Source organism: Bombina bombina, chromosome 8, assembly GCF_027579735.1.
Source record: "Bombina bombina isolate aBomBom1 chromosome 8, aBomBom1.pri, whole genome shotgun sequence".
In the NCBI taxonomy this organism is placed as follows: domain Eukaryota; kingdom Metazoa; phylum Chordata; class Amphibia; order Anura; family Bombinatoridae; genus Bombina; species Bombina bombina.
The window spans coordinates 146,695,728-146,839,906 of record NC_069506.1 but is presented as its reverse complement, the minus strand read 5'-3'; the positions used below and the strand labels follow the sequence as shown (position 1 = coordinate 146,839,906).

The 144,179-nt window shown below is 38.6% G+C and overlaps 2 protein-coding genes across 2 annotated transcripts; one reads left to right on the top strand and one right to left on the bottom strand.

Moving 5' to 3' along the window:
* The first annotated feature begins 42,802 nt into the window (after positions 1–42,802).
* LOC128638049 (visinin-like) lies at positions 42,803–109,505 on the top strand. The gene is made up of 3 exons (XM_053689920.1): positions 42,803–43,183; positions 91,327–91,438; positions 109,420–109,505. The coding sequence occupies exons 1-3, from the start codon at positions 42,803–42,805 to the stop codon at positions 109,503–109,505; spliced, it is 579 nt and encodes a 192-aa protein (XP_053545895.1).
* Positions 109,506–120,632: 11,127 nt separating this feature from the next.
* On the bottom strand, positions 120,633–129,734 carry RPL28 (ribosomal protein L28). The gene is made up of 5 exons (XM_053690633.1): positions 129,677–129,734; positions 127,841–127,931; positions 125,754–125,877; positions 121,471–121,589; positions 120,633–120,765 (listed from the first exon to the last, which is right to left on the bottom strand). Exons 2-5 carry the CDS (start codon positions 127,919–127,921, stop codon positions 120,676–120,678), a joined length of 414 nt encoding a protein of 137 aa, XP_053546608.1. The 5' UTR covers positions 127,922–127,931; positions 129,677–129,734; the 3' UTR covers positions 120,633–120,675.
* Positions 129,735–144,179: the final 14,445 nt, after the last annotated feature.

Genomic DNA, 144,179 nt, shown 5'->3' with positions numbered 1-144,179 from the left:
GAGCAACCCCGACAGGGGAGGGACTATGGGACAGGCAAAAAGAGGGTACAAACTGAGAGAGACGAGGAAGGAAACGAAGTACAAGTAACATGTGTAATTAATCTTTCAGATGAAACTTTGTCTGAGACTCAGATATATGTACTGAGCCTGGGACTGGGATTTGTGCCATCTACAAGTTTCAATCTCTTTAAAACTGTAATTGATGTAAATCGTTTAATTCGCAATGTTACATTGAAAGGTCATTTTTCAGGTGGAGATGAAACACCACCAGACGAAAGTCGGGGTGTAAAGTGGGTTACCACTAATCTCAACACTGACCTTTCGTTTCCTGATTCTTGTGATCTGGTTTCACTCAACACTCTTTTTATAGAAGGCGATCAGCCAGGGGCCAGACTCAGCACAAATAAAGTGAAAAGTCTTAAATTGCCTTCTAAATTTTACCCCATACATAGTAGGGGAACAGTTATTGAAAACTTCTATAAAAGAGTGGAGAGTGACTTAAGAACACTATCGAAGTCTCCAAGACAGAGACCTGATAATTTGAGCAGAACTGAAAGGGAAGCCCTTTCCTCTCTGGCTAATAACCAGAATATTGTGGTGAAAAATGCGGACAAAGGCGGCTCGGTGGTAGTACTGAATAGAATTGATTATATAAACGAAGCATTGCGTCAACTAAATGATGATTGCTGCTATTCAGTGCTACCGACCGATCCTACCTTTCGATTTCAGAGAGAACTATTGCACCTTTTGGATGAAGGGATGGAAAATGGCTTTATTGATAAAGAGACTATGTCATACTTATACGTTGAACATCCGGTTACTCCTGTTTTCCATCACCTCCCAAAAGTGCACAAGTCCCTACAGGATGTCAAAGGACGTCCAATCGTAAGTGGTATAGGGTCCCTTTTTGAACACCTGTCCCAATGGTTGGACATGATCCTACATCCATTTGTGGAATCACTCCCCAGTTTTCTCAAAGATACCAAGCATTTAATTAATTTGGTACAGGACATTAAATGGCAGGAAGGGGCACATCTATGGGCAACCATAGATGTCACAGCACTGTATTCCACCATTCCACATTCTAAAGGATTGGAAGCTGTATCATTTTTTCTAAAAAATTGGTCCTCTTTCACGACAGATTTCCAAAAGTATATTTTGCAGGTGACTGAGTTTTTATTAACTCACAACTTTTTTGAGTTTCAGGGTGTCTTTTATCTCCAAAGATGTGGGACGGCGATGGGGGCTAAGTTTGCCCCCTCCTATGCCAACCTCTTCATGGGTTGGTGGGAGCTGTCCCACATCTTTGGAGATAGGAACCCATCACGCAATTGTATTGCTTTCTATCGTCGTTTTATCGACGATCTGATTGTCATATGGCACGGTGAATATGATGTCCTGAAAACATTCATTGAAGGGCTGAATGTCAATGACATAGGCCTTAAATTTACGAGTGAGATTCAACAGACTCAGATCAACTATCTGGATGTAGTTTTAAGTGGTAGCCCTCAGGGCTCAGTAAAAACATGTCTGTACAGAAAACCAATCTCAGGCAACTCTTTGTTGCATGCCAAGAGCTGCCACCCCAAGCATGTCCCGTATGGCATAGCGAAAGGTCAACTTATGAGGGCAAAACGTAATTGCTCTGATACCAGAGAAGGTGAGAAACAGATGATGGAAGTTAAAAAGCGCCTCCTACAGAGAGGCTATCCAAAAAAGGTGGTCAATAGGGCCCAGAGAGAAGTTGGGAATCTGAACAGACAAGATCTTTTAAAAGAAAAGGATCGGAAAACTAAGGACCCCATGAAAGGGGTAACTTTTGTGACAGACTACAGCGACCAGTATGAAGAGGTCTGTAATATTGTAAAACATCATTTTAATATGCTGGTGGCAGATGACAGACTAATACAATGCGTAAAAGGAGGACTTAGATGTTCCTATAGACGCAATAAAACTCTGGGAAATATCTTGCCTCCAACTGTCCTACCAAAATCCATTTCACAAGGAAGTGCTTGGTTAACCAGCAAAGGGTCCTACAGATGTGGTAGTTCTAGATGTGGGGCATGTGAATATCTGACTGTGTCGGAACAATTTTGCTCCACTGTGACTGGTATCTCTTATGATATAAATTTCTGCCTAAATTGTACATCTACCTTCGTGATCTATTGCATTACTTGCACTAGATGTGGAAAACAATACATTGGGCTCACCACTAGGGACATCAGAAGTAGGATTAGAAAGCACCTGTCCACCATTAGAGTGGGCAAGGCTACTACTCCCATAGTACATCATTTCGCACAAATCCACGAACAAGATCTGACTTGCTTCTCTTGGCAACCTATTGATATGGTACCTAGACCGAGAAGAGGGGGTGATCGTGAAGTAGCACTCTCCAAAAGAGAGATGCTGTGGATCTTTAAGATGGAAACCAGAGTCCCAAAAGGATTGAACTCTGAGTTTGATCTTATAAATTACTGGGAATAGGATTGAATGTATTATTCCTTGTTATGCCTACAATTATATTCCTCAAGGTTATTCTTACTGCTATCTATACAAAACAAACAATCATCTAAAACATTACATTTATTTGTATATATGTACATATTACAGTTTCGATCTAGAGATATAATCACTAATTACTCCATCTCTTAGAATATAGGTCCTCTTAGATTTTTCAAACAATATGTAATTCCACGGATTAAGAAAATAGGGGATTGTGTCTCTATATATATTTGTATATTTCAAACATCAATGCATAGAGGTAACCTTTCAATTTATTTTGTTTTTGGGTTTTTGTGTTTTGTTTTTTATCACAGAGAGTGGGTCTTAACTATTAAACTTCATACGTGAACGCATAGTTGTGTAACAGGTAATCAGAAGCCTAAAATAGTGGCCCTTACCCTCATGTATGTGATACAATCACAAATTCAGGACGAAAGCATTTTTGAAAGTTAAATAACTCTTTGCTAATTGTTAGACTGTTAATTCATAATTTATATCATGTTGATTGTAGACCATGGTTTTTGTTAAAGAATGCCCAGTTTAAATAATACACCGCAGATAATAGTATTTAAATATGATATAATTCTTCATTTATTTGTTAATACTGGGAAGGAAAAATGTACAAAAAATGGACTCATGACCTCTTGTTGCTCTGTTATCTTTTGTTCACAACCAGTATATATGGGGTTAAAATAAACTCAGGGCGTGTTGTTTCTCAATATGTTTTTAGCCAATGAGGTTGTTCTTACTTATGTACATAAGGAACACCTGTGGCTGGCTTCAGTATGCTATGATTACGGCTATGCCGAAACGCGTAAGCCTGCCAGCCAGAGGTGCCCCATATTGTCTCTTTTGACACTGTGTTGTCCTACTTTATTTTATATATACCAAATAAAGGTTATATTTTATTTTATACTAGCGCTCTCAATCGTTTTTCTTTGGTGGACTTTATACTTTAGCCTGGAGAGCGTTAGTTCCCTGCCTCGTCCACTCCTCTGCTTATCTGGGAGCAATTATTGGAACTGTTTTGGTCTGTATTATACACACGGCAGCTGGGATATCCTACTACCACACATGTGAGAAGCCGTTTTGGTACGAAGGTTCCGACTACCTGAGCGGAGGATTCCTATGGTTCCAGACTGCGGTCCCGGGATTGGTGGACAACAGGTGTGACGAAAGCAGTCGAGCACTTGGATTGGAGGATTGTCCGGCAGAGTTCTGGACACGCCCCCTGGTGGGCGGTAGGCCTCTGATCCCTAGAAGGAGTGAATCTGCTGAACACTCGGCAAGCGGCAAGTGAGTGTAAAGTGAAAAGATCGATGGAACGGTTTGTAGAGTACAACTGATACAGCACTGTATACGCCTTTTCCCCCCCCCCCCCCCTGGTGGGGACAAGTGTGTAAAAGCTCAGCGGTAGGAGAAAGAGCGGAATACAGGGTGAACCGAAATACACATAACAGAGGTGAGACTGTATCATTCTATTCATATATCTGCATTTCCTGCATCACGCACCACTACCTTTTTGCCTGAACTTTATCTCGACACCTGTCCACTACCTGAGACTTTTTTGCTTAAATTGCTCCTGTTCTGTGCAGCACATTTTGAGATGGGACGTTGTTTAATTCTTGTTGGGTATTAGGTTTTCTCACTTTGTGTCTTTGGAAGCTATATCATGTGTCATACTGTCCCGTTATGTGATGTACAAGGCTGTAGTTAGTAAGTTACAGGTAGTCCCATTGCAATAGGAATTTAGATAGATACACTGGGGCCGAATTATCAAGCTCCGAATGGAGCTTGATGCCCCTGTTTCCGCGCGAACTTCAGGCTCTCCGGAAACAGCAGTTATGAAGCAGCGGTCTAAAGACCTGCTACTCCATAACTTGTCCACTGCCTCTGAGGCTGCGGTCTTCAATCCACCCAATCCTATACGATCGGTGGCGATTGACACCCCCTGCTCGGGCCAATTGGCCATGAATCTGCAGGGGCCGGCATTGCACAAGCAGTTCACAAGAACTGCTGGTGCAATGATAAATGCCGGCATTTATCGATGTGCGGCGGACATGATACGCTACATCGTATCATGTCCGCTCTCACTTTAATAAATAGACCCCACTGAGTTAGAGTTAAAAAAACTGCCAAAATTCAGGGAAGTTTAAAGTAGGAAGTGCATAAAAATAGAAGCAAGCACCAAGAGGCGTTGTCTAAATTCATTCATATAATTAGCCTTTTTGTGTGTGATAAATTATTTTAAATACATACACTTCCCTGAAATTAGCATAAAAAGTCATTTCAGGTCATTGTAATATTCATACCTAGGCATTTATGAAGCACCTGAATCCTTCCCATCATGCACTGCTGCATGACCTAATTCCTTACAAGCCCTAGGAAGCCCTCTGACAAATGTAAGTACCTCTCTGTGCAAGACAAGTGACCGTAGGCAGTAAATACTAATAAAACTGCTCACTAATATAAATCCTATTAAAGCCTCTTTGTATATCCCAGGAAAGCAAAGAGCACTAAAATGATGAGCCCACAACAAATGATGGTCAATTCATTAACTAAGCCTGTAAGAAATAGCCTAAAGGATTATGCAATAGTATTATGGAATCAAGAGGCCAAGAGAAAGAAAACATTTAACACAAATTAGTTGTGTGTGTATATTATTGCTACTTGAGACTGACCAAGGTAAAAAAAAGTTAAGATTATACTGTCAGTTTTTGATACATGAAAATACATTTGAATATGGTAATTGCAGTTAATTAAAACTTCCTTTTTTTACTGAAGATGTCCAATAATATTGTGTTAAAGGGATATGAAACCCAAATTTTGTTCTTTCATGATTCACATAGAGCATGCGACTTTAAGCAACTTTCTAATTTACTCCTATTATCAATTGTATCTTTATTTGAAAAAGCACCATAAGTAGAACTTGCTGATTGGTGGCTACATGTATCGCGTTAGTAAAGGTGTTCTTTTTTTTTTTTACTTTTCCATTTAAAGGGCCACTGTAAGTAAATATTTTCTATGCCTGTTACTAACTAACTACCCCAAATACGCTTTTTATCAATAGCATTTCATTAACATATCTCTACCGTATATCAGAAATCTTGTCTGCAAATTTAATTGTTTTCCAAACCCACTCCGTGGGTATCCTTTGCTCTGTACCAATCCGTTTACAATACCTAGGTTTCACAATGGTTCTTTAAACACAAAGTTATTGGTTTAAGTATTTTGAACACTCAGTGCTGAAAATAGTGGGCAGGATAACGTGACATCATCAGCGAATAAAAGATATAACTTTTAGAACGTTATGAAACTTCGTTTTGGAGAAAATATAGGTCAGTAGGTTTTAATTAATGTTTATTAACTTTAATATGTTAGTTGTTTAGCTTAAAAATTATAACAGAAAGTAATCCTTTAAGTCTTTGGGGCAATACGTTAACGCGTTTGCAATATTCAAAGTTGGTTTTATAGTGCTTGTGTGCAAACTTTTTACTTTCAACTTCTAATACGAGCACAACCCGACCCACGCAAAAAAAAAACTTGTATAGGTAAGTTAACTTGCGAGTGGAATCGCTAAGTTATGCTCCACTCATAATGTAACCCATAGTTGCGTTAACGGGTCCAAAATAAATAAGTAACAAATAAATGAGGAAAATGTATAGTGATTTGAATCTGAGAAATGATATTGTTGCATTGTCACTTTAAATAATCATGATGTCACCATATGCAGTAACCAATTAAGGGCTATATTACGAGTGGAGCGCAATTTAGCTCTCCAGCTCGAGCATAAACTAAAATAGACAAAAGCTTTTTGCTCCTGTTGAGATACGCTCGTATTACTATTCGAAAGTAAAAAGTTTGTGTGCGAGCATAAACCCAGTGGTTAAAAAAAAAACTTGCAACCACATTAACTTCTTCCGTAGACTTCAATGGAGTGTGAAAACTTAAAAAAAAAACTAACACCCTTACTCACACGCTAACCCAACCGCGTATATTCAAGAGGGCTAAATCTGACATGATTAATATTTCACATTCCAATGTTCTTCACATAGCAGAATATGTTTTAATTATTCTTAAATACATATTTCTATATATATCTGTATATATCTATACCTATATATCTTTTCCTATAGATAGATAGGTGTAGATATGTATTTTACATGAACAGTATCAGATATATATATATAGAAATATATATTTAAGAATAAAAAGTATTATAGGAATGTAAAATATGTGTTTTGTGCATAGTATTTTGCTATTTACATTTAACGTGGTTGGTATAGCGCATATGAAAACGTATTAACCTTAAGGCGTGATATTGAAATATTATATATAAAATATTAAAAAAAGATAATAACAAATAATAAACATACTGTAACAAATTCTAAATAATCCATAGAATATATTTATATATTTTACAGTATGATTAGTAATTTTTAATACTTTTCATTATTTATTTTTATATTTAATATTTAATTAACGTGCTTTAAGATTACAAAATTTGTATGTGCACTAAACCTAAATCCTGAAACACAATGCGCAAAATGCTAATTTGACATTACTATGTTCTTCACATAGAAAATAATGTATTTTTATTGTTAAATATAAATATATATATATATATATATATATATATATATATATATATACACAATAAAAAGGACATTATCCTGCAAGTGAAGTACATTGGAATTTTAAATATGTTCAGTAAATATATAGTAAAACATATAAATATTTAAATACATATGTACACACATATAAACACATATATATATATATATATTATTGTCAGTTATTTTGAGAGCCCCAACAGATTCATACATATACATATTTGGACGTGTATTTATGTATCTCTAAGTTAAAGCCCTTTGCAGGCTTTTTTTCTTATACCTGAGACCTCATACCTTTGAGCCCTTATAACGTTTTAATGCATTTTTATCAGATAGTCTTAATATGAGTGTAACTGTACTGTTAAATGTCTATTTGATGTGTTTTGTGCAACTTTTTTATCTTGCGTAAAAATTAACCAGAGCTCTGAAGTCACTCTAACCCAATACGCATTTAATCCGCATTTACTTCCAACTCGTAATCCGCGCAAAGATCCAAAGAGTTTACTTCCAACTCGTAATGTGCGCAAAGAGCCATAAAATACCCCTTATACCTTGCGCCCAACAGTTAGCGCGCCAGTAGGAATCTGGCCCTAAGCCTTTTATAAAAATGTTGTTTTTTTAACTGGTTTTAGAGGCCATTATTATGGTGTGGGATGAAACGCGTGAGCCATCTGTGTATGGTGATGTTTGTTTTCAATTAATAAAAAAAATGAAAAATACTAATGAAAATGTAAGCACTATACAGATTTCTTTTTTGTTAAAACATATACCTCTCACAGCAAATGTGGGAAAAACAATAAAAGTAACCATTATACTTTAGAAACACCTTTGCAAAACAGGATCTGTAAATGTGTGGGATTGTTACCTGTTTACATGACATAATTGTTATGTTTAAGTAGTTTTTAATAAACAGAACAGTATTTGTATCTGCGGTCTTGCAAACATGAGAAAGAGGTGGACCGTGTAAGCCTTCTAGGGTCTTGGGCAAGATCAATTTGTGGGGCCCCTCAGCCCAGTGCCCTTATTCCCCTGTATGCCCTGCCCCTTGAATCGTCCACCACTGTGCCAACATTCAGAGATACCTATATAAGGAATAACACAAAATATAAGACCCCCTGATACCATAAACACTTATCATAAACTAAACACAACATATACATTGCACCATATCATAACCTCGCCTGTGACATTGCAGGGCCCCCCAAAGAGCGGGCCCTGGGTGGGTCCCCCTCTTGCCCTGCCCAAAGGGCAAGCCTGGGAATTGCTTAATCAGAGCAGAGCTCATTTATATAAGTCCCTAATTTGCAATAGCAAAGGTGGCTTTTTGAAGGGAATATTCCTGGACTGTAAAACTATTCTAGCTAATTTTGCTTACAAAATAAAACTCTTCTATTTCTCTTTCAAAAAAGATACCAAGAGAACAAAGAAAATGATAATAGAAGTAAATTAGAAAGTTGTTTACATTTCTCTATCTGAATCATGAAAGAAACATGTTGATTGTCATATCCCTTTAATTAGAGATACATACTATGTATATATAAACTATTTTCTGTCACTAAATTAAAAATAAAAAGTATAAATATAAGGTCAAACAAACATATTTCCCAGTCACTCATCTGTTAGTAATACATTATGGTTTGATGCATGTGCATGACAGACCCAAGGACAGTATGGGCTGGGAAAGGGATTTGCTTATTTTCCTTATTTTTTTAATATAATTAAACTATAAGGATGAGTATTTTAAAAAATGAATTGCTCTCTTAATATAAAACTTTATTTTTTTTTATAATTTACCTTTAAAGTTAAGATTCCCACAATATTTGGAATTAAAAATGCTACCCTGTTGTTACAAAGGGAAATCATTTTGAGCCCTGGTGCCAAGTATTTTATTGCCCCCTAGTAATTAATAGTGGTAACAACAATAATAATACCTATAAAAAAAAAACATGAATATTTATATATTCACCAGAGAGAGACAAAATCAATGAATGTTTAAAAAATGAAAATGTTTAGCTAAGCTTAAATGTGGATTCTTATTATTACTACCAACAAGTAGTGAAATGTTTATATTTTGAATACACACCCTTTGTATGTAGTCCTACATGTATTAATGGTTAAAAGGTATAACCTCCTGCACTTTAATGGTTAAAAGGTATAACCTCCTGCAGTTTATGGCCTAGATTACAAGTGTTTGTTTGCGTAAGCGAATGTTCTGCTAGGATTTTCATTTTTGCTCTTTTCGGGTTCATATTACAAGTTCCAAAAAAACGTATTTTGTGCTAGCATTAACCCAAATAGAGTGAAAAAAACAAACTTAAGTTTTCGCGTGTGCGTGCATGTATTCCCCCATAGAGATCAATTCAGAAAAAAAGTGGGGGAAATACTAACACCCGAGAACATGCAAACGCCATCACATTTTTTGCATTCCCCATAGAAGTCAATGGGGGAAAAATTGTTGAAAAAATAAACAAACACCCATCATGCAAACAACATAGCATATTCGCATTAGCAAATGTGAAATATTTACAGTAAATACATAGTTAAAATCTTTATTAAATATGAATATTGCATAAATATGTTTTATCATGTTTTTATATATATATATTAATGTTTTTACGTGTGTGTATATATGACTGTAAATATATATATATATACACTTATAAATACATTAATATATACGTACACAAATATAAACATATATATATACATATTACATCTTTAGCCATGTATCTGTATGTGTTTCAATGTTAAAGCCATTTGCCTTCCTTTTTTTTCTAACACCCGAGATCTCTTATGTTTTTTGTGCACTTTTTTTTTTTTTTTTTTTTAAATCATGAACATAAGTTTATTAGATTTAGGTTTTTTTTCCCTTTTTTATTTGTAAACCAATTCATGATACATCTCAAAATATAAAGACAAATCAAAATGAATTGCTGTGATTACATACAGAACAAATATCAATACAATATTACAATATTATTCTTATTGATATATACACAAAAAAAAAATATATATATATATATACATTGAAAATAAACATTATCTCTGCAGTACAGAAAACTCGTCTGTCTTATCATATCAAAAATTGTACTTTTTGTTCATGAATTGGGGATTTTCATAGCTACTTTATATTAAACATAGACATAAACAAAACTAAACAAAACACACACACAAAAAAAACACCCACAAACTCATAATACAAAAATTAGCAATGACTTAGAAGTTTTCTCTTGATTACCCCTCTATCTCTCTGAGCCTTCAATTACAGGATATTCGTTCCTTTCTATTGCTGCTATTAAGTATACGGGACTTCTAAAAGGATGAATTAGCTATATTTGTATTTCTTTAGGATGGGAGACAATAAAACTCCTCCATTTGTTGAAAAAAAAAAAAATAATAATTTTAGCTTCATTATCAGCACTTACATCAAATTGTTCTATGATCAGCTGAGTATTTTTTTTTCTTTATAAGTTCAGCTAATATAGGGGTCTTTTTAGATTTCCAGTGTTTCAGAATTAAAGTCCGTCCATTAATAATAATGGAGTTTATAAGCCTTTTATTCATCTCTTTCTTTTCTTTTTTCTTTCTCTCCTTCCCCTTCCCTTCCCTTCCCTTTTTCTATTTTTTTAAATAATTTTTTTAGACAGTGTTAATATTAGTGTAACTGTACTTTGCAATGCATTTTTGAAGTGGTTTGTGCAACTTTTTAGTTTTGGGAAAACAGTTAACCACAGCTCTGAGATCACAGTAAGAATTGAAACATAAAGGGCAATTGAGCTCCACTTGTAATATCAGTGAAATTAAAATGGCTCGTAAAAAATACAATTGCACTAGCACAAAACCGTTTGCACCTCACTTGTAATCTAGCCCTATGTTGGGTAATGTGTCTTGGAAAAGTATGCTGGGAAGTATAGCCCCAGTATACTCTGACTTCCATGTCCTTTTTAATTGGACTTTAAAAACTCAGGGCTAGATCGCAAGTGGAGCGCTAAATTATCGGGCTCCCGCAAATGGGCATATTTTTAGTTTGCGGGACAGCATTAATTAATTAGCCATGTCAAGTGATTGATTATTGCTATCGTGAGCTCGCAGTAGCAATTAGCGCTCTGAAAATTAACCAGAGATTAAATCTTCTTTTCTAAAACTGCCCCAAATGCCCTCAAAATAGAGGACATTATAGTTTTTTATAAAAAAAAAAACTATATACATATACGTTTATGTGTTAATATCTGTATATATACATATTAACACATATATAATATATATATTTACAAATTGTTGCCCATCGCTGCGCTACTTAACTCCTGCACTGCTCGAGTTCTCATGCCGTGTGTCCCATTTGAGCCTCTTGTGAGCGCAATGCATCCCAGCAATGTGAACACAAGCTCGCTTTCGCATTGTTGTCAACTTGCAATACCAGCTGTGCACATTATCGTGTGCGCTGGTATTAATAAGTGGAGTGCTAATATCGCTTTCAAGAAATGGTAAATAAAATTATTTATTCAAAGCAAAGATTAGACTAAGAATATTGTGCAGATGCATTTTTTAAAAATGATATTAGTTATTTAAATATTGAAAATATAAGCGTAACGTTTTAGTTTCCATAATGTAGAGGGTGCTGCCATTTTGTAACCTTGGTTTCTCTACTGAGGCCAATTATAAATGAGTCACAAGAAAGATCAACCAATAACTGTAATAGCAGTTTTTTAAGCTGGGAGTCTGCACTTCCACTTTTAGCAACAATTGCACAGCCCACAATTATACATTTTAGGAAGAAGATGAGAGAAAAAATAATGTATATTTAAAATGTTTTTTTTTTTAACTACATATCATTAAACATATAAACATTTATATTATAAGCCTAAAGTGTTTATGTTTGATGTCCCTTTATTCTGTTACATAATTACAAAGAAAGCATTCAGACATTGCTATCTTGTGATTTGTGTGTGGTTCCTGTGTAGTGTTACCATATGTCCCGGAAAAACTGGAAAGTCCCGGATTTTATGATGTAAAAAATTGTCCCACCTGGTTCCATATAATTCCCATTTTTCAGGGGCGAACATCAGCAATTGAAGACCATCCATAATATAAAATATATATATATATGGCTGCCAACATGATTATCATATGGTACCCCTTTTATAATTAAGCCCAGCCACATAGTTATTTATCTTGGAGCTATTATCCCTTTACTTTATGCCCAAGTGTGACCATATTACCATAGCAAGATGTAATATCTGTGCATTTAGTTAAATCCATTTACACTGAAGCCCAAAAGTAGCTACCTTTATTGCTAGGTTTCCTCTTTCTATTTATATGTCATAAGAAATTATCACTATTCACACCATACTTTTAAAGAAATTATATTTAACAGTTATAAACTTATTATGAATTAAACACAAGTGTACATATTTTAAGTAAAGACTTTATTGTGAAGTATATTTCTGACTATGGGCCAGATTGCAAGTGGAGTGCTATTGTTAGTGCTAGGAGCGTAAACGTGATCGCGTTCTCGCTGTGTTCTTTACGCTCAAATCCATATAACAAGTGGTGTGCTGTTAAAATTAAATGTAATTTGTTTGTGCAAACTCTATTTTCTATGGGTAGCATAGAGTGGTAATATGCGCTTGTATTACAAGTTGAAAGTAAATGCGATCGCTCAAATGCAACCCATTTACTGCTCAAAAGGTTGTGTAAAGAGTTTGTCCGAACGCTACCCTGTTAACCCCTAAACCGCCACCCCCACATCGCAAAGTAAAGCACTACACTATTAACCCCTAAACTGCCACAACCCCCACCGCAAAGTAAAGAACTACACTATTAACCCCTAAACCGCCAGCCCCCCCACTGAAAATAACCCACTAACATATATAGATCCCCTAACCTAACACCCCCTAAGTTAACACAAATAGACTAACCCTACCTTTACAAAAAAAAGTACCTAACTACCTTTAAAAAAAAAAAAAACTTATATGTGAAAATAAACAAAATCTACCATTACTATAAAAAAATTACCATTAATTAATGAAAATACCATTATAAAAAAAAACTAACATTATTTAAAAAATTAAAAAAAACTAATATTAATAGAATAAAACCTAACATTACAAAAAATAACAAACCCGAAAATTACAAAAAAGGGCCTTTTGTAGATCATTGCCCTAAAGTGATCAAGCTCTTTTGGTGAAAAAAAAAAACACCTAACATTAACCCCCCAAAAATAAAAAAAACTATCTAAAAAAACTACTCTAAAGAGTGCCCTTAAAGGGCATTTAGCTCTTTTGTTAATCTTAAGAAAACAAAACACCCAAAAAATTAAAAAAGCTACCACTAAAACCCAAGGTGGTACTCACCAAAGATGATGGCCGTGGCGCTCCATCTTCATCCCAGCTGTGGTCATCTTCATCCCAGTGGTGGTCCTTCTTCATCCCGGCGGCATTTTATCTTCTTCTTCTTATCCTCTTCATGCGGTCACCAGCCGCTCACTGAATTCTGAATGTGAGGTACCCCTTTTATATAGGGGTACCTTTGCATTCCTATTGGCTGATTTGCATGTTCAAATTTAAAGCAGCCAATAGAATGAAAAGAAAGCTTTCATTCTATTGGCTGTTTAGTGGTATTTTTTTTTTTTTTTGGGGGGGGGTGTTTAAGATTAGTGGGAGTTTTTTATTTTCTATGGGCCTGCAAAAGAGCTAAATGTCATTTTAAGGGCAATGTCCAGCGAAATGCCCTTTTCAGGGCACTTTTTAGAGTAGTTTTTTTTTTTTGAGGGGGGGTGGGGAGGTTAATGTTAGAAGGTGTTTTGTTTTCACCAAAAGAGCTTGATCCATTCAGGTCAATGCCCTACAAAAGGCCCTTTTAAGGGCTATTTGTAGTTTAGTTTTAGAATAGTTCTTTTTTATTTTGTTTCTTTTGGGGGGGTTTTATTTTGAGATATTAGAATAGGCATAAATCTTTTTTTTATTTTTGGTAATTTCTTTTTCATTTTTTATAATCGTAGGGTTTGTTATTTTTTTGTAATGTTAGGGTTTCTTTTTAGTAATGATAGGGTTTTTTTTTATAAAGTAATGTAATTTATTTTTGTAATGTTAGGATTTTTTATTTTAATAGTAATGTTAGTTTTTTTTATTTTAATTTTTTTTTTTTTTTTTTTTAAATATATATTTATTGAGGAAGAAGAAAAACAAAAATGAAAGCACTACATTATTGCTGCATAAACAGCCAGTATGTAACAGTAATAAGAATACAAATGGTCATTAGAGTTACAGCAGTGTAAGATGTTCAGATTACAGTAGTGCACATATACCAAGATGTAGCTAAATCAGCCTCAGTTTTTCTTAACTTTGACAAATGATTTTAACCATCCATAGGACTAAAGAAAACACACAAAATATAACATACGGTGTAGGATGCAATGAGTTCTGTATAATATAGTAGAATAAAATATATACTCCCCTAGCTATGAGTGGGATCTATAGTATAACCATCGAGTAGTGAAAGTTGCGGTATAGACAAGAGAGACCGCATATTTAGTTCTCCTATTGCTAGGAGACTCATTACTTAGGGGGGGGGAGGTTGTAAATTAATCGTGGTAGTTTGTAGGGATAAGAAAAAGCATGAACTAACTTTATACCTTGGGTATAGTAAGACTAACTTGGGATTGAATTTATCGAAGTGGTATGCACTTGAAGAGGAAGGGATATAGAGCTAGTGTTGTAGGGCTAAGGGAAAACAACTCCTATAAGTCCCATTCAAACAGAAGACCCTGGTGGATTTATTGTGCTATGTCTGTGTGCAGCTGAATATAGTTTCCTCACAGCAGGGTAGTGTTGCCGCGATATGAAAAAACGTTGGTATTCATCTCTATATTCATCTCTATATCAACCAAATTTTTAGTATCTATTTTAAAACAAGAGGCACTAGTGGATCAGTTATATCATGTCTGCGTGCAGATTGATAAAATCTAAACAGGTGGAGCTTCAAGATGCAATCTAGGGCTAGAGCTTCCTCAAAGCATGATAGTGTTATCTCAGTGTAAATTTATAAGGCCCGTTGTCAGGGCACGGGCCCTATACCCCGAAACAGGAGCCTGTTCCATACAGTAAAAGAGTGTTAGCACGAGGGGCAGCACTTAGAGCACCCAGCCGAATAGCCACTCTCTGATCCAGCCATAACTCCTATAATTGTGTTTATAGCGATAGATTAGGAGTTAAGAGTCCTAGATATACATGAATGAAATAAAGTATAGGAGAATATAATATGGATCTATACGCTCTGTGATATAGCTAACTACATAACCAAGACAAGAAATTCTGCATGAGACTAGCACTCCAAAGCTCTTACATAGCACCATAATAGTGTGTTAGGCAAAGGGTAGCATTAATATAGTAAAGGTGTGTATAGGTTGGTCTAATCAGAACTAACAGCATAGGTGGTGTGAAAGTATGTTCGACAGACATTCAGTGGAAATAGCCTGCACAGGGATAACGTAACTATATTGGTGACTATGTAGATCTCAATAGTTAATCATCTATCTGTGCGATGTTCCATACAAGCACAATATGTGGCCCTATTACGTAGAGGGGTAGTACATTGGCATAGGTACGCAAGCTATAGGGAGCAGGTATTTGAATAGAACCTCTTCAATGCAACACCCACTCAACTATGGAAGTCTGCATTTATTCAGTTATTTACATGATAGAGGGCCCTGCAGCTTGCGATAGCCTATGGTCATAATTTAGTTATTAGATATTAGTTATACCCAGCAAATAATAAAATCTGAGGACTCCCCCACGACTTGTTAACACAAGAATCTGGATTAGTTTAATACAGGTAACCTTGGTAAAAAATTGCATATAGAGGCACACCCCCCGACCGCTGGCAGTGCACCCCCAATCATGAAATACAACAATACATCTAGAGACTGTAATGTATGCTTCAATCTGTATAATCCTATTCTCTGGGAGAATATTAAACTATATATTTACTAAAAGGGCAGCAGCAACTTTTTTCCACAGGCAAGAAAACTGTATGTGTATTTGAATATGTAAGTCTAGAGATCATGTACTCTATTATTTCCCATCTAAAGCATCAGTGAATGCATTAGGGGTTGGTTGCAATACAAATATGAGAAATGGTAGCATAGTATGTGTCTGCACCGAAAAGCTCAGCCTAAGAGTGTTAGATCAGGTCAATGACCGTCATTAGTACCTAGGTCAATGATAAGAGATGCAGATAACACTCACCTGTGATTAAATATATACATAGGTAATACACATAGTAAAACATTCGGTTAAGGCATAATGACAATACTTAGTGTCCGATACCTAATATGAGCCAGCTGCAGAGACCAGTGAACTATAACTATAAAGTCTTCAAAGAAAAACTATAACAAGAGAATTCAATGAAGCAGCGGCCCGAGATTTCTCTGTTTATTCGGCATCATCCAACGCCAACTCGCCCTGTTTGATAGAGTCCCATATTTTGCTTCAAGCTGTAAAGAAATGGGCTATTCAACCAATGCAGGGCTCCAGACCTATGCAAGTCCTGTGACTCAGGAATGATCCTTGCTGCAGGATCTGTAGAACCGTGATATTGGGCTGAATAAACTTGCCTACCTGACTGAAAGTGGCCCCTTATAGTAAGCATCCCTGTGCTTAAGTCTCTCCCCTGACTGTGTGCAGAGCGGGACACAGCCACAGCTCCGGCAAGCGCTTCACTGGGCTTCGGCAGCTGGTCTGTTGAAGTCGGCCTCTTGAGAGAGGCCAATCTTCAGACTGGCAGATACTCCCGCGTGGTTTCAGTTTCTCCTGTCGGCTTGTCAATACCTGTAGGGGCGGCAAGCGGTAAAGATAGAGGTCCCATCACCCTGTCATCTCTGCTGCACACTCCAATGCAGTTGGAATCCAGGGGTGCAAAAGCTGCATGAATAGTATCTAAAAAAGCTAGTTGATGCTCCCATAGTAGTGATTCAAGCGCCTCCAATATGGCGATGGGGTTCGCCATTGCTTCTCCGCGCAGAGTAGATGTTGACAGAGTTGTTGAGGTGGAGGGTTGCAGCTGTAGTCGCTAAGCCAGATATTTTAGCCTTCTAAGAATTGAACAAGGCGGCAGCAGACCTGGAAAGTCTCGGCATCGTATACACACCAATTATGTTCCAATGGCGGCTCTCAGGCCACGCTGTAGTTTACCCTGTAGTTGTCTTGGCATGCAAATACAGAGGATTCCCAAACACATTTCCTCAGCCACAGGGTGCTAATTTTATAGCTAGTGCTTATGTTGAAAAGGGCATGTTGTTTTGGGGTAAATTACCCTGAATTATTAGGTATTTGTAAGCTTATTATCAGGAGCTGCAGGGATCTGCGTCTTGTCCCATTGCATGCTGGCTCTGCCCCAGTTTTTATTTTAATAGCAATGTTTGGGGTTTTTTTATTTTAAAAGGTAAGATTAGTTTTTTTGGGGGGTTTCACAGGTAAGTTTTTTCTTTTAAGGGAAGTTAGTTTTTTTTTTGGTAAAGGTAGGGTTAGTTTATTTTGGGTTCACTTAGAGAGTGTTAGGTTAGGGGGTTTAGATGTTAGTGGGTTACTTTGCATTGGGTAGGCTGGCGATTTAGTGGTTTATAGTGTAGTACAGACTTTGCGATATGGGGGACTAGCGGTTTAAGGGTTAATAGTGTAGTGCAAACTTTGCGATGTGCTATGTGGTTTAGGGGTTATTAGAGTAGGGGGTCTTATGGCGATTTGGGTTAACTCGTGAGTAGGGTGGGTTTTTTTGCACTTTTTTTGCTCCATTGACTTCTATGGGGCAGTAGGTTATGGAGCGAGCGATATTGTCACTTCGGCTTTTTTCACAAGTCGGATTAGCGCTGGAGAGATACGTTTTTACTTTCAACTCATAATACCAGTAGTTTGCCTTTTAGTAGTCTCCAAATATAAATGACATGCTATATACAGTACATCTAATAATAACCACTAGCAACTACAGCTCTGAAGTATAAATACTGTGTATATTTCAGTTATATAATATGTCATTTTACAGTTTTAGCCAAATATCACAAGAATTAACCAATGTGAATACCATCTATCACTTTGTGTACAATATGTAACAACAATGAGACTATTTGTTTTATAATGATTTTATAATTTGATTTTAAGGAGAAAGAAAATCAGTGAAACACTTCCCTTCATGTGGTTAACATCAGACACATAACAAGCTTAGTATGAAAAGGGTAAGAAGGAAGACGTGAACTCCTCACCTTAGACTGACCGATGAATAAGGAGTGACATTAATTCCACTTTAATAACAGGTCAATAAGAGCAAGAGGATTAGCCTACAGTACTGCAAATTAAATCTAAAGCAGGACTTTTATAATTGCATTTAGAAGGATGTGAGGGAGCCATTTCTCTAACAACAATGGGCCAGATTACAGGTGGAGCACTATTTAGCACTCTCGCTCGCACACTAACTGCGCTAGAAGTAAACTTTTTTGCACGTGTTGGGTTGCGCACGTATTAGGAGTCAAAAGTTATTGTTCGCTCGCTAACCCAAATCACAGAAAAAGCAGAACTTAAAATATTGTTCATGCGATAACCGATTGCCCCATAGAAGTCAATGGAGAGAAAAAAAACTGGGGAAAAAAACAACAACACCCCATTCGCAGGCAAACCCAATTGCATATTCTAAGCTATGCTAACCCAGTATGAAAATATGAATATTTCATATTCCAGTGTTCTTCACATAGAAGAAAATGTTCTATTTATTCATAAATAAATATTTATTTTTATATATATATATATATATATATATAATGTACAGATGGTATTTTGGTACAATACATAGCTATACATATATATATATATATATATATATATATATACCATAGATACTCAAGTATAACGCAAGATTTTTGAGACATAAAATAAGATACAAATTGGAAGGGTCGCGGTATATTCGAAAAATTTCATTTAATCTGATTTTGATGCTGCCTTTAAGATATGCATTAAACATGTCCTAAACATTATCAAGCCAGAATTTCACTCTGTCTTTGTCCATCCAGCCTTTTGGTTGAACTCTAACGATGAGAGATGGGAATTTCGTATTTTTGCGGCAGAGTTTTTCACTTAAAAATAACCAGTGTTTTCAGTTTTGTGTCATCAGCCATGCAGGACAGAACAACTGTGAAGTGAGATTTCTTGTGACCGGTTTCCTGTTGAAGCTACAAATTTCAAATTAACACCAACCTCACCAGACTTCTTGAGTTTCAATGCTTTGAGACGTATAGCATATATCATATAATTTTTTTCCAGTTTTGGATATTACGGTACAGAGGTTTGATTACCGTACTATACACAGACTGCTGACATTTTTCTTTAATTACCATAAACCATTAAAAATTAATGTAAAAAGACAACGCTCTTCATATGATGGGTCATTTAAGCTAAATGTTTTCAAAGTGGCCGAATCAAGCAATAATTATGCTACTGTGCGTCAGTTTGGTGTAGCAGAGAGTACAGTTCGTGACTGGCGTAAAAACAAAACAGAACTAGAAATGATGCCGCGGACTAAGAAGGCCTGCAGGGGGTTATCATCTGCATATCCAAAACTGGAATCAACTTTATATGATTGGGTCATGGAGCACAGAAATAACGGCTATGCCATTTCACAAACAGCTATAGGTCTCCAAGCATTGAAACTCAAGAAGTCTGGTGAGGTTGGTGTTAATACGAATTTCGAAGCTTCAGCAGGATGGTGTACACGCTTTATGGAATGGCATAATTTAACGTTACGTCAAAGAACAAAGATATCTCAGAAACTGCCAAAGGATCTCGAGGCAAAAGTTGACAGCTTTCACAGATGTGTTCTTAAACTTCGTCGGCAACACAACTATGAGCTTGGTCAGATTAGCAACATGGATGAAACACTAATGACGTTTGATTTGCCTGGAAATCATTCTGTTCATACCAAAGGAGAGAAGACTGTTCACGTGAAGACAACCGGTCACGAGAAAACTCACTTCACAGTCGTTCTATCCTGCATGGCTGATGACACAAAACTGAAACCACTGATTATTTTTAAGCAAAAAACTCTTCTGAAAAATGCAATATTCCCATTTGGTGTCATTGTTAGAGCTCAAACAAAAGGCTGTCAGTCTACGCTGCAAAAGAGCATTACTGGTGTGGGACATGTTTAGTGCACATCTTAAAGATAGCATCAAATCAGCTGTCAGCAATAAGTTCACTGACATTGCCGTTATTCCAGGTGGATTGACATCACAACTTCAACGTTTGTCTAACGTTTGTCTAACGTTTGTCTAAACAAGAAATTTAAAGACAGACTTTGCCAGATGTGGGCCAATTGGATATGCTCTGATGCAGTAACAACCAAGTCTGGCATGCCTCAGAGACCAGATATCACTGTTGTTTGTCATTTGGTTAAAGATGCCTGGGAATCAATGCTGCCAGAAATGATCCAGAAATCCTTCCGTAAATGTGGCATAAGCAATGCCATGGATGGGACCAAAGATGATGCCATCCACGAAGATGATGAAAATTTGGAGGATGAGACAGATGATACTGTTGATCCTTATCTGGATACTGCAGAATCTCAAGATGACATAATTGCACTGTTTGCTGAAGAGGATTCGGACACTGACTTCGAAGGATTTTAATATTCAGTACCGGCAGGCCTACCGGTACTCAGTAGTTTACTATATTCTTTTGTTACTGTTTACCATATTAAAATTTATATTTTTTTGCTCCGTAAAAATTGTTTTTCCATTCTTTGATTTATACTTTTTTGCTCCTTTTTATACTCGCGTGTTGAACTTTTCCCATTTCCAGATTATAGCTATCCCCTCGCATTATACATGAGTGACGTTATACTCGAGTAGCTACCGTATATATATAATTTTATATAGGTATAGATTTATACAGATATATATAGGAATATCTATTTAGAAATACATAGAACATATTCTGCTATGTTCCGATGATTGGAAATGTGAAATATTTACAGTAAATATACACTATAACATTTTATTAAATATGAATATTGGATAAATATGTCTTTACATGTTTTCATCTACTTGACAGCAAAGGGCTCTAATGGACATATATATATATATATATATATATATATATATATATATGTATATACAGTGGGGCAAAAAAGTATTTAGTCAGCCACCAATTGTGCAAGTTCTCCCACTTAAGAAGATGAGAGAGGCCTGTCATTTTCATCATAGGTATACCTCAACTATGAGAGACAAAATGTGGAAACAAATCCAGACAATCATATTGTCTGATTTGGAAAGAATTTATTTGCAAATTATTGTGGAAAATAAGTATTTGGTCACCTACAAACAAGCAAGATTTCTGGCTCTCACAGACCTGTATCTTCTTCTTTAAGAGTCTCCTCTGTCCTCCACTCATTACCTGTATTAATGGCACCTGTTTGAACTTGTTATCAGTATAAAAGACACATGTCCACAACCTCAAACAGTCACACTCCAAACTCCACTATGGTGAAGACCAAAGAGTTGTCGAAGGACACCAGAAACAAAATTATAGACCTGCAACAGGCTGGGAAGACTGAATCTGCAATAGGCAAGCAGCTTGGTGTAAAGAAATCAACTGTGGGAGCAATAATTAGAAAATGGAAGACATACAAGACCACTGATAATCTCCTTCGATCTGGGGCTCCACGCAAGATCTTACCCCGTGGGGTCAAAATGATCACAAGAACGGTGAGCAAACAACCCAGAACCATACGGGGGGACCTAGTGAATGACCTGCAGAGAGCTGGGACCAACGCAACAAAGGCTACCATCAGTAACACACTACGCCACCAGGGACTCAGATCCTGCAGTGCCAGACATGTCCCCCTGCTTAAGCCAGTACATGTCCAGGCCTGTCTGAAGTATGCTAGAGAGCATTTGGATGATCCAGAAGCGGATTGGGAGAATGTCATATGGTCAGATGAAACCAAAGTAGAATTGTTTGGTAGAAACACAACTTGTCGTGTTTGGAGGAGAGAGAACACCATACCTACTGTGAAGCATGGGGGTGGCAACATCATGCTTTGGGGCTGTTTCTCAGCAAAGGGAACAGGGCGACTGATCCGTGTACATGAAAGAATGAATGGGGCCATGTATCGTGAGATTTTGAGTGCAAACCTCCTTTCATCAGCAAGGGCATTGAAGATGAAACGTGGCTGGGTCTTTCAGCATGACAATGATCCCAAACACACCGCCCGGGCAATGAAGGAGTGGCTTCGCAAGAAGCATTTCAAGGTCCTGGAGTGGCCTAGCCAGTCGCCAGATCTCAACCCCATAGAAAACCTTTGGAGGGAGTTGAAAGTCCGTGTTGCCCAGCGACAGCCCCAAAACATCACTGCTCTAGAGGAGATCTGCATGCAGGAATGGGCCAACATACCAGCAACAGTGTGTGAAAACGTTTGACCTCTGTCATTGCCAGCAAAGGATATATAACAAAGTATTGAGATAAACTTTTGATATTGACCAAATACTTATTTTTCACCATAATTTGTAAATAAATTCTTTCCAAATCAGACAATGTGATTGTATGGATTTGTTTCCACATTTTGTCTCTCATAGTTGAGGTATACCTATGATGAAAATTACAGGCCACTCTAATCTTCTTAAGTGGGAGAACTTGCACAATTGGTGGCTGACTAAATACTTCCCCCCCCCCACTATATATATATATATATATATATATATATATATATATATATCAGCCTACCTAGATTTACTTTTAACAAAAGATCCCTTTTAAATATATTTCAGGTGTTTTGTTTTTTGTATAATGAATGATACTCTATTAAGGAAAAAAAATAATTTTGCTTTTCTGCTTGTGACAAATAAAGCAGTGGGGCGTCTGCTTATCAACCAGTGGAAAATCAGGCCTTAAGGCCCAGTTGTAGATAGACATGCAACTTCTTGTTTGCTTTAAAATAAAAACAAACAGCTTTAACATCACGCTTTTTTAATGCCAAAAATATTTTCCACACATTTAAATAGTGTTCTTTAATACACTTGATAGAAATGTATTGAATTCCCATCTTTTTAAATAATAGTTTAGATATATAAAAATAAAACTTTGAATTTGTATCTAATATCGAGAACAATTATCAACACATTTCAAAATATAACTTGTATATATTACACTGTACAAATTGCCCTTTGCTGTAGAAAATTTGCACTTCCATTATGTAGTCTTTTACTAGAGTGCCTGTTTTCTGAATCTTTTTTTAATCTGCTTAGTATAATTTAGTGGTCTTCAAATCTGTCCTCAGAGAAACTCCAGCTGGCCAGGATTTGAGGTTATCTGCACCTGAGCACAGATGGTTGATCTGTAGCTGTTACTTTGGTAGCTACATCTTCAAAAATTGGTAGATCTAAAACAGTGATTTACAAAAATATCCTTGTGAAACATAATATCAGGATCTGAGTTTATAACTGCAAGTGGTTAATCAGTGGCTCAGAAAATAAGAGTATCAGAATTGCTAGATCAGAACATTTGAAAACAGTGTAATAATTTTTATTGTAGTTTGAAAATCAGCATTACAATGAAGATGTGCAATATAATCTAGTACATGACAAATAAAATGTGTTCCATGACGTTAGACTCTGCAAGCATGTGTCAAGTCCTTGATGTTTATATCTTTTTTCTTCCAGTGCAACAAACTGATGAACAAAACATAGGTTAAACTTACAGTAATTTTAGTTGACCAGACTTTCCCTGGGCAGGGAATATATAATAGTATTAGTTAGCAAAAGAAGGAAATGAGAGGTGGGGGGGTAAGGGGGTTATTAGCAGGGGGAAGAGAGAGAAGGGAGGGTAAAGCGAAGGAGGAAGAGGGAGGAGGAGGTGTTGTAGAACTTCTGATTCTATTACATATCCATTAGGTCCTGATGGGGCCCAAAGGTGTGAGGGGAATGTATGGGTTTTGGTTATTGAGGCTCTCTGCCTTCGGTGTCTTGAAGGGATTGTTCCCAAAATAATTTTAAGTCTAAAAAGTAGTCTAGCTTATTTCGCTTAAGGTACCCATATTCTTCAAGTGTAACCAGCTCTGAGGTTTTGTCTAGCCATGACTGCTTAGATGGGATATGTTGGGACTTCCAGTAACAAGCTATCAGTAACCTTGCTCTATTGAGCCCAATTTTTAATAAGTGTGTCATTAATTTACAGGGATACTTTGGCAGGTCATTGAGCAGAGCAGCTTGGGGGGACAAGCTGAAATTATCGTTGAGTATTTTGCGAAAGTGGGATTCTATAGTCTCCCAGAGAGGCTTAATCAATGGGCATTGCCACCATATATGGTAGAGGTTGCCGTGATCTCCACAATCTCTCCAGCAGCTCTGAGAGCCTCTGGTATAGATAGGGGCCTATTTATCATGATGTGAGCGGACATGATCCGATATTGCGGATCATATCCGCTGCACATCGATAAATGCCAACAGCATACGCTCTCAGCATTTATCATTGCACCAGCAGTTCTTGTGAACTGCTTGTGCAATACAGCCCCCTGCAGATTTGCGGCCAATCGGCCAATAGCAGGGGGTATCAATCAACCCGATCGTATTGGATCAGGAGATGTCTGTCCGCCACCTCAGAGCAGGCGGACAGGTTATGGAGCAGTGGTCACAAGGCATTAAGTGGACAGGTTATGGAGCAGCGGTACACGGGGCATTAAGTGGACAGGTTATGGAGCATCAGTACACGGGGCATCAAGATGAGATACCATCTAGGAAGTAATTTGTGATTTAGTTCTAGGATCTAAAGGAAAATTTGAGTATGTTGGTGAATATTCTATGCTAGTATCATTGTATATACTGGCATAGAATATTCTGTCAGCATTTATAATTGCACAAGCAGTTCTAGTGAACTGCTTGTGCAATGTCGCCCCCTGCAGATTTGCAGCCAATCGGCCGATAGCAGGGGGTCTCAATCAACCCAATCATATTTGATCATGCGGATTGCTGTACGCCGCATCAGAGGTGGAGTACGAGTTAAGGAGAAGCGGTCTTAAGAATGCTCGCGAGGAAACAGTAACTAGACATGTGCATGGCGAAAAAATTCGGTTCGGATCGATTTGGATTTTTTCGAATTTCGGTTCGGAGCGATTCGAATTCGGAAAAATTTGAATCGATTCGGTTCGGATTTGTTTCGGATTCATTCGGATTCGAATAAATTCGGTTCGGATTTGTTTCGGATTCATTCGGATTCGAATAAATTCGGCTGGATTTGGTTTGGTTCGGTTCGGAAACTCGGAATTTCGGTAAGTGTTAGGTGGGATTAGACTAGTATTATGTACTGTACACTAGGTGTAACCCATAGCAGAGTGATATAACCCAATATATTGTACAATACCAGTGTAATCCATGTCCATCCGAATCCACCGAATAAATCCAAACAAATCCAAATAAATCCGAAGTTATTCGGATCCATTCGGCAGATTCGGCACTATTTTAATTCGAAGATTCTATTCGATCCGAATCTGCCGAATTTTCCGAATTTCCGAATCGAACCGAATCGCACATGTCTAACAGTAACATTTCCCTCAATATGGGCTGTGATAAATCGGTCCCTATGCTTTGAAGGACCACTAAATGCAGTAGAATTGCATAATTACCAAGTGCATAATAAAAAGACAATGCAATGAAACTTACTCTGTATTTCAAATAGACAATAGATTACTTTTTTTAGCAAATTTATGTTTTCTCCCATTTTCCGCCCACTTGTACCATGTGAAAGACATCTGCCAATCACAGGCTATACATATACCCTGTGAGCTTGTGCACATGCTCAATAGGATCTTGTTCCCTAAAAAGTGTGAATATAAAAAGACTGTGCAAAATTTGATAATGGAAGTAAATTGGAAACTGTCTTAAAACTGCATGCTCTATCTGAATGAGAAAAGTTTATTTTGACTTGAGTGTCCCTTTAAAGATACATAAGTGTAAAAAGAAATCTGTTTATGTTTTAGAGCATTTTATTATTGCGCTGCTGCTTTCATATAGCTATGGATTTGACTGCAATGTTAAAGTCACCTCCATTGCAGTAATTCACTACTGGGACCTGGCTTAACACATATGGCGAGCCAATGACAAAAGACCACCAATCAGCAGCTAGCTCCCAGTAGTGTAATGCTGTTACTGAGTCTACCTAGGTATGGTTTTCAACAAAGGATAATGAAGAAAGAAAATAAAGCAATTTAGATAACAGAAGTCATTGGAATAGTTGTTTTTTTTTAATTGCATGCTCTGAATTATGAGAGAAAAAAATACTTTATATACAATGCTTTTAATAAAGGAATTCCAAGAGAATGTAGTAAAACATGGTAAAAAATAATAATTCTAATGCTCTTTCATTATTTTTTCTTTGCATCTGTCCCCTTTATCTCTAATTATAGCACCTTTAAATAGAGTAGAATTGCATAACTGATGAATACATAATACTAACAATGCAATAGAACTTACTTTGCATTTCAAATGAGTACTAGATTTTTTTTTCTAGTAAATTTTCAGTTCGTTCAATTTTCCTAAGGGTAAAACTTTATATACCTTATCCACTAGGTGATGAAAATACCCTTAAAGGGATGGTAAACTCAGTATCGTTTGAATATGTAATCTGGATTGTCATACTCTATATTAATGTCCGGTGTAATTTCCATATAAACATGAAATAGCAGTTTACCTTTTATTTTCCATATTCAGAATGTCTCCGTTCCGTAAATTCGCCAGCCCACTGTGACGTCACATTGATTTCCCCTGCCTGTGCCCAATCATCTCTCCAGTCGCTAGACAGGCTGTTAGCAATAAAAATTTTATCGCATGCGCCTTTACAATCATTCCCGACAATACTACCAACCAATAAAAAGCCTAAAAATCCGGATAAGACTTTGCGCGTGCACGGTCAATTTCACGCATGCGTCATGTCAGTTTTCACACGGCACTCTCTGCACTCGAAAGTAAGGAATGTATTGTATACTTTTAGTTTAGGATACATTCCTTACTTGGAGCAGTCCCAGTAAGTACATCACACTAATTTCTATTGTCACTATGTTTGTTTTGAAAATAAAGTATATACGATCTCAGTTGTTTTAAAATGCGCATGCGTTTAGTAATATTATTTTGTGAACGAGCACTAGGGATGACGTGAGGAGAGAGGAGTAAACAGAAAGTTTGGTTACGGACATGTAAGAGGGGCGGAGCGAGGCGGGGAGCTGCGTTGCAAACATGATAACCAAATTATAGTAAGATTACTTATAATTTACATTTGAAAATGAAAAAGTAATAATGCGGTTTGATATTAAATAACATTAACAATGTAAATATGTCATTTACAAATAAAAGAGTTTACCATCACTTTAACATCATAATAACCCAAATAAACACACAGACACCCGTTATGGGAGAAAAACCCCTTCCCCATCCGGGGACAAGGGTTGGATTTATTTAAAACAATAACTTAATCTTAACTTAAAAAATGTAATCACTTAATGTTGGCCGGCAAGATCTTCCCTGTCCTACAACTCCTAAGAAAGGGGTGCGACCGCCCTAAAGGAATGGGGGCGCCCCCATTCCGTCAGCCTGGAGGGCTTTTTTAGGAGAGATCGTGCAGGGAGCCACCGAGCGTCAGCCGCAATGTATGAGCTCACTTGTCCCCCTCCTCTTTCCCCAGCCAGGCTGAGCCTACCGCAGATATGTTGCACCCCGCTGCCGCCGCAACAGGATGCATGACGTCATGATCCTACAATTAAGGATGGAGTTGAGGGACCCCCAAACTGCTAAGACAATGGTTCCTCTGCCAAAAGACTGTTAGTTCCGAAGGAGGGTCCCTGAGAGCACAACTACAGCACTTTGGTTTTAGCAAGGTCCGAATGAATATTCAGCCCCCAGCTAAAGTGAGACTATTGCCGGCATCTCTGCAGTCTGCTGTCGACTGGAACATTCCATCACTGCATCCATAACTGGAGACCGGAACACCTGTAACTTGGGAGGGAAGGGAGGGAAGACAAGAAAATGTTAGTGACCCTACTTTCTGCCTGCAACAACTAATATAGGCTCTGCAACATCCCCCTCTAGCTGCAACGTCAGCTAATATACTTAAACAGCAACACCTAGCAGTTCAGACAAAAGTTAACCCTTAAGTTGCTGCATGCTTAGTGAGCTCTCCACTTTCCTAAGGGTAAAACTTTCTATATCTTACCCACTAACAACATAATAACCCAAATAAACACGCAGACACCAGTTATGGGAGAAAAACCCCTTACCCATCCGGGGACAAGGGTTGTATTTATTTTAAACAGTAACTTAATCACTTAACGTTGGCCGGCAATATCTTTCCTGTCCTACAAAAGGGGTGTGACCACCCTAAAGGAATGTGGGTTTAGTGGTGGGTTTTAATGTGTCCCCATTCTGTCAGCCTGGAGGTCTTTTTTAGGAGGGATCGTGCAGGGAACCACTGAGCGTCAGCCCTTGTAGCTGATGTTGTATGTGCTCACTTGTCCCTCTCCACTTTCCCCCGCCCCACCAGCCTACCGCAGATATGTCGCACCCTGCTGCCGCCACCCAAAGAGGACAAGGGACTCTTGCCGCCATTACACACAAAGGTAAGCCAGGGAACAACAAATATTCTGTAAAAGCAGATCAGTAACCCTATCTGACAGGTGGACCTCATCCCTGCGGAAGAGTCCAGGGCAATCAATTCTGATGTTCTCATTAGTGATAACCTCTCCTCCTGCAGCTAAAACTGCTCTACCTACGTCCCTGTTAAGCTTCCTCTTCACCCTGAATCCTGCCTTGCGGGAACTCATGTGTCTCCACACGTTTCTGGAAATAATGTTAGACCATATAATCCTAACTCCGGAAAACTGAGCTGCCAACCACCTAATGTGCGCTAACATGATGCTAGCTAAATCACCCATGGGCATAGTCCCGACATAATTTCCTCCAAGATGTAACACAATTACGTGGGGAGGGCCCCACCCCCTTTTGGCCTCTGCCACGTGAGTCGGCAACTCCGACCACATCATTCCTCACTTTCCCAGCCAACCAATGCCCAGTCTCTGTGACGGCAAACCCAACTGCAAACCTCCTGAACTTGATGCCCCTCGTAGCACCGCCCAATGGACATACGAATGACCCAAAATCCCTATTCTCTTGCACGGTAGCCCTATTCCTGCAATAACATAACAAATTACCACCTGGCTTCCCCAAAACAACAACAAATCCGAACCAGAACTACAACCACAGAACCACATTAAACATCCCCTTGCTTCAGCAGCCGTATGTACCTTTTAAACTTGGCAGGTGCCCACCTCGCTAAAGACCCTGCTAAAGCCACATCTGTTGCGGCAAAAATCCTAAAAGAATGTGGAGCCACCACAGAGGGATCCCACCCTAAGTTTGTAACCACATTTTTCAGCACCATAGATTGGAACCTGGATAAGCACCTTAGATTGGAACCTGGATAAGAATGACCCATCTAAGAACACACCTTCAACCCCAGGCCTGAGGTCTAAGAACCTTCTGCACAACCTAACTGGGCAAATAGATGGCTCCACCTGCAAGAGAAAATTGAGCCATCTACCCTTACCCATCTGATCAGTCTTGGAACGTGCTACCAATACTAAAACTGCTTCCCCTTCTAGTCTAACGTGATCCCTAAGCAGCGCTGACCCTGATGATCTTTTAGATGGAGCTACCAACTCACTAATTCGCAGTGCAGCAAAATACGCCAGAGAAAAAGCAGCAGCAAAGAGGACAATTTCATACTCCGAGCTACAAATTGTCGGGAGGACCTGTATCATAATACCTAACCTTTTCCTAGTGACTGGTTCTCTGATTCCTTAGTGGCGCACCTCAACCTATGCGCTCCCTTAATAGCGGCCCTAGCTAGGAAGGATTTGGAAATGTCAGGGACCCCATACAATTTAGAAAAGAAAGAAATGGCGGTAGCTCGGCTGCCAATGGCGCCTGGCACCAGGCCTCTTTCATGCAAGCATGCGACCCGCTGCAAGAAACTGTGTGTCCTGCGACTTCCATGAAAGCCCCCTTTCATGCAAAAAATCCTCCCAGTCACCCCAGTACCTACGGTACAATTGCCAAGTCTTAGCAGCCAGCAACCCTTGCAGTAGCCATAGCGCAGTTCCCCAGAACTCACCACCTGCCAGAGATAAGCAGGACACTTGTCACCCTGAGCTAAAGCCGTGGTCTACTTCCCCAAACCTGTACCTAGACAGTGCATCCACGATAACATTGCTAGTCCCGGGAATGTGCTTTGCTGTGAATGATATGTTATGCCGCAAACAGAGCAAAACTAATTGGCGTAATACATTGACTACTGGGGGGGAAGAAGCAGACAGCCTATTAATGGCGTGAACCACACTCAAATTGTCACACCAAAAATTGACCACCCGGTTCTGCAAATCATCGCACCATAGTTCAACGGCTACTAAAATGGGGAAGAGCTCAAGTAAAGACAGATTCCTTAACAAACCTATACCGATCCATCCGGACGGCCAGGTGGCTGCGCACCAAGATCCCTCAAAGTAATCCCCTAACCCATGACTCCCTGCTGTGTCGGAGAACAAGTGCAATTGTTGGCTGCTGACTGGTTTGGGCAACCAGATCCTCACGCCATTGAATTCTTGCAAGAATAAAAGCCATACCGTCAGGTCCTTTTTAATATCTAGGGAAACCCTCACCAAAGCCCTTGGTAACCTAAGCCCCCTAGTTGCTGCTTCCATCCTCCTATTGAAAATCTGACCCATGGGGATCACCCTGGACGTGAAGTTCAATAGACCTAGCAAAGATTGAAAGTCCCTCAGAGTAGACCTGCCAAGATAGCCTGGATAACTGACAAGGCAGATTCAACTTTTTGTGCAGGTAATCTGCATTCCTTGGCTACGGCGTCAATTTCTATGCCTAAGAATACAATGTGTGTGCATGGCCCTTCCGTCTTTTCTGCAGCTAGCGGAACACCTAAGTGCAAAGACAGTTGCTGCATGGTTCCCAGAAGCCTAACACAATCTCTGAATCCCGCCCTCCCCAAGAAAAGAATACGTCTAAATAATGAGCTACATTGACCAGCCCGGACTCGTAAACCACTACCCAATGCAGGAAAGAACTAAACAGTTCAAAGTATGCACATGATATTGCACAACCCATTGGCAAGCAGCGGTCCACATAGTAGCGGCCCTTAAACATGCACCCCATTAGCTAGAAGCTTTCCGGGTGAATTGGGAGGAGGCGAAAGGCTGATTCAATGTTCACCTTCGCCATCTCCGCTTCTGGACCTAACCCTTGAATGACCCTCAGGGCAGATTCAAATGACTGATACAAGACTGACGTGTTCCGTTCATAGAGAGTGTCACTTACTGACGCTCCCTCCGGATGAGACAGATGTCGAATTAGCCTAAACTTCCCTGGGTCTTTCTAAACTATTTTTGCACGAGCAAAAAGTCTAACTTAGGATATCGCACACACGTTAACGTATTCCCCATAGAAATCAATGGAGCAGAAAAAGTGTGTGGGGGGGGAACTAACACCCTACTCACGCGCAAACCCGATCGCATATTCTCAAGTGCGCTAACCCGACATGAAAATATGAATATTTCACATTCCAATGTTCTTCACATAGCAGAATATGTTCTATTTATTCATAAATACATATTTATACATATAGTTGATGATATTTTAGTACAGTATATATATATATATATTTATTTATATACTGTATACATTGATTTTGTATAGGTATAGATATAGGAATATATATTTATAAATACTATGTGCAGAACATTGGTATGTGAAATATTTACAGTAAATACACAGTATAACACTTTATTAACTATGAATATTCCATAAATATGTTTTTTCATGTTTTCATCTACTTAACTGCAAAGGGTTCAGGGCCGGACTGGGAAATCAGACCGGCCCTGGAAATTTGTATAGACCGGCCCAGCCCCGCCCCCTCAAGCACAGCCACGCCTCCTCCAACACGGCCACGCCCCCTGTTAGGGCCCTGTTCCCATTGTATAAAAAACAGCTAGATTGGCAGATTTGAATGAACAAACAATAGTTAAATACAAAATACCCATGCATAAGCTACAAAACATAAATGCCCAGTGCTTATGCCTAGCACAGCAGCCTGTAGAACTCAGCCTCTTATTAGGTTTACATCATGGCAACCACATGTTTTGCAAACACAATTTAGGGAGAAAAAAACAAACACAAAACAAAACAGTATATTCTATTTCTATGCTACAAAAAACCCAAATAGCTAAACAGCTCAGAAATGGTGCTTATAGGAAGATTCTAACATGCTGATTACTTCTGTTCCTTCATGGGGTGTCCAGTAGTATAAAGTGTCCATGTGTGTTAAGAAGTGTATTTGCATGGAATTTAGGAAGATCCTGCGTGGGGTGCTACTGCTTATGAATAAATGTAATACTACACTGTATAATGTACCCAAGAACCAGTATTTATTCATAAGCACCCCATGCAGGATCTCGTCTTCCTGAATTCCACGCAAATACACTTCTTAACACACGGACACTTTATACTACTAGACACCCCACGAAGGAACAGAAGTAATCAGCGCCACGCAGGAAAACTTCAGTGATGACAATGAACAGCACGCACCTGCTCAGCAGTTGAAGTTTACCCACGCTGGACGCACGGATATCAACTCCGCTCTGCACCGCCAGAAACATCTCGCTGCTGTCTGTGCCCCCCGCATTGCGAGTTGCGACACCAGGGGAGTCCCAGAAGTAAACTGAGTGCCGTCAGTGTGACGTCATGTAAGCGGCAGCCGGGCCGGCCCACCCCCGCATTCCTCCCTGGCTGCCCTCATCCAGTGACAGACTGAGATGTGTGATTGACAAATGAGACAGACACAGACTCAGTCTGATTGGCTTGCATTGCAGTAGGTTGTGCTGCGGGAAGGCCGGCCACGGCCAGAGGGGGTTAATATTGGTTAGACACAGTGAGCTGAGAGAGTCAGTAGTGTGGCAGCGTGCTAGCCTAAGTAACTAAACAACTAATGTTACTGTATAATTACCGGCTAAGTTACCGCAAATAATCGCAATATTATATATCAGACATTCACATCAAAATATTGCTGCTCCTCTCTACTGCAGCAGCTGAGCCCAGCCCGGCTGAGCTCAGCTGCCGGCGGCCCACCGGGATTTTTCCCGGTATCCCGGCTGCCCAATCCGGCCCTGAAAGGGTTCCAATGCATTTATATATGTGTACATATGTATTTATGTGTTTATATGTGTATACATGTCTGTAAATACATATATACACATATAAATACATAAATACATCTGTACAAGCATATATACACATTTACATGTATATGTATGTTTAAATAAAAAGAGAGAAACGCTCAACCTGGAAACGAACAATAGCATAATAGCTTGTTCTATGGCTAGTTACCACCCAAGAAGCAGCCTCTTTTTGCTCAACATGTGCCTTTCACAGAGAAAAACTTTCCTGAAGCATATCAGTCTGATCCTGACTTCACAGTACAGTCCAGCCCCGAAATACCAGGCAATCCTTCTCTGAACGAGAGAAACAGCAAAACCCCAGACGTACGTTTCGGCCTATTGTGGGCCTCGTCAGTGAGGTGCAGCCATATCCCTCTAGGCACACTGAGCAACGGGTCCACGTCTGGATTCCCGCATCACACTTAGGGAGACTTCCCAAAATGTCATAATTTGCATAAATAAAAAGAGAGAAGCGCTCAACCTGGAAACGAACAATAGCATAATAGCTTGTTCTATGGCTAGTTACCACCCAAGAAGCAGCCTCTTTTTGCTCAACATGTGCCTTTCACAGAGAAAAACTTTCCTGAAGCATATCAGTCTGATCCTGACTTCACAGTACAGTCCAGCCCCGAAATACCAGGCAATCCTTCTCTGAACGAGAGAAACAGCAAAACCCCAGACGTACGTTTCGGCCTATTGTGGGCCTCGTCAGTGAGGTGCAGCCATATCCCTCTAGGCACACTGAGCAACGGGTCCACGTCTGGATTCCCGCATCACACTTAGGGAGACTTCCCAAAATGTCATAATTTGCATAAATAAAAAGAGAGAAGCGCTCAACCTGGAAACGAACAATAGCATAATAGCTTGTTCTATGGCTAGTTACCACCCAAGAAGCAGCCTCTTTTTGCTCAACATGTGCCTTTCACAGAGAAAAACTTTCCTGAAGCATATCAGTCTGATCCTGACTTCACAGTACAGTCCAGCCCCGAAATACCAGGCAATCCTTCTCTGAACGAGAGAAACAGCAAAACCCCAGACGTACGTTTCGGCCTATTGTGGGCCTCGTCAGTGAGGTGCAGCCATATCCCTCTAGGCACACTGAGCAACGGGTCCACGTCTGGATTCCCGCATCACACTTAGGGAGACTTCCCAAAATGTCATAATTTGCATAAATAAAAAGAGAGAAGCGCTCAACCTGGAAACGAACAATAGCATAATAGCTTGTTCTATGGCTAGTTACCACCCAAGAAGCAGCCTCTTTTTGCTCAACATGTGCCTTTCACAGAGAAAAACTTTCCTGAAGCATATCAGTCTGATCCTGACTTCACAGTACAGTCCAGCCCCGAAATACCAGGCAATCCTTCTCTCAACGAGAGAAACAGCAAAACCCCAGACGTACGTTTCGGCCTATTGTGGGCCTCGTCAGTGAGGTGCAGCCATATCACTCTAGGCACACTGAGCAACAGTTCCACGTCTGGATTCCCGCATCACACTTAGGGAGACTTCCCAAAATGTCATAATTTGCATAAATAAAAAGAGAGAAGCGCTCAACCTGGAAACGAACAATAGCATAATAGCTTGTTCTATGGCTAGTTACCACCCAAGAAGCAGCCTCTTTTTGCTCAACATGTGCCTTTCACAGAGAAAAACTTTCCTGAAGCATATCCGTCTGATCCTGACTTCACAGTACAGTCCAGCCCCGAAATACCAGGCAATCCTTCTCTGAACGAGAAAAACAGCAAAACCCCAGACGTACGTTTCGGCCTATTGTGGGCCTCGTCAGTGAGGTGCAGCCATATCCCTCTAGGCACACTGAGCAACGGGTCCACGTCTGGATTCCCGCATCACACTTAGGGAGACTTCCCAAAATGTCATAATTTGCATAAATAAAAAGAGAGAAGCGCTCAACCTGGAAACGAACAATAGCATAATAGCTTGTTCTATGGCTAGTTACCACCCAAGAAGCAGCCTCTTTTTGCTCAACATGTGCCTTTCACAGAGAAAAACTTTCCTGAAGCATATCAGTCTGATCCTGACTTCACAGTACAGTCCAGCCCCGAAATACCAGGCAATCCTTCTCTGAACAAGAGAAACAGCAAAACCCCAGACGTACGTTTCGGCCTATTGTGGGCCTCGTCAGTGAGGTGCAGCCATATCCCTCTAGGCACACTGAGCAACGGGTCCACGTCTGGATTCCCGCATCACACTTAGGGAGACTTCCCAAAATGTCATAATTTGCATAAATAAAAAGAGAGAAGCGCTCAACCTGGAAACGAACAATAGCATAATAGCTTGTTCTATGGCTAGTTACCACCCAAGAAGCAGCCTCTTTTTGCTCAACATGTGCCTTTCACAGAGAAAAACTTTCCTGAAGCATATCAGTCTGACCCTGACTTCACAGTACAGTCCAGCCCCGAAATACCAGGCAATCCTTCTCTGAACGAGAGAAACAGCAAAACCCCAGACGTACGTTTCGGCCTATTGTGGGCCTCGTCAGTGAGGTGCAGCCATATCCCTCTAGGCACACTGAGCAACGGGTCCACGTCTGGATTCCCGCATCACACTTAGGGAGACTTCCCAAAATGTCATAATTTGCATAAATAAAAAGAGAGAAGCGCTCAACCTGGAAACGAACAATAGCATAATAGCTTGTTCTATGGCTAGTTACCACCCAAGAAGCAGCCTCTTTTTGCTCAACATGTGCCTTTCACAGAGAAAAACTTTCCTGAAGCATATCAGTCTGATCCTGACTTCACAGTACAGTCCAGCCCCGAAATACCAGGCAATCCTTCTCTGAACGAGAGAAACAGCAAAACCCCAGACGTACGTTTCGGCCTATTGTGGGCCTCGTCAGTGAGGTGCAGCCATATCCCTCTAGGCACACTGAGCAACGGGTCCACGTCTGGATTCCCGCATCACACTTAGGGAGACTTCCCAAAATGTCATAATTTGCATAAATAAAAAGAGAGAAGCGCTCAACCTGGAAACGAACAATAGCATAATAGCTTGTTCTATGGCTAGTTACCACCCAAGAAGCAGCCTCTTTTTGCTCAACATGTGCCTTTCACAGAGAAAAACTTTCCTGAAGCATATCAGTCTGATCCTGACTTCACAGTACAGTCCAGCCCCGAAATACCAGGCAATCCTTCTCTCAACGAGAGAAACAGCAAAACCCCAGACGTACGTTTCGGCCTATTGTGGGCCTCGTCAGTGAGGTGCAGCCATATCCCTCTAGGCACACTGAGCAACGGGTCCACGTCTGGATTCCCGCATCACACTTAGGGAGACTTCCCAAAATGTCATAATTTGCATAAATAAAAAGAGAGAAGCGCTCAACCTGGAAACGAACAATAGCATAATAGCTTGTTCTATGGCTAGTTACCACCCAAGAAGCAGCCTCTTTTTGCTCAACATGTGCCTTTCACAGAGAAAAACTTTCCTGAAGCATATCAGTCTGATCCTGACTTCACAGTACAGTCCAGCCCCGAAATACCAGGCAATCCTTCTCTGAACGAGAGAAACAGCAAAACCCCAGACGTACGTTTCGGCCTATTGTGGGCCTCGTCAGTGAGGTGCAGCCATATCCCTCTAGGCACACTGAGCAACGGGTCCACGTCTGGATTCCCGCATCACACTTAGGGAGACTTCCCAAAATGTCATAATTTGCATAAATAAAAAGAGAGAAGCGCTCAACCTGGAAACGAACAATAGCATAATAGCTTGTTCTATGGCTAGTTACCACCCAAGAAGCAGCCTCTTTTTGCTCAACAAGTGCCTTTCACAGAGAAAAACTTTCCTGAAGCATATCAGTCTGATCCTGACTTCACAGTACAGTCCAGCCCCGAAATACCAGGCAATCCTTCTCTGAACGAGAGAAACAGCAAAACCCCAGACGTACGTTTCGACCTATTGTGGGCCTCGTCAGTGAGGTGCAGCCATATCCCTCTAGGCACACTGAGCAACGGGTCCACGTCTGGATTCCCGCATCACACTTAGGGAGACTTCCCAAAATGTCATAATTTGCATAAATAAAAAGAGAGAAGCGCTCAACCTGGAAACGAACAATAGCATAATAGCTTGTTCTATGGCTAGTTACCACCCAAGAAGCAGCCTCTTTTTGCTCAACATGTGCCTTTCACAGAGAAAAACTTTCCTGAAGCATATCAGTCTGATCCTGACTTCACAGTACAGTCCAGCCCCGAAATACCAGGCAATCCTTCTCTCAACGAGAGAAACAGCAAAACCCCAGACGTACGTTTCGGCCTATTGTGGGCCTCGTCAGTGAGGTGCAGCCATATCCCTCTAGGCACACTGAGCAACGGGTCCACGTCTGGATTCCCGCATCACACTTAGGGAGACTTCCCAAAATGTCATAATTTGCATAAATAAAAAGAGAGAAGCGCTCAACCTGGAAACGAACAATAGCATAATAGCTTGTTCTATGGCTAGTTACCACCCAAGAAGCAGCCTCTTTTTGCTCAACATGTGCCTTTCACAGAGAAAAACTTTCCTGAAGCATATCAGTCTGATCCTGACTTCACAGTACAGTCCAGCCCCGAAATACCAGGCAATCCTTCTCTGAACGAGAGAAACAGCAAAACCCCAGACGTACGTTTCGGCCTATTGTGGGCCTCGTCAGTGAGGTGCAGCCATATCCCTCTAGGCACACTGAGCAACGGGTCCACGTCTGGATTCCCGCATCACACTTAGGGAGACTTCCCAAAATGTCATAATTTGCATAAATAAAAAGAGAGAAGCGCTCAACCTGGAAACGAACAATAGCATAATAGCTTGTTCTATGGCTAGTTACCACCCAAGAAGCAGCCTCTTTTTGCTCAACATGTGCCTTTCACAGAGAAAAACTTTCCTGAAGCATATCAGTCTGATCCTGACTTCACAGTACAGTCCAGCCCCGAAATACCAGGCAATCCTTCTCTGAACGAGAGAAACAGCAAAACCCCAGACGTACGTTTCGGCCTATTGTGGGCCTCGTCAGTGAGGTGCAGCCATATCCCTCTAGGCACACTGAGCAACGGGTCCACGTCTGGATTCCCGCATCACACTTAGGGAGACTTCCCAAAATGTCATAATTTGCATAAATAAAAAGAGAGAAGCGCTCAACCTGGAAACGAACAATAGCATAATAGCTTGTCTATGGCTAGTTACCACCCAAGAAGCAGCCTCTTTTTGCTCAACATGTGCCTTTCACAGAGAAAAACTTTCCTGAAGCATATCAGTCTGATCCTGACTTCACAGTACAGTCCAGCCCCGAAATACCAGGCAAAAGAGGCTGCTTCCGGGTGGTAAATCGCCATAGAACAAGCCACTGAGCTGTTGTTCGTTCCTGGTAGAGCGCTTCTCTCTTCGTATGCAAATTATTATGACCCTGGGGAAGTCTCCCTATGGGTGATGGGGGAAACCAGACGTGGACTCCTTGCCCAGTGTGCTTAGAGGAATGTGGCTGCACCTCATTGACGAGGCCCATAGGAGGCCGAAATGATCGTCTGGGGTTGTCATGTTCCTTGTTCAGAGGAGAATTGCCTGGTATTTCGGGGCTGGACTGACCTTACTTGGCGGGATCAGACTGATATACTTCAGGAAAGTTTTCTTCTGTGAAAAGCACACTGGTCTAAAAGAGGCTGCTTCCGGGTGGTAAATCGCCATAGAACAAGCCACTGAGCTGTTGTTCGTTCCTGGTAGAGCGCTTCTCTCTTCGTATGCAAATTATTATGACCCTGGGGAAGTCTCCCTATGGGTGATGGGGGAAACCAGACGTGGACTCCTTGCCCAGTGTGCTTAGAGGAATGTGGCTGCACCTCATTGACGAGGCCCATAGGAGGCCGAAACGATCGTCTGGGGTTGTCATGTTCCTTGTTCAGAGGAGAATTGCCTGGTATTTCGGGGCTGGACTGACCTTACTTGGCGGGATCAGACTGATATACTTCAGGAAAGTTTTCTTCTGTGAAAAGCACACTGGTCTAAAAGAGGCTGCTTCCGGGTGGTAAATCGCCATAGAACAAGCCACTGAGCTGTTGTTCGTTCCTGGTAGAGCGCTTCTCTCTTCGTATGCAAATTATTATGACCCTGGGGAAGTCTCCCTATGGGTGATGGGGGAAACCAGACGTGGACTCCTTGCCCAGTGTGCTTAGAGGAATGTGGCTGCACCTCATTGACGAGGCCCATAGGAGGCCGAAACGATCGTCTGGGGTTGTCATGTTCCTTGTTCAGAGGAGAATTGCCTGGTATTTCGGGGCTGGACTGACCTTACTTGGCGGGATCAGACTGATATACTTCAGGAAAGTTTTCTTCTGTGAAAAGCACACTGGTCTAAAAGAGGCTGCTTCCGGGTGGTAAATCGCCATAGAACAAGCCACTGAGCTGTTGTTCGTTCCTGGTAGAGCGCTTCTCTCTTCTTATGCAAATGTATATGTATGTATCTATTTTTTAAATCCATTTGAATGTCTTTTTTTTTCTAAATACATCATATTTTGAGCTCTTAAAACTTTTTGGTGCAATCATTTTTAAAACAATTTTTATTAGATAGTGTTCTTATGAGTGTAACTGTACTTTGTTGTGTATTTTGTATGTGTTTTGTGAGACTTTATTGTTTCGCAAAACAGTTAACCAGAACTCTGAGGTTACGCTAACCCGACACACGTTAAGTTTAATTATGCTCAAGCACTCACATTTTATTTTCAACTTGTAATATGAGCACAATTTACTTACACACAAACGAACGCGAAAACCCGATATCGTTTGCGCGGAAACAATAGTGCTCCACTCGTAATCTGTCCCAATATGTTTACCAACTATAAGTTTGTAGAGACAGGGCTAAAGTTTTCTTTGTGCATATTAATAATAAAATGTGAGTACTATTTAATTTGTTATTATTTTTATATAATAATGTGCAGCTTTTAAAGGGATAGTAAAGTCAAAATTAAACTTAAATGAACTGGAAATAGCAGGAGATTTTAAACAACTTTCTAATTTATTTCTCTTATCAATTTTGCTTAGTTCTCTTGGTATCCTTTGTTAAAGAGTAATCCTAGGTGAGCTCAGGAGCTTGCACGTGTCTAGCCATCTGGCAGCAGTTTTGTTTACAGCAATGTTATACATAGTTACAAACACTGCTGTTTGTAATGTTTTTTTATGTGTTTTGTTAGTTTTGTGAAACAGTTAACTAGAGCTCTGCGCTATCCTGACATATGTTAACTTTAATTGTGCTCAATCGACCGCGTTTACTTTCAACTTGTAATACGAGTAATAAACCTGACGCGCACAAACACGATAAACCCCTCTTCAATTGCCTGTAAGTGGTTATTTTTAATGAGCACCTAAACCTAAAGGCGCAATTACCCATTCATTTTATACTCTCTCTAGTATAACAAAGGGAAACCATCAGTGTCCCTAACACACAATACAAGCAATGGTGTCTTTAATTGTTTGTCATATGTTACTTTGAAGTACAAATTGTTAAAGAAACATAAAAACCAAATTGTTTCTTTCAGGATTTCGGTAGACGATACAATTTTTAATCCAAAGTGTATCATCAACCGCAACAGCCAGCGTTCCGCTAGAGAATAGGTCACAAGAGGCTGACGTCATCAAGGAGCAGCCACAAACAAGTCTCGGAAAATCAGGCAGGGTGCTGAGCCCAAGGGAAGCGGGAACCAATCACCGCTAAGACAAATAATAGCAAAGGGAAGGCTGCACACAATGGGTCAAAATAAAACAAAAAAACTTTATTAACAAAAGTAAAAGTAAAACCTAGGCAGACATGGAAAAGCATGTGCCCCCTAGTGGAGCTTAATAATAGACCATGATTTATCTATGATTAAGCACCACTAGGGGGCGCGAAACGTGTCAGACTGCCTGCTTTTCCATGTCTGCCTAGGTTTTACTTTTACCTTTGTTAATAAACTTTTTTTGTTTTGTTTGACCGGTTATGCAGCCTTCCCATACAATGTTTAATAAATGTTTTAATAAATTCCTAGTTCTCTTCTATTTGCTTCATTTTTGTGATATACTTTGTTGCAAGAGCAGCAATGCACTACTGGGAGCTAGCTGAACACATTGGGTGAAGCGATTAGAAGAGGCAGATATGTGCAGCCACCAATCAGTTGTTAACTCCCAGTAGTGCACTGCTGCCTACCTTGGTATGCTTTTCAACAAAGTATTCTAAAAGAACAAAGCAAATTAGATAATAGAAGTCAATTTGAAAGTTGGTTAAATTTGCATGCTCGAATCATGAAAGTTTTATTTTGACTTTAAATTCCCTACAAGAATTAAAAAAAAAAAAAAAAAACACAATAAACTACCTATATGATACTAATGAGAATCCTTACGTGTTTTTCCTTTGAAACATAATGTGTTCTTTACATTAAATGCTAATTAATTATCCCTTCTAGAAGACTGCGGTGCTCTAAAACACGGTATCACAAATGTATACACTATATGTTGTGTAATTTTCTACACATATTTCCATCTGATATACAGTAGACATGTGCGATTCGATTAGGTCCGAATCGAAATTCGGACGAATTTGTCGAATTCCGAATTGCGGTAGTGCCGAATCTACCGAATAAATACGAAACGATTCGAATTTATTCGGTAGATTTGGATGGCTGTGTATTACACTAGTATTGTACAGTATACTAGTGTAATACACAGCATATCCCCTTAACACTTACCGAAATCCCGAAATTCCGAATCGATTCGAACCGAACCAAATTTTTTACGAATCTGAAAGAATCCGAATGAATCCGAAACGAATTCATTCGATTTCTTCTGAATTCGAATCGGTCCGAATCGATCCGAACCAAATTTTTCAACGCTGCACATGTCTAATATACAGTAGGTTGACTTCATATGTATATCATATGCAACAGTCTGTTGTACATTGTTACAAACATTTTAATAAACAAACAGTTATGTCTTTTTTAATTGTTATCTATCAATAAATTAACCAATGAATGTTCATACAATGATTTAGAAAAGAAGCAATTAAAGAAAGTATATATTAAGGAGAGACAAAAAGAACATCAGATGGAAATGAAAGACGAGAAAATCTGCTCTGGATGGAGATCTTCCTTAATTAAAAAGATAAAGGCCTCACTAATCCCTTTCCTCAAACAGTCTTGAGAGGTAGAGAGGGGCCGGCCTTCAGTGCTCTGATGTTGCATGGTACTTAAGAGTCTATATAAGAGGAAGGACATAATCTTATTACCTTCACTTTGTTGTGATTCAGAGGGTGCAAGAGAAGTAGAAAGCAAACAAATAATTTTCTAAAATAGATTTTACTTTTTTTATTTAAATAAAATAAGATATAATATTAGGAAAAAAGTACAAAAAAAGAAGGTGTTGTGGGAAATAACAATTGCCAAACAATGGGGAATTCTAAAAGTGGAGCTCTGTCCAAAGAAATCCTGGAAGACTTAAAGCTGAATACAAAATATTCAGAGGACGAGCTTTTTAAGTGGTACGAGAGTTTTAAGAAGCAATGTCCTGATGGCAAGATCTCGCGTACAGATTTTGAGAAGATCTACGCCAACTTTTTCCCCAACTCTGATCCCCAGACCTATGCCAGACATGTTTTTCGTAGCTTTGACACCAATGATGATGGCACGTTGGACTTCCGGGAGTACATCATTGCACTTCACCTAACCTCTTCGGGGAAAACCAGCCTCAAATTAGAGTGGGCATTTTCCCTCTTTGATGTTGATAGAAACGGTGAAGTTAGCAAAGTTGAAGTTTTGGAGATTATTACTGTAAGTTGCATGATCTACCTTTTTCCGTCCCCAGTGAAACATCTATGTTTGTCTATCTATCTACTGTATATATCTATCTATCTTTATCTGTTTGTGTTGTATGCGTCAGTCATGAGTAAACACATAAATGTAAATATTTCAACGTTATTTTATACAAAATTAGTATTAAATAAGAATGTATCATAGTTACACTGCATCATAGGTAGGATTCCTATGCCTATAAAAATATTTAATATAAACAGTAAATACAGTTTTATGCACCAGATGAATACTATAAGATTACATTACATTACCCTTAAAGGGATAGTTAACTCCAAAATTGTATTTTATGATTCAGATAGAACACACAATTTTAAACAACTTTCCAATTTAATTCTATTATCAATTTGTCTTCGTTCTCTTGGTATCCATTGCTGAAGGGACAGCATTGCACTACTGACAGGAAGCTCCCACTAGTGTAGGATATGTGCGTATTTATTTTTTAACAAGGGATACTAAGAGAACAAAGCACATTAGAAAATAGAAGTGAATTTAAAAGTGTCTTAAAATGACATGCTCTATCTGAATCATGCACGTTTAGTTTTGACTCTCCTATCTCTTAAATATCGCTGATGTAATTGTGTTAAACTTTCATTTTAAATCAGCTTCTGCAAAATAAATAATTAAGCTCATTTTCTTGAGGGATTAACTGTTAAAGTTACCATTTAATGGACCATAGACATTGATCTATTTATTATGTTATCAGAGTTAAATATTGGGCAGAAATTAAATTGATAACCTAACATATATATTGCTTCCATTGTAAGAGACATGTGCAAACTAGTAGATATATTACAGAAGCTGATAACATTTAAATGTCTTATAGATGGATATCAAAGATATTTGGGAATGAGTGAAGGAAGTTGTGTCAATGTAGTATTAATTGCATAACTTTATTATAAATGTATATATTTGTATAGAACTACAGACGGCTATTTTCCTGCGAAGCAAAGATCTAACAAATTTAATGCCAAATCATGTCTGCTTCTGAATTATGGGTGATTTTGTACCCTTTTTATTAATAAAAGTATCTGAACCTTCACATATTATCTTTTTTAACTGTATTTATTTTACTGTATTTCTAAAACAAAATAGCTAGTTCAGCTCTCCTAGGCTTTTCCAGTAGTAAAAAAAAAAAAAGAAATTAAAGAGACCTTCCAGCCCTGGCTATAATGAATGTCAGAGATAGGGCTAAACAATATTTTTTTTATATCCATAAAATCAATTATTTATTTGAAAATGAAATTACAGTCATTACTGAAGACACTTCAGGCCTCTCGTTCATGGTTGACTTGCTTCCCCTTTTGTACTGATCTGGATTTTGGAAGTTATCCAAAAGATGATAAACAAGAATATAAACACATTGTTATAGAAATATAATATGTTCCAAGTAAAGTATTCCATTTACAATATGGTGCCAAATGCCAGATTTGGGTATAGCTTACTTCCTCTGTGAAACTGTGAGTAATACATTTAGTAACCACTAAAAAATACATTATTAATTCATGTATAAATTAAAATTAATAAAACATGATCTTTGGGATGTTTTTGTGTGTTTCAGTAATAACATTTATTATCTGACATATTCCAGCCATTTGCTGTAATTTCATCAAATATAGTGACCATTTCCTAGATAGGCAAAAACATGCAGTGTCTTCAAGGTCTGCTGTTAAACACAATGCATTAGCTATGCAAGTGGAGCCAATAAAATTGTTAGCTACATCATAAAAATATTATAACTTGCTAGGAAACTTTTGTCAGTAATTCTAAAAGCAATAAACAGGACCTTAGAGGTTATGCTTAACTAAGCAATAACTGCAGTCTCTTTGGAAATCACAGTTAATGGAGTTAAGTTATGTAAATATTTCAAAGGTATAAACACTATAGTTTAATTAACCAAGCTTTATTAGTTCAGTGTCTTATATATGTGTGATTATTTAAAACAACTTTATTTGTACATTTTCTTACAATACTATTTTCACTATAGTATAACAATAAATTATATCAAAATAAATAGTGGTGGAAAGTTGCTAAATAATATGTAAGAATAATAATATACAACTTTTAGATAACAAGTATGCATTAATTGTATATAAATCCATACATCCAACAAATGTTTTGATCTATTTCTTGAATCCTTCAGCAGGCGTTAAAGGGACACTAAACCCTAATTTTGTCTTTAATGATTCCGATAGAGTATGCAATTTTAAGCAACTTTCTAATTTACTCTTATTATCAATTTCTCTTCGTTCTCTTGCTATCTTTATTTAAAAAGCAGGAATGTGATGCATAGGAGCCGGTCCATTTTTGGTTGAGAACCTGGGTTATGCTTGCTGATTGGTGGGTAAATGTAAGTCTCCAATAGCAAGCGCTATCCATGGTGCTGAACCTAAAATGGGTTGGCTGCTAAGATTTAGATTCCTGCTTTTAAAATAAAGATAGCAAGAGAACAAAGAAAAATTGATAATAGGAGTAAATTAGAAAGTTGCTTAAAATGTCATGCTCTATCTGTATCATGAAAGAAAAAATGTGGATTCAGTGTCCCTTTAACTGATCTCACTACTATTCTATGAGATAAAATCAGTGTGAATAAGCCATTCAAGATAGGGTATTGGCTTTTTTCCTGTAAATGTGAAATCATTTGAAAATCTTTATCAACATAAGCATTTCTTTTTAAGTAATTCATCAGTCTTGCAGAATTCAATCTAGTGATGGTTCATTCAAAAATAGTTTTCTGTGGTAATTCCATTATAAAGTGCTTTACACAAATCATCCCATAACAACTGTAGGGGTGGAATAAAAATGTAAAGTATTTTTTAAGAGGGTACTGCTAATATAAATAATCATATTATCTATTTTTTATTTTTTTTTAAGATTTTAAAACGTTGTTACCACAATTTAATGCCTGACTGAGATAAATTATAAATCTTTTTTAGGCATGATATAAAATAAATGCAAAATGCTCCTAAGCTAATGGACTTTGTCTACAGTTAAATTATTCTGTCATTTAAGCTACTTTTTTTGCCTGTGCAAGCCATGACAAGATGTTCAACTGTGAACTAGTCCTGTATCTTAATCTAGAACCAAATGATTTTCTACTTTATTTTGGAAACATGCTCCTGGCCTCCAGATTCCTGAAGCTTCAGAGGAAAATTGGACATGATAGTAAAATTTATAAACTGCTCTCATTTGTTATCCAATCAGGAGCAGCATATGTATGTAACCTCCTCTGTAACGCTCCTGCTGCAGGAGCTTGACTATGGGCTAGGCTACAAGTGGCACTGTAATTAGCACGTTCATTCGTTCGAACGCTAATACTGCTGAAAGTAAACTTTATATCTGCACGGGATAGCACTTGTATTACAAGTTGAAAGTAAAATATTATCGTATGTGCAAAACCAGATGCATGCTAACCGCTCGACTTTGGACATTGCGACTTTTCCCCATAAACTTCAATGTCGCGATGATAAAAAAAAACTTGCACTAACCTGACCACATTTAACCAAGATTGCTATAGCCAACGTGAGTTATGATTATTTTACATTCCAATACTCTTCACATAGAAGAGTGTATATATATATATATATATATATATACAGTATATATATATATATATATGTGTGTGTGTGTGTGTGCTTGCGTGTGTGTTTTTATGTATGTATATATGTTATGGGTAAACTAAGAAATCCGGGTAATACTAGGATTACCCGGGTAAAACGGACGTTACCCAAGTGGTTGTGGGTATTTCGTTTGTCTCCACCTACGGGAGCCAGTGAGGTAGCTCAGTTGGTAAATGCCCTGACTACAACAAAAAGCCTGTTTAAAAGATCCAAGGTCACAGGTTCAAATCCCGGCAGGGCTGACTCAGCCCTTCATCCTTCCGAGGTCAATAAAATGAGTACCATTAAATTGGGTAATAATAACAACAACTATTACTATTCAGCTGCCGATTTGGTGAATTCCGAAAGCGAGCGCTGAAAAAGTGCTTTGAGTCCCACTGGGAGAAAGGCGCTATATAAATACTAGTTGTTGTTGTTGTTATTATTATTATTATTATTACGGGGATTCAAGGAAGGCGCCCCACCGATCCTCTGGCATCCATCCCAATTGAACCTTGGGGAATGAGGTTTACATGGGGGCTTCACCTCCCTTGATCCACCCAGACGGAGGCAAAAAGATAGTGAATATGGGGGAATTACAGTGCATGCTATATATGTTTGATGCAGTAACTCCTCACTCTGAGGGGATTTATGATCATACATTGGGCTTTACCCACAGTCGCTTGGGTAATGTCCGTTTTACCCGGGTAATCCTAGGATTAGCCAATATCTGACTGACTTTACCCATAACATATAAATATATAAACATATTAATACATAAATACACATGTACATACACATTTGCGCTAATCCAATGAGAATGCAAAATGCAATTGGACTCGTGTTTTCGCATTTATGTCTTGTTTAGTTAAGAAGATTTCTTATTATGATTATTTAAAATGCTGTGCCTACTAAATATATAATTATTTTTCAAAGCAGGGGCATAACTAGACCTTGCTGGACCCCAGGGCAAAGGCTGCATTAGGGCTCCACAATTCAACACTGCCCTTTCTGGCTGTTTGTAATCAGAGTCAGCAGCTACATAGTAAGGCGAGGAGCTGCTTCTCTTTAAATGAGAGTCATCTGTCCCCCCTTGGTTAGTCTATGCCAGTGTTTTTGCACAGGCTTCCTGCACAAATATGGTTGTAGATTTTTCCTTACAGGTACATAGTCATCTTGAAAAACCTGCCACCGTATTGAAAAGGCAAATCCAAACACTTTCCTGAAACTGTAAGTCTAGTTTGCAGAGGGACACACATAGGGGCAGACACAATGCAGGTGGAGTGATGAAACTACTGATTGTAGGGCTTCATGGTCCTCCTAAAGGTGTGAGCAGGTCTCAGTTGAAGCCTCAGAAAATTCTATAGCTATACTCCTGTATCAAAGTAATATTTAATTTTAGTTTCCGGTGACGGATTTAGCGCAGTCGTGTTATCCATTCTCCAGATGTTAACGCACCCTAGGCTTTAACTTGAGCAGTAACATTTTACTCACAAGCGCAGAGTCGCTGCTGCAGTCTTGTAGTGAAAAGGGACTATACTCTCCGTGGTGATAAAGTGCTACGCTGCATGGTGATGGTGTCACACAGTTATAGGTATGACACCTAAATGTACTTTTTCATGTGTGTATATAAATATATACTGTGTGTATATATATATATATATATATATATATATATATATATATATATATATATATATACTGTGTATATATATATATATATATATATATATAAATTGATTATTCTCTGCATCTTCTTAGTTAGCATATGTTTGTTTGCTATACATACTTAACACTTCAGATTGGATGAATATAGTTTTAAAGATGGTAGTGTATTGTGTATTTATCTATGATTAAGCACCTTAAAGGGACAGTAAACATTCAAAATAATGATATATAATTCTGCACATGGTGCAGAATTATATAGCATTATCTTAGCGGCACCTTTATACATCTAAAGCATTTCCTGATTTTTTTATCCCAAAGTTGAACTCCGCTCAAGATTCTACTGAGCGGGTCTTGTTTTTCAAATGCGCTTTGTGGGCTCGCTATCTAGTCACAGCCCGCCTGATTGCTCCATTGAAGTGAATGTAGCTTGCTCCCGCTACCAGATCAGAGCGGGAGCAAGCTGCATTCACATCAATGGCGCAATCAGGCAGGCTGTGACTAGACAGCGTGTCCATGAAGCGCATTTGAAAAAACATAATTTATGTAAGAACTTACCTGATAAATTAATTTCTTTCATATTGGCAAGAGTCCATGAGCTAGTGACGTATGGGATATACAATCCTAACAGGAGGGGCAAAGTTTCCCAAACCTCAAAATGCCTATAAATACACCCCATGTGTCAGGTGGGAGGCTGATCTCTACATTAAAGCTAAAATTAACCCTGCAAGCTCCCTACAAGCTACCTAATTAACCCCTTCACTGCTGGGCATATTACAAGTGTGGTGCACAGCGGCAGTTAGCGGCCTTCTAATTGCCAAAAAGCAACGCCAAAGCCATATAAGTCTGCTATTTCTGAACAAAGGGGATTCCAGAAAAGCATTTACAACCATTTGTGCTATGATTGCACAATCTATTTGTAAATGATTTCAGTGAGAAACCTAAAGTTTGTAAAAAAAAATTAGGAAAAAAGTAAACAATTTTTTTTATTTGATCGCTATTGGCGGTGAAATGGTGGCATTAAATATACCAAAATGGGCCTAGATCAATACTTTGGGTTGTCTACTATACTACACTAAAGCTAAAATTAACCCTACAAGCTCCCTACAAGCTCCCTAATTAACCTCTTCACTGCCGGGCATATTACACGTGTGGTGCGCAGCGCCATTTAGCAGCCTTCTAATTACCAAAATGCAATGCCAAAGCCATATAAGTGTGCTTTTTCTGAACAAAGGGGATCCCAGAGAAGCATTTACAACAATTTGTGCCATATTTGCACAATCTGTTTGTAAATAATTTCAGTGAGAAACCTAAAATTGTGAAAAATTTAACGTTTTTTTTTTTATTTAGTCGCATTTGGCGGGGAAATGGTGTCATGAAATATACCAAAATGGGCCTAGATCAATACTTGGGGTTGTTTACTACACTATACTAAAGCTAAAAATAACCCTACAAGCTCCCTAACCTCTTCACTGCTGAGCATAATAAACGTGTGGTGCGCAACGGCATTTAGCGGCCTTCTAATTACCAAAAAGCAACCCCAAAGCCATATAAATCTGCTATTTCTGAACAAAGGGGATCACAGAGAAGCATTTACAACCATTTGTGCCATAATTGCACAAGCTGTTTGTAAATAATTTCAGTGAGAAACCTAGTTTGTGACAAAATGTGTGAAAAAGTAAACAATTTTTTTTATTTGATCACATTTGGCGGTGAAATAGTGGCATGAAATATACCAAAATGGGCCTAGATTAATACTTTGGGTTGTCTTCTAAAAATAAAATTATAAATGTCAAGGGATATTTAAGGATTCCTGACAGATATTAGTGTTCTAATGTAACTATAGCTAATTTTGAAAAAAGTGTGTTTTTTCCCATTTTTTCCTCATATTATATATTTTTTTTTATAGTAAATTATAAGATATGATGAAAATAATGATATCTTTAGAAATTCCATTTAATGGCGAGAAAAACGGTGTATAATAAGTGTGGGTACAGTAAATGAGTAAGAAGAAAATTACAGCTAAACACAAACACTGCAGAAATGTAAAAATAGCCCTTGTCCTTAAGGGTAAGAAAATTGAAAAATGGTCTGGTCATTAAGGGGATAAAGGGGTATTTGTGGTGTTAATTGTATACTTGTTTTTTCATGTGTGTGGCCGAAACCTCATGCAGTAAAAGATGTTTGCTTAAAGTTCCTGTGTGCCTACTTTTTTTGGAGATCATACAGGATCCACATCAGGTTCTGATTTCCAGTGGAGTTGGTTTATCTATTACCAAGTAGAGCACCGGCATTTGTCACATTGGTTGGTGTGTGCTGCTCTTTTATCACATTATATGTACTGCATGTATAACAGTGTACATTTGCTGTCCCCTCAAAATAAATCAACACTCAGCCATTAATGTCTAAACTGTTGGCAACAAAAGTGAGTACACCTCTAAGTGGAAATGTCCAAATTGGGCCCAATTAGTCATTTTCCTCCCCGGTGTCATGTGACTCATTAGTATTACAAGGTCTCAGATGTGAATGGTGAGCAAGTGTGTTGAATTTTGTGTTATCGCTCTCACACTCTCTCATACTGGTCACTGAAAGTTCAACATGGCACCTCATGGCAAAGAACTCTCGGAGGATCTGAAAAAAAGAATTGTTGCTCTACATAAAGATGGCCTAGGCTTTAAGAAGATTGCCAAGACCCTGAAACTGAGCTGCAGCACTGTGTGCAAGACCATATAGTGGTTTAACAGGACAGGTTCCACTCAGAACAGGCCTTGCCATGGTCGACCAAAGAAGTTGAGTGCATGTGCTTAGCGTCATATCCAGAGGTTGTCTTTGGGAAATATATGTATGAGTGCTGCCAGCATTGCTGCAGAGGTTGAAGGGGTGGGGGTCAGCCTGTCAGTGCTCAGACCATACGCCGCACACTGCATCAAATTGGTCTGCATGGCTGTCGTCCCAGAAGTGAGCCTCTTCCAAAGATGATGCACAAGAAAGCCGGCGAACAGTTTGCTTAAGACAAGCAGACTAAGGACATGGATTACTGGAACCATGTCCTGAGGTCTGATGAGACCAAGATAAACTTATTTGGTTCAGATGGTGTCAAGCATGTGTGGCGGCAACTAGGTGAGGAGTACAAAGACAAGTGTGTCTTGCCTACAGTCAAGCATGGTGATGGGAGTGTCATGGTCTGGGCCTGCATGAGTGCTGCCGGCACTGTGGAGCTACAGTTCATTGAGGGAACCATGAATGCCAACATGTACTGTCACATACTAAAGTAAAGCATGATCCCCTCCCTTCGGAGACTGGGCTGCAGGGCAGTATTCCAACATTATAACGACCCCAAACACACCTCCAAGACAATCATTGCCTTGCTAAAGAAGCTGAGAGTAAAGGTGGTGGACTGACCAAGCATGTCTCCAGACCTAAACCCTACTGAGTATCTGTGGGGCATCCTCAAATGGAAGGTTGGGGGAGCTCAAGGTCTCTAACATCCTCCAGCTCCGTGATGTCATCATGGAGGAGTGGAAGAGGACTCCAGTGGCAACCTGTGAAGCTCTGGTGAACTCCATGCCCAAAAGGGTTAAGGCAGTGCTGGAAAATAATGGTGGCCACACAAAATATTGACACTTTGGGCCCAATTTGGACATTTCCACTTAGGGCTGCCAACGGTTTAGACATTAATGGCTGTGTGTTGAGTTATTTTGAGGGGACACCAAATTTACACTGTTATACAGGCTGTACACTCACTACTTTACATTGTAGCAAAGTGTAATTTCTTCAGTGTTGACTCATGAAAAGATATAATAATATATTTAAAAAAAAAATGAGAGGGGTGTACTCACTTTTGTGAGATACTGTACACACACACACACATATATATATATATATATATATATATATATATATATATATATATATATATATATATATATATATACACACACACACACATTTTATTGAGTGTATATGACAGAATATTATTGTCCTTGCCCTATGATGTGTACTATTTTGGCCAGCCTTTGGAAGTCAATGATATTAAAAAAAAATTAAAAAAAAATAAACATAAATTTAAACGAAAGATAAAGTAAAAAAAAAAATAGTGTTTCACATAAATATACTAAGTAAATTTTCACTTGACACCTGTTATCTAATATGCTTTGTTCTTTGGCATTCTTTGTTGAAAATATACTTAGGTAGGCACTTAAGCAGCAATGCACTACTGTGAGCTAGCTGCTAATTGGTGGCTGCACATATATGCCTATTATAATTGGCTCACCAGATGTGCGTTGTTGCCAAAAGAATAAAGCAAATTTGATAATAGCAGTAACTTGGAACTGAAATTGCATGCTCTATCTGAATCATTAAATAAAAGGTTTGAGTTTCATGTCCCTTTAAAACAAAAAGCAGCATTATTTTTCTATGCCTTGCTGCAAGCATCTGGCTGGTCTGCCTTATGGATGCACTGACATTAAATGTTTGCTTGTAATGTTTTCAAAGAGGTTTCAAATTAACAAAAATTGTCAGGGTGTAAAATGTTGGCCATAAAGGAAAAATATTTTTTACCCCTCACCGATTTCATGGCAGCTGACATCTCTGAGATTTGGGGGTGCTACATCAATAAATAGGATGCACCCCAACACACTGCCACTAAATAAATGGGCCTTGAATATATTTATATAAAATAATCATATCACCTTTTTTCTAGGAAAAACAGGCCCAGTTTGACTAAACTCTCCTCTTAAATTCTCAATTCCCCTTATTAGTTTTGTGGCCCTTCTGTAAATGTTTTCTAAGTCTGCAAAAATTAAAATTGCTCAACATAACTGCACTCCATACTCAAGGTGAGCTCTTACCAGGGATTTATTTAGTAACAGAATTATGTTTTCCTCCCTTTAATAAATGCCTTTAATACATGCTAGTATCTTCAAATCTTTACCTTGTTAACTATGAGTATGCCCAAATCTCTTTCCTCTCTGTTTTGTTAAGTCTAGTCCCTTTTAAATAATAGGTTGCCTGTTTATGTTTACTTCCAAAATGCAGAACCTTACATTTTCCAGTATTAAATCTCAATTTCCATTTACCAGCCCATGATTCTTCCAATTTTTGTAAATCCCCTTGCAAAGCAATTTCATCCTGCACTGATCTAATGACTATACACAACTTTGTATCATCTGCAAAAATAGAGATGTTGCTATTTAATCCTTGCTTATAGTCATTAATAAAAAATATTAAAAAGAAGTGGGCCCAGTATTGATCCCTGGGGACTCCACACATTACCTTTGTCCAATCTAAGTATGAGTATGATCCGTTTACTACTACTCATTGCTCCCAGTGTTTTATCCAGTTATTTATTCATGAGCTAACATTTTCAGCTATTCCAAATCCCTTAATTTTGTAAAATAATCTCTTCATGTTGCACTGCATGAAAAGCCTTTGCAAGATCCAAGTATATCACATTAACTGATTCCCCTTTATCTATATGTTTACTTACTTTCTCATATGATCTAATAAGATTAATTTGTCATAATCTATTTCTCATAAAAACATGCTGATTTGGACTCATAATCTTGTTTACACAAATATACTCATCAATATAATCCCTTGCAATCACTTATACAGTAGGTATCTTCCCCACTACCGATGTCAGACTAACTGGTCTATAGCTTCCTAGATCAGCCCTGCTTCCTTTTTTAAAAAGTGGCACTACATCAACTTTTCACCAGTCCTGGGGTACTATGCCGGAGGATAATGAGTCTTGAAAAATTAAGAGTAGAGCTTTAGCTATAACAGGGCAAAATTCCCTTAAAACCCTTGGGTGTATTCCATTTGGACCTGGAGTTTTATTTTCCTTAATATTATCCATTTTTTTTTCCTGATATCCTCTAGAGATAACCCAGTTATTGGTATGGGCTTTTATGTTCCCGTTTGTTTCAATGTATCTCGCATTGGTTCCTGCCTGATATTTAAATTTAAATGAAAACCAATTTTCTTTTTTTTTATAATTCTTTTTTATTAAGGACAAAAGATAATGAACAGATATGATTACAGTTTTACATCAAAGACGGCATAATCATGCGTAAATGAACATTTGTACAGTTAAGTATAGGTAGGTACAGTATCAGATAATGCCATGGAGCAATCTCTCATGTCCCATTTTTTGATTTTCAGTTACAAAAGAAAAGGAACAGATGTGATTACAGTTTTACATCAAAGACAGCATTATCATGAGTAAATGAACATTTGTACAGTTAAGTATAGGTAGGTACAGTATCGGATAATGCCATATAGCAATCTCTCATGTCCCATTTCTTGGTTTTCAGTTATTCCTCCTCATCCTTTAATTGGTAGTAACATGCTTTAACTTTCCCTCTCCTATCCCCCCCACTCCCCTCTCCCAGAACTCAGACATAACCTAACTACATTTAAACTCAATAACCATATGATGCTAATTCCATCATCTTATAATAAAGCTGCTCTGGGTCATACTTTGTGGTATATAGAGAAAAAAAAAAAAAAAAATCTCCAACTCCCTAGATAGAGATGTTCTCTCTCTCCTCCCCCCCCCCACCCCCTCTTGTCTGTTGCAGGAATCTCCATTCTCCTCTCAAAGAGGCTGTCAGCATGTATTCAGTATGGGCAAAGGGGAGCAATAGCTGTTTTTGTGAGTCTATAGTTAGGGTTTCAATATATTTCCGCCATTTAGTAATAAAGTGTCTAAGTCGTCTGTCGGTGTCCATCTTAGTGTCTAGCTGTTCAGTAATCAGTTGTTTGTGTACGTTGTGTTTAAATGCATTAAAAGGTAGGAGCAGCATTCCCGGTCCAGACCCCAAGAATAGTCTTTCTGGCGATTAAAATTATGGTAGTTAGTATTGAGATGTGCCTAGCGTCTTGTTCCTCCCAATCCAAGAAGCAAATTTGCTCCACTTCTAACTTAACCCTGATTTTGATGACGTTTGTGATCCAGTAAGCTATCTTTCCCCAGAACTGTCTAACTCGTGGGCAGGTATAGAAGTAATGAAGGAAATCCAGGTCGTTAATCCCGCACTTACTGCACTTATTTACCACCCCAAGCTTCCATTTAGCTAGTCTTCGTGGGATAATGTAGTCTTTATGCAGCATTCTTATCTGGGATTCTCTCAGTGTCATAGATAACGTTGCCCTTTTAACGTTCTCTATACTGTGTTGGATTAGTTCTGACATATTTTCCCTTTCTAATTGTCCCCTCCATTTGTTTTCCAATAGTGTTAAATGCTTAGATTCAACCTGGTTCAGCAGTGTTGTATATATCCCCGAGATAGAAAAGCTTCCAAGCTTGAAAGTGGAGACCGACGCGCTAAATACGTGCGGTTCCCAGAATTGTGGTTCTTCCCTAATTAGTTGACCGACATAATACCTCAACTGGAGATAGGCATAGAAGTGGGTCCGAGGTAGCCCATATTGAGTCTGCAGCTACTCAAAAGACCTGACACATTTTCTAGGGATGTCTAAAGCATCCCCCACCGAACATAAACCCTTAGCTTCCCAAATGGTAAACGGGGAGGTGTCCATTCCGGGGGGGAAACAAGTGTTATTTCTCAACGGGGTTAGTCTGGGGGACACGTGCCGTCGGCCAGTGTGTCCCAGGGCTAGTCGCCATGCTCTCAACACATCTTTATAAAGAAAGCTATCTCTGACCTCCATAGGAATGTCATTAAGTGGGGCGTATGGCAGGAATGAGGGATCAAATCCCCCAAAGCATTTCTCTCTAGTTCATACGTATAAAAGTGCTCTGTTTTTAGTTGCCAGTCCAACATGAGGCGGCTAAGTGTTGCCCAGTTGTATAGCTTCAGGTCGGGAAGACCCAGCCCACCAGAGGAGGGTCGTGCATATAATTTCATTAGAGCTATCCTAGGTCTGCCTCCCTTCCATAGAAACTTAGATAGGGCCTTTGTGTATGTCGCCAGATCCTTTCTTGTAATCAAAAAAGGTAGCATCAAGAGGGGATACAGGATACGTGGTAAGATAACCATTTTTACCAAGTTGATTCGTCCTGTGAGGGAGACCGGTAGGTTCCTCCACCCTTCCAAGGTTTGGGCCAGTTCACGACACACCTGTGTAACATTATTATGGTATAAGACTTGTCTGTTGGTGGACAATTGAATGCCCAAGTAAGTCAAAGTGTCTTTAGCTTCCTGAAACGGATACGAGCCTATCTGCGCCTTACGCTTCCGAAGCCACAGGATTTCCGATTTCGTTTTATTTATCCTGTATCCTGAAAAGGACCCAAAGGCCTCAATTGTCGCCAGGATTTTTGGGATGTGCTTTGCTGGGTGCTCCACAAATAGGAGCATGTCATCCGCATATACTGCTAGATGCATTTTCTCATTTCCCAGCCTCATACCTGGATATACCTTGCGTAGTTTAACAGCCAGAAGTTCTAAGGCCAGGTTGAAGAGGAGTGGAGATAAGGGACACCCTTGATGGGTGCCCCTTTGTAAGGTAATACGCGGTGAAAACAAGCCATTAGCCATGATGGAGATCCATGGGGCTTTGTAGATGTTGCTGACATACTGAAGAAAGGGTCCCGAGAAGCCAAAGCGTCGCATTACATCCAGCAAGTGGCTCCACTCCACCCTATCGAAGGCCTTCTCCGCATCCAGGGATAGCAGGAAGGCCTCCGGCTTATCTAGCGCTGTGGGAAGCTCCGAGTCCCTTTCATAATGCGCTATGGCATGCAACACTCTTCGCACATTAGTCACGGATGTTCTGCGGCACATAAATCCGGTCTGGTCCGAGTGAATAATGTCGGTCAAGATTACTTTCAGCCTGTCAGCCAGGATCTTCATCAGTATCTTGTAATCCGAATTGAGTAGGGAGATGGGACGATAGGACTCAGGGAGCCCCGGGTCCTTCCCAGGCTTCGGAATCAATGACACATGCGCCATTGTAAACGTCTGAGAAGGAGGCGCCAGCTCTGTATAGTATAGATTGTACAAAGTAGTCAAGGTAGGTGTAATCTGGGTCTTCAGCATTTTGAAGAACTCAACAGGGAGGCCGTCGGGGCCTGCTGCCTTCCCGTTGGACATGGAGGATATAGATTTTAAAATTTCCTCAGGAGAGATAGGTGAGTTGAGGGCCGTCACCTGTTCTTCCTTGAGTTGTGGGAGATCAAGATCTCTCCAAAAGGATGTTACAACCTCCTGGGGAGGCTTCGTTTGGCTAGCATATAGGGTGGTATAGTAATCCGCCAAGGCCGCCACTATAGACTCTGGGGTCTTATGTGTCTTGTTGCGGTGGGTGATCGCCGCAATAGGCCTACGAGCAGTCCGCTTTTTAATCAGTGAGGCCAATAGCCTACCCGATCTGTCTCCTTCTCTATAATACTTTGCCTGGGTTCTGAGGAGTTGTGTAACCGCTTGGTGACCCAGAAACCCATCTAGTTCTCCCTTGCTCTCAAGGCACTTGTCCCTCAGGACCTGACATGGGTTGCCACAGTAAGCCTGGTAAGCTTCCGTTAAGGCCTCTTGTAGTTTTTGCAACCTGGTTTGGGTTTTTCTCCGTAGGGCGGCCACATAAGAGATAATGTCGCCCGTTAAAACCGCTTTCACCGTATTCCAAAACAATTCTGGATTGTCTCGGTGAGCTTGGTTGTCTGTATAGAAGTCGCTGCATGCATGTGTTAGATGCTTGGAAAAAGCGTCAGATGTGTAAAGGAAGCTTGGGAATCTGAGCGTCTGCTTATTTGCAATCACGGTTCCGACCGCGAGGATACGTTCAACTGGGGCATGGTCAGAGACCACCACGTTGTGGATTTTGGTTTTAGTAATCCTTGGAATCATGCCAGAGGATGTCATAAATAAATCTATGCGCGATAGTGTTGGGGTAGCTCTAGAGATACATGTAAAATCTCTACTTTCCGCATTCCTTAACCTCCAAACATCCACTAGCTGTAAGGAGTTAGAGATTCTAGAGAAGATTTTGCGTTCAAAAGTGCCAGTGCACCCTGACCGACAGCCACCCGTTGTACGTTCCTGATCTCTCATTCTATCGCAGACGGGGTTTGAAGCTAAGTTAAAGTCACCCCCGAGGATAATCTCGGAGCCCGTGAAAGGCATAAGTGTTTGTATAAGTCGTGTCCAGAAGGCTGTAGATTTACAGTTTGGGGCGTATATGTTGCATACTACTAGCACCTTCTGATTTATTCTAACCTTAACTACTAGAAATCTGCCCTCCTTATCCTTAAGTGTGTGTAAGATTTCAAAGTTCCCTCTTTTCCCAAACAGTATAGCGATGCCCCTACTCGAATTAGTGTAAGAGATATGTTTCACTTCCCCCACCCAATCTCTCTTCAGTTTCTCATGTTCTGCATCAGATAGGTATGTCTCCTGCAGTAGTGCAATGTCAGTTCCTAAGCGTCTTAAATGTGTCAGTATAGTACTTCTCTTAGCGGGAGAATTAATCCCCCCTACATTCCATGATATAAATCTTACCGCCATCTAGGTGATGTCATGTGAGTTCAGATCGCATCAGTACCCTGTGAGGGAGGAGGAGAGAGAAGAAAAAAAAAAAAAAAAAAAGGAAACCCTTCTCACCTTTCTACTTGTATCCACAATTGGTTCACACACATTGTGCAGTATCCTAGATATAAGCACGCCTGTTATCTGCAGCTCTGAAAGGAAACCTGACAGATTACAAAGCACTCTAGAATGGAGTTTGCTTTCTACATCTTCTTTGTAATGAACATTTAAACTAATGCATACTGGATACGCCACATCCAGATATAGAGCCAGTGATCCATTCCTGAGAGAAAGTATTAATATTTTGGCTGCAGCATTTAAAAAGAGTAGCATATACAAATAGATCCTACAACCAACAATGAGCATGCAAGGTGTGTGAGAGTGCTTAATTAAACTAAGTATCATGTCGCATATAGCCAGTGCAGCATAGGAAAGTATAACATAACGAGTCAAACTATTTTCCCTGTTAAACATAGATATTAAACACATTGATATAACAATAAAATATAGCGGTTAGGGATAAAGTTAACCTTTACCCCGGGTATAAAATACACAGTTACCATCCTCCCTCCCCCCCCACCTCTCACCCTGGGTCAGAGCGGGATGATCTGGGTGAGTCTGCACCTTCCCTGTCTCCCACACTATTTAGATACACATTGGCTTCTTGTGGGGTATCAAAAAATTTAGGGCCGGAGGGGGTCAGAAGCTTCAGTCTAGCGGGGTAAAGGAGGTACACTTTTTTCCCTTTTCTATTCAATTCAGAACAGATTGGGGAAAACTCTTTACGCTTTCTCATTAGCTCAGAAGAGAAGTCTTGAAAGATTAATAGCTTAGAGCCATCAAACAAAACAGGGGAAGCTTTCCTAAAGGCTCGCAGCATCTCCACTTTAAGCTGAAAGTGTAGCAACCTGATCATAACCTGTCTGGGTTGAGTATTACCCCTATCAGTTTGTCTCTCTGGGCCTATTCTGTGCGCCCTTTCTACGCTGCCTTTGAACACAGCTGGTGTTATTTTTAAGAGCCTAGGTAGGGTCTCCTCTATAAAACAGATAAGATCTTTGGGTTTCACACTCTCAGGGATACCTAGTATGCGCAAGTTGTTGCGGCGAGACCTGTTTTCCAGGTCTTCTAACCTTTGGTGCAGATTAATGTTTTGCTTCAGTAGGGCATCTAGCTGTGTGTCGTGTGTTACTGAGGTATCCTCTAACCCTGACACCCTGTCCTCCATTTCGGTGAATCTGACAGAGAACTGCTTCATCTCTCCAGTCAGATGGTCCAGACCCCTCTGGAGGTTTTCCATTTTTGGGAGAAAGATAGAGGAAAGCTGCTGAACCACTGCATGGGTGTCTATGGAATTTGCAGCAATTTCCTGCCCCCCAGGGGTTGTTTACTGCAGGTGGTCAGCAGCTCCCCTGTTCTTGTTTACATTTTTATTTTTGCCTGACATTTTTCCCCCAGACAGGAATCTATCCATGTACCAATGCAGTGTGATCTAATGGCTTTTCAGTGAGCAAATAGCAAAAACAAAGCATACACATAAAAAGAGAAAAAGCACTGTGCAGATAAACAAAACCATAAAGAAACAAAACATATAAACCCCTCTCAGTGCCTTTAAAAGTATAGGCTTCAGTGCGTTCTGATCTTCCAGGAGAGCCCAAAATCAGAAGTTATTCTCCTATGTGTTAAGTCCAAAGTCACAGCCTGATTAATTAAGGCTAGCAAAGTGATTAGCCAAGGTTGTGAAGAGGGTGGCTAAACTTTCAGTCCCAGTGTATAGGTTTCACTTAAAGTTGTAGAGTGTAAGCCTTTCCCTCACATCCAGACTGTGGCTCTGTCTATCAGAGGCAATCCAAAAATCTAGCCCCCACACCACTCGCTATCTGGATGATATTCCCCTCTATCAGATATGAGAAAGAACAGTGTGTCTGGCCCGGTGTTGTACAGACAGGGGCAGTTTAAGCAAAGTGGTGGGTCCTCCAACTAGGGGGATGTAATGACTCTAGTGATGGGGTGTTCTAGCCCTTGACAGAGACGTGCCTCAAGGAGGTATGTAGCGGGCCTATGCAGGGGTGCATGTAAAGTACTTTACCCTGTCTTCGTTTCGTCTCAGGTGGTGAGCCGCTTCACTGTATTCCAAATGCTGTCCGGAGGCAGACAGGGGATCAGCCAGTTGTGCGGCAGTGAATAGGTGTCCGTGTGAAAACTGAAGCAGCCGGCTATGCGTGGGGGCAAGATGGCGCCCGGGGCTTTTCGCGCCAAATGAGGATCGCTGCTGCAAAAAGAGTGAGCCTGCTCCTTTAATGCGATGGCCTCACCCTCCACTCCTCCGCTCCTCTCAAGTCCCCACCGGCAGGTATATGTAGAGGTTTGCTCACCCGAACTCCGTCTCTCCTCCGCCTCTCAGTTAACCCCTGTATGGAGCACAGGTATGCGTGGGGCAGGGAGCCGGTCCCTTCACCGCTGGGATACCGGGTTGCCGCTCAGGGGGAAAAGGCGCTGCCCAGCTTTCTATCTCTCTTCGGGTTACAGCAGGCGCCTTATCCAGATACTACCTCCGTGTCAGAGTGCGGTATTGTGGCGTATCTATTTACAAATGCACTTTGTGTGCTGTTTGACTTGCGGCGGGGGTCTGTGGTGTTAGACCAGTGCCGAAGGTGCCGGATACCCCATGTATCAAGGCCAAAGTGCACCTGGGCTCCTAGGAGGGTATTATTCTGCTAGGGCAGATAGAAGTGCCACGGGCAGGTTAGTTAGAATTGGTATTTCTGCTGAACAGCTCCGGAGCTCACACTCAGAGCTGCTTACTCCTTGGCCCGCCCACCGGAAGTCCTGAAAACCAATTTTTTTTTTCATGATTCAGATAGAGCATGTAATTTTAAACAACTTTCTAATTTACTTCTATAATCAATTTTTATTCATACTCTTGGTATTTTTGGTTGAAAAGCAGGAACATAAGACTAGGAGACTGCCCATTTCTGGAGCAGTATATGGCAGCAGTTTTGCAAGAATGTTACCTATTTGCAAAAGCACTAGATGGCAGCACTATTTACTACCATGTAGTGCTCCAGTTGCCTGCCTAGGTATCTCTTCAACACAGAATATCATAGGAATTAAGCAAATTTGATAATAGAAGTAAATTGGAAACTTTTTCTTAAAAATGGCATGTCAGAGCCTGTAAACCGTTAAATCTTAAAAAATTGTCATGACTGTTGATCAGTATAACAAAGGTTTAATTAAGCAACAAGTTAAGGAACTATTTTCAGATGTGTTTCAAGGGCTAGGTTGTTTGCCTGGTGAATGAAGCATTAAACTAAAACCAGATACACATCCAGTAATTCATTCACCAAGATGGATTCCAATTGCCATAAAAGACAAACTCAAAGAGGAACTGGATCGCATGGTAAATTAAGGAGTTATTACAAAGTTCTTAAATATGTCAAAGGTCTTATTGTGCGTTCATCGGAAACTGGATTACAATATTTTGACCCCCAGAAGGAGGTAACAATACAGGTTGATGCCTCTCAGTTTGGTTTAGGAGCAGTGCTAATGCAGGAAGGCAGGCCTGTTGCATATGCTTCCAGATCAATGACTCCTACGCAACGCAACTATGCCCAAATAGAAAAAGAAATGTTGGCCATTGTAATTGATTGTGATAAGTTTCATCAATACATCTATGGGCAGAAAGTCACAGTTGAGACTGATCATAAACTACTTATGAGCATCATGGAAAAAACACTTGTGTCCACTCCACCAAGGCTGCAAAGAATGATCCTAAGAATACCAAAATATGATATGCATGTAGTATATGTACCTGGCAATATAATTCCAGTAGCTGATATGCTTTCAAGGACATTTAAGCCTGGACAAGACGAAAGAGAGGAAAGGGACTTGGAAGAGCATGTGCACTCTTTACTTTCACAATTACCTGCAACTGATGAGAAACTTAAAGAAATACAGCTAGCAACAGAAAAGGATGCAGCTATGGCCAATTTGATCACAATAATAAGGCAAGGATGGCCAAACTCAAAAGCCAAAGAGAATGTTGACTTAAAACCTTACTGGAATGTAAGAAAAGAACTGTCAATAATTGATGGGATTGTTTTTAAAGGGGAGAGAATTGTGCTTCCCCCAGAGCTCAGGAAAGAAATAAGAAAACTGCATATAGGGCATTTTGGAATAGCCTTGTGTAAAATACGTGCTAGGGATCTCTTATATTGGCCTGAAATGAATTCACAGATTGAAGACATGGTCAATAATTGTGCAACATGTCAAGAAAATCAAAAATCAAACCAAAAGGAGCCAATGGTAACAAGAGTACAGCCAGAGAGAGTTTGGCAAAGAACTGCATCAGACCTAAATCCATTTAAATATTCTACAATAAATAATAATAATACACTAAATATTTAAAACTAAATTGTTTAGAGGTCCAATTGTGTGAGGCCTTTTCTATGGCAATGCATTTAACTTACAAAAAAAGATATATTAAAAAGCAGAAGGCATATCCTTGAAAGGATTACTCATACTTAATTTGGAGAACATTGGAGAATATTCATTTTCAGGGACAGATATCCTGATACCATAGATACATTGCTAGATTTTTAATTTAATAAATTAAGGGTAAATAGAATGTTTTCTTGTTTCCAATGGAAAATAAGACTTTTCAGACTGTGCTGTGTAGCACTTATGCCAAGCTGGCATAATATCATGCAGACGTGCCCTGGACGCCAGTTTTCGTGCATTTGAGTTGTATTTCTTTTTTAGATCATACTTTATTTATCTTGGCAAATAAGTACACACAAATTTCAACAATAACAACTTGAATGGTTCAATTTAGTGACAAAACAATGGCTTACTAGTTTTAGTTGATATTAATTATAATTATTTATGTGTTGCAAGTAGCCAGCATCAGTTAACAATGTTTGTATATTGAAACAGCACAATACTTTGTTTAAAGTAGCCTCAAATATAAGTTTCTAATGACTGAATTTTTAGCACAACAGCCAACTCTTTATTTGAGAACAAGCCAACTTTACAATTGTGAAGATTAAATAATAAACTACTTATGAAAGTTCCACTAGAAACTAATATACATTATATATCTTGAAAAAAAATTCACATGTGCCTTAGAAATAAATCATTGCATTTAAAAAAAAAATCATGCAAAATGAATGTCTTGGAAATATTTACTACTGTCATTTTGATAGCAAATTTTGCTTTATTATATTGTTCATCTTACCTCTTTTCATGTGAAAAATTAGATATAATGGAGCTCTTGCATATATAAAACAATGAGCTAGATTCATAAAAGCTCTTGAGACTGAGGTGCCTAATTGTAAATGCAAGAAGTTTACTGAGCATTGATTGCTTCACCTATTTCGCTAGTGGGCAATCTGTCCATTAACATATATAGTTGTGTCAAGGGCCCCAATATATGATATATTGCACATCAAATGAGAATGCTAGCAATAAAAAAAAATACAATTGCAACAAATAGGAAACATGCTTGGAAAATAAGTTATGTAAAGGTGTCTAATAATAAAATATCTGCATGTCTGTTCTGATAGCATTAACGGCAAAGTGTATCATAATAGCAGGCAAGAAGGTTTGCAAGTAGAAAACCTGTCTGCTCAGGGCCGGTGCTTCAATAGAGGCATCTAAGCGACTGCCTAAGGGCACCCCTGCAGGGGGGCGCAAATTTGGTGCATTCATTTTTTTTTCTAACATACATATCTATTTATTTATTTTGCTGTCTAGCATTCATAGTAGGTTCAAAGTTCATCCCACCCGTGATAGACTGTACCAAGCACAGGGGGTATTTGGAAGGGCCGGTATGTTCACTAGAGTAAATGTATGCTGCTAGCGGTGACTTTAACGTGTGCTCCCTGGTCCTCACAATGTTTTTGTTTCACGAACCCCTTATTATTAGGGTGACCATATTGCCACTTTAAAAAGGGACACATATGAAAAATACATATGTCAGAGCTGTTTTCAGGGCTGTTTAAAGAAATGTTTTGTATAAAAACCCAGACAAATGTATTTTTTATATGTGTCCCTTCTTAAAGCAGCAATATGGTCAGCCTACTTATTATGGTATTTTACTTTTAAAGGGACATTATACACTCATTTTTTCTTTGCATAAATGTTTTGTAGATGATCTATTTATATAGCCCATAAAGTTTTTAAAAAAAATAAATGTATAGTTTTGCTTATTTTTAACCCCTTAATGACCGCAGCACTTTTCCATTTTCTGTCCGTTTGGGACCAAGGCTATTTTTACATTTCTGCGGTGTTTGTGTTTAGCTGTAATTTTCCTCTTACTCATTTACTGTACCCACACATATTATATACCGTTTTTCTCGCCATTAAATGGACTTTCTAAAGATACCATTATTTTCATCATATCTTATAATTTACTATAAAAAAATTTATAAAATATGAGGAAAAAATTGAAAAAAACACACTTTTTTAACTTTGACCCTCAAAATCTCCTACACTTCAACAACTACCAAAAAACTCACATGCTAAATAGTTTCTAAATTTTGTCCTGAGTTTAGAAATACTCAATGTTTACATGTTCTTTGCTTTTTTTGCAAGTTATAGGGCAATAAGTACAAGTAGCACTTTGCTATTTCCAAAAAAATTTTAAAAAAATTAGCGATAGTTACATTGGAACACTGATATCTGTCAGGAATCCCTGATTAACCCTTCACATATATATATTTTTTAAAAGAACACAACCTAAGGTATTAAACATGGAGTATTTTGACTCTTTCCATGCAACTATTTTACCACCAATCTATGCCAAAGTTTGAAAAAAAAAAAAAAAAATGGTGATTTTTTGACAAAATAGCAATTCAAGAATACATTTACTGAGAACGTTAAGGGTTACTGCCAAATAACACCCCAATATGTCTTCAGCAGCATCTCCTGAGTACAGTGATACCACCCATGTATAGGTCTGTTGGGTTCTCTGGGGGCTAAAAGGCCTTATTTTTAGGGGGCGCATTCCAGTTTTTTAATTTGGAATTTTCACATCTGTCGTCATGCACCCATGTCCTATTTGGGACATTTCTGAAGCCGGACAATGCAAATTACCCCCATCAAACCATATATTTTTAAAAAGTAGACACCCTAGGGTATTTCAAATGCTGGTATTTTAACACTTTGCATGCACTAATTCAACCACCAGTCTTTGTCAAACTTTTGGGTAGTCATTTTGGTGTGTTATTTTTCACACGCATTGTACTTTAGGCATGGATTCTCAGTTCCTGTTATATGTTACTGAGCAAAAACACCTCAATATGTGTTCAACAACAACTTCTGAGTACAGTGATACCCCCCATGTATAGGTGTGTCGGGTTCTCTGGGGGCTAAAAGGCCTTAATTCTAGGGGGCGCATTCCAGTTTTTCAACTTGGAATTTTCATATCTGTCATCATGCACCCATGTCCTATTTGGGACATTTCTGAAGCCGGCCAATGTAAATTACCCCCATCAAACCATATATTTTTGAAAAGTAGACATCCTAGGGTATTTCAAATGCTGGTATTTTAACACTTTCCATGCACTAATTCAACCACTAGTCTTTGTCAAACTTTTAGGTAGTCATTTTTTTGCATTATTTTTCACACACATTGTACTTTAGGCATATATTCTCAGTCCCTGTTATGTGTTACTGCCAAAAAAAACCTCAATATGTATTCAACAACATCTCCTGAGTACAGTGATACCCCCCATGTATAGGTGTGTTGGGTTCTCTGGGGGCTAAAAGGCCTTAATTTTAGGGGGCGCATTCCAGTTTTTCAACTTGGAATTTTCACATCTGTCATCATGCACCCATGTCCTATTTGGGACATTTCTGAAGCCGGCCAATGTAAATTACCCCCATCAAACCATATATTTTTGAAAAGTAGACACCCTAGGGTATTTCAAATGCTGGTATTTTAACACTTTCCATGCACTAATTCAACCACTAGTCTTTGTCAAACTTTTAGGTAGTCATTTTTTTGCATTATTTTTCACACACATTGTACTTTAGGCATATATTCTCAGTCCCTGTTATGTGTTACTGCCAAAAAAAACCTCAATATGTATTCAACAACATCTCCTGAGTACAGTGATACCCCCCATGTATAGGTGTGTCGGGTTCTCTGGGGGCTAAAAGGCCTTAATTTTAGGGGGCGCATTCCAGTTTTTCAACTTGGAATTTTCACATCTGTCATCATGCACCCATGTCCTATTTGGGACATTTCTGAAGCCGGCCAATGTAAATTACCCCCATCAAACCATATATTTTTGAAAAGTAGACACCCTAGGGTATTTCAAATGCTGGTATTTTAACACTTTCCATGCACTAATTCAACCACTAGTCTTTGTCAAACTTTTAGGTAGTCATTTTTTTGCATTATTTTTCACACACATTGTACTTTAGGCATATATTCTCAGTCCCTGTTATGTGTTACTGCCAAAAAAAACCTCAATATGTATTCAACAACATCTCCTGAGTACAGTGATACCCCCCATGTATAGGTGTGTCGGGTTCTCTGGGGGCTAAAAGGCCTTAATTTTAGGGGGCGCATTCCAGTTTTTCAACTTGGAATTTTCACATCTGTCATCATGCACCCATGTCCTATTTGGGACATTTCTGAAGCCGGCCAATGTAAATTACCCCCATCAAACCATATATTTTTGAAAAGTAGACACCCTAGGGTATTTCAAATGCTGGTATTTTAACACTTTCCATGCACTAATTCAACCACTAGTCTTTGTCAAACTTTTAGGTAGTCATTTTTTTGCATTATTTTTCACACACATTGTACTTTAGGCATATATTCTCAGTCCCTGTTATGTGTTACTGCCAAAAAAAACCTCAATATGTATTCAACAACATCTCCTGAGTACAGTGATACCCCCCATGTATAGGTGTGTCGGGTTCTCTGGGGGCTAAAAGGCCTTAATTTTAGGGGGCGCATTCCAGTTTTTCAACTTGGAATTTTCACATCTGTCATCATGCACCCATGTCCTATTTGGGACATTTCTGAAGCCGGCCAATGTAAATTACCCCCATCAAACCATATATTTTTGAAAAGTAGACACCCTAGGGTATTTCAAATGCTGGTATTTTAACACTTTCCATGCACTAATTCAACCACTAGTCTTTGTCAAACTTTTAGGTAGTCATTTTTTTGCATTATTTTTCACACACATTGTACTTTAGGCATATATTCTCAGTCCCTGTTATGTGTTACTGCCAAAAAAACCTCAATATGTATTCAACAACATCTCCTGAGTACAGTGATACCACCCATGTATAGGTGTGTTGGGTTTTCTGGGGGCTAAAAGGCCTTATTTTTAGGGGGCGCATTCCAGTTTTTCAACTTGGAATTTTCACATCCCATGCACCCATGTCCTATGTAGGACATTTCTGAAGCCGGCCAATGTAATTTACCCCCATCAAACCATATATTTTTGAAAAGTAGACACCCTAGGGTATTTCAAATGCTGGTATTTTAACACTTTCCATGCACTAATTCTTTGTCAAACTATTAGGCAGTCATTTTTTGTGTGTTATTTTTCACACACATTGTACTTTAGACATGAATTCTCAGCTCCTGTTATGTGTTACTGCCAAAGAAGACCCCAATATGTGTTCACCAACATCTCCTGAGTACAGTGATACCACCTATGCATAAGTTTCTTGGCTTGTTCGGGGGGTGTAATGCCAAATGTCCAACATGCGTTTGTGATTTTTTTTTCACATTTAACATATTTTCTTTGCCTATTGTCTTTTTGGGGGTATTTTAACATACCCCAATTTATTTGTTTCCATGAATGTGCATATTTTTGAAATGTTGACACCCCAAGGTATTGTATATGGTGTGCTTTGATGCATTTGAAGTAACTGTTTTAGCTAAAAAAATTGGAGAAAGTGTATGGTGGCATTTTTTCAATTTTCATTTTTACACACACATTGCTTTTTGACTATGATTTAGGAGAGACTGTTGTAAGTTAGTGCAAAAAAATACTTCAGGTTGTTTTCTGCTAGGCACCCTGAGTACACCTATGCCCCCCATGCATAGGTTTGCCAGGATTTTGGGAAGGTTATGTTACAATTTTATGACTTGTGATTTTAGTTATTAAGTGAGAGTATTTCTTCTGATAGGCCTATCTTTAGTTTGGGGCCTATTGTAAACCCCACTTTTATTTATTGCCATGAATGTGCATATTTTTGAAATGTTGACACCCCAAGGTATTGTATATGGTGTGCTTTGATGCATTTGAAGTAACTGTTTTAGCTAAAAAAATTGGAGAAAGTGTATGGTGGCATTTTTTCAATTTTCATTTTTACACACACATTGCTTTTTGACTATGATTTAGGAGAGACTGTTGTAAGTTAGTGCAAAAAAATACTTCAGGTTGTTTTCTGCTAGGCACCCTGAGTACACCTATGCCCCCCATGCATAGGTTTGCCAGGATTTTGGGAAGGTTATGTTACAATTTTATGACTTGTGATTTTAGTTATTAAGTGAGAGTATTTCTTCTGATAGGCCTATCTTTAGTTTGGGGCCTATTGTAAACCCCACTTTTATTTATTGCCATGAATGTGCATATTTTTGAAATGTTGACACCCCAAGGTATTGTATATGGTGTGCTTTGATGCATTTGAAGTAACTGTTTTAGCTAAAAAAATTGGAGAAAGTGTATGGTGGCATTTTTTCAATTTTCATTTTTACACACACATTGCTTTTTGACTATGATTTAGGAGAGACTGTTGTAAGTTAGTGCAAAAAAAATACTACAGGTTGTTTTCTGCTAGGCACCCTGAGTACACCTATGTCCCCATGCATAGGTTTGACAGGGGTTTTTGTAAAAAAAAAAAAAAAAGAACAGCCCCATTTTAGAAAAAAAAATATATTAGTGAAATGTAAAAATCTGGCATATTAAAAGTAAAAAAATAACAAAAAATTTAACAGTAAACATAACAAAAAAAAAATAACAGCAAATTTATTTATTTTTTAAAAATTGACCATTGTATGGTACCGCTTGAAGCAGTCCCCAATGCAGAGTCCAGGCTGTCCAGGGCAATCAGGACAGTGATATACAGTGTCCCTTCTCTGCCCCCTCTTGGTACAGACTCTGCATTTTTTTTGTGGTCTCTGCTTTGCGGCAGTAGGGGGGATTTTAAAAATAAAATGAGTAGCCCCAACTCTGCTCTCTCCCATCACCGCCCGGGGAGCAGGTGCATCATGGTACAAAATCCCCGAAATGATCTGGAGCTGAAATTGTAAAAAAGTCAGTTTCATTCCGGGGTTTGCTTTTTTGAACAACAAAAAAGCGTTGTGGGTTGCAATCTGCATTAGGTAAATTGCAACCTTTTTGTACCAGGCCCTTGTCTTCCGCATAATTAGGTAGGGCTGCAGCAGCTGATCTGCCAGATCAACCCCACCCATATGCCGGTTATAAGATTTGATGCACACTGGCTTCCTTATGATCTCAGCTCTGCCACGTACAGAGACCGCCACCGTCCTCTCTGTGTGGATGGTGGTAAGAAGGTATACATCCTTCTTGTCTCTGTACTTCAGTGCCAACAGCTCCTCTTGGCGCAGAGCAGAGGTCTCCCCCCTTTGTAGCCGGGTGCGTACAAGTTGTCCTGGGAAACCTTTGCGGTTCTTTTTAATAGTACCGCAAGCTACTGTATCAAAGCAATACAGTAGCTTGAACAAAAGGACACTTGTATAAAAATTGTCTAAGTACAAGTGATACCCTTTGTTCATTAGGGGTAATATCAGGTCCCAGACAATCTTGCCAGTGGTTCCCATATGTTCTGGGCAACCTGGAGGGTCAAGGTGGCTATCCTTTCCCTCATACACCCGGAAGGCCTGAGTATACCCAGTCTCGCTCTCACAGAGCTTATACACCTTTACCCCATACCTGGAGCGCTTGGAAGGAATATACTGCTTGAATCCCAGCCTTCCCTTATACTTCATCAGGGATTCATCAACGCATATATTCCTTCCAGGTGTATAAGCCTCTGCAAACCTGGCAGAAAAGTGGGTAATCAGGGGGCGGATTTTATACAGCCTGTCAAATTGGGGATGCTCCCTAGGGGGGCACAGGCTGTTGTCGCTGAAGTGCATGAAATGAAGAATCATTTCATATCTCTGCCTCGACATACTCTGGGAGAAAATGGGGGTAGAGCAGATGGGGCTACTGCTCCAGTAGGAGCGAACGGAGGGTTTCTTTATGATGCCCATCAGCATAGTCAATGCCCAGAATTTTTTAAATTCTGGCACATTGATGGGGGCCCATTGCTGCTTTGCCAAATATGTTTCAGGCTTTGCAGCACGGTACTGATGGGCATATAAATTAGTTTGGGCGACAATGTTCCCCAATACATCATCACCCAGAAACACCTCCAGAAACTGTTGGGGGCTAAAACCTGCCACATCTATATTTATGCCAGCATTTGCTGTGAAGGGTGGGATATCTGGCCTCTGGAGATGAGGCGTTACCCACTCTTCAGCGGCAATGGCAGCAACACGCCTCCTTCTAGCAGGGGGGCTGGCAGGGGGGCTAGCAGGGGGGCTGGCAGGGGGGCTAGCAGCCACAGATACATCACTATCAGTTGAGACTGCATCTAATGATGTATCTGAGCATATGGCAGGGTCAAAATTGGGGTCTGAGTCAGACATAGAGGCATCTGACTCTGACGCAAGGATGGCATACGCCTCCTCAACACTATATCTTTTCTGTGACATTTTTGTATCTGTCACAGAAAACCAAAATTAATTAATTAACTAAATGGCCTTTGGGTTTTTTTTAAAAAAAGTACAGCTATGCTAATGCCAGTGATTTATAGCGATCACTGGCAAGCTAGGGGTTAAATACTCTTTAAATTAAATTAACTAAATGGCCTTTGGGTTTTTTTTAAAAAAAGTACAGCTATGCTAATGCCAGTGATTTATAGTGATCACTGGCAAGCTAGGGGTTAAATACTCTTTAAATTAAATTAACTAAATGGCCTTTGGGTTTTTTTTTAAAAAAGTACAGCTATGCTAATGCCAGTGATTTATAGCGATCACTGGCAAGCTAGGGGTTAAATACTCTTTAAATCAAATTAAATTAGCTAAATGGCTCTGAAAGGAGCGTTTAGGTTTTTAAAAAATTACAACAACAAAAATTAACCCCTAAAAAAATGCACAGACAGCAAAAATGTAGAGCTATGCTAATGCCAGTGATTTATAGCGATCACTGGCAAGCTAGGGGTTAAATACTATTTAAATTAAATTAGCTAAATGGCTCTGAAAGGAGCGTTTAGGTTTTTAAAAAATTACAACAACAAAAATTAACCCCTAAAAAATGCACAGACAGCAAAAAATTACAGCTATGCTAATGCCAGTGATGTATAGCGATCACTGGCAAGCTAGGGGTTAAATAGTCTTTAAATTAAATTAAATTAGCTAAATGGCTCTGAAAGGAGCCTTTGAGTTTTTAAAAAAAAATACAACAACAAAAATTAACCCCTAAAAAAATGCACAGACAGCAAAAAAAAGTGCAGCTGTGCTACTGCCAGTGATTTATAGTGATCACTGGCAAGCTAGGGGTTAATGGCTCTGAAAAGAGCCTTTGGATTTTAAATTTTTTAACAAATAAAAGAAATAAATCTCTCTCTGCTAAAATACAGGTCTCTCTCTTTCTCCAACAAAATGGCAAGTGAGGAGAGGGAGGGAGATCCACACTGATCAGAGTCAATATTTACAAATATTGACATGATCAGACAAATGGGGTATTTTATTATTATTTTTTTTTTTTCTAAGAAGGCTCAGATTGGGTGACCCTAGCTTGCCCCTATGGTGAGACAGGCTAGGGACACCCCCAGATGCCCCATGATGCACCGGGCATCGCCATTTTGGAAGCCTCATGGGGGAGGGGGGGGGCGCTATATGTGGGCTTTATTATTTTATATATTATATTTTTTTTTCACATTTTTGATTTGATTTATATACTAACTAAGTGCCTCGACCCACCGAGGCACTTAGCACACTAGCAGAGCATCGGAAGCGTGTCCGATCGCTTCCGATGCTCTGCTGCACTGCCGGGCTCCACGTGGAGCAAAACCGGAAGTGATCACTCAAGGGGGAGTGATCGCTCCGGTCCCGGCACTCCGTAACAGCACTGCAGGGATGCCCAGACATCGAGGCATCCCTGCAGTACTGTAATAGTGCCTGGAAGCGATCTTGATCGCTTCCAGCACTCACTTTAGCCGAGGACGTGCAGGGTACGTCGTCAGGCGTTAACTGCCTTTTTTTTTCAGACGTACCCTGCACGTCCTCGGTCACTAAGGGGTTAAATAACATTGCTCTGATTTTCAGACTCCTAACCAAGCCCCAAAGTTTTATGTGAATACTGTCAGCTACCTTCTCCAGCTTGCTCCTGTTTGTGTAAAGGGTCTTTTCATATGCAAAAGAAGGGGGAGGGGGGAGTGTCTTATTTGCCATTTGCAGTGGGCTTTCCAGCTACCTTTTCAACAGAGCCAAACTGACAGCTTCTAAGTAAGTTTTTAAACAGTTTTAGACTGGATTTTTATATAAGTATCTGTGCATCTTATTCTTTATAGTAGTGTCTATTACATGCAGTTATATGAAAATGAGTGTATACTGTCCCTTTAAGTATCTGAGCCCCTTGTCACTCAGCCCCTACACACTCCCCCGCTGAGACCCATATCCTCACACGTGCAGCTTGCTGCTTCATCTGGGCCCCGATCCCTGCAGAGTGTTCAGCATGGAGGAGGACTGGCAGCTTGGAGCTTCCTGGGGAGTCTTCTGCAGGATTTTCCATTGCAAGTAACTACACAAAAATGTGTCTTCGCCTGTGTAGCCAAAATTGCTAGCACCAGCCCTGTGTCTGCTTGCAATGTCCTTTGTGATGCTGGATGGTGTGGCAAAATGTATCATTGCACAAGAGGTTTCTTAACCATTGTTCAAGACCACTGCATGTCAATTACCCAGAACAAGCGAGTGTCGTGGGGATTTCGTTTGCCACTTCTAAAGTGTTGGAAAGGCAAAAGAAGTAGTTTTTGTTTCTTAAATTTGTGGGTTCTGCTGCACAAAGCCTCAAATGCTACTAATGCAGCTTAATGAATTAACCCCTATGTAGTGCCACTGGATAGTAACAGATAGAAATAGAAAGATAGATAAATAGATAGATAGATAGATAGATAGATAGATAGCAGATAGATAGAAGATAGATGATGTTACAGTTCCTTTAAGAACAAACTATAATCAGACCACAAAATAAGAGCACATAGTACGGTCAGGGGAAAAATATTAGTGAGCTTTGATACACATCTCATAAGATGTGTCAAAACAAGAGATTATGAGTGCACAAATTGCTCCCAAAATGATAATATGTGATATTAAAACTTACACTTTTAAATTATGATTGGTAGCTTAGAGCAATACCCCCTGTATTCCTGGCCGATAACGGGGGTATTGCTCTAAGCTACCTGTCATAATTTTTGGAGCTTAGATTCAGGTTCTTTTGTGCTAGTTGTATTAATTTCTTTGTAGGTTCTTAGAACCGAGGTATCTTTATATATATATATATATATGTTTTTAACCATTTTTAAATAAAAGTGTAAGTTTTAATATCACATATTATCATTTTGGGAGCAATTTGTGCACTCATAATCTCTTGTTTTGTCACATCTTATGAGGTGTGACCCCCCCTTATACCCTGTGAATTATCTTAGAGGAGTAGCACCTGGCAAACGTACCAGTAATAGGCCCCATAACATGAGCTCAGTGCCACATTCACCATCTTTTTAAACGCATCGTCAAAAAGACCTTTTAATGAACATAATAAAGGAAAATGACCAATAAAACCAAACCACGCAACAGCTTTAGCACCAAATCTAAGGCAGTACAGAATGTACAGAAGACGAGTTGTTAATCCTATTAAAACAGCAGAAAGCTCAGACAGAAAAAGGAATGACGTTAGACATTTAATAGCATGAAGGTCACTCCATAAAACTAATGGCTTCTGTGTTTGTGACCAGCTCTTGATGCTTGATTAAGCCATTTGAGGAAGATTAAATTGCAAACATGGTGATAATGTGTATAGATAATATGTAACTGTCTTTATTTTCTTTTCTTAAATCACTTATCTGCCATCCTATGTCATCTACAATGGCTGAATAAGCTTCTTACTTACATGGTCTAATTTCTGCCTCTTCCTAATCCAATAGGTAACTTGATGTTTATTTAACCATCTTTAGCTTCCGTTTTATGGTTGTATGTTTTTTTTTTGTATCTATTAAATTTTTTTAAATTGCTATACAAATGTTTTAAGGAAAATAAATAAAAACAAATAGATGTGTGATATGAAATGCTTATTTATGCATAGTAAAAAAAAAAAAAAAAGTAGTATTTTTACATTTTCGCTGTAATTTATCTCTATGTTTGGGTTTTCCAACTGCAGATCTCACAAGCCTATCCCTGCTACTTATCTGTCCTTATTTGGCCTCTGCAAAGGTGATAAGATAAAATGCTGCACAACAATACAAGCTTTGCCAATAAAAAGACTATGACAACAATGTTTTTCTCCAGTAACAAGACTGGATTGGATCCTCTACATAAGGCAAATAGTGGGAAAGTTGAGTAATTAAAAAAAACTCTTGCAGCAAATGAGGTGTTTATGTATTATCAATGTATTTACACACTGGTGACATGTTAATTTATTGCAAGACAACAGAAAAGACTTGAAAGCAAAATGTGTCTGTGTCTTTAAATAAGTATATAGATTTAGTCAGAATCTTTGATGCAATTACAGCATCAAAGTTAAATAGTTAGATAAAGAGACAACAGTGAAATGGCTGTTTAAAGGGACAGTCTAGTTAAAGGGACAGTTCCCCCCAAATTTTCTCCCATTTAAATAGTTCCCAATGATCCATTTTACCTGCTGGAGAGTATTAAATTGTTTACAAGTAGCTCCTTTACCCCTATTTTGGCCTTTGAAATAGCTGATTTAGGTTGTGGTATCCTATACTGAAAGTTTTGATACTGGAGTCTCAGCTATTGAATAGCCTAAGTAAACATAGTCAGCAGAAGAAATTAAACTCACAGTGGGGGGCATGATAGTTAAGTAATAAAATTATAATGTTCCATTGTTCTCTCTAAGTATTGAGCTTTAGTTTTCCAGACAAATATAAGATAAGCAAGCAAGTGTGTGTACACAAAGTGATAACATAATGAGATATGATATTACCTGAAACTCAACCCATTGTAATAGGCTGTGGTTTAAAAGCACAAAACCAGCTACTTCTCATAAACATATAAACCGGAAAATGCAATTTCTCATAGATTTTATACTCTGTAGCTGGTATAACAAGTCATTGAAAATACATTAATATAAAAACAGTTTTACAGTCCCTTTAAAATTAAACTTTCATGATTGAGAGAAAGATTGCACTTTTAAGCAACTTTCCAATTTACTTTTATCATCAAATTTGCTTTGTTCTCCTAGTATTCTTTGTTGAAGGCTAAACCTCATATGCCAATTTATAAGGCCGCCTCTTATCTCAGTGCATTTTGACATTTTTCACAGCTAGACAGCGCTAGTTCATGTGTGTCATATAGATAACATCGTGCTCACTCCCATGGAGTTACTTAGGAGTCAGCACTGATTGGCTAAATTGCAAGTCTGTCAAAAAAAAAAACGAGATAAGGGGCCAGTCTGCAGATGCAAGGTAATCACAGAGGTAAAAAGTATATTAATATAACAGTGTTGATGTGCATAACTGGGGAATGGGTAATAAAGGGATTATCTATCTTTTTAAATAATAACAATTCTGGAGTAACTGGTCCCTTTAATGGAATCTAGTATGCTTTAGGACAGAGTGCACCTAAAGAGCTCCTATTTGACATTGTTCTCTTTCTCTCCATTTAGTAAGCAACACAAATCCTTCATTTTGGGCTATTTTATTTACATACCAACTAGTCTAACAAGTCACTTAGGCCTAGATTTGGAGTTCGGCGGTAAAAGGGCTGTTAACGCTCCGCTGGCTTTTTTCTGGCCGCACCATAAATTTAACTCTGGTATCGAGAGTTCAAACAAATGCTGCGTTAGGCTCCAAAAAAGGAGCGTAGGGCATTTTTACCGCAAATGCAACTCTCGATACCAGAGTTGCTTACGGACGCGGCCGGCATCAAAAACGTGCTCGTGCACGATTCCCCCATAGGAAACAATGGGGCTGTTTGAGCTGAAAAAAAACCTAACACCTGCAAAAAAGCAGCGTTCAGCTCCTAACGCAGCCCCATTGTTTCCTATGGGGAAACACTTCCTACGTCTGCACCTAACACTCTAACATGTACCCCGAGTCTAAACACCCCTAACCTTACACTTATTAACCCCTAATCTGCCGCCCCCGCTATCGCTGACCCCTGCATTACACTTTTAACCCCTAATCTGCCGCTCCGTAAACCGCCGCAACCTACGTTATCCCTATGTACCCCTAATCTGCTGCCCTAACATCGCCGACCCCTATGTTATATTTATTAACCCCTAATCTGCCCCCCACAACGTCGCCGACACCTACCTACACTTATTAACCCCTAATCTGCCGAGCGGACCTGAGCGCTACTATAATAAAGTTATTAACCCCTAATCCGCCTCACTAACCCTATCATAAATAGTATTAACCCCTAATCTGCCCTCCCTAACATCGCCGACACCTACCTACACTTATTAACCCCTAATCTGCCGAGCGGACCTGAGCGCTACTATAATAAAGTTATTAACCCCTAATCCGCCTCACTAACCCTATCATAAATAGTATTAACCCCTAATCTGTCCTCCCTAACATCGCCGACACCTACCTTCAATTATTAACCCCTAATCTTCCGACCGGAGCTCACCGCTATTCTAATAAATGTATTAACCCCTAAAGCTAAGTCTAACCCTAACACTAACACCCCCCTAACTTAAATATAATTTACATCTAACAAAATTAATTAACTCTTATTAAATAAATTAATCCTATTTAAAGCTAAATACTTACCTGTAAAATAAACCCTAATATAGCTACAATATAAATTATAATTATATTATAGCTATTTTAGGATTAATATTTATTTTACAGGCAACTTGGTATTTATTTTAACTAGGTACAATAGCTATTAAATAGTTAAGAACTATTTAATAGTTACCTAGTTAAAATAATTACAAATTTACCTGTAAAATAAATCCTATCCTAAGATATAATTAAACCTAACACTACCCTATCAATAAAATAATTAAATAAACTACCTACAATTACCTACAATTAACCTAACACTACACTATCAATAAATTCAATAAACACAATTGCTACAAATAAATACAATTAAATAAACTAGCTAAAGTACAAAAAATAAAAAAGAACTAAGTTACAGAAAATAAAAAAATATTTACAAACATAAGAAAAATATTACAACAATTTTAAACTAATTACACCTACTCTAAGCCCCCTAATAAAACAACAAAGCCCCCCAAAATAAAAAAATCCCTACCCTATTCTAAATTAAAAAAGTTACAAGCTCTTTTACCTTACCAGCCCTGAACAGGGCCCTTTGCGGGGCATGCCCCAAGAAGTTCAGCTCTTTTGCCTGTAAAAAAAAACATACAATACCCCCCCCCCAACATTACAACCCACCACCCACATACCCCTAATCTAACCCAAACCCCCCTTAAATAAACCTAACACTAAGCCCCTGAAGATCTTCCTACCTTGTCTTCACCTCACCGGGTATCACCGATCGGTCCTGGCTCCGATATCTTCATCCAACCCAAGCGGGGGCTAGACATCCACTGAAGAAGTCCAGAAGAGGGTCCAAAGTCTTCCTCCTATCCGGCAAGAAGAGGACATCCGGACCGGCAAACATCTTCTCCAAGCGGCATCTTCGATCTTCTTCCATCCGGAGCGAAGCGGCAGGATCCTGAAGACCCCCAGCGCGGAACATCCATCCGGACCGACGACTGAACGACGAATGACGGTTCCTTTAAGGGACGTCATCCAAGATGGCGTCCCTCGAATTCCGATTGGCTGATAGGATTCTATCAGCCAATCGGAATTAAGGTATGAATTTTCTGATTGGCTGATTCCATCAGCCAATCAGAAACAAGTTCAATCCGATTGGCTGATCCAATCAGCCAATCAGATTGAGCTCGCATTCTATTGGCTGTTCCGATCAGCCAATAGAATGCGAGCTCAATCTGATTGGCTGATTGGATCAGCCAATCGGATTGAACTAGATTCTGATTGGCTGATTCCATCAGCCAATCAGAAAATTCATACCTTAATTCCGATTGGCTGATAGAATCCTATCAGCCAATCGGAATTCGAGGGACGCCATCTTGGATGACGTCCCTTAAAGGAACCGTCATTCGTCTTTCAGTCGTCGGTCCGGATGGATGTTCCGCGCTGGGGGTCTTCAGGATCCTGCCGCTTCGCTCCGGATGGAAGAAGATCGAAGATGCCGCTTGGAGAAGATGTTTGCCGGTCCGGATGTCCTCTTCTTGCCGGATAGGAGGAAGACTTTGGACCCTCTTCTGGACTTCTTCAGTGGATGTCTAGCCCCCGCTTGGGTTGGATGAAGATATCGGAGCCAGGACCGATCGGTGATACCCGGTGAGGTGAAGACAAGGTAGGAAGATCTTCAGGGGCTTAGTGTTAGGTTTATTTAAGGGGGGTTTGGGTTAGATTAGGGGTATGTGGGTGGTGGGTTGTAATGTTGGGGGGGGGGTATTGTATGTTTTTTTTTACAGGCAAAAGAGCTGAACTTCTTGGGGCATGCCCCGCAAAGGGCCCTGTTCAGGGCTGGTAAGGTAAAAGAGCTTGTAACTTTTTTAATTTAGAATAGGGTAGGGAATTTTTTATTTTGGGGGGCTTTGTTGTTTTATTAGGGGGCTTAGAGTAGGTGTAATTAGTTTAAAATTGTTGTAATATTTTTCTTATGTTTGTAAATATTTTTTTATTTTCTGTAACTTAGTTCTTTTTTATTTTTTGTACTTTAGCTAGTTTATTTAATTGTATTTATTTGTAGCAATTGTGTTTATTGAATTTATTGATAGTGTAGTGTTAGGTTAATTGTAGGTAATTGTAGGTAGTTTATTTAATTATTTTATTGATAGGGTAGTGTTAGGTTTAATTATATCTTAGGTTAGGATTTATTTTACAGGTAAATTTGTAATTATTTTAACTAGGTAACTATTAAATAGTTCTTAACTATTTAATAGCTATTGTACCTAGTTAAAACAAATACCAAGTTGCCTGTAAAATAAATATTAATCCTAAAATAGCTATAATATAATTATAATTTATATTGTAGCTATATTAGGATTTATTTTACAGGTAAGTATTTAGCTTTAAATAGGATTAATTTATTTAATAAGAGTTAATTTATTTTGTTAGATGTAAATTATATTTAAGTTAGGGGGGTGTTAGTGTTAGGGTTAGACTTAGCTTTAGGGGTTAATACATTTATTAGAATAGCGGTGAGCTCCGATCGGAAGATTAGGGGTTAATAATTGAAGGTAGGTGTCGGCGATGTTAGGGAGGGCAGATTAGGGGTTAATACTATTTATTATAGGGTTAGTGAGGCGGATTAGGGGCTAATAACTTTATTATAGTAGCGCTCAGGTCCGCTCGGCAGATTAGGAGTTAATAAGTGTAGGTAGGTGTCGGCGACGTTGAGGGGGGCAGATTAGGGGTTAATAAATATAACATAGGGGTCGGCGGTGTTAGGGGCAGCAGATTAGGGGTACATAAGTATAACGTAGGTGGCGGTCGGCAGATTAGGGGTTAAAATTTTTAATCGAGTGGCGGCGATGTGGGGGGAGCTCGGTTTAGGGGTACATAGGTAGTTTATGGGTGTTAGTGTACTTTAGGGTACAGTAGTTAAGAGCTTTATAAACCGGCGTTAGCCAGAAAGCTCTTAACTCCTGCTATTTTCAGGCGGCTGGAATTTTGTCGTTAGAGCTCTAACGCTCACTGCAGAAACGACTCTAAATACCGGCGTTAGAAAGATCCCATTGAAAAGATAGGCTACGCAAATGGCGTAGGGGGATCTGCGGTATGGAAAAGTCGCGGCTGAAAAGTGAGCGTTAGACCCTTTAATCAATGACTCCAAATACCAGCGGGCGGCCAAAACCAGCGTTAGGAGCCTCTAACGCTGGTTTTCACGGCTACCGCCGAACTCCAAATCTAGGCCTAAGTATTTGTAAGCATTGGATTTGAATTATGCCCTTTGCACCATGTACAACTAATGCAAGTTATTAAAGCAATACTAATTAAATTAGTACTAAAAGCATAGTCTGTATTATTTATAATTCACTTGTGCTAAAGGATGCAAAATGTATTAGAATTAAAACTACTACTCCCCACTTTCTTTTATTTTATCACAACTTTGCCTAATCTAGGAATTTGGTTGTCACTTTCATTTTTATTTATGTTTTATTATTGCTGCATTACTAAAGTCAAACACGTGAGCATTTGGCTTAGGAGACTGAGAGCTTTGATTTAAATGGAAAGGGAATTCATTAAATCCTAAAATGTCACATACATTTACAGGGGGAGAAATGTCTCACGATTAAAATGTGCACGTGTTAAAATTATTAGAGGAATTCTAGTATTTGTCTAAACGTATGACATATCTAATAGCCCTTTAATAAACTGGAACCTTTTTGGTGCCTAAATGAAGCCCTTAAAGCTTATCATTGGGTCAAGGTTTAAGGCTATGCTCATTTGTACATAGGTGAACTAATCAGTTTAAAGGTAAATTAATTTAATTGTATTTAGACCAATTAGCAGGATTAGGAGCTTCCTAAAAAAATAAATCTAAACTGTGTCAGAGAATAATCTTGTCTAAAATGCGCCTTACTTATCCAATATAAGTGATTAGTATAGAGTAGCAGAAATTCTCCATTACTTTGAGTTATTTTTTTATAGACTCAACGTTTATAGACAGTTTTTTTCTAATTGTGTTGCATTTAAATCTTGTTATCCCCAGTTTCCTTTAACCCTTTGAGTGGTAAGCACTTTCCCACCTGGGTGCTAAGCACATTTGAGGGTTTTTTAAATTTTACATTTTTTAAAATATTTTTTTTTTACTTACACTGTTTGAAAGGTTAGGCGATTACCTTTCCAACGGTGGGTCTTGGGGGTCTGTAGCTGCTTAGATGCTTGAGATACAGGCTTCTAAGCAGCATGCCCCCTTTCCCTATATTGTCCTTTGTCATTTTTAAATAAAGTTGCGCGGTGACGTCATCACGTCATTACGCATGACGTCACCGCGCAAAACGGAAAGCCCCGGCGATGCCTGTCACTCTACAGGCACGATCGCCGGGGTAGGAGCGGGTGGGAGCCCCCAGATATCCCTCAAGGTGGGAGAGTGCTGGCGACGGCTCTGAGCTGTCGTTAGCACCTGAGTGAGAAAATCTGCGACGGCTCAGAGCCGTCGTTAGCACTCAAGGGGTTAAAGCAAAAGGAGCAGTAAACCCCTTGTAATTAGAAGAAATTTTCGTTGTGTTAACATCCTTTTTACAGCAATTATTCCCCCCACCATTTGCCTTATTTGAAGTAGCCAATCTGGGCTTTAGTCTGCAGACAACAAGGCTTTCCACTGTAAGAATTTTAGTGTACAGTGCATTGTTTTGCAATTGATATCTGATAAAGCCAATTAGGGATATATATATATATATATATATATATATATATATATATATATATCTCAAACGTAGAAATGGCTGCAGCACTCCAATTTCTTTTGAAATTATTTTATTACAAGCAGTGAAAGACACGCAACGTTTCGGGCTTCTGACAGGCTTGAGAAAGGGCAGAAGCCCGAAACATCGCCTGTCTTTCACTGTTTGTAATAAAAAAAATTCAAAAGAAATTGGAGTGCTACAGCCATTTCTTCGTTTGATATTATTATCTGCCTGAGGTGAGACAGAGACTGCTTGCACCCATAAACATAAGGAGAATTGGTACTGGACTTTACCTTGTATATATATATATATATATATATATATATATTATATAGTATATAGCAAAGTTATTTCATTATGCATAATTAAACATGTTATATACAAATAATAAGGTGTTTACTGGCCATTTAAAATTCCCCAATCATAAATTTGAAATTGTTTTGTCATATTCAGTATTACATTTCATATAAAAATGGAATAAAACACATTGAGAGTTATATAAAATGTTTAATAATGTATAGTAAAATCATTTGCAATATAGGGCTCCATTTACAAAGCAGTGATTGCTGCTTCTGAGGCCTGTCTTACAGTAACAGTCTAGTCAAAAATAAACTTTCATGATTCAGATATGGCATGTAATTATAAACAACTTTCCAATTTACTTTTATCATCAATTTTGCTTTGTTCTCTTGTTATTCTTAGTTGAAAGCTAAATCTAGGTAGGCTCATATGCTATTTTCTTAGCCCTTGAATGCATTTTGATTTTTTTTCACAACTAGAAGGCGTTAGTTCACGTGTGCTATATAGATAACATTGTGCTCACGCACGTGGAGTTACCTAGGAGTCAGCACTGGTTGGCTAAAATGCAAGTCTGTCAAAAGAACTGAAATAAGGGGGCAGTCTGCAGAAGCTTAGATGCAAGGTAATCACAGAGGTAAAAAGTATACTAATATAACAGTGTTGATTATGCAAAACTTGGGAATGGGTAATAAAGGGATTATCTATATTGTTAAGCAATACACATTCTGGTGTAGGCTGTCCCTTTAAGACCGCTACTACTTAACCTGTGTGGTGGATTGAAATCATCCTGATTCAATCAGGATGATTGACAGCCCCTGCTAGGGCCGATTGACTACCAGCGATCAGGAGGCAGCATTGCACAAGCATTACTTGTGAAATGCTTGTGCAATGTTAAATGTATACTATCCATTTCATAAATAGAACCCATACTTTCATTATGTGCCATTTTCCTGTAATTTTAAAATGGTTATTTTTCCAAATTTGTAAATGCACATTGCAGACTTCACTTCTGTCCTTAGTTGGCCTTAGTACAGGTGATGAGATAAAATACTGGAAACAATGAACATTTTGCTACCAAAATGACAGTCATGACCATGATAGTTTAGCCATTAAAAAAGCAATTGCAGCAAACAAGGTGTTATTTTTTCCCAGAACATTTTCACACTTGGCTAGTATGTTAATGTCCATCAATACAACAGTAAAGTCTTGTTACTAAAATGTGTTTTATGTTACTTTAAATGGATAGTAGAGTCACTTTTTTTCTTTCATGGTTCAGATAGAGCATGCAATTTTAAACAACTTTCCAAATCGCTTCTTAACTCATTTGCTTTGTTCTCATGGTATCATTTGTTGTTACTTTAAATGGATGGAAAGCATACCTAGGTAGTCTCAGGAGCAGCAATGCACTACTGGGAGCTGATTGCTGATTGGTGCCTCTTGTCATTGGGTTACCCAATGTGCTCAGCTGGCTCCTTGTAGTGTATTACTGCTCCTTCATATAAAGAATACCAAGATAATAAAGCAAATGTAAGAATAGAACTAAATTGGGAAAGTTATGCTCTATCTGAATCATCAAAGCAAAAATGTTTTGGGTTTCTTGACCTTTCATTATTGTGGAGCTACAGCTAATATTCTAATTTATTGTATTGCACAGTATGAGAAAACCTAGATACAAAAATGGCATTGTAAAGCTTAGTGCCTTATGCTAATACATTTCTCAGGTGTGTACTACATACCCATCTCCCCTGGACCACTCTGTGCAGTTGTGACCTCTGCACAGCAAACTTACCTTAGCTTGCTTCAGCAGCAGGAGCTAGTTGTCTTCTCACCTCTCCTAAAGCTCCATCCTGTAGCAGACTCCATACATAAAATTGTGCCGTTCCAGCAAACAGCTGGTGTAAGGGAGTGCCAGGATATGCACCTGGCTTGGAGTCTGATCTATAAGCTTACAGCTAATATACTGTAGGGAAATACACATTCCTTTATCTCATGGATATCTATCCAGCTGACATTGTTAAAGGGACACTAAACCCAATTTCTTTCTTTCATGATTCAGATAGAGCATGCAATTTTAAGCAACTTTCTAATTTAACCAAAAATGGGCCGGAACGTAAGCATATATTTCTGATTTTCAAATAAAGATAGCAAGAGAATGAAGAAATGTTGATAATAGGAGAAAATTAGAAAGTCGTTTAAAATTGCATGCTCTATCTGAATCATGAAAGAAAAAAAAATAGGGTTTAGTGTCCCTACAATTAGTGTGGGATCTGATCTGTAGGTATACAACTTCTAAAATAATGCATGCATCTGCTCTGTGATCTATCTTATAACTTATATGTAGAGTTATAGGATACATGCATCTAACCTGGGTTCTCGTGTGCATATACAGCTGGCAAAAGAGGATAAAAAGGGCATGCATCTGGTCTAGAAATGAATCTGAGCATATAAATGGTATAAGTGCTTGCATGCAGGGAACATATATCCTCTCTTGGATTTATGTATAAGTTTTTTTTGGACCAGTGCATCTTGTCTGTGGTCATGTGGACATGAAGCTGGCATAAGTAGATGCAGGGGGAATGTATCTATTCTGATGTGGATAGAGCAGACATATTGCCTGGAATATTATGTGGGCATACAGGTAAAATATGTGGCTGCAGTGAGCAAGCATCTGCTTTGATCTAAGAGCTTTTAGTATAAGGGAAAGCAGGATGCATAAATCTGGTCTGGGGTCTCATAAAAGTATAAAGAGCTACAAAGAGTTTGCACCAGGTCTGGTATCTCAAGTAGATATACAGTCAGCATATGTTGCTGCAGGAAGCATGCATATAATCTGGTGCATCATGGAGACATTTATCCAGCATAAGGAGCAGCAGCGAGCAAACAATGTGCCTCATATTTTTTTACTCAAAGGGACATGAAAAATATTTTTTTCTTTCATGATTTAGAAGGTACTGCTATTATCTAATTTGCTTTGTTCTCGTTGTATCCTTTTGTTGAAAAGTATACCTAAGTATGCACTACTGTGAGCTAGCTGTTGCCGTTTGTTATTGGCTCGTCCAATGTGTTCAGCTAGCTCACAGTAGTGCATTGCTTCTTCTTCTTCTTCAATAAAAGATACCAAGAGAATAAAGCAAATTTGATAAAAGAAATAAATTGGAAAGTTGTTCAAAATTCTAGACTCTATCTGAATCATAACAGAAACATTTTGGGTTTCATGTCCTTTTAATATGAAATGTAAGTTATTGAAACATGTTAATTGTATCAATGATGTAACTAATAAGCTTGAAAAAAAAATCTAACCATTAGCATGAGTGGCTTAACCTATCCTTAGTACCCAACCCTCTGATAGGCCAGTATTTTAGGATATCCCAATCTGCGCATAATTGAATTGACTGAGCCACTGATTAACCACCTGTTTTTAACAAGGGATATCCTGAAATCCTCATCTGCTGGGGACATAAGGACAGTGTTGTGCATCACTGCCTCTAGAGGATTAGAAAAATCCCTTTATTTAACCAACATACTACACTATTAAGCAATAGCTAAACAGTCCATCAGAATTCTTACACAAAAAACACTGTTCCCCATTCAAATCAGTTTGGTATGATCTACATCTGAAAACAAGAAGAAGTCTATTTGACTATTAAAGGGACATTAAACACTTTGAGATGGTAATATAAAATGATAAATTGTATATATAAAACAACTCTGCAATGTACTTTCATTATTTATTTTGTCCTCTTTGCCTGTAATTCCATTCTGAAATTGTGAGCTTTTCAGTTCCTGTTAGAAATGGAAGTGCAGAACACTGTTAAATCCAGCACAACCATTGGCTGCACACTCTAGTGACCTATGTATAACTGTCCCTAATTGGCCACAGCAGAGAAGGTAACACAAGTTACAACATGGCAGCTCCCAGTGTTTTATAGACACTAAAACTTTACACTTATTTTGTCACTTTTTAAACAACTAATGAAACTTTAAAAAATACATCTACATGTTAGTCATGGACTAATCTTTTCTTTGAATGCATCATTCTATCTAGCATGTATTTAGTGTTTAATGTCCCTTTAACTATTATTTTTTTGTTTTTTACTATTTAAAAAAAAATGTTTGTTTTTTTTTCAGATCCCCAAGACTTATACCGTTGGAAAGGTTGGCGATTACCTTTCCAACTGTGGGTCTTGGGGGTCTTTAGCTGCTTAGATGCCTGAGATACAGGCTTCTAAGCAGCATGCCCCCTTTACCTATATTTTGCATTGTAAATTTTAAATAAAGTTGCGCGGTGACGTCATCACGTCATTGCGCGTGACATCACTGCACGTAGCGGGAAGCCCCGGCGATGCCTGTCACTATACAGGCCCGATCGCCGGGATGGGAGTCGATGGAAGCCCCCAAATTGTTCTAAAGGTGGGTGAGTGTTAGCGAAGGCTCTGAGCCGTCGTTAGCACTCAAGGGGTTAAAATTGCATGATCTATCCGAATCATGAAAGTTTAATTTTGACTTTACTGTCCCTTTAAGTTACTATTAGAAGGACTTGACCAGATTTTTACAGGGAAAGTGCCTTCATGAGAGCAAAGTTTAAACACGTTTATGACAGTGCATTTTACTTTGTTTGTGCCTACATATTTTTTAACTCATGTTCTACATGCGACCTGTTTAGAAGTTTAATAATGTCGGTGAAAGCACTGTAAAATGCACTGTCTTGAAAGTGTTTGAACTTTGCATTCAAAAAAGCGTGTTCAATATAAAAACCTGGTCACAAAGGCGCAATCTCTTTTGAACATCTTTGCAGATTCAATACTACAATGGAGAGGTTTTTATGCTTCACAGTTTCAGCACTGATAAAATCCAGTATAACAATATTTCATAAGTTCTTGATTTCAGATGTAGATCACACCAAACTTGAAATGGTGGTTTTATAATGAATAAATCTCAATATTGTAAAAAAACAAAAAACAAATTGTTAAAAGTGACAATATAACACAGCAAAAATGCACAGTATGCCCATCACACATACATACAATTGGCACTCAGATGGCTTAGCAGTGGTGAAGATGGAATCAGATTGCAGTAGGTTCCTTTTGAACAATCCCGTTTCAAAAGCCAGTTTTAAAGATGCCAGTACTAATAGTGACAATCTCAACCGTATGAGTGTGACTTAGAAACAAACATTCACAGAAAGAGATTACTCTCTCTAGCTGTTGGGATCTAGCTGTTGGGATCCCAATCTCACTTTTCCTGCAGATCCCCTTAACTGTACTCAATACATATTCATATATAAATGAACAAATACATATGTAAATGTGTGCTCTGTTCACTGCTGAAGGACTATACAATAGTGATGAATAGAGCTTTAATGAATCGATATCATGTATGTACAGTAAAAACACCTTTAAAATGTCTCCTGTGGCCATTTTAGTGTGTCTTGCACTTGTGAAATATAATAGAACTAGTCCTAAAGCCTGTGTACTCGGGCCATTTTTTGCAGTACATCGGTCCCACCTCTTGCTCTCTCTCTATCCCCCCCCTTTCTTTTGTGCTCTCTCCCCCCCTCTCTTTTGCGCTCTCTCCCCCCACTCTTTTGCACTCTCTCCCCACTCTCTTTTGCGCTCTCTCCCCCTCTCTTTTGCGCTCTCTCCTCCCTCTCTTTTGCGCTCTCTCCTCCCTCTCTTTTGCGCTCTCTCCTCCCTCTCTTTTGCGCACTCTCCCCCCTCTCTTTTGCGCATTGTCCCCCCTCTCATTTGTGCTCTCTCCCCCCTCTCTTTTGCTGCCTCTCTCCCCCCTCTATTTTGCTGTCTCTTTCTCCCCTCTCTTTTGTGCTCTCTCTCCCCCCTCTCTTTTGTGCTCTCTCCCCCCTCTCTTTTGCTGTCTATCTCCCCCCCTCTCTTTTGCTGTCTCTCTCCACTTCTCTTTTGCTGTCTCTCTCCCCCCTCTCTTTTGCTGTCTCTCTCCCTCCTCTCTTTTGCTGTCTCTCTCCCCCCTCTCTTTTGCGCTCTCTCCCCCTCTCTTTTGCGCTCTTTCCCCCCTCTCTTTTACGCACTCTCCGCCCTCCCTTTTGCGCACTCTCCCCCCTCTCTTTTGCACACTCTCCCACCTCTCTTTTGTGCACTCACTCCCCTCTCTTTTGCTGTCTTTCTCCCCCCTCTCTTTTGCTGTCTTTCTCCCCCCTCTCTTTTGCTGTCTCTCTCCCTCCTCCCTTTTGCTGTCTTTCTCCCCCCTCTCTTTTGCTGTCTCTCCCCCCCTCTCTTTTGTTGTCTCTCTCCCCCTCTATCTTTTGCTATCTCTCCCTCTCTCTATCCCTCCTCTTCTGCTCTCTCTATCCACCCTGCCTTTTCTGTTCCCTCTCTCTATCCCCCCTCTTTAGAGCTCTCTGTCTCCCGGCATCTGGCAACGCCCGGCCCGCCCGGAGGTCAGTTGGAAGGCCAGGTGTGTTTGTCCTTGCGCGCAGTCTCTACTGCGCATGACAGCTTCGGACAAACACACTTGGCCTTTTATTATATAGGATGTTTCCAAATAGTTTTTGAATACTTGCAAAGAAGTCCAAAAGGCCATTACAGAGTCAAATGAGGAACAAAGCTTTTGAAATATCAAAGGCTTCTTCTTCAAGTGAAAAACTCTGAAGTTGCTAAAGAGGTCTATAGCTTGATACTAAATAATTATGAGCAGGGCCGGTGCTAGGATTTTTGGCCACACAGGCGAGGATACATTTTGACGCCTCTCCCCAGATTACATAACATCCTATTGCTAATTAAAGGGATATGAAACCCATATTTTTAAGAGCATGACATTTTAAGCAACTTTCTAATCAACTCCTATTATCAATTTTTCTTTGTTCTTGTGGTATCTATATTTAAAAAGCAGGAATGTAAGCTTCAGAGCTGGCCCATTTTTTGTTCAGAACCTGGGTAGCACTTGCTTATTTGTGGCTAAATTCAAATCAGACAGTGGTTGTGCTGCATAGCAAATCAGACAGTGGTTGTTCTGCATAACACATCAGACAGTGGTTGTGCTGCATAACACATCAGACAATGGTTGTGCTGCATAACACATCAGACAGAGGTTATGCTGCATAACTATTATATATATTATATTATATAAATATATATATATATATTATATATACTGTGTATATATATACTGTATATATTATATATTTTATATATTATAGATATTATATTATATATATATATTATATATTACATATATATATATATATATATATATATATATTATATATATATATATACACGCACAGATATATTTACAATTACCTCTACATCTAATTGATTTATTATTACTAACTGCCAGTGACAGACGTGAATGAGGGGGCAAAGTGTAAGTAACATGGAGATAAAGCCACTGCCCCAGAGGACTTACCTTCTCCATTTCTTCCTCAGTAGCCATGTCGTTAATAGTCTGCTGCAAGGCTGCAAGGAAATTCTCAGTGTGGGAGCAGCTGGACACACCAGTTAGTCAGTGCCTCATAAAGCTTCAGTGGGATGCCAGCAGTCAAAGTCGCCAATCCGCCATCCAAGGAGCACAGAATAAGAGAGGGCAGCCAGCAGCACATGTAACCCACCCCTGCCCTGTGTGCTGAAACCAAGCATCGCTGTATGGGGAGCGGGGCCTGGTGTGCAAAGCATGCTCGGCGCCTGACACTTCAGTCTTCAGCTATGCATTGGGGTTGCAGCTTAAGTTGCAGTCTTTAAAAACTGGCGGCAGCAGCCATCACAGCCAAATCCTAAATAAATTTAATGATGATGGGCTATTGGCAATATATATTGCGCTGTGCAGCGCACAAAGTGTTGGCTGTCTGTCTGGGGTCAAAAACTTAGTCTGCACGAGTGCACGTCAGTCACATACAAAATACAGTTTGACATGCAGAATAAGTTTTTTACCCCAGACAGGCAGCCAACACTTTGTGCACTTCGCAGCGCAACATATATTGCCAATAGCCCGTAATGAAATGTATTAAGCCTTTGGCTGCCGCCAGTTTTTAAATTGAAGTTAAGGAATATCATGATTTTAGTTTTAATGTGCTCTGCAGGAACCAACTCTACAAAATAAAAATGTAACAAAAAATATATTAGTGTTGCCGCTCCAAGATTGCGCCCCCCTGTTTGGGCGCTCTAAGGTGGCTGCCTAACCTGCCTGTATGCAATTGCCGGCCCTGATTATGAGGTAAATCTCTGAAAATGGAAAACAGCCAGAACCACTATTATAAGCTATATCTGTATGTTATAAGTATGTTATAGCATGGAATGGCATTTTACTAAAACAGTTCACTGTATTGTCTTCTGCAGGCTATATTCAAGATGATCCCTGATTCAGAACAGCAGAAATTGCCAGATGATGAAAATACACCACAAAAAAGAGCAGACAAGTTATGGGCCTACTTCAAAAAGAAAGACCAAGGTAAGCAGACATTGACAGGCAAGATACATTTAAATTTAATATAGAATATATTACATGTAATATGATGCAACTATATGTGCATATTTCACATGTAAACCATGCTTTACTACATAAAAACTACCTACAACCTGATATTAAATATGTAAAAAAAAAAATATGGTCACTAAATATCTCCATTATGCAGTCCATAACTTTGTATTTATGAAACATTTATTTTACTAGATGCATGGGACATTAAACACTAAATAAATGCTAGACAGAATGATGCATTTAAAGAAAGGATTAGTCTGATAATAACATGTAGATGTATTTTTTAAAGTTCCAGTAGCTATTTAAATATTGACAAAATAAGTCTAAAGTTTTAGTGTCTATAAAACAGTGGGAGCTGCCATGTTTTAACTTAGGTTACTTTCTCTGCTGTAGCCAATTAGAGACAGTTATAAATAGTTTGCAGCCAATGGCTGTGTAAAATATAACAGTGTTCTGCACCTCCACATCTAAAAGGAACTGAAAAGCTCACAATTTCAGAATGGAATTATAGAAAAAACATAATTTATGTAAGAACTTACCTGATAAATTCATTTCTTTCATATTAACAAGAGTCCATGAGCTAGTGACGTATGGGATATACATTCCTACCAGGAGGGGCAAAGTTTCCCAAACCTAAAAATGCCTATAAATACACCCCTCACCACACCCACAAATCAGTTTAACGAATAGCCAAGAAGTGGGGTGATAAGAAAAAAGTGCGAAGCATATAAAATAAGGAATTGGAATAATTGTGCTTTATACAAAAAAATCATAACCACCACAAAAAAGGGTGGGCCTCATGGACTCTTGTTAATATGAAAGAAATGAATTTATCAGGTAAGTTCTTACATAAATTATGTTTTCTTTCATGTAATTAACAAGAGTCCATGAGCTAGTGACGTATGGGATAATGAATACCCAAGATGTGGATCTTTCCACACAAGAGTCACTAGAGAGGGAGGGATAAAATAAAGACAGCCAATTCCTGCTGAAAATAATCCACACCCAAAATAAAGTTTAATGAAAAACATAAGCAGAAGATTCAAACCGAAACCACTGCCTGAAGTACCTTTCTACCAAAAACTGCTTCAGAAGAAGAGAATACATCAAAATGGTAGAATTTAGTAAAAGTATGCAAAGAGGACCAAGTCGCTGCTTTGCAAATCTGATCAACTGAAGCTTCATTCCTAAACGCCCAGGAAGTAGAAACTGACCTAGTAGAATGAGCTGTAATCCTCTGAGGCGGAGTCTTACCCGAATTAACATAGGCAAGATGAATTAAAGATTTCAACCAGGATGCCAAAGAAATGGCAGAAGCTTTCTGGCCTTTTCTAGAACCAGAAAAGATGACAAATAGACTAGAAGTCTTTCGGAAAGATTTAGTAGCTTCAACATAATATTTCAAAGCTCTAACAACATCCAAAGAATGTAACGATTTCTCCTTAGAATTCTTAGGATTAGGACATAATGAAGGAACCACGATTGCTCTACTAATGTTGTTGGAATTCACAACCTTAGGTAAAAATTCAAAAGAAGTTCGCAACACCGCCTTATCCTGATGAAAAATCAGAAAAGGAGACTCACAAGAAAGAGCAGATAATTCAGAAACTCTTCTGGCAGAAGAGATGGCCAAAAGGAACAAAACTTTCCAAGAAAGCAATTTAATGTCCAATGAATGCATAGGTTCAAACGGAGGAGCTTGAAGAGCTCCCAGAACCAAATTCAAACTCCATGGAGGAGAAATTGACTTAATGACAGGTTTTATACGAACCAAAGCTTGTACAAAACAATGAATATCAGGAAGAATAGCAATCTTTCTGTGAAAAAGAACAGAAAGAGCAGAGATTTGTCCTTTCAAGGAACTTGCGGACAAACCCTTATCTAAACCATCCTGAAGAAATTGTAATATTCTCGGAATTCTAAAAGAATACCAAGAAAAATGATGAGTAAGACACCAAGAAATATAAGTCTTCCAGACTCTATAATATATCTCTCTAGATACAGATTTACGAGCCTGTAACATAGTATCAATCACAGAGTCAGAGAAACCTCTTTGACTAAGAATCAAGCGTTCAATCTCCATACCTTTAAGTTTAAGGATTTCAGATCCGGATGGAAAAAAGGACCTTGCGACAGAAGGTCTGGTCTTAACGGAAGAGTCCATGGTTGGCAAGATGCCATCCGGACAAGATCCGCATACCAAAACCTGTGAGGCCATGCCGGAGCTATTAGCAGAACAAACGAGCATTCCCTCAGAATCTTGGAGATTACTCTTGGAAGAAGAACTAGAGGCGGAAAGATATAGGCAGGATGATACTTCCAAGGAAGTGATAATGCATCCACTGCCTCCGCCTGAGGATCCCGGGATCTGGACAGATACCTGGGAAGTTTCTTGTTTAGATGAGAGGCCATCAGATCTATCTCTGGAAGCCCCCACATTTGAACAATCTGAAGAAATACCTCTGGGTGAAGAGACCATTCGCCCGGATGCAACGTTTGGCGACTGAGATAATCCGCTTCCCAATTGTCTACACCTGGGATATGAACCGCAGAGATTAGACAGGAGCTGGATTCCGCCCAAACCAAAATTCGAGATACTTCTTTCATAGCCAGAGGACTGTGAGTCCCTCCTTGATGATTGATGTATGCCACAGTTGTGACATTGTCTGTCTGAAAACAAATGAACGATTCTCTCTTCAGAAGAGGCCAAAACTGAAGAGCTCTGAAAATTGCACGGAGTTCCAAAATATTGATCGGTAATCTCACCTCCTGAGATTCCCAAACTCCCTGTGCCGTCAGAGATCCCCAACACAGCTCCCCAACCTGTGAGACTTGCATCTGTTGAAATTACAGTCCAGGTCGGAAGAACAAAAGAAGCCCCCTGAATTAAACGATGGTGATCTGTCCACCACGTTAGAGAGTGTCGAACAATCGGTTTTAAAGATATTAATTGAGATATCTTCGTGTAATCCCTGCACCATTGGTTCAGCATACAGAGCTGAAGAGGTCGCATGTGAAAACGAGCAAAGGGGATCGCGTCCGATGCAGCAGTCATAAGACCTAGAATTTCCATGCATAAGGCTACCGAAGGGAATGATTGTGACTGAAGGTTTCGACAAGCTGTAATCAATTTTAGACGTCTCTTGTCTGTTAAAGACAGAGTCATAGACACTGAATCTATCTGGAAACCCAGAAAGGTTACCCTTGTTTGAGGAATCAAAGAACTTTTTGGTAAATTGATCCTCCAACCATGATCTTGAAGAAACAACACAAGTCGATTCGTATGAGACTCTGCTAAATGTAAAGACTGAGCAAGTACCAAGATATCGTCCAAATAAGGAAATACCACAATACCCTGTTCTCTGATTACAGACAGAAGGGCACCGAGAATCTTTGTGAAAATTCTTGGAGCTGTAGCAAGGCCAAACGGTAGAGCCACAAATTGGTAATGCTTGTCTAGAAAAGAGAATCTCAGGAACTGAAAATGATCTGGATGAATCGGAATATGCAGATATGCATCCTGTAAATCTATTGTGGACATATAATTCCCTTGCTGAACAAAAGGCAATATAGTCCTTACAGTTACCATCTTGAACGTTGGTATCCTTACATAACGATTCAATAATTTTAGATCCAGAACTGGTCTGAAGGAATTCTCCTTCTTTGGTACAATGAAGAGATTTGAATAAAACCCCATCCCCTGTTCCGGAACTGGAACTGGCATAATTACTCCAGCCAACTCTAGATCTGAAACACAATTCAGAAATGCTTGAGCTTTCACTGGATTTACTGGGACACGGGAAAGAAAAAATCTCTTTGCAGGAGGTCTCATCTTGAAACCAATTCTGTACCCTTCTGAAACAATGCTCTGAATCCAAAGATTGTGAACAGAATTGATCCAAATTTCTTTGAAAAAACGTAACCTGCCCCCTACCAGCTGAACTGGAATGAGGGCCGTACCTTCATGTGAACTTAGAAGCAGGCTTTGCCTTTCTAGCAGGCTTGGATTTATTCCAGACTGGAGATGGTTTCCAAACTGAAACTGCTCCTGAGGACGAAGGATCAGGCTTTTGTTCTTTGTTGAAACGAAAGGAACGAAAAACGATTGTTAGCCCTGTTTTTACCTTTAGATTTTTTATCCTGTGGTAAAAAAGTTCCTTTCCCACCAGTAACAGTTGAAATAATAGAATCCAACTGAGAACCAAATAATTTGTTTCCCTGGAAAGAAATGGAAAGTAGAGTTGATTTAGAAGCCATATCAGCATTCCAAGTCTTAAGCCATAAAGCTCTTCTGGCTAAGATAGCTAGAGACATAAACCTAACATCGACTCTAATAATATCAAAAATGGCATCACAGATAAAATTATTAGCATGCTGAAGAAGAATAATAATATCATGAGAATCACGATTTGCTACTTGTTGCGCTAGGGTTTCCAACCAAAAAGTTGAAGCTGCAGCAACATCAGCCAATGATATAGCAGGTCTAAGAAGATTACCTGAACACAGATAAGCTTTTCTTAGAAAGGATTCAATTTTTCTATCTAAAGGATCCTTAAACGAGGTACCATCTGACGTAGGAATGGTAGTACGTTTAGCAAGGGTAGAAATAGCCCCATCAACTTTAGGGATTTTGTCCCAAAATTCTAACCTGTCAGGCGGAACAGGATATAATTGCTTAAAACGTATAGAAGGAGTAAATGAATTACCCAATTTATCCCATTCTTTGGAAATCACTGCAGAAATAGCATTAGGAACAGGAAAAACTTCTGGAATAACCGCAGGAGCTTTAAAAACCTTATCCAAACGTATAGAATTAGTATCAAGAGGACTAGAATCCTCTATTTCTAAAGCAATTAGTACTTCTTTAAGTAAAGAGCGAATAAATTCCATCTTAAATAAATATGAAGATTTATCAGCATCAATCTCTGAGATAGAATCCTCTGAACCAGAAGAGTCCAAAGAATCAGAATGATGGTGTTCATTTAAAAATTCATCTGTAGAGAGAGAAGATTTAAAAGACTTTTTACGTTTACTAGAAGGAGAAATAACAGACAAAGCCTTCTTTATGGATTCAGAAACAAAATCTCTTATGTTATCAGGAACATTCTGCACCTTAGATGTTGAGGGAACTGCAACAGGCAATGGTACATTACTAAAGGAAATATTATCTGCTTTAACAAGTTTGTCATGACAATTATTACAAACAACAGCTGGAGGAATAGCTACCAAAAATTTACAGCAGATACACTTAGCTTTGGTAGATCCAGCAGGCAGTGATTTTCCTGTAGTATCTTCTGGCTCAGATGCAACGTGAGACATCTTGCAATATGTAAGAGAAAAAACAACATATAAAGCAAAATAGATCAAATTCCTTATAAGACAGTTTCAGGAATGGGAAAGAATGCCGAATATCAAGCTTCTAGCAACCAGAAGCAAATGAAAAATGAGACTGAAATAATGTGGAGACAAAAGCGACGCCCATATTTTTTAGCGCCAAATAAGACGCCCACATTATTTGGCGCCTAAATGCTTTTGGCGCCAAAAATGACGCCACATCCGGAACGCCGACATTTTTGCGCAAAATAACGTCAAAAAAATGACGTAACTTCCGGCGACACGTATGACGCCGGAAACGGAAAAGAATTTTTGCGCCAAAAAAGTCCTCGCCAAGAATGACGCAATAAAATGAAGCATTTTCAGCCCCCGCGAGCCTAACAGCCCACAGGGAAAAAAGTCAAATTTTTGAGGTAAGAAAAATATGATAATTCAATGCATAATCCCAAATATGAAACTGACTGTCTGAAAATAAGGAAAGTTGAACATTCTGAGTCAAGGCAAATAAATGTTTGAATACATATATTTAGAACTTTATAAATAAAGTGCCCAACCATAGCTTAGAGTGTCACAGAAAATAAGACTTACTTACCCCAGGACACTCATCTACATGTTTGTAGAAAGCCAAACCAGTACTGAAATGAGAATCAGTAGAGGTAATGGTAAATATAAGAGTATATCGTCGATCTGAAAAGGGAGGTAAGAGATGAATCTCTACGACCGATAACAGAGAACCTTATGAAATAGACCCCGTAGAAGGAGATCACTGCATTCAATAGGCAATACTCTCTTCACATCCCTCTGACATTCACTGCACGCTGAGAGGAAAACCGGGCTCCAACTTGCTGCGGAGCGCATATCAACGTAGAATCTAGCACAAACTTACTTCACCACCTCCCTTGGAGGCAAAGTTTGTAAAACTGATTTGTGGGTGTGGTGAGGGGTGTATTTATAGGCATTTTAAGGTTTGGGAAACTTTGCCCCTCCTGGTAGGAATGTATATCCCATACGTCACTAGCTCATGGACTCTTGTTAATTACATGAAAGAAAAGGGGACAAAATGAATAATGAAAGTATATTTCAGAGTTTTATATATATATATATATATATATATATATATATATATATATATATATATATATATATATGGTTTATTATTTTATATCACCATCTCAAAGTGTTTAATGTCCCTTTAACCCCTTCAATGCGCATGACAAGCTCTTTTTGTCATGCAGGGGATTACCATTAAAATGCTATTTTCAGGAATCCCCACCCTACAGGCCGGGGATCCATTGGTGGCCTTGTGGGCGGAACTCTTAGGCTTCATGGGAGTGCTGGTGATGTCACCATGTATGTGCGGGTGACATCACAAAGGGGCTTAGCCCGGAAGCTCAATGTAGCTTCTAGGGAGCTGGATGGGGGAGGTTCTTCAAACCCCTCGATCTCAGCTCCTATAGCAGCTACAAACATCCAAGACCCCTAATTTGAAAGAGAAAATGTCTGCTCTTTCAATGATGATATTGGAGCAGTACAACACAGTGGATGTCTTAAAAATGAAGTAAAATAAAACACATGGTAATTTTCTTGGGAATTAGATATATACATAATAAAAAATCTACTGTCTAGAGACCCCCAAAAAAGTTAATTTTCTAGTAGACAAGTCCCTCTCTTAAATAAATCTATTAATTTTGACTGTATAGTCATGTGATCACTGTAGTAACAGTGAACACCTTGCATGAAAAAAAGTTCTTTTATTTCTGTACTACACAATGGGGCCTCTCTAATCTATATTATAAACCCCAAAAGCCCATTGGGGCCCCTATTTCACATGTGGCTACCCTTAATGACAATTTACTAAGGTGATCACAGTAACAGCAGTGGTCACTGGGCTAGTTTCAATATTATTTACTAAACTCCAAGGAGAAAATATATACACATTGTTTACAGTTTTTGCTGCAGCTATCTCACTTGCCATGAAATATAATTATAATAATGGCATATTGCGAATCTGCCGGCCCTGCTTAAAAAAACAATATATAATTTGTGTGGGTCACTCACTGGAATTTAACTTAAATGTAAGAAGTTACAAAAGCTTACAATTGGCTCAGCACTGGGATATGCAAAAGGCTTAGTAGTGAAAGGGTTAAAGGGACATTCTATATCGTGATTTAAGCTAAATGATTGCTGCAACTTCAGAGCTCTTGTTAACTGTTTCGCAAAACTAAAAAGTTGCACAAAACACATAAAAAATACACTACAAAGTATAATAACACTGTCTAATAATAAAAAAAATAATAATAAAAAAAAATACACGATAATTATAAGGGCTCAAAGATTTTAGATCTCAGGTGTTAGGAAAAAAAAGGCAGGCAAAGGGCTTTAACATAGCGATACACACATATACATGTCTAAATGGGTGTGTCTGTGTGTGTGTACATATGTATATGTGTGTATCTCTATGTGTATATATGTATTTACAGAATTATATAAACATATAAACACCTAAATACATATGTACACACATAAGGCATTGGAGCCCTTTGCAGTAAAAGGACAGTATACACTCATTTTCATATAACTGCATGTAATAGACAATACTATAAAGAATAAGATGCACAGATACTGATATAAAAATTCAGTATAAAACTGGTTTAAAAACTTACTTAGAAGCTCTCAGTTTAGCTCTGTTGAAAAGGTAGCTGGAAAGCCCACTGCAAGTGGGAAATAAGAAATAAGACACTCCCCCTTCTTTTGCATATGAAAAGACCCTTTACACAAACAGGAGCAATCTGGAGAAGGTAGCTGCCGGTATTCTCATAAAACTTTGGGGCTTGGTTAGGAGTCTGAAAATCAGAGCAATGTTATTTAAAAATAAGCAAAACTACACATTTAAAAAAAAAAAAAAAAAAAACTTTATGGGCTATATAAATAGATCATCTACAAAACATTTATGCAAAGAAAAAATGAGCGTATAATGTCCCTTTTAGTAGATAAAAACAGAAAAAAACATATTTACACAATATTCATTTTTTATAAAGGTTTTAACTATGTATTTACTGTAAATATTTCACATTCCAATGTTCTGTACATAGCAGAATATGTTCTATGTATTTTTAAAGGGACAGTCAACACCAAAATTGTTATTGTTTAAAAAGATAGATAATACCTTTACTATCCATTCCCCAGCTTTGCACAACCAACATTGTTATATTAATATACTTTATAACCTTTAAACCTCTAAATTTCTGCCTGTTTCTAAGTCACTACAGATAGCCTCTTATATCATGCTTTTTTATTAGCTTTTCACAACAGGAGTGTGCAAGTTCATGTGAGCTATATAGATAACATTGTGCTAAAGCCTGTGTGTTTTGGCAGACACTGCACTAATTGGATAACATGCAAGTCAATAGATAATAAATAAAAAGTAATGTGATTAGGGGGGCCGTCAGAAAAGGCTTAGAAACAAGGTAATCAAAGATGTAAAATGTATATTAATATAACAGTGTTGGTTATGCAAAACTGGGGAATGGGTAATAAAGGCATTATCTATCTTTTTAAACAATAAATATGTTTGAGTTGACTGTCCCTTTAAGTAGATATTCCTATATAAATCTGTATATATATATATATATATATATATATATATATATATATAGTACCAAAATACCATCAGATATATGTAGAAATATTTAATATAAAAAAATAATCTGCTATGTGTATACCATTGTGATGTGAAATATTCATATTTTTATGTTGGGTTAGCGCACATGAGAATATGCAATCGGGTTTGCTTGAGAGTTGGGTGTTTTTTTCTCCATTGACTTGGGGGAATATATGAATGCGCATGCGATATTGTAATTTCTTTTTTTGCGCTCATTGGGCTAGCGCACAGGCAAAAACAATTTACTTTCAACTCATGATATGAGCTTACTTCTAGTTCAATTAACGCTTGAGCGGGAGTGTTAATTAGAGCGCCACTTGCAATCTGGCCCTATGTAAATAATGAGTGTAAATAACATAATGCTTTAATAATACAGAGCATTTTATTACCTTTTTACCTTAGAATTTCCCTTTAAAAAATACACTATATTCAATGGTTTTGCACAGTAGACAGAATAAGTGCCTTCCCTCTCCGGAAATTTTTGAGGTTTATTGCCTATGTTTAGTGATAACAAAAAACATTGCCCTTGGCATTCAGTTAAGTAATTAAAAAACTTTAGATATTGCGTCAATTGTTTTTTTTAAGGCAATTACTGACGGTAAATGCATTTTTCATATGTTGGTAGGTACAATATTTTAACTTAAAGGGACAGTCTTCTTGTTATTGTTTAAAAAGATAGATAATCCCTTTATTACCCATTCTTCAGTTTTGCATAACCAACACTGTTATATGAAAATATATTTTACCTCTATGGTTACCTGCAGACTGCCCCTTATCTCAGTGCTTTTTACAATTAGTGCTGGTTCTTCTATAACTATTATCCATGGGAGTAACCACAATGTTATCTTTATGGCACATATGAACTAGCACTGTCTGTTTTTTGTGCAATATTTTAAAAGCTAATAAAAAGCACTGAGATAATGGGAGGTTTGCAGAGGCTTAGAAACAGGCAAACTTAGAGGTTATAAAGTATATTAATATAACAATGTTGGTTTTGCAAAGCTGGGGAATGGGCAGTAAAGGCATTATCTATCTTTAAAACAATACAAAAATCAAGTAGACTGTCCCTTTAACAAAGCTGTATTGGCCTACCAGGACACTAGGAAATTTCCCAGTGGGCTGCAGCGACTAGGGCTGGCCAGCTACAAATTAAGGAGGTGGTGAAAGGGAATCATGGATGAAATTGGGTTGTATGGTGCATAGTTAACATCAATCTGGCATTTATTTTTATTTCAAACTGAAATAATTTCATTCTAAATAAAAAAAAAATAGGTGTATCACATTAAACCCCTTGAGAAAAAACATAATTTATGTAAGAACTTACCTGATAAATATCATTTCTTTAATAGTGGCAAGAGTCCATGAGCTAGTGACGTACGGGATATACATTCCTACCAGGAGTTTCCCAAACCTCAAAATGCCTACAAATACACCTCCAACCTCACTCATACCTCAGTTTAATGTATAGCCAAGTAGTGAGGTGTAAAAAAGGAGGAGTAAAAAGCATACAAAAAGAAGAACTGGGAAAAAGAATGTGCTTTATACAAAAAATCATAACCACAAAAAAAATAGGGTGGATTTCATGGACTATTGCCACTATGAAAGAAATGCATTTATCAGGTAAGTTCTTACATAAATTATGTTCTCTTTCATGTAAGTGGCAAGAGTCCATTAGCTAGTGACATATGGGATATAATACCCAAGATGTGGAAGTCCACGAGTCACTAGAGAGGGAGGGATAAAATCCGCTGAGAAATTAAATCCCCAAAAATAATTGTTTTCTTAAAAATTTCAAAAAACTCAAATCAAAGGCACTAGAATCAAACTGAGACAGCTGCCTGAAGAACCTTTTTCACAAAGGCTGCTTCTGAAGAAGCAAACAAATCAAAATGGTAAAATTTAGTAAGTTTATGCAAAGAAGACCAAGTTGCTGCTTTGCAAATTTGATCAACCGAAGCTTCATTCTTGAAAGCCCAAGAAGTGGCAACTGATCTAGTAGAATAAGCTGTAATTATCTGAGGCAGAGACTATCCCGCCTTCAAATATGCTTTGTGAATCAAAAGTTTCAATCAAGATGCCAGAGAAATGGCAGATGCTTTCTGACCTTTCCTGGAACCACAAAAAATAACAGACTAGATGTTCTTTTTTAAATCTTTAGTAGCCTCAACATAATATTTCAAAGCTCTTACCACATCCAAAACATGTAAAGACCTTTCAAGAGTATTCTTAGGATTAGGACACATGGAAGGAACAACAATTTCCATATTAATGTTGTTAGAATTCACAACTTTAGGCAAAAATTTTAACTAAGTCCGCAAAACAGCTTTATCTTGATGGAAAATCAGATAAGGAGACTCACAAGAGAGAGCAGACAATTCACAAACTCTTCTAGCAGAAGAGATAACCAAAAGAAATAACACTTTCCAAGAAAGTAATTTAAAAGGGACAGTCTAGTATAAATTAAACTTTCATTATTCAGATAGGACTTTTAATTTTAATCAACTTTCCAATTTACTTTTATCATCAAATTTGCTTTTTTCTCTTGGTATTCTTAGTTTAAACTAAACCTAGGTAGGCTCATATGCTAATTTCTAAGCCTTTGAGGGCTGCCTCTTATCACATGCTTTTTAAATCTCTTTTCAACACAAACAGACAGAAAGTACACGTGGGCCATATAGATAACACTGTGTTCAGGCACAGTGGGTTATTTAAGATTTAGCACAAAACAATGCTAAATTTAAGACAATAGATAATAAACAGTCACAGTCATGTGATCAGGGGGCTGGAAGAAGGTTCCTAGATACAAGGTAATCACAGAGGTAAAAAGTATATTAATATAACTGTGTTGGTTATGCAAAACTGGGTAATGGGTAATAAAGGGATTATCTATCTTTTAAAACAATAACAATTCTATGGTAGACTGTCCCTTTAATATCAAGAGAATGCATAGGCTCAAAAGGAGAAGCCTGTAAAATCTTCAAAACCAAATTGAGACTCCAAGGAGGAGAAATAGATTTAATAACAGGTTTGATACGAGTCAAAGCCTGAACAAAACAGTGAATATCAGGAAGCTTAGCAATCTTTCTATGAAATAAGACAGAAAGAGCAGAAATTTGTCCTTTCAAAGTATTTGCAGACAACTCTTTATCAAACCATCCTGAAGAAACTGTAAAATCCTAAGAATTCTGAAAGAATGCCAAGAATAATCATGAGTTGAACACCATGAAATATAGGTTTTCCAAACCCGATGATAAATCTTCCTTGAAACAGACTTACAAGCCTGTATCATAGTGCTAATCACTGAGTCAGAGAAACCTTTATGACTAAGCACTAAGCGTTCAATTTCCATGCCTTCAAATTTAGAGATTTGAGATCCTGATGGAAAAACAGCCCTTGAGACAGAAGGTCTGGCCTTAAAAGAAGTGGCCAAGGCTGGCAACTGGACATCCGGACAAGATCTGCATACCAAAACCTGTGAAGCCATGCTGGTGCTATCAGAAACACTTAAGATTGTTCCATTATGATCTTGGAGATCACCTTTGGAAGAAGAACCAGAGGCGGAAATATAAGCAGGTTGGTAAACCAGGGAACTGCTAAAGCATCCACCATCTCTGCCTGAGGATCCTTGGAACTGGAAAGGTATCTGGGAAGCTTGTTGTTTAGACAAGAGGCCATCAGATCTATTTCTGGAAGACCCCACATCTGTACAAGATGAAAAAACACATCTGGATGGCGAGACCACTCCCCCGGATGTATAGTCTGACGGCTGAGATAATCCGCTTCCCAATTGTCTACACCTGGGATATGAATCGCAGAAATTTGACAAGAGTTGGATTCCGCCCAAGAAAATATCCGAGATACTTCTTTCATTGCTGAAGGATTGCGAGTCCCTCCTTGATGATTGACATATGCCACTGTTATGATATTGTCCCCAAAGTAAACAATACTTCCTTTAATAAAGAACAAATATATTCAATCTTAAAAAGAAAAGTTGATCTGTCAATTTCAGTCTCTGAAGCAGGATCCTCTGAGCCAGAGAAATCCTCTTCAGCAGAAGATACTTCGGTATGCTGTGGATCAATACCAATTTCATCAGATTTATGAGTAGTTTGGAAAGACCTTTTACGTTTATTTGAAGGCAGAATAGCAGTCATAGCCTTCTCTATGGTTGCAGCAATATCATTTTTCATATCTGCAAGAATATCATGTACATTAGACTGTAAAGGAATAACAGTAGATGTATTTGTACTTATAGAAACATTATCAGCATGTAATAATTTATCATAACAAGTGCCACATATTTGAGCTGAATAAGTAAAATAAGCTAATTTACAACAAACACACTTAGCTTTGGTAGAATTGTGTTCAGGCAGCTTAGTTGCTACAGTAACATCAAAGGCAGGATCAGTTTGAGACATCTTGCAAAATGTAACAAAAAAGAAAAAAGAACATTTAAACAAAATATCCAATTTCCAATTTGGGCTTCATAATGCTTAGAAGCGCCTTTCACAGAATAAAATCAAGCACATCTTGCTTCACCATCTCCACAGGAGGCAAAGTTTGTAAAACTGATGTATGAGTGAGGTGGGAGGTGTATTTATAGGCATTTGAGGTTTGGGAAACTTTGCCCCCTCCTGGTAGGAATGTATATCCCATACCTCACTAGCTCATGGACTCTTGCCACTTACATGAAAGAAAATGGGGAGTGTGCATTCTTCAGAATATAGAGCTGTTCTTCAATTTTAACCAGGGCTGCTTTTGAATTCCTAGTCTGACCCTGCCCTTTAAAACATAATCTCTTGGTGTAATGTGCATATGTTGTGTTGCAATTTATTTTATGACAATTGTTCTGTGCTGGCTGTTATATAGAAGGGTTCTGATGTTAAAAGGATTATTTGATCTATGAAAAATGCTGTGCAGTGTTACAGAAATTGGCAAAATGGTGAACTAAGGCCCTGAAACTCATTGCTAACATGGGTTGTTAAGCTTAAACCCTTAACTGCTAGAGAGGAATTGCATTCAATTCTGTAGCTAGGTGTATTACCATCTCAGGCAGCTAAGGGCTAAACAGCTCTTAGCAATGCAAGCAGTACTCTCTGCTGGCCACAGAGTCAATTTGCCATTTCAGCAGGCATTCCATGTTACTTAAAGGGACAGTATATGCCAGTTTTCATATAACCGCATGTAATAGACACTACTATAAAGAATAATATGCACAGATATTGATATAAAAATCCAGTCTAAAACCATTAAAAAAATTACTTAGAAGCTTCCAGTTTAGCCCTGTTTAAAAGTTTACTGGAACACCCACTGCAAGTGGGAACTAGCAGACACTTCCCCCTCCTCCATCTTTTGCATATGAAAAGGTATACGTCGGTATTCTCCTAAAACTTTGGGGCTTGGTTAGGAGTCTGAAAATCAGAACAATGTTATTTAAAAATAAGCAAAACTATCCATTTAAAAAAACAAAAAAATTAAACTGTATGGGCTATATAAATGGATCATCTACAAAACATTTATGCAAAGAAAAATCTAGGGTATAATGTCCCTTTAAAGGGGACATTAAACACTAAACACATTTTATAAACATAGAACTGACGTTAATTCCCCACCTCCCTCTAATTATGGGTGCCGCCATATTGAAATATAGCTTTGACTACATTCCAGTGCTGAAGTGTTTGCACATTTGCAGCAACTCTCCTTCAGATACTTTCAGTAAAATCTAGGTTCCAAAATGGCAGTACCCATAATTAGAGGGAGGTGCATAAAATGTATTTAATAGCAAATGTCTCTTAGTAAAGGGCACAGTCACACAGGTACTGCTAGTAAACTGATACACACTGGTCTGAGGCTGAAAACTTTAGGTAGTAACTTAAAATACCCTCTTTGACTTCAATCCCTCCCCCTGAGACTGCTAAATTGCCAGAAAACGTCACAAAATTCCTCTGACAGGCAGATAGAACCTGTTAATCTATTCACTGCTTCTTCCTGATTTTCCTTCATTGACTAAAGCCTGTCTGCATCATAAAAGCAGCATAAAAAAACGAAAGTGCAAAAGAAAATAATGCGCATTTATTTTCTTTTTTGTTTTCAGGTGTTTTTGTTTTCGGGATGCAAAGAGAATAATGAAAATTACATTTTCGTTATTTTCTTTTATTCTTCCCAAAAATAATGCACATCCCTAATATTTACCCACCACAGAAATCATGAATTCCTTTGCTATGTCAAAAAAAAATGACTGTCAAAATATAGATTATTTATCTCACCTTAAAGGGATATTAAACCCAATGTTTTTCTTTCGTGATTCAGATAGAGCATGCAATTTTAAGCAACTTTCTAATTTACTCCCTATTGTCAATTTCTCTTTGTTCTCTTGGTATCTTTATTCAAAAATCAGGAATTTAAGCTTAGGAGCAGGCCCATTTTTGGTTCAGTACCTCGGTAGTGCTTGCTGATTGGTATAGCCAATGTAGCCACCAATCAGCAAGCGCTAACCAGGGTGCACCAAAAATGGGCTGACTCCTACACTTAAACTACTGCATTTTCAAATAAAGATACCAAGAGAACGAAGAAAAATTGATAATAGAAGTAAATTAGAAAGTTGCTTAAATTGGTATGCTCTATCTGAATAATGAAAGAAAACATTTGGGTTTAATATCCCTTTAATAATAGAAACTCCAGCCATCCTATCCAAAAATCAGTTTGTTTTCTAAATATTTACGCATCCTACAAAGAGCTTTAGTGAATCACTGTTTGCCCTCTCAGCACTATCTGCATGGTATTTATTATTATAGCAACGTTCTATTCATACATTCTTCTCTTTATAAGAATACGCTAAAGAGATTTTACAATCTCCCACTAAAGTAAATGTACATCTCACATGCAGCCAAATTCCTCTGTCAATGTTAGATAGACACTGTTTCTTTTGACTTTATTGTTGAATTGCTATCTTTTAAATGCTTCAGCATTATCTTTGTGGTGTTTTGTAGAGTCAGTTAAATAAGCACACATCCTATTTACTCATCAACCTTAAAGGGACAGTACACACCTTAAACGGACAGTATACTATACACTCATTTTCATATAACTGCATGTAATAGACACTATTATAAAGAATACGATGCACAGATACTGATATAAAAATCCAGTATAAAACTGTTTAAAAACGTACTTAGAAGCTCTCAGTTTAGCTCTGTTGAAAAGGTAGCTGGAAAGCCCACTGCAAGTGGGAAATAAGACACTCCCCCCTCCCCCTTCTTTTGCTCATGAACAGACCCTGTACACAAACAGGAGCAAGCTGGAGAAGGTAGCTGACGGTATTCTCATAAAACTTTGGGGCTTGGTTTGGAGTCTAAAAATCAGAGCAATGTTATTTAAAAATGAGCAAAACTATACATTTTTAAAAAAAAAACTTTATGGGCTTTATAAATAGATCATCTACAAAACATTTATGCAAAGAAATAAAAATAGTGTATAATGTCCCTTTAAAGGGACAAAAAATGTTTTATTTCATGATTTAAATAAAGCATACCATTATAAACAACTTTCCAATTTACTTCTATTATCATTTTTTTTTTCTTGGTATCCTTTATTGAAAACTATGGAGATAAGCTCAGGAGTGTGCACATGCACTATATGGCAGCAGTTTTGCAAGAATGTTAGACATTATCAAGAGCATACTAGATGACAGAACTATTTCCTGCCATGAAGTGCTCCAGAAATGTGCACGCTACCTATATAGATATCTCGTCAACAAAGAATAAGATAATAAAGCAAATTTGATAGTATAAGTCAATTGGAAACTTTTTTTTATCTGAATCATGAAAGAAAAATATTGGGTCTCATGTTCCTTGACGCTACCAAGCCATTGTTCAGCTGCATGGGCTGATGTAATTGCATAAGGAAGGGTGTAGTTCATATAAACATCTCAGAAAGAATTCTGCCTTGTCTTGCCCTCGGCCAATCATCCTTAAACAAACAGGGAGAATAAGAGGTCCAACCAGACCCTTGCGCAATATCTATGTAGCTGTACTACATACATCCAGGGTAACTTGCAAGAGTATATGCGGTTCATCTTCCCTGATTCTCTGTGTTATTTGCCATTGGCTTCCTTTTCAGGCTCATAATCTGATGAACACACAAAGCCAACCTGCTGACAAGCCCCCTTCAGAAGAAGAGAAATTTAGCACTAAAAATATTCATTTTATTGTCCAGGACGTAATTGGTCTAAATCTTTAGTAGTAGTATTTTAAATGGTGAGTAAAATGTTCTTTTAAAGGGGCAACAAACAAAATACATTACTGTTATGTTTGTATAGAATTACACATCAGCAAAATCTAGACATTTTTTTTAAACAAATTAACATCCTTTATACTGCAATTGTTTTTCAATAGAAAAACTCCACCCACCATTTGCCTTGCTTGGAGGAGCCAATCTTGGCTTTAGTTTGCAGACAACAAGGCTAGACACGGTCATAATAATAGTAGTATAAAATAATTTTTTTTTTCAGTTAAATCCAATGAGAGAAATATATGTAGCGGAGTTAGCCTTGATAAATCAACAGGGTTAATTTCAAGTTTAGAAAATCCTCAAATTTCAGAGCTAAATTAAATAAAAGGTGAGCAAAATAAATAATTAAAGTATATTACAGAGTTGTTTCATTAAACATGCCTAAACATTTTATATTTATATATATACTGTATTAAAAACAAAAAACGTGTGTGTTTACTGTCATTTTAAATCAGTAGTGTTGGTTCTGACAGCCAGTTTATTAAAGACTAATACATTTATTTTAATGTTTTGACATAACATTTTTAAGAACTGTTATATAAAACAACATAAGTAATAAGTAATGTATATTTATTATTGACATAAGTAGATAACCTGTAACAAGATGCTTAAGCTATTGAATTCTGTAGCAAGCCTAATTGTTTGACATTTTCTCCTTTCTATTTAGATAAAATAGCTGAAGGGGAATTCATCCAAGGAGTTATGCAGAATGATGACATCATGAGGCTTATCCAGTATGATCCAAAAAGATAAATGTCAAAGGAACCAGAAGGCTAAATAGTGTTTAAACAATGTGTATGTGTTCTGTGGGTTGTCAGGCTGATTCTGAAACTTAAACTAAAATAGGCATTTTGTAAATATATAAACAAGGCTCTACATCTCATACTGAAATTGCATTTTAAACAGAAAAATGATTCAACTCTTTGCAAAACTGACAGAGAAAGCTGCAATATAAGTCACATGATTGCAGAGCATTTTTTATGCTACTAATTAAACGGAAACGATTCCCCAAAAAAATCTCTCATGATTCAGAGATCAAGCCATTTTAAACAACTTTTTTAATGTACTTCTATTATCATTTTTTTCTGTTCTTTTGGTACTTTTTGTTTAAAACAGTTTAGGAGCGTGCACGTTTTCTGGAGCTCTATATGGCAGTAGTTTTGGAGGAATGTTATCCATTTGCATTTCATGTCATGTAGAGCTCCAGATGCCTACCTAGGTTTCTCTTCAACACAAAATATCATGGGTACAAAATTTGATAATAGAATTAAATTGGAAACTTTTTTTAAATTGTATGCTCTGTCTGAATCACAGACAATCCCTTTAAGATATTTGTTATCTTAACTTCTGAACTGCAAAGACAGATTGTGATAGTTACCATGTTTGATTTGGGGCTGTTTAAATATTTCCTAGAGGAAAAGCATAATTAAAGGGACACAACCCACATTTTTTTTATTTCATTATTTCAGATAGAGCATGCAATTTTAAGCAACTTTCTAATTTACTCCTATTATAAATTTTTCTTCGTTCTCTTGCTATCTTTATTTTAAAAGCAGGAATGTGATGCATAGGAGCTGGCCCATTTTGGGTTGAGAACCTGGGTTATGCTTGCTTATTGGTGGGTAAATGTAAGCCTCCAATAAGCAAGCGCTATCCATGGTGCTGAACCTAAAATGGGCTAGCTGCTAAGATTTACATTCCTGCCTTTAAAATAAAGATAGCAAGAGAACGAAGACAAATTGATAATAGGAGTAAATTAGAAAGTTGCTTTAAATGCCCTGCTCTATCTAAATCATGAAAGAAAAAATTTGGGTTCAGTGTCCCTTTAACATTTAAAAGTTTATTTTTTTCAGAGATAAAATTAGTCATTTTTATTGGTCTATAAAATAGTGTCTAATATGCTGTTTATACTGACGTTTTTTCTCAGAATTAGTACATTTTTTCTTCTTCTAAATATTGCCCTTTTGTAGAGCCATCCCTCATATACAGTTTTTTCAGGGACTGAAATTAAAAGATTGCATTTAACACATTCTAGTAAGTATCTTTTCCAAAAGTAGCCTATAATGGCAGTCCAAATTATGTTACTTGATAAAAATGAATATAACAATCAGAACAGTTTATGTTGTGTCTTGTTTGTGTTCTGGGCAATAGTATATACTGTAGATGTAAACTAAAATAATTGAAATCAGAATTACTGTTGGTTTGGCCACAATATTTATTAGCTTTTTTTTGTATTTATCATCCTTTCATGTCACAATATCCTTAAAAATAAAGTGTGATTAAATATGTATTTTATTGTTCACTGTTTTGAAATGTGTTTATTATTAATTGCCTGAAAAATCCCTGTCATATGGTTTGATCTATTGTATAGATGGGTATAGTGTGGTACAGTTGTGCTAAATTATTTTTAAAACACAGAAAAACAAAAACAAAGGAGAATAAACTTTTTTCACACAGTATAAAGCTGTTAGTGTGGCCTAAGCTATCCACTGGCATTCTGGTCTCAGGCAGTAGCATATTACAACACACAGCAGCCATCTTTGAAATGGCAGGGGAAATGACCAGACAGACACCATTTCAACTTCCCCAATAGCGTTGCATTGATGCAGTCCACACAACAGCCTGAGACCATCATAATAAACACTCTAGTTATTCAATTAATAAAATATAACAGATTAATGTAGTTGTGTATATATAATGTTAAACCATTGTTGTGTGTTTAATAACGCTTGTATAGCACACCAGGTATTCTTTTGTGTGCAACTCAGATAAACCCACGATTGTATAACATATAAAAATATTGATACATTTAGAAATATTACATTATTAATAATGATACATATAGAAGGCCTTTTTGTATTATTCTGTTCAGCTGCATTCAGTAATATATCCGTCCCCGTGTCTGAAACTCATAACTGGACAAAATATGCCCAAATTATAATTTACATTTTTGCAACAGTATCTGCAACTGAGCTCACATGCAAACAGGAAATAAATATCACAGCACTTGTAAGCCACATGCACAATGAAACATAAAACCAAACATTTTATTTGAACTATAGCCCAACTTTTGTTTGGTGATTTAAACAATTACTTACTTTTATTCCAAGCCTTTGCTATTCAGTTTCTGTAAAGAAGTGGAAAAATTACACACTATCTGCTCATTTAATTATCATTATGGTTATGAATATGGAATAATAATGTTAATGTATCACAAATGAGGCTACTTGTTAGCTCACATACTATTCAATTAAATCCCAAATTTTCTTTTGCACGACCAACACACAATTACTCTAATCCACTGGGGTAGAAAATGTATATAGATATGTTTCGAAGATAATTGTAGTTGATGTATGGAGCCTAATGAAATTTTAGTTGTGCTGAAATATAAAAGCATATTTAAGTACTGTTTTAGCTTTCTGTGCAGTCTTGTTAAACTAATATGCGCAATTAGATACATGTATAGGTTATGTCTTTTGTATGTAACAAATAAAAAATGTACATAATAACGTAATTGTATTGAAGGGGATGGTAATTCAAGTTGGACTAATGGTTGATCTCTGAGCTTGAAGAATTTATTGGAAAATTTGCCCTGGAAATAAATAAATAATAAAAAAAAAGTGTTGAATTTTATGATTAGAAACTTAAAAATACTCAAGGTTCTGATTGGGGAAAAAACACATTCATGTCTGGGCAATTCTAAAGTGCATTACTGAGCCAGGCATTGATTGACACAACCAGTGCAGCACCCAAACAGGAAAACACCCGTAAGTCACCAATCACATCCTGTTTAGGAGCTACTATTCATGTGGGGGTTAAACACAGCTAGGGACAGTAATATACATTAGCATGTAGTTGTTTCTAGGCACGTGCACTTTTTCATATTTGGCATGCTTTCTAGAAACAAATACGCAATAGGGCTGCAGACAGTAGTGTACAGCTATTTACAGCACCAGATTTATTTGTGTCAAAAGTACAACACAAATATCTGGATTTGTGCAGTCATTTGTGTGTTGCTCTTTCACATTAATAAATTCTGGACCGAAAAGAGCTGTATGCAACATTTAATACATAATCTTACAAATCTACACTAAATAACTTGTAATTAAAAGATTTGTCTGCTGTCTTGCATTAAAGGGACAGTCTACAATAGAATTGTTATTGTTGTAAAAGATAGATAATCCCTTTATTACCCATTCCCCAGTTTTGCATAACTAACACTGTTTTATTAATATACTTTTTACCTCTGTGATTACCTTGCATCTAAGCATCTTCTGACTGCCCCTGATCACATGACTATTTATTATCTATTGACTTGCATTTAGTATTATGTTGTGCTATCTCTTTAATAACTTCTCGGGCGTGAACACGTTGTTATCTATATGGCCCACATGAACTTTCAGTCTCCTGTTGTGAAAAGCAAATACAAAAGCATGTGATTAAGAGGCTTTCTATAGAACCTTTGAAACAGGCAGAAATTTAGAGGTTTAAATATTATAAATTATATTAATTTAGTAATGTTGGTTGTGAAAAGCTGGGGAATGGGTTGTAGAGGCATTATCTATCTTTTTAAACAATAACAATTTTAGTGTAGACTGTCTATTTAAACAAACTGAAAATGTTCTGAAAGCATTAGCATAATTGCTGCAAATGTTTTAACAAACTCCACCCACCACAAGACTTATTTAGAGGAGCTTAAAGGGATACTGAACCCAAATGTTTTCTTTTATGATTTAGATAGAGCATGCAATTTTAAGCAACTTTCTAATTTACTCCTATTATCATTTTTTTTTCTTTGTTCTCGCTATCTTTATTTGAAAAAGAAGGCATCTAAGCTTTTTTACTAGTTCAGAACTCTGGACAGCACTTTTTTTTATTGGTGGATGAACTTATCCACCAATCAGCAAGATCAACCGAGGTTGTTCACCAAAAATGGGCTGGCATCTAAACTTACATTCTTGCATTTTAAATAAAGATACCAAGAGAATGAAGAAAATTTGATAATAGGAGTAAATTAGAAAGTTGCTTAAAATTGCATGCTCTATCTGAATCACGAAAGAAAAAATTTGTGTTCAGTGTCCCTTTAATCAGGACTTATCACTGGAGTAACAAGAGAACCACCGTCATTTTGTTGACCAAAACCTGTGTTTTGCAGTTTCTTATCTGATAATCTACTGAAACCAATTTGGGCCACATGTGGCAGGTTTAGGGTTGTGAAACCTTTCATGTGATATCTCAGTTGTTAACCAGAAATAGAGAAAACCATATAAAAATAAATTGCACAGCTGTTTTATTACAGATAATGAAATATTATTTATCAAAATGTCAGTGTTTACTGTCCCTTTAACGTACCACCAAATTGTTAATAAAGAAAATGAACAGGTAGAAAAGCTACATCTAAGCCTCAGCACACAAAGGTGACGTGCAAGCAAAACTGTAATGTGCCATCACTTTTAAAGGGACATAAAAGTTTAAAAAAAGAAAATGCTCTCAAGTATCCACGGATTTTGTTATTGTGCTATTGCTTTCATGTAACTATATGCTTAACCTCTGCAAAGAGGAAAAGAACATAGGTAAACCCATCTCCAGAGCATCAATGCACTTCTGGGAGCTAGCTGAACACATCTGATGAGCCAATGACATGGTATATACGTGCAGCCACCTATCAGCAGCTAGCACTCACTAGTGCATTGTATAAAGTGATTAAAAAAAATAGAAGTAAACCGCAATGTATTTTTAAATTGCATGCATCTGAATCATGACACTTTAATTTTGATTTACATCTCGTAATTTTTCAGGTAATTTTATCATTCCCCTATTAAACCTGATAGATGACAGGAGCTGATTTGTATTTTAACATGCAGATGCATAAAACTAACTTCATCAGGAATTTCTAAAACGCTGTAATATTAGCAACACCTGCAATGGCCAAATGGGAAAGATGAAAATTATGAGAAAACAATTATGAGAAGGTTGTGAAACTCTATGGTCAGTTATAAAACACTTGCATACTTGTAATCAACTGTGATCACAAACAGATTACAGAATTATCACTGTAATGTACACACCTTTTATCTCTTCATGGCTTTTAATTATAAGTTGACATCAATTAGACTGAAACCTTTTAATATGCTCATTTTCCATTAGTAAAACTATGATGTGGTTGCTAAGTGCTAACCATCAACACTGGCCAAATCTGATTATCTCGGTTGTGGACAATTAGAGACATACAGTATGTAGCAGAGTTAAGCTTGTGAAGTCAGTAGTGTGAAGTTGCATTTCCCAGAAGTGGAAAACCCACCATTTTGCAGACTTAAATTACTGGAAAAGGGGGCAAAATAAAGTATATTGCAAATATTACATATATTAATATTGTAATATTACAATTGCATCCCTTTAAAGACAAACAGATCAATGTAATGATAAGCTTTAGTGAGGTTTTCAATCTAAATCCCTTTCTTAGCCATAACATCTCCTCTAGCAGACACAATGCTTGACAAAGCTATGACATGAATGTCAACCATGCCTAAGAGCCAAATTCACCGGACTATTGTGTGATTTCCGTTTTTATTCTAAGCCAGTAATGATTGTATAGGCTCAAGTCTAAAAAGAGGTGTTCAAAAATGTAAATTTAAACCAGTGTGATTTAGCACAATAATTAGTCTGTTTTTAAAGTTTAATTGTGCACAAGTTCAAACTGTTTTCTGCTTAGCACGTGTAAGTAGATCAAACTGGCAGGGCTCCCCCCCCCCCCCAAAAAAAATGCACCTGGTCTATAGTAACAGAAGCTGAAAAGCATTTTACAAATTATCCAACTACAGCCATCAGAACCCACTATCAGAGAAAACCTGTGATAAATGTGTAATTTTACAGAACCACCATTTCATAATAGCAATGCACTTCATTATTAAACTTCTATGTTGAGAAACCTCATTAAGAAAGGTTCAATATTAAATTCAATGAATCCCTGACACAACATATATGACAGGTGAGTCAGTTACATGTTGACAATACAGAGTGCAGGTATTTTCTTTTGTTTAGTGTAATGAGGCAACTTGACAAAAACACACTATACTAATATGTAACATATATAAGACAGGGATTTAAGAAGTAAAAATAGATTTAAAAACATTATTTTAAAATGTTTCTTTGCTGGAAATCAGTGGCTGTCCACCAGTGAGACCCTATTAGAGATGTCAATCAGCCAATGAGCTTTTATAAGTATCTCCCTGCCTAGTGCAAACACACTCACGTATAAACTTTTTTTTTCTGGTAAGAATATTTGAATGTGTGTACATGGTGCTTGTTAATATGCATGATAATGTTTTTATATTATTTAATGCCCACATAATCCTGTCATCGGTTGATGAGGACCTTAAATGAGAATCATGTTTTGCTAATATATTTGAACTAGATGAACTAAAACAGGTATGTCTTATCTAGAATGTAGTCTAATAGTTACACTAATCTCCTTGCAAAACTGATTAGGAAGAGTGCTTAAAAATAGAATAAACTCTCAAAAACAAGATTAGAAAATAAAGTGTCAAGTGGACCAAATATAAAAGTTAAAACAAAACACTAATTCCATACATAACAAATTAAAACAAAACGGGCCACCTTGGAAAAGAAAAAAATTTATGAAGGGCATACGAACAATTGAAAATACCAAATTCACATATAGTCTGCATCAGACACAAACCTAAATAAGGATACGTAGGAGTAAGTAGCAATTAACCTGTCTTAATATCTTGTTAGTCCATTGAGATTTTAATCTTTCAGTGGAGGAAAAACAGTAAGCAGCTTTTCGGTAATAAGCAGTGACCTCTAAGACTAAGGACAATGTTAGCCTATTATAAAGGGAAACTAATCTGAGTGGGGTTGCACTCCTACTATTTAAAAGCAATAAAGGTGATCATTTGTGACGCGTGGAAGGATTTACAATCAAGAGGTAATTCATGTAGTTCATAGCTTGTAGCCTTGTCAGATTGCTTCACCCAATAATATTCGAATAAAAACTGTGGGGAGTTTTAATGACATAGTTATCAAAGTTTGCAGATGAAAAACCACAAAATGACCTGGTAATCCACATGACATTCATAAACAGCCAGTGGAACCAAATTAAGCACTTACAACTATGCTTACGAAAGAGTACTATTTAAACATGAAACATTGGGGGGTGGGTTACAGTGGTCCACTTTGAAGACAACAGGAAGTGCATGAAACATTTTTTGTGATTCAGAGAATACAAAAAAAAAAAAGTTTATTTTACTTTTACCAAATGCCTGATGAAACTGCCAGTGGACCGAGAAACACGTATTGTATCACACTGATGCACTTATGAGTGCTACATTGTTTTACCATTAAAATGTGTTTTCATCTATCACTTTGCACTGCCTGTTCTTTTGATCACCACACATTGCACTGCCTGTTCTTTTGATCACCACACATTGCACTGCCTGTTCTTTTGATCACCACACATTGCACTGCCTGTTCTTTTGATCACCACACATTGCACACTAGCTGGATCTGGTGTTGTGTGACGTTCTTTAGGATTGAGCTGAGCAGAAGCTCATCTGAAGTGTGCTGTACTCTGATCTCAAGCGCCAGAGAGCTGGAGCACTGATACTCCAGTCTGCCTCTAATAACTCAACTGGGTGCTGCTCATTTTGTGAGTATACTGTGTTTGAGCCATTCACCTGTGAGTATATAGCTGATATACACAAGGAAGCGCCTCTATTTTTTGTCTTCTAGACGAACATTTTGTATTATATCCTCACAAATCTGTGTGATTGGAGATTTTGCTTTGTTCTCTTGGTATTCTTAGTTTAAGGCTAAACCTAGGTAGGCTCACATGCTAATTTCTTAGACCTTAAAGACCGCCTCTAATTTGAATGCATTTTGACAGTTTCACAACTAGAGGGCATTTAGTTCATGTGTGCCATTTAGATAACATTGAGCTCGCGCACGTGAAGTTACCACCGATTGGCTAAAATGTAAAAGGGATATTTTTTTTAAAAAAACAAAAATTCTGGTGTTGACTGTTCCTTTAATTTGTGCAGGGCCCATTAGTTCCTGTCACAGCCTCACATGGGGCAGTGGACCCTACATGCAAGGAAAAGCTTTTCCTTTGATGGTTGCTAGGAGATATCTGCTCTAGCTGCAGTCAAACGCCTATGCGCAGTAGGAGATTTGCAGCAATAATCATGACAGTAGAACTTTAGTTCTGCAATAGGGGTGCTGCTTTAAAGTCAAGGATATTTAAGGTTTGTTGAGGAACACTTGCCTGCAGTACATAGGACCATAACAAGATATCCAGGTCATCTTAGCTAGAACAGTTACATGTATGTGAAAAATTCTTATTGGAAAACAGAAACCATTTTTTTAAATCTAACCAATTACAACCAATCCCAACCTCACCATTTTTTGCAAACAGAAGAGACATGTATACTATAGAGCAGTGATTTGCAACCTTTTTTGCCATGGCACACTTTTTTACATTAAAAAATCCTGTGGCACACCACCATCGCAAAATTTTACCAAATCACACATTGTAGCCTAATACAGGATATATATATATATATAGTATTTATATTGTGCTGTCATGCCATGCCTCCTACAAACTATACATGACATATTGACATTCATTCACAAAATCGTCAATGTCATGGTTGTAATAATGCCTGATGAGCCTGTCACATACCTCCCAATATTTCAAAATTTGAAAGAGGGACACCCCCGCACTGTTGCCAGTCTGCCGCGGCACACCTGAGGATCACTCACGGCACACTGGTTGAAAAACACTGCTATAGAGTAATACAATATGAGCCAAAAGGACAATACAGTCCATTTTTTCCTTTTTGTTTGTCCTTACAAGCCAATGACGTTAGGAAGTATGCAACTGGTTCAGCTGTGCAAGAATAAAAATTCAAGCAACTTTTTCTTACAGGGACAGAAGTGCAAAAAGAAAATTCTTTAAAGGCACATGAAACACAATTTTTTTCTTTTCATGATTCAGATAGAGAATACAATTTTAAACATTCCAATTTACTTCCTTCTCTTGGTATGCTTTCCTTAAGGGTCTTTTCTAGCTGCTGATTGGTGGCTGTATACATACCAATTTTCATTGGTTCACCCATGTGTTCAGTCAGCATCCAGTAGTGCATTGCTGCTCATTTAAAAAAGCATACAAAGAGAAGAAAAAAAAAAATAGGAGTAAAATACAAAGTTGATTAAAATTTCATGCTCTATCTGAATCATTAAATAAAAAAAGTGGGTTTCATAGCCCTTTAATGTGTATTAGCATTTTATTAGTGCATTCTCTATTGATTGCATATAACTTAACCCAAGCTTGCGTATGCGAGTAGTAGACATGCAAAATGTTAACATTTTTTTCAAATAGGTGATTTTTTTTTAAAAGGGAATGTTTATTGGCAAGATTGAAAAGACAGTCTACTCCAGAATTTTACTTTAAAAAGACAGATATCCCTTTATTGCCCATACCCAAGCTTTGAGAATTCATAGGTAAATCCACAGGGGTGAGCACAATGTTATCTATATGGCACACATGAACTAGCACTAACTACCTTTTGAAAACTGTCCAAATGCACAGAAAGACTGCCTTCAAGAGCTTAGAAATTAGCATATGAGCCTGCCAAGGTGTAGCTTTCAACCAAGATAAAAGCAAATTTGATAAATATAAATAGAAAAGTTGCTTAAAATTGCATGCGCTATCTGAATCATGAAAGTAATTTTGTCTAGACTGTCCCTTTAACAAACATTTTAGTTTCTCTAACAGAAATAAAAAAAGGAACAAATTTGTTTAGTTCAATCCACCAATGAACAAAAAAAAAATGAAAGGTTTCATTAGTTGGCAAAACAAATTTTGCATGTCTACTACATGGCCACAGATAACTAGAACACAAGTACTAACAAAATACTGAAACATTTAATAGAATTGAAAATATCTTCAGAAAAATATTAAACTGTTTACATAATTCTTTTTTGCAGGACTTGGTGCAATCTTTTTTTTGTTCAATCTTTTATTTTAAGATGTTTCAAAGTTGATACAGTATGTTATCCAATGTTTTACAGCTTTTAAAATATACAAAACAAAGTGGTTTATATATTTTTACAACAATTAAAGATTCTGCAATTAACCCTTAGTTTCTATCTCTAGCATAAACACGGGGTACCAAGAACTATTACCTCAAGTTGTAAACCATAGGTGCATATGAAATTTTGTAAGCAGTCTGTCTTAGATATGAGAGGACATCTCTATACCTTACCGTACTGACTATAGGGGAATTGTCGAGCAGGGAATGGATGGATGTGATCTTGATGTGTCAATACATACATCCTCAAGTCTGTCCTGTTAAGAAATGTGACTCCCAAAGAAATAGTAATTCAGCATAATAATCTAGCTTCCCATAACCCACCTATTCAGAGAGGCTTACCATCTCTCCTCCATCCCGCATCCGAACCAAGCTAATACGTGTACATGAACTGCCTGACTCACTTACAACTGACACAAGCTACCCCAACCTTATGTCTCTGCACCCTAAACCTATAGACTGAGCTCTCCGGAGCAGGGCCCTCTTCCTCCTGTGCTAGATTTGTTTAGTCTTATGTTTTGTATTGTATCACAAATCTTTGTCATTGTATACCCCTATCATTGTACCCAGCGCTACGGAATTTGGCGGCACTATATACAAATAAATGATAATAATAATATAGTAAAAGTATCTCTCTAAAGCTAAATTTCGCTTCATTTGTTCTATCCATAGTTGTAAGGTAGGGGTTCTATCAGGTGGTGCAATCTTTTTAAGGTGCATTGTTGAACAGGATGAAAATATAATATGAAATAAAGAATGATACAATGCATCTGTTTTTAATCATTTTATTACAGACATCTGCAGGAAACAAACTATGCAGTCTTTGTAGCACGGGTGCGCTTCTTTTTTACAACAACAGGTTTCTGGCTCCTCAGGATAGCACTAGCACGACGAAGTGCCGCCTACACACAAAAAAAAAATAAGTTAGTGGTTCATTCAGTTCTCCCAGTGCCACACTACCCAGATAAAATGAAGCCAATATTATTTAAACTAACAGTCAATATTAAAAGGTGCATAAATGCATTTTCAATAGACACATTTTGCAATATACTTCCATTAGCGAAAATGCTTCTTGTAAAAAGGTTTTTTTTCCCAGCAGCATATGCTCATATCCTGTGAGGCCCCATGTACCAGTATTCAAGCTGAGAGCTGGCGGTGGTATGTAGTGTGAGAGAAGACTTAGTTTGTGTCATACAAGCCTCTGCTCTGAGGTGTAGCGTTTGAATACCGGTGCAAGAGCCTCACAGCATGTGTGTGCTGCTGAAAAATAGTAACTTACTAGAAGTATTTTTGATAATTGAAGTATAGTGCAAAAATGCTTCTATTAAAAATGCACATTTTAATTATGGCCTATCCCTTTAAATGGTTCAGTTATACAAATATTTACTCTTACTTCTACATAAAAACCATCAATGCAGCCAAACTAGAAACACCTTGTAAAATTTAAAAGCTTGGCTGCAGTAAAGCAGTTTTCCAACAGTCCGCCTTCCCCTGCATTATCACCTAATAGAAAGGTATGACAGCTACTGCTGATATGCAGACTTTTTCTTTTATTATGTTTAATTCATTTTTACTGCAATGTATCAGATTATCAAGATGTTACGAACCATGCGGAGATCCTTCCTGTAGTTGTTCTTGCGGATAATGTGCCGCAGGCTGCTCAGGGTGGCGCGGGAGTTCTTGTTGATGGTTATTTTTTCATAGGATGAAGAAGGTTTACGCTGACCTAAAGCATGTAACAAAAGTAGGTAACATTAATTTGTCACAAATTTACACACAAACACATTTTTCACAAATCTCTAAAAAGGGACATTACGGTCAAAATTTAAATGCACAGATGAATTGCATCTTTGAAAAGAAACATATTTGCCATGTACCTGTATTCGCAAAAATGCTTCTAGTAAAAGTTATTACTGTTTTAGTGTTAACATTTTTCTCTGCATGTGAAGCAGCGCTAGATATTCTCAGTGCACCAGCATTTTAAATAATGCAGCTGCTCAGAGCAGCAGTGGGGCTTGGATCATGTCAGCAATTAACACATTGAGTCATTACCAGATGGCACAAACACCTTAGGCTCTCTGAGCAAGCGCTGTTTAATATGCTGGTGCACAGTGCATACTTAACTACACATTTGAAACAGCTGTAGCTTTTATTAAAAGCATTTTTGCTAATGCATGTATATTACAAAAATGCTTCTATTCAAAACTGAAATGCATCCATGTGGATTCTAATTTTGGCTGGAATGTCCCTCTAACCCAAAAATGACGCATATACACGTCATGCAGTACTTTTCCTATCATACCGCATGACATTTACACACATCCAAGCTGCAGGAAGCTCCAGCAGTCTCAGCTGTTAAAGGACCAGTAAATACAGTAGATCTGACATAAAAAAAAATGATTTACAAAGAGCTGTTTAGGAGGGATTAGGTACGGATCTGTCAGTTGTGAGGGTAATATCTACACTGCAGCTATTATCATCATCGGTTATTTGTAGAGCGCCAACAGATTCCGCAGCGCTATTAACAAAGACGGAGTACAACAAAACAATTATAGGCATCAAATGGGTAGAGGGCCCTGCCAAGAGTTGCACTGTTGTAGTCAGCTCTTAAGGTGATCTACAAAGCTGGACTCTTAGGCTTACATGCTAAGGGGGTTCAGGGGATAGCAATGGAGGAGGGGAACTGGTGTAAAGAAAGGTTAGTGTAGGTTGTATGCATCTCTGAACAGTAGAGTCTTTAGGGAGCACTTGAAGCTTTTAAAACTAGGAGAGTCTTGTGGAGCGAGGCAGAGAGTTCCACAAGATGGGAGCCAGTCTGTAAACGGGAGTGTGATAAGGTAACAAGAGAGGAGGAGAGTAGGAGGTCATGAGCAGAGCGAAGGGGACGGGAGAGAGATAGAGATATATATATATATATATATAGAGATAGAGATAGAGATATATAGAGATAGAGATAGAGATATATATATATATATAGAGATAGAGATAGAGATATATATATATATATATAGAGATAGAGATAGAGATATATATATATAGAGATATAGATATAGATATAGATATATATATATATAGAGATAGAGATATAGAGATAGAGATATAGAGATAGAGATAGAGATATAGAGATAGAGATATAGAGATAGAGATATAGAGATAGAGATAGAGATAGAGATATAGAGATAGAGATATAGATATAGAGATATAGATATATATATAGAGATATAGATATAGAGATATAGAGATAGAGATATAGAGATATAGAGATAGAGATATAGAGATATAGAGATAGAGATATAGAGATAGAGATATATATATATAGAGATAGAGATATATATAGATATAGAGATATAGAGATATAGAGAGAGAGATATAGAGAGAGAGATAGAGAGAGATAGAGAGAGATAGAGAGAGATAGAGAGAGATAGAGAGAGATAGAGAGAGATAGAGAGAGATAGAGAGAGATAGAGAGAGATAGAGAGAGATAGAGAGAGATAGAGAGAGATAGAGAGAGATAGAGAGAGATAGAGAGAGATAGAGAGAGATAGAGAGAGATAGAGAGAGATAGAGAGATAGAGATATATATATATATATATATATATATATATATATATAGGGGAGCAGTGCAGTTGAGGGCTTTGTATGTCAGAGTGAGAATTTTGAGTTTGATCCTAGAGGCAAGAGGAAGCCAGTGAAGGGATTGGCAGAGAGGTGCAGCAGATGAAGAGCGACATGTAAGGAAGATGAGTCTGGCAGAGGCATTCATTGTGGATTGTAAAGGAGCTAGGCGGCAGGTGGGGAGACCAGAGAGGACAGAGTTGCAGTAATCGAGGCGTGAGAGAATGAGAGAGTGGATTAAAATCTTAGTTGTGTCTTGTGTAAGGAAGTGTCTAATTTTAGAGATTTTTTAAGGTGGAAGCGGCAGGCTTTAGCCAATGACTGAATGTGAGGAGTGAAAGAAAGATCTGAGTCAAATGTGACCCCGAGACAATGGGCATGCGGGGTAGGGGTAATGATGTAGTTGTCGACAGAGAGATTGGGGGTGGAGAGTTTAGAAGAAGGGGTGAAAATAAGGAGCTCAGTTTTGGAGAGATTTAGCTTGAGGTAGTGAGAGGACATCCAGTTGGAGATGTGAGAAAGACAGTTAAACTAAAATTATGTTAAGTGTTAAAAACTCTAACACTTGGTGAATAATGGCTATTTTTGCAACAATAGTAGTAATAGTGATATAAGTTAGAAAAAAGGAGGGGCACCTGCGCTAAAAACTCTAACACTTGGTGAATAATGGCTATTTTATTAGAACTACGCAGCTGCGTGCCTAAGGAAGGCAGCAATCGCTGCAAAATATAGGCTTCAGCATTCCACGTGGAGGTCTTTGGAGTGCGGTCATGTAAGCACCACAAACTTCGAAATCTACTTCACTGTGACACACAACGTTCCAATATGAACACCTGAGACAACCCAGATTCTCATCACCAAGAGGAAAAAGAGTCCAGGATTTTCCATTGCCTTTCAACAAACGATACAAGAGAGTCCAAGATTTTTCATTCAAAACAACATACTGCTGCCAGGAGCCACCTGGAAACAAAGATCCCAAAGGGTTTCAACAAAGGAAAGATTCTGACAGCAAAGAACAAAGCAAAATCGACTGGACAAGAGCCAAAGAAACATCTCTAACCCAGACAAGTCTACAACTTACCTCATATGATTGAGGTTACCTCTGGTAAGCACAAATCCACTCACCTCAGACAAAGAAGTGTCGAATATTCTAAAGCACATTACTGAACTCTTTAGAATACAATAACAATCCAAGGACATTATTAGTATTATTATTTTTATTATCCTGTTACTATAACCACATAGGTCTGAAAACTACATACCTACTTTACTAATAGTCAATTTTTATTCTAGTGCCTAGCTGTTCGCCCTTTTTGATTTTCTCTTTTCCATCCACATAAACTAAAATTATACTTACAAGCTACCTGATTAACCACCTTCACTGCCGGGAATAATAGAAGTGTGGCAAACAGCTGCAATTAGTGCCATTCTAATTGCCAAAAAGCAACGGAAAGCCATATATGTAGGCTATTTCTGAACAAAGCAGATGTAAATGTAAATAATTTAAGTGAGAAACCCAAAGTTTGTGGAAGTTACTTTTTTTTCTTTATAAATAATCACATTTGGCGGTGAAATGGTGGCATGAAATATACCAAAATTGGCCTAGATCAATACCTTCTGTTGTCTACTTAAAATATATATATTGTTTTGACAAGTAAATAAAAACCAAGACTATTTCTGTTTAAATGAAGTCATAGCAAAAATGCTAAAAATTGTTCAGTATTTTGGGCAAGTTCTTATCTAAAATTCCTGGTAGTGAAGAGGTTAAAGAACCAATATAAGCGAAAACCTACATGCTTTAATTCATTGCAGGGCTCAAACCAAGGAACAGAGGCTCCTAGAATTTTACACCTGACTCCAACCTTTTTAGGTTATTCCCCATATATTTATATACAAATGACACTGGCTCCTAAATATTCTTACATTTTAAACAGATTTGTAGACCCCTGCATTGGAGAATGTAATTTTAAGATTAGCAACCATGCCACCTCATGTATTAAACCCCCCCCCCCCCAACAGAGGAGTTAAACACGAAGCAGAACTACCAATAAAGGACCAGTTAGCAGCTATAGTTGCACATCAAAGCTATATAATTAGTGCTGCAGATTGAATCAGCAGCAGTTTCTGCTCAGGATCCACAAGGGTTAAACATAGGTGCTGGGTCACTAGTCTAAATCGTTAAGAGCACGTTATTGCGACTATAATGGCCCTTTAATATTAGTCTTCATGACTTACACAATTGTCATCTTAAGGATGAATGGAAGGGTTTACTCACCTGTACGCTTTTTCAGAACAACAATTATTCCTTTTCCATCAGCAGCTGGCTCTACACCCACTGTTTTCTTGTGGATAAGACCATTGTACCGGAAGGAGTTCCTGGCCTTTAGATTGTTAGGCTCCTAGAGGAAATCAGTAAGCATACAGTTGAGTTAGTGCAAGTCCTAGACTGTAAACAGTTAAAGTGCACAACAATGCCACTCAATTCTAACAATACAATTTGATGTGCCTTATTTTACACACTCACATATGATGCAACTTTATTGCAACCTACTTAAAACGTAACAAATCTCTATAAAAATTAACTTAAAGCAGATTTAATTAAAGGGACATTAAACAAATATTGAGATGGTAATATAAAATACACATACAGCCAATGGCTGAGCACTCTAGTGACCTTTGTATAACTGTCCCTAATTGGCCACAGCAGAGAAGGTAAGTTACATGGCAGCTACCATTGTTTTATAGACACCAATACTTTCATTAGTTTAAATAGTGACAAAATAAATGTAAACTAACAAACACATCTACATGTTATTCTCAGACTAAATCTTTTCTTTGAATGCATCATTTATTTAGTGTTTAATGTCCCTTTAATAAACTGCCAACAATATTCCAACCCTTAGTGAGGTCTAAAGTTACTGATCTTTTGGTTATTTTATGCAAAGTACTGACCAAGGGAACCTACGCAGACTCAACTGCATTGTGCAGAAAATTAGATTAGAAGTCCAAGTACACAAAACAGCCTGTACTTACAAAACACTTCTGTAGTGGGGTGGGGGGGGGGGGGGAGTCAAATGTGGAAGCTCTCAACAAACATGTTATTTGCCGCAATTGTTTCTCAAACTCGCTTGCCAGACTGGAGCAGACCAAGCTTGCACTGCCTTTTTTTTTTTTTAAACTCTGCAGTAGGTCATCAACTCTGCTCAGGCCAATTAGGGAAAGACACAAAAGGGTTAAAGGGACACCGAACCCAAATTTTTTCTTTCGTTATTTAGATAGAGCATGCAATTTTAAGCAACTTTCTAATTTACTCCTAGTATCAATTTATCTTCATTCTCTTGCTATCTGGGCAGCACTTGTTTATTGGTGGATGAATTTATCCACCAATCAGCAACAACCCAGGTTGTTCACCAAAAATGAACCGGCATCTAAACTTACATTCTTGCTTTTCAAATAAAGATACCAAGAGAATGAAGAACATTAGTAAGTTGCTTAAAATTGCATGCTCTATCTGAATTACGAAAGAAAAATTTGCGTTCACTGTCCCTTTAAGCTTGAGAAATCCACAACACTTCAGGTTCACAGAATTTCCAGGAAATAAAAAGGGACACAAATGAAAGGCTATTGCAACGTTTTTTTTTTTATTACTCAGAACTTAACATTTTAATTACAATATCGAACAGTTTTAAAGTGAATGTCAAGTTTGATTAATCAGTGCCGGTTTTTAAAAACCCTATTAAAAACAGGGGCACTTTCATTCATCAAACTTTACATTTCACTTGTTTCGTTAAAATACTTGCCTTTAAATCTTGAAAGCCAATCCAGCGCAAGCCTCTTCATATGTCAAAAATGACGAATCCCCAGGGGAATCATTGCCCGAGGCAATGCCATGATTGGAGGATGCCGTATTCGTCATTGCCGACATATGAAGTGACGAGTGGCAGGAGGGGGAAATCGATGGATCGGCTTTCAAGATTAAAAGGTATTTTAACAAAACGAGTGAAATGTAAAGTTTGATGAAAGTGCCCCTGTTTTTAATAGGATTTCTAAAAACTGGGCACTGATTCATCAAACTTGACATTCACTTTAAGTCCCTTTAAAGGGACATTGTATTCTAACATTTTATCCCATTTAATGTGTTCTCAATGGTCCATTTCACTGACTGGAGAGTATTTAATGGCTTGCAAATAGATACTTTACCTTTGTTATTTGAAATAGCTACTTTTGTCTGTTGTATCCCCACCTGCACTGAAAATATGAGTAACAAATATTTTCGATGTAGAAAAGCTACGTGATTAGGAGACAATAGCAATGATTAATCACCCAGTGTGTGTTTGTGTAGGGTTTATTGAATACACTTACAGTGCTGTACACCTGATTGTTCCTTTTAATGAGGAAACTGGAGCAGTTCCTAATAACCATCCACTGCAGGTGGGCAGACATTTTTAAGCACCTAAAAAAAAAAAAAAAATAGAAGTTATTTTCAGGCTCTTGCAAGACATTGCTACATTTAATAATATATATATATATCAAAGTGACAAATCACAGAACTGCACATGCTTAATATTATAAAATCTATTTTGAAATTGTATGATGCCCTCAGCGCTTGGAATTAAGTTCACTTTATTATTTAAATATTACGCTCCCTTTCTTAGGAGAAGAGCGACAGGTAATGCTTCTAATGCAGCTGATTGGATCAGCAGCAGTTTCTGTCTGGACCAGCAGTTCTCTGCAGCTCCTGAGTTGTACTTTAACTGTGTCTAACCCCTTTGTAAGATAAACATAGGGCTAGATTTATTAAAGCCCTACGGCTGCAAGTTCTCACAAGAACTCGCTCGCCGTAATTTATCAAGCAGCAGTCACCAGACCGCCACTTCCCTAACTTCTTCGCCACCTCTAAGGTGGCGAAATTCAATCTCCTCGGTCTAGTCAGACCGAGGAGATTGACAGCTCCTGCCCGCGTTTGATTGGCTCTGCGCAGGCAGGGGGCGGGACTGCACGCAAGCGCAAAATTGCACTCGTGTGCAATGGTGAATACCTGCGGGTAATTTTGCCCCGCCACAGACGAGCTGAGGCGTACAGGGGCGCGTATACGCGCCCCTGTCCGCCTCAGCTTTAATAAATCTAGCCCATAGCATTGCAGAGTCTCTAGTGATAAAATGACATACTATAACACATGGCTCAACAAACCCAGCCCCAAGGGAGCCACTAGATCTTTAAAGACAGTCTACCCTGGAATCTTTGTTTAAAAAAAGATACTCCCTTTTATTAACCATTGCCCAGTTTTGCATTATGAACACTTTTATTAATACACTTTTTTTACCTCTGTGATTAACTTGTATCTAAGACGCTGCAGACTGACACCTTATTTCAGTTCTTTTGACAGACTTGCATTTTAGCCCATCAGTACCGACTCCTAGGTAACTCCACAGGAGTGAGCACAATGATATCTATATGGCACATATGAACTAGCGCTGTCTAGGTTTAAAAAAAAAAAAAAAAAAAACAACTCAAAATGCACTGAAATAAGGTGGCCTTCAAAGGCTTAGATATTAGCCTCTTTAGGTTTAGTGTTCAACAAAGAATACCAAGAGAAAAGAAGCAAATTTTGATAAAAGTAAATTGGAAAGTTGTTTAAAGTTACATACCCTATCTGAATTAGCTAAATATAATTCTGACTTGCCTGACCCTTTAAAATTAGGCAGTGGCACCCCGATTTAGACTCAGAAACCCATGGGTGCCCCCGTGAATGTGATCTGAACACAGCAGAAATTTAATTAAAAATAAATAAAAAAGTATATCTAGAATCTAAAGAATCACTTTATTTGATATAAAATGTATGGAAAGAAAACATTTCCTAACGCAAATGCGCAATTACATTTCATTTTACGTGCGACAGTTAAACTTTACGCATTATCTTGCACATTACTGAGACTTGACTTTGCAGCATTAGACTCCTAGCACCGAACAGAGTCAGCGCTCATCCCTATCACCCGGTAGCATTCCCTAGACAGCGCGGCCTAGCTCAGCTCCACCACGCGGGTTAGAGCCCCGGTCCCTTGTAGGATGAGTACAAATAAAGCAGGCTCTTGCTATAGAGATTACTTTAAGAACGTTCTGGCCGATTTCTTAGCGCTTTCTGCGGGTGTTTGTCAACAGTATCCCCCAGTTCTGTAAGGCCCAAACCCGGCACGTTACCTCTCTCCGCGCTGCCAGAGGAAGGAAAGGAAGAAGGAGGGCGGAACTAGCGCTTATTTCCTTTCTGTCCACGACTTGCTGACACGGGAGATTACATCACACATATCTTAGAAGCCGGAAATCGCCATGTTAGAGAAGGGCAATTTTTAGTAAAGGCGTTCGGTGACACGGTGACTTTATGTAATACATTTCTAGGAAAACTATTAGCATTTTTGTGATTAAGGACTTAAGTATTGTAAATGTTCTTACATTTTCCTTTATTTTTGTTTGGCTTCTGCAGCTAGATCTGGGTTGCAGACTATGGGGTTGCCAACGTGCCAGCTCTCCACAGTTCACAACAAAAACTAGATGACCCGTAGGTTACTGGGCACAGGTAGTAGGTGTGGGGGTCAATGAATTGGCTCTCCCATAGCTCTACTCTAGGCTTCACACGTTACATATTTTATTTTCACAATTATTTTATCCCTTTGGTTGCCTGTAGCACACAAATCAATGTTTTTAAAAAAATAAAAATTGTCTACCAGTCACAGTTACAGACACAGCATTGATTTTACCCCTTTTGCCTGCCAGTGGCACACAAATAACATTAACACCCCCATGGTTCTAGGGTTGCTAGGTGTCCAATATTTAACTGGACAGTCCAGTATGTTAACAGACTGTCCAGTAAAATCTTCACAAAAATACTGTATACTTAGATGTTAGTTTTTTAAAAATCCCTGAGTTTTAAATGGACAGTATACATCAATTTTCATATGACTGCATGTAATAGTCAATACTATAAAGAAGTATATGCACAGATACTGATATAAAAATCCATTTTAAATCTTTAAAAAACTTACTTAGAAGCTCCCAATTTAGCACAGTTGAGTATGTTAGGCTGGGACACTCACTGAAAGGGGCTGAGAAAGCAGGAAGGGCAGAACCTCTCCTCTCCCCTGCATATGAAAAGACCCATTACACAAACAGGAGCAAACAGGAATATGTAGACCTGGGTCTTCATCTGATACTTTGGGGGTTGGTTAGGAGTCAGAAAATCAGCATAATGTTATTAAAAAAATAAGCAAATCTATACCTTGTTACAAAAACAGTTCCAGGTGGGCTTTATAAATGAATCATCTACAAAACATTTATGCAAAGAAAAATCTAGTGTACAATGTCCCTTTAAATGTAAAAGGCCACCTATGCCTCAATATACTACAAATATGGAGCAGAAAGAAGAGAACGGAAGTCAAGTCATCTCTACTGTTTACATGTGTTACTGGCCACTAAAGCGGTACAATTATTGATTTTAATGTTAATGGCAGCCAAGGGGTAAAATAACTGCTTAGTTGTGAAAAATATGCCTGGTAAGATAAAGATTGGGGCCTAAGCTTTTTGTGACCCCACAGACCATTGTGCGCAGTCATCTACAGATTGTCCAGTATTTTTTTTTGAAGGACAGCTGGCAACCCTTCATGGTTTCCAGTAAAAAAAACCCACAGAGGACTTCCGGTAGGCGGCTCACTAAGATGGCCACAAGTTCACAAGGCTCCGTAATTGAAATCTGCTTGTGAGTGCTGTGTGGTGGAATCTTTAGCCATCCATATCTCCCTTGGCAATTATTGTGCCCGGGACCTCTTCAGGATCAGGACATTACATCCCCTGGCCTCCGAGAAGGCATTGACAAAGAAAAAATTGTCTTTGAAGCTGAAAGCATGCACGACCCGATAAGCAAGATGGCGCACATTGCTGAGGCCCTAACAGACATCTTTATGCCAGTATTGGACTCCTTGACGACAAAGATGGGGGAACTCCTCTGCGAAGTAAGAGAACTCGGCATGAGCGAGCATGCCAATACAGTCCCCACAAGTCTACTTGCCCCCTGGCAGAATTTACCAATTACCCTACAAGAAGGCACCCTGGATAATGGCTTCATGGAAAGGATGGCTGGGTCACAATATCCTATCTCTCTACCCTATTCAACCAATCTGGGTACGCTGGAAGCGGGGACAGTAAATGTTATAAAGGTTCCCTATGCATCGCCTTGCCCCAGACTTACCGCTACAGACACACACCAGACCTCTGGACTCCCAACACACGGGGGGGACCGATAAGTGCCTTAACCGGGTGAGAGGCAAGGATGAGGCTAATACCGTACCGTCTGGTGCTCGCATAGCGCTGTTTCTGAGGGGAGAAGACAGCAGTTCCGTGGCCCACGCTGAGCGGTGGAGCGAACAAGCCACAGCTATAATTGCCACATTGCAAGAGGCCGCTTCACGGAGGGTCCTGAAGCCGGTCCTCAGTGGTGACAACCACCTCTCTGTTACACCGCTGCATTCAATCCTTGCTATGGAGCACCCCCTCTCATCCCTGCAAAAAAGCTGCTTCCCCCTGAGGCATGTTTGCCGTGCTCCATCTCGTGTTGGTGTCGGATAATCAGTAACCATGGAACACCCAGCACCTTCAAATATCTGAAGGCACTGCCAATTTGCATTACTTTGCTCTCTAACCTGAATTTATTATATGTTGGTTTTGCCACGTCTTCTTGGCCCCTGGGACATTAAAGTAAACTGTTTAGTAGCTCTGTATACTCACTCCAGATAAACTGCATATCATTCTTAAATATCTAACATTTATGAACTTATCCCATCCGGTTTTATAAGTCCGTTTCTGTTTTATCACTGAAAATGCCTGAAACACTGTACTCACTACAGGTGGAACCGGCCAATTCAAATGTACTCCCACAGATCAGAGAAACATCTTTTTTTATATATGCCACACTAGTGCTGGATTTATATTGCAGCTTGTTTATCGTTAATTTCTTAACCCTGTTGGACTCTGTTCACTGTCTGTTTCCTACATTTATTTATTTGCAATGGCACATGATAGAAAGGAAACAATAGATAATCAGCTATTCTATCTACCGTGCATAACTTTGTTTGATGAGTTAACCGTATTGTTAATAGCTAGGTAGGATGCCCCCCACATCCCACTCTGAGCATATCTGTGTATTTAAACCTGCAAAAAGTTCCCTTTTTCATACACAATCTCAGCAGCAATACCTCTTGATATCGCCTATCACATATATACAGGGGTAAACTTTCAGTTGTATTATACCCATAGTTCCTGGAACATTATCTTTTTCATTGTTTATTTTTTGAGTCCCAACAAGATTCCCTTTGTCCTGACGCACAGCTCCTGGTTGGGAAATGGTTCTCACTGCTTCACCTCCAGAACCTACTCCATAAGAGCCGGTCACCATTCACTATCTTTGTGCAATATTCAAGTATGCAAGTACTTTTAGGATCATGTGAGCAGCCCGTTTAGAGCTCCTCTTTTGTCCCCTGCGGTGCGGGCTGTGGCGCATTTCGGGTTGACCTAAATTGGCGCAATGTTAACACTTATCATGTCACTATACCTCTACTTAGGAGAGTATGCTACCGGGTCGCCCCGCAGGGTACAATAAATACCCATGTTCTAGGGGGAGAGGGGGGATGGTTTTGTTTTGTTTTACTTAGTGTTTAGTTTTGTTTTTATTTAGTTTAGCTTAGTTTTGCTAACATTATAAAATTTAGAGACATGGGTGCAACATAAGACGGCGATTGAACAAGCTTTATGTACCTCTCAATGCATAAGTCTCTTGTATATCTCCTGAAAATATGTGATTACTGCATACTGATACTTAGAATGTACCACTTAACCTGGAACTTTGACCGCAACTTATTCTTTGTAATTCTACCTTAAATGCATATGTATATGTTGTCTTGCTCCTATGTCTCTTCAATAAAAAGAATTTAAAAAAAAAAAAAAAAAAAACCCACAGAGATATAACCCCAATAGCTACACATAACCCCGAAAGGCAGTACATGCAGTCATCTGAAATGTGATTGCAGAAAATGCATCATGACTGCAGAAAGAACAGGACACATGCAGGAACTGTTACTGCTTTAATTTTGCAGCGCTGCTCCACATTAGGCTGTTCTCTTCAAACAGAGCTGTGCTCTGGCTGCCCTGTGTAAGTGCTGTTTGAAGTGAACAGCCAAATATGCAGTAGCACTGCAAAGAAGCAGAGCATTTATTGTTGACTGGCTCTCAGATTTTCTTCAAACCCGCTCCCTAGCCTTTCCCAGTGTGCAAAGCTGTGATTTCTTAATGTAAGACATTCGTATGAGCAATGCACCTCTTTTATTACTGCATTTCTATGTTGGGCCAAGAGAAAAGGAAACAAATTTATTCAAGAGACACTGTACAATTTCTTTTTTTTTGTCTGCAGCTAATTTGTAATGCAATTTTAACTGCTGCACCATATTATAAAACTTTAAAAATGGCTTTATTCTCCAGTTAACCAACACATTGCATTTGAACTGATGCTTTAGTGTAACTGCCTAATTTAAAATTCAATTCTATTTAGAAAATGACCTGCAGAAAAAATTTCACAAAAAAAAAATCTCATCGCAGGAAGTAAAAAAAAAGTCCTGCCCCTGGGCACATAACACACACAGACTGTTAGTAACACATAATAACCATCCTTGGCTGCTGTTAACAAATAGTCGTACATATGCAGTGCTGATTCTTTCAGAACCATAATTGTACTATTTAGAGGCATGAGAGGAATTTAATATTTAGGTGCCACTCAAGGTACTTTAAAAAAAATGGACATTTAGGTGTCCGGTATTTCTGTATAGATTGGGACAACTTGCTAAAACACTAAATTCCTACCTAAATTCCACCAATAAAAAACCCAAGAAGGGATAAAGGCCATGGCTTGGCTTTGTCATAAGAGAAAAGTAAGAGAAGTTAAGCCTTATATTGAGGCTTGTCCAGTGAAAACAAGAATGGGTGATGGCCAATCTGTGGCATAGCCTGCTCCAATTGTAGAAAGAGGGATGAGGGGGGCCTGCTTGAGGGAAGGGCTGGGCCAGTGTAAAGTGGTGAGAGAGATGGATAGGGTTGAGTGTAGGGTTGCCACCTCAGCCATGTTTTCCTGGACACTTATGAGTTACACATGCTGTAGGGTGTGCAGGGAGGGACCTGTATTGTGCTGTTCATCATTACTATTCATGTGATGTCTAGAGGCACAATACATGTTCTGCTCTGCTTACCCTGCAGCATGTGTAACTCATAAGTGTCCAGGAAAACATGGCCGATGTGGCAACCCTAGTTGAGTTGGGGATCAATCCTGAGGTAGTCAAGGATGACATGGAGTCAGTATCTCAAATTAACTGGGCTGTACCAGTTTTGGCAAAGAGGTTGGCTTGCAATCATTGTCTGGCCTCTGACAATTTACTTTTCTCAAAAAGAAATGGCCCAGTCCACTTTTTCCTCAGATATGGATAATTTCCTGGCAGCTCTGAGTGCGCTTTCCCAGTGTTTCATTTCCTTTATCTATACCCCAAAAGGATATCATAGTGTAAAGAGGGGCTCTCATAAAGCTTGGAGGAATACACAATATCCTGGGAGCCATAGATCTGACTCATCTAGCATACAGGTTGCCCCAAGATGAAGAGATGTTTTGCAGAAATTGCAAAATGTTCCACTCATTCAGTGTGCAAATGGTTTGAAAGCAATCCATGGAAATCATGATTGTGTTCACACTCCCTGGAAGTACTCGTCATCAATCTTGAATCATTCTTCCCTCTTTGAGAGGTTTGAGGCATATAAAATCCATCAAGGATGGTTGTTGGGTAAGTGCATGTGCCATTTATGGTCTTGTTGTATGCTTAGCATACATGGGCACTTTAATAGCAGCAGACATTTTCAAACACAGGTGCACAGCTTTCAGTGACTCAGGCAGTTAACCCCAGTCTAGCCTGGGTGCAAAGCCCATAGGGAAAATGACAAAACCAAAATATTAAAACATCACATAGAAAGTCTGGTACTCTCTTGCAAGCACAATTGGAAGGGTTAGTCACTGCATTTGGTCAAATGTTGCAAGGCCTGAGACCACATCAAGATCTTTTCCTCCCTGGGTTCCTAACTTACAACCACAAAATGCATTCCTTCAATCAAATACGCTGAAATACAAACAGAGGGCCAGGCTTAGTTTCTATGTGTTGTGTTTATATATGCTGATGAAGGGGTTGTGAACCCCGAAAACGTTCCATTAAAGAAGTTTTGTGGAAGTCCTGAGAGTGCATCTGTTTCTGTTACATATACCTTGTATTTTTGCACCCAGTCTGATGTCTCTTGGTGGGCTGAACTGGAAATTGTTTGCATATATATATATATATATATATTTTACATTTCAACATGATATGTACATTGGCAAGCAGGTTGTGAAAATGTATATATACCCCTTACCAGATACCTTCTTGGTTAATATGCACAGAGAAGAGCTGACTCAGAATGAGAAGCCAATTTTATGGAACCCACATAGACTGGTCCTCCTCTGCTTTCAAAACAAGCAGACTGTCACAGATATAGATGTCTCTTTCTATCCACTATTGTATTAGCCGGTCCAGGAGTTTATTAATATGATTATGTGGTGATGATTCAGGTGTACGACTTTTAAGAGAAGAGATATTGATGTCTGCTTTTTTGTTGTTGAAAGACTGCATGGATGGAGTACAGAATACTTTTTCTGCAATGCATAACAATGCTGTCATTTGCAGTATGTACTTGTGAAAGAAAGAGTTAAAGGGACACTGAACCCAATCTTTTTCTTTCGTGATTCAGATACAGCATGCAATTTTAAGCAACTTTCTAATTTACTCCTATTATCAATTTTTCTTCGTTCACTTGCTATCTTTATTTGAAAAAGAAGGCATCTAAGCTTCTTTTTTGGTTTAGACTCTGGACAGCACTTTTTTATTGGTGGATGAATTTATCCACCAATCAGCAAGAATAACCCAGGTTATTCACCAAAAATGGGCCGGCATCTAAACTTCCATTCTTGCATTTCAAATAAAGATACTAAGGCCTAGATTTGGAGTTCGGCGGTAAAAGGGCTGTTAACGCTCCGCGGGCTTTTTTCTGGCCGCACCATAAATTTAACTCTGGTATCGAGAGTTAAACAAATGCTGCGTTAGGCTCCAAAAAAGGAGCGTAGGGCATTTTTACCGCAAAAGCAACTCTCGATACCAGAGTTGCTTACGGACGCGGCCGGCCTCAAAAACGTGCTCGTGCACGATTCTCCCATAGGAAACAATGGGGCTGTTTGAGCTGAAAAAAAACCTAACACCTGCAAAAAAGCAGCGTTTCAGCTCCTAACGCAGCCCCATTGATTCCTATGGGGAAACACTTCCTACGTCTGCACCTAACACCCTAACATGTACCCCCGAGTCTAAACACCCCTAATCTTACACTTATTAACCCCTAATCTGCCGCCCCCGCTATCGCTGACCCCTGCATATTTTTTTTAACCCCTAATCTGCCGCTCCGTAAAACGCCGCCACCTACGTTATCCCTATGTACCCCTAATCTGCTGCCCTAACATCGCCGACCCCTATGTTATATTTATTAACCCCTAATCTGCCCCCCACAACGTCGCCTCCACCTGCTACACTTATTAACCCCTAATCTGCCGAGCGGACCTGAGCGCTACTATAATAAAGTTATTAACCCCTAATCCGCCTCACTAACCCTATCATAAATAGTATTAACCCCTAATCTGCCCTCCCTAACATCGCCGACACCTACCTTCAATTATTAACCCCTAAACTTCCGATCGGAGCTCACCGCTATTCTAATAAATGGATTAACCCCTAAAGCTAAGTCTAACCCTAACACTAACACCCCCCTAAGTTAAATATAATTTTTATCTAACGAAATAAATTAACTCTTATTAAATAACTTATTCCTATTTAAAGCTAAATACTTACCTGTAAAATAAACCCTAATATAGCTACAATATAAATTATAATTATATTATAGCTATTTTAGGATTAATATTTATTTTACAGGCAACTTTGTAATTATTTTAACCAGGTACAATAGCTATTAAATAGTTAAGAACTATTTAATAGTTACCTAGTTAAAATAATAACAAATTTACCTGTAAAATAAATCCTAACCTAAGTTATAATTAAACCTAACACTACCCTATCAATAAAATAATTAAATAAACTACCTACAATTACCTACAATTAACCTAACACTACACTATCAATAAATAAATTAAACACAATTGCTACAAATATATACAATTAAATAAACTAGCTAAAGTACAAAAAATAAAAAAGAACTAAGTTACAGAAAATAAAAAAATATTTACAAACATAAGAAAAATATTACAACAATTTTAAACTAATTACACCTACTCTAAGCCCCCTAATAAAATAACAAAGCCCCCCAAAATAAAAAATTCCCTACCCTATTCTAAATTTAAAAAGTTACAAGCTCTTTTACCTTACCAGCCCTGAACAGGGCCCTTTGCGGGGCATGCCCCAAGAATTTCAGCTCTTTTGCCTGTAAAAGACTAAATACAATACCCCCCCCCCCAACATTACAACCCACCACCCACATACCCCTAATCTAACCCAAACCCCCCTTAAATAAACCTAACACTAAGCCCCTGAAGATCTTCCTACCTTGTCTTCACCATCCAGGTATCACCGATCCGTCCTGGCTCCAAGATCTTCATCCAACCCAAGCGGGGGTTGGCGATCCATAATCCGGTCCAGAAGAGGCTCCAAAGTCTTCCTCCTATCCGGCAAGAAGAGGACATCCGGACCGGCAAACATCTTCTCCAAGCGGCATCTTCGATCTTCTTCCATCCGGTGCGGAGCGGGTCCATCTTGAAGCAGGCGACGCGGATCCATCCTCTTCTTCCGATGTCTCCCGACTAATGACGGTTCCTTTAAGGGACGTCATCCAAGATGGCGTCCCTCGAATTCCGATTGGCTGATAGGATTCTATCAGCCAATCGGAATTAAGGTAGGAATTTTCTGATTGGCTGATGGAATCAGCCAATCAGAATCAAGTTCAATCCGATTGGCTGATCCAATCAGCCAATCAGATTGAGCTCGCATTCTATTGGCTGTTCCGATCAGCCAATAGAATGCGAGCTCAATCTGATTGGCTGATGGGATCGGCCAATCGGATTGAACTTGATTCTGATTGGCTGATTCCATCAGCCAATCAGAAAATTCCTACCTTAATTCCGATTGGCTGATAGAATCCTATCAGCCAATCGGAATTCGAGGGACGCCATCTTGGATGACGTCCCTTAAAGGAACCGTCATTAGTCGGGGACATCGGAAGAAGAGGATGGATCCGCGTCGCCTGCTTCAAGATGGACCCGCTCCGCACCGGATGGAAGAAGATCGAAGATGCCGCTTGGAGAAGATGTTTGCCGGTCCGGATGTCCTCTTCTTGCCGGATAGGAGGAAGACTTTGGAGCCTCTTCTGGACCGGATTATGGATCGCCAACCCCCGCTTGGGTTGGATGAAGATCTTGGAGCCAGGACGGATCGGTGATACCTGGATGGTGAAGACAAGGTAGGAAGATCTTCAGGGGCTTAGTGTTAGGTTTATTTAAGGGGGGTTTGGGTTAGATTAGGGGTATGTGGGTGGTGGGTTGTAATGTTGGGGGGGGGGTATTGTATTTATTCTTTTACAGGCAAAAGAGCTGAAATTCTTGGGGCATGCCCCGCAAAGGGCCCTGTTCAGGGCTGGTAAGTAAAAGAGCTTGTAACTTTTTTAATTTAGAATAGGGTAGGGAATTTATTATTTTGGGGGGCTTTGTTATTTTATTAGGGGCTTAGAGTAGGTGTAATTAGTTTAAAATTGTTGTAATATTTTTCTTATGTTTGTAAATATTTTTTTATTTTCTGTAACTTAGTTCTTTTTTATTTTTTGTACTTTAGCTAGTTTATTTAATTGTATTTATTTGTAGCAATTGTGTTTAATTTATTTATTGATAGTGTAGTGTTAGGTTAATTGTAGGTAATTGTAGGTAGTTTATTTAATTATTTTATTGATAGGGTAGTGTTAGGTTTAATTATAACTTAGGTTAGGATTTATTTTACAGGTAAATTTGTTATTATTTTAACTAGGTAACTATTAAATAGTTCTTAACTATTTAATAGCTATTGTACCTGGTTAAAATAATTGCAAAGTTGCCTGTAAAATAAATATTAATCCTAAAATAGCTATAATATAATTATAATTTATATTGTAGCTATATTAGGATTTATTTTACAGGTAAGTATTTAGCTTTAAATAGGAATAAGTTATTTAATAAGAGTTAATTTATTTCGTTAGATAAAAATTATATTTAACTTAGGGGGGTGTTAGTGTTAGGGTTAGACTTAGCTTTAGGGGTTAATCCATTTATTAGAATAGCGGTGAGCTCCGATCGGAAGTTTAGGGGTTAATAATTGAAGTTAGGTGTCGGCGATGTTAGGGAGGGCAGATTAGGGGTTAATACTATTTATGATAGGGTTAGTGGGCGGATTAGGGGTTAATAACTTTATTATAGTAGCGCTCAGGTCCGCTCGGCAGATTAGGGGTTAATAAGTGTAGGCAGGTGTCGGCGACGTTGAGGGGGGCAGATTAGGGGTTAATAAATATAATATAGGGGTCGGCGGTGTTAGGGGCAGCAGATTAGGGGTACATAGGGATAACGTAGGTGGCGGCGATTTGCTAGTCGGAGATTAGGGGTTAATTATTGTAAGTAGCTGGCGGCGACGTTGAGGGGGGCAGATTAGGGGTTAATAAATATAATACAGGGGTCGGCGGTGTTAGGGGCAGCAGATTAGGGGTACATAGGGATAACGTAGGTGGCGGCGATTTGCGGTCGGAAGATTAGGGGTTAATTATTGTAAGTAGCTGGCGGCGACGTTGTGGGGGGCAGGTTAGGGGTGAATAAATATAATACAGGGGTCGGCGGGGTTAGGGGCAGCAGATTAGGGGTACATAAGTATAACGTAGGTGGCGGTCGGCAGATTAGGGGTTAAAAATTTTAATCGAGTGGCGGCGGTGTGGGGGGAGCTCGGTTTAGGGGTACATAGGTAGTTTATGGGTGTTAGTGTACTTTAGGGGTACAGTAGTTAAGAGCTTTATAAACCGGCGTTAGCCAGAAAGCTCTTAACTCCTGCTATTTTCAGGCGGCTGGAATCTTGTCGTTAGAGCTCTAACGCTCACTTCAGAAACGACTCTAAATACCGGCGTTAGAAAGATCCCATTGAAAAGATAGGCTACGCAAATGGCGTAGGGGGATCTGCGGTATGGAAAAGTCGCGGCTGAAAAGTGAGCGTTAGACCCTTTAATCACTGACTCCAAATACCAGCGGGCGCCCAAAACCAGCGTTAGGAGCCTCTAACGCTGGTTTTGACGGCTACCGCCGAACTCTAAATCTAGGCCTACGAGAATGAAGAAAATTTGATAATAAGAGTAAATTAGAAAGTTGCTTAAAATTGCATGCTCTATCTGAATCACAAAAGAAAAAAATTGGGTTCAGTGTCCCTTTAAGTAGAAGTCAATCTAACATACATAACAATCATAACATACCAATTAGGTTCCCTGATGGATGATGCATCCTTAGTATCCACACACCGTGAAAGTCCAATGACAGCCACTTTGGATATAGAGTTTCTCAGCATTTGTTCCCACTCACTGAATCCACCACCTATTTTGTTAGCTAACATGTCTGCAAGGCCTATTTATCGTTTTACAGTGATTCCACTATTATAAAATATGTTTCACACACCCAGTGGCTTAGATTCATAGCCGCTTGTGATTCATTTTTCATCACTTCACCTACCCTTTCCAGTGTTTTGTTAGTTGGCATTCCTGCGTTTGTGAAATGCTAGGATTTACCAGTGCAACAAATAAAGGGGACTTTCAGTCATGAAGTATAATATACTTCATGCTGAAAGTTACTTTATTTGTCTGCAGCCTTCACCGCGCTGATCGTCTCAGGCCAACCATGGCAGAACGCTATTTTGCAGTGAGGTAATCTTAGCCAATAGCATGCTAGCCATAAGGCATAAGGCCAGCTGGCCCGCACAGCTAATGGCTAAGAGGTGGAAACGTCACAACCTCATTGACAAAATAGCGTTCTGCTTCAGGCGGCCTGAAGCGCTCAGCGCAGCATACACTACAGACAAATAAAGGTACTCTCAGCATGAAATATTTGATACTTCATGACTGTAAGTCCCCTTTATTTGTTGCACTGGTAAATCCTAACGTTTAACACAAACGCTAGGATTTACTATCACTTTAACCTCTGTAGTAGCATTTAGTACCCTATGCATAATATCTTTCAAACAAGATTTGCTACTATCAGGAAAAAACAGTAATTACAACTTAAACACTTTAGGCCAGATTACAAGTGAAACTCTGTTTAGCGCTTACGCTCGCGCGATAGCACTAGAAGTAGACATTTTACGCGTGTCAGGTTTCACTCATATTATGAGTTAAAAGTAAAATGTTATTGCTCGCGCGCTAACACACCGAGCGCAAAAAGCCCAACTTACAATATCTTGCGCGATAACCTATTCCCCCATAGAAGTCAATATGGCAAAAAAAACTAACACCCAACTTGCGTGCAAACAAGATTGCATATTCTCATGTGCGCTAACTCGACATGAAACTACGAATATTTCAAATTCCAATGTTCTTCAAATAGAAGAATATGTTCTATTTATCCACAAATACATATTTATATATATATATCTCATAGTATTTTGGTACAATATTTATTTATACCTGTGTATATATATATATATATATATATATATATATAGATATAGAGATATATATATATATATATATATATATATATATTGATAGATAGATAGATATAGATAGATATATCCTATATAATAAAAGGCCAAGTATATTTGTCCGATGCAGTCATGTGCAGTAGAGAGGGGGGAGAGAGAGCAAAAGAGAGGGGGAGAGAGAGCAAAAGAGAGGAGGGAGAGAGAGAGCAAAAGAGAGGGGGAGAGAGAGAGAGCAAAAAAGAGGGTGGAGAGAGAGCAAAAGAGAGGGGGAGAGAGCACAAAAGAGAGGGGGGAGAGAGAGAGCAAAAGAGAGGGGGAGAGAGAGAGCGCAAAAAAGGGGGGGAGAGAGAGCAAAACAGAGGGGGGAGAGAGAGCAAAAGAGAGAGGGAGAGAGAGAGCGCAAAAGAGAAGGGGGGAGAGAGAGAGCAAAAGAGAAGGGGAGAGAGATAGTGCAAAAGAGAGGGAGGAGAGAGTGCAAAAGAGAGGGAGGAGAGAGAGCAAAAGAGAGGGGGGAGAGAGAGCAAAAATGATGGGGAGAGAGCAAAAGCGAGGGGCGAGAGAGAGCGCAAAAGAGAGGGGGGAGAGAGAGAGCAAAAGAGAGGGGGGAGAGAGAGAGAGCGCAAAAGAGGGGGGGGAGAGCAAAAGAGGGGGGGAGAAAGAGACCGCAAAAGAGAAGGGGGGAGAGAGAGCAAAAGAGAGGGGGGAGAGAGAGCAAAAGAGGGGGGAGAGAGAGCAAAAGAGAGTGGAAGAGAGACCGCAAAAGAGATGGGGAGAGAGCGCAAAAGAGAGGGGGGAGAGAGAGAGCAAAAAAGAGGGGGGAGAGAGAAAGCGCAAAAGAGAAGGGGGGGAGAGAGAGCAAAAGAGAGGAAAAGAGAGAGCGCAAATGAGAGGGGGAGAGAGCGCAAAAGAGAGGGGGGAGAGAGAGAGCAAAAGAGAGGGGGGGAGAGAGCAAGTGCAAAAGAGAGGGGGGGAGAGAGCAAAAGAGAGGGGAGAGAGAGAGCAAAAGAGGGGAAGAGAGAGTGCAAAAGAGAGGGGGAGAGAGCGCAAAAGAGAGGGGGGAGAGAGGGGGGAGAGAGAGCAAAAGAGAGGGGAAGAGAGAGTGCAAAAGAGAGGGGGAGAGGGCGCAAAAGAGAGGGGGGAGAGAGAGAGCAAAAGAGAGGGGGGAGAGAGAGCAAAAGAGAGGGGGAGAGAGAGAGCAAAAGAGAGGGGAGAGAGCAAATGAGAGGGGGAGAGAGAGCGCAAAAGAGAGGGGGAGCAAGAGCGCAAAAGAGAGGGGGGAGAGAGCAAAAAAAAGGGGGAGAGAGAGCAAAAGAGAGGGGGAGAGAGACCGCAAAAGAGAAGGGGGGGAGAGAGAGCAAAAGAGACGGGGGAGAGAGAGAGCAAAAGAGAGTGGAAGAGAGACCGCAAAAGAGAGGGGGAGCGAGCGCAAAAGAGAGGTGGGAGAGAGAGAGCAAAAAAGAGGGGGGAGAGAGAGCGAAAGAGAGGGGAGAGAAAGAGTGCAAAAGAGAGGGGGGAGAAAGAGAGCAAAAGAGAGGGCGAGAGGGAGCGCAAAAGAGAGCGCAAAAGAGAGGAGGGAGAGAGAGAGCAAAAGAGAGGGGAGAGAGAGAGCGCAAAAGAGGGGGGAGAGAGAGAGCAAAAGACAGGGGGAGAGAGAGAGCGCAAGAAAGGGGGGGAGAGAGAGCAAAACAGAGGGGGGGGAGAGAGAGCAAAAGAGAGAGGGAGAGAGAGAGCGCAAAAGAGAAGGGGGAGAGAGAGAGCAAAAGAGAAGGGGAGAGAGAGAGTGCAAAAGAGAGGGAGGAGAGAGAGCAAAAGAGAGGGGGGAGAGAGAGCAAAAGAGAGGGGGAGAGAGAGCGCAA

Excerpts from the sequence above, each read along its gene's own strand:
- LOC128638049 (XM_053689920.1), top strand. The coding sequence starts at position 42,803 with ATGGGGAATTCTAAAAGTGGAGCTCTGTCCAAAGAAATCCTGGAAGAC. Across the intron at positions 43,184-91,326 it reads AAGTTTTGGAGATTATTACT|GCTATATTCAAGATGATCCC; the intron begins GTAAGTTGCATG and ends TGTCTTCTGCAG. Across the intron at positions 91,439-109,419 it reads CTTCAAAAAGAAAGACCAAG|ATAAAATAGCTGAAGGGGAA; the intron begins GTAAGCAGACAT and ends CTTTCTATTTAG.
- RPL28 (XM_053690633.1), bottom strand. The coding sequence starts at position 127,921 with ATGTCTGCCCACCTGCAGTGGATGGTTATTAGGAACTGCTCCAGTTTC. Across the intron at positions 125,878-127,840 it reads ACAATCAGGTGTACAGCACT|GAGCCTAACAATCTAAAGGC; the intron begins GTAAGTGTATTC and ends GATTTCCTCTAG. Across the intron at positions 120,766-121,470 it reads ACAGGAAGGATCTCCGCATG|GCGGCACTTCGTCGTGCTAG; the intron begins GTTCGTAACATC and ends TTTTGTGTGTAG.